Source organism: Andrographis paniculata, unplaced genomic scaffold (genome assembly GCF_009805555.1).
Source record: "Andrographis paniculata isolate CXL003 unplaced genomic scaffold, ASM980555v1 Contig26END, whole genome shotgun sequence".
In the NCBI taxonomy this organism is placed as follows: Eukaryota; Viridiplantae; Streptophyta; class Magnoliopsida; order Lamiales; family Acanthaceae; genus Andrographis; species Andrographis paniculata.
Window position 1 is genome coordinate 1,036,150 of NW_026137557.1, and position 125,815 is coordinate 1,161,964.

The following is a 125,815-nucleotide window of genomic DNA, read 5'->3' on the forward strand; positions in this document are numbered from 1 at the left end:
ATTATGCTTTTCTGGTTCCAAATGAAATGAGTTTAGGTTTTGTAATAAATTAAAAAATAATAAAAAAATAAAGATAAATGACTTTTTTTTTTCCCTATATTAGTGTAAAAAATTAATGGTAATTGTGTAATAATAATGAAAAAGTAGGAATAATTTTATAGTGATATGATTATTTATAAAAATGAGACTATTGTTTTGAGACTGACAAAAATATTAAACAACACTATTGTATTTGAACTGAGGGAATATATTATTAATTAGTAAAAATGTATAAATTTTTTTGACATTTTTATCCTTTAATTTTATATATAAATAAATTGCATGTGTAATTGATATATTTGTAAGTAAAAATTAAAAATATTTTGATACTTTCTAAAAGAAACACTTGAAATGAGATAAACGGAAAAAGATAATAATAGTAATTTGAATTAACGGAGGAAATAATATATACATACTACATATATATTAACACAATATAAAAAATATATATATAATATATTTAAGATGTATAAATAATAGTAATAAATTATAAATATATTATTAATATAAAAATATATATATATATATATCAGAAATATGTATTTTTATTATGTAAAATATTTTTATTTTTTAATCTAATAACACTCCAAAAGCCCCTCTTAAATTGTCACGGAGAGAATATTACATAAACCGGACAAGTAAATTAGAAAGATGGCGGTAATTCATAATCACATTGGCAATCAGTGTAATGACAATAATACCCCTGCCCGGGATCCCTAATCCCTATCTCGTCCGTCTCCTTCCTTGATCCTTTCTCACTCACCGTCACTTTTCACCAGAAGTGAGATTCTCCGCCGTCTGGAGGCTGCCGGCAATCCGTCAATCCCAATCGGAAATTCGAATCCCGTTCTTCATCGGCGTTTCTGTACGATCACAATCTCGTATTTAGAATAACTTGAGGAGCAGAGAACAGAAGAGTAGGGTTCTAACTTCTAGGTCACGGGAATGGGAGTGGACTACTACAACATTCTGAAAGTGAATCGCAACGCGAGCGATGAGGATTTGAAGAAGGCGTACCGACGGTTAGCGATGATCTGGCATCCGGACAAGAATGCGAACAAGTTAGAGGCGGAGAACAAATTCAAGCAGATCTCAGAAGCCTACGATGTGCTCAGCGACCCGCAGAAGCGCCAGATCTACGATCTATACGGCGAGGAGGGCCTCAAATCGGGGCAATTCCCGCCTCAGTCTCGTAGATTTTATCGCGACAATCAGCAGCGTCCAAACCCTAATTTCAGGTTCAACCCTAGGAATGCAGACGATATTTATGCGGAGATTTTTGGGGAGAACAGCAACGGGAATGCTGGAGGAAGCAGCGGCGGCAGTAATGGGAGAGAGGGGAATTTTAGGTATACGACAATGAACGGCGCCGCCGGTGCTTCGAGGAAGGCGCCGCCGGTGGAGAAAGTGCTGATGTGTAGCTTGGAGGAGTTGTACACTGGTTCTACTCGGAAGATGAAGATCTCTCGGAATGTTCTGGATTCTCATGGGTACTTGCATTCTTTTCTTGCTTTGTTTGTTCTTATTTTGTGTTGGTTACTTTTTGGATTGTTCATTTATGGATTGAATCTTTTGAATTGTGCTATGGGTTTTTTATATGGATTGAGAATATTACTGCATTTTTTTGTCTTATGGTTTCAATTTTCATTGCCAATTTGTCATCATTGTTCATTCTTTCTTGATATGTATGTATAGTTTTTTTAGTGGTGGTGTTTTAGTTTGTCACTGATTTTCGCCGTTGCTTATTTCTTTTTTCGGATTGAATTTTAGAATTGGATTATTGTTAGGTAATATTATGCTCTGGATTTAGAAGGTTTGAATTGATGTTGCTTTTTTCCGTCTTATGGTTGCATTGCTAAGTTGCCATTATTGATCATTTTTTTCTTGAACATACATACATATATGTATATATATGTTTATGTGTGTTTAGTTTTGATGGTTTTTTAATTAGGTACTGTTTTGATTCTGGTTTCTTGTTTTGAAATCGAATCTGGGTTCAGGGTGTTCGTTTAATCTGTTTATTGTTTAGTTTAGTGAAGGTAGATGAATTGGGTAATCGTTTGCTATTTATGCTCTGGATGATTTTTTTATTTGGATTAAGAAGGATGTTTTTGAATTATTTTAACAACAGATGTATAGCTGCATTGACGATTTTCTTTGTAGTCGAATGTAACATTTGGTATTTCACTATTACGATGGGGTTTAGTTGATCTTTGAATTGTTAAATGTTGTTCAGTCAATATCTGCTCTGTTGATAAATATGTTCTGCGCATAACAAAGTTAAGTGGAATGCCGTGGTCTCCATAAGCTAGTGTTTGTAATTATTTCTGTTTTTATGAAAAATCGAACACATTAAAAGTAAGTGGCATTTCTACGATAGTCCCAAGTAAGCCGGGATAGATTGATAGAGATATTTTTATAATTATAGTTCTATAATTTTTATGTTTTTTATGGTATGAAAATGTTACCGAAAAGGATATCACTTTGACTTGATAAATTTTGATTGATCTTGAAATTACCAGACCGGTATTACTAAAACTTGGCCTGTCGTTGCACCAACTTTAGGTTATGGAGCTAAAATCTAATTCTGTTGTATCACAAGATTAAGGGCATATTATAAATAACACTAGTTGATTTTATAAAGCGGGATTGAATGTCCTCGATTAAATTAAACTGCGGATAAACCTGTGACGTAGGCTAAGTGAAAATAGTACACTCATATGTTTAATCTAATAAGGCCAAAGAAAGGCTCTGAAAATTTCTAGAACAATCAATTTAACAATTAGTGTAACTTTATGAATTAAGTCATATGATATTAATGTTATCTGAAAAAAATATCAGTCTGAAAGCCGAGTTGGCTTGTCTATTCCTTTTCGACAGCCTCCCACTAAAGTTCAGTTGTTAGGAAGCTTTTATATGATATCATCCAAGAAATGACGACTGTTGGAAGACCACATGAAACTCTTCGTATGGTCGATGTTTATATTCTCCCCGGGATCTGACATTTATGTCTCTAGATTTGTCTCTGAGCTGTCGACAGCTGAAATTAAGTTTCTACTTTGTACACTTGCATTTTATGATTTAGCTCTCTATATAGTTATTTTATTGTGTTACGAAAATAATGTCTAGATTCCTATCGATCAAAATGGTAAATACCTTAAATTTCAAATCCTTGTGTTTACGAACATGTTACCCTGTGTACCGTGCAGCTTGTTCATATTTGTGTGCTTTCACCATTCAAGATAAATACATGATTAGATTAAATGATTAATAAGATAATTAATTCTCAGTATTTTAGGTTGTATGGATGACGCAAAAGTTATGTGTCTTTATGTCTATATCTGAACTATTGAAGGTGCAAAAATGGCGATAATCCGTAGAACTGTGCTCGTCATTTTCTAGAAATTCATATTATTGTTAATGTTCGTTACGAATTACATTATTACAATTCCAGCGCGCAATCTTCATCTTACAATGTCTTTTTCCTTTTCCTCACAAGATCTAATGTACATTTCCGTATCGTGCAGTAGACCCCGTGTTCTCGAGGAGATCTTAACCATCGACATAAAACCAGGATGGAAGAAGGGCACAAAAATAACATTCCCCGAGAAGGGAAACGAAGAGCCCGGCGTAATCCCGGCAGATCTAACTTTCACCGTCGATGAAAAACCGCACCCGATCTTCACGCGCGACGGCAATGATTTGGTCACGAAGCAAGAGATTTCTCTCCTCGAATCCCTGACGGGGAAGACTTTCGAGCTAACAATGCTCGACGGCAGAAACATAACTGCTCCATTGACGGAGATTGTGAAACCCGGACAAGAAATTGTCGTCCCAAACGAGGGAATGCCCTTACCGAAAGATCGAAGGAGGAAAGGAAATCTCAGGATACAAATCGATGTCAGGTACCCAAAAAGGCTTTCGGAGTCGCAAAAGCAAGAACTGAGACGGGTTTTGGGAGGGAATTTATGACGAGCTTTTATTTAAGTTACAAACATCGAGATAATCGGGTAAAGGTATGCCTTTTATTTATTTATTTATTTGTTTTGCAAGTATTTTTAGCTGTAAATACAAAATATGGTATGTTAATTGAAATGTGTGAATACTAGAATATGTCTATTCAAGAAGTTATTTAGGTTTTCTGATTAGCTGAAATTTTTAGGAACTATGAAATGTGACAAAAAGAGTTTTTAGTGTATCTATTTGTTACATTTTGTGGCAAGTTTTTCTTGTTGGGATTGTGTTATGGGCATGAGTTTAGAGTATTAAATATTTTATTTGTTTAAATTAATATAAATAAGTGTTTGATGTGATATCTTGAATGATTTTTTTTTTATTTTTTTTAAGTATAATATAAAAAATACATTTTCGACTAGTAAAAATTTTCTACTGCTCTGTAATATTTGTGTACAAATCTATTATATACATAAAGATATATGTATAGTTATATATATTATACTTTTTTTTTTTTTTTATGACGTGGGATCCGCAATCGCTACCCGAAAGTGCGCATTGGGTAAACTTCTGGCCGAATCTAATATCCTGCAAACCAAGCCCGACGAGAAAGTCATATTAGGCGAACCTATATTATACTCTTTTAGTCCTATTATTTACTCCCTCCGTCAAGGTGCAACATTTGCTTTTGGTACGGGTTTTTAGGTGAGTAGTATTAAGTAGAATAATTTTTTTAATTTTTTTAATTTGGATGATGCGAGGGGATAAAGTGTGAGATAGAGACTAATCATTTCCTATTTTATAGAAATATTGCAAAGATACAAAAAAAAAAAAATGTTGCAGGTTGTTTGGAAGGGAGGGGTAATTTTTTTTTTTTTTTTACTTTTTAAAAATTAAAAACTTTAATCTATTTTGGGAATTTCTTCGTGATATTGGAAACTTCTTTTAAATATACCTGACAATGCAATGTCATGAAACTTTTTATAACTTTTTTATAACGTTGTAAGATTTGATTAGGTAAAATTGGATTTTATATTTTGGATTAAATCTTATAATTTATTATTTTTAAAAGTTTAATTAGACAAATTAATTATAGTAATTTTAATTTATAATTATTTTGTATTATATAGCAATTAATTTTATTAATATATTTTTAATTATTTATTAATTGCTAATTTTAAATTTTGGTGTCTATAGGAGTAATATGCAGTATTTCCTAAATCCCGGAAAATTTATGTGAAGTATAATTAATAAGTAATTAAAAATATTTTAATAAAAATAATAAAAATTTGATTGGAATAACATATGTTATAGGGTGAACAATATATATTTATATATATTTTATCATATTTGTAATACAATATATCTTGAGATATGACCGGATTTATATTCATAAAAATAATTATTGTATAATAATAAATTAAAATTAAAATAATTAAATAATTTAATTAAAATTAAAAAAATTCTAAATTATAAACTTTAAAATATAATTAAAATATATAATTATATATATATTTTTTTAAAAAAAATTATATTAGCCAAATGAAAAATATAACCATTTTATATGGAATTAGAAATTATATATATATATAAAAAAAAAAAAAAGGGCACGGTACGGTGATTATACTTTATTTCGAAAAGGACAATTATTGGCACGTGTGCCTCGACTTAGCCGTATCCTATGTAATCATATGTCACTTTCAAATTATTTTAATCAAGAGTTGTTTATATTTTTAATTTTTAATTATCAAATCGAACAGATTTATGACGAACATATAAATATCATGAACAGCAACTTTTTTAATTATATAAAACATAGGGATATAAGTTAAATATTTTATTATTATTAAATAAATAAACAATATATTGAATTCTTATAGTTTAATGTATTCTATATGATTTATATATGGTTGATATAAAAATAAATAAAAACCATAAACATTAGTTACATTTACAAATTACTTTTTAATAATATAAAATGTATGAATTAAATAAGTTTTTTTATTAAATAAAAACATAATTAAATTATTGATTATGCAACGCATATATATTACTTAATACTCAATATTTTTTGAGTCAAGATCTATACTCCTTCCGTCCACAAGCTAACGTCCTACTTTTTTATTTGGAATGTCCAACAATTATTGTCCTTTTTTTATTTTTATACACAAAATTTACTCTTTTACCTTTACTTTATTTACTCTTTCATTTTCTATACACAAGATTAAGGACAAATTTGTCATTTTATAGCAAAATCCTAATTGCCTAAAAATACATGTAAATATCAAATAGGACATTAGAAAATGGACGGAGGTACATATAAGCATTAAACATATTCGACAATTATATTCAATAAATGAGTGCATCAAAAAAATAAATAAACAATATCATTTATTAAATATATAAAGTAACACCACATCCCTATTATAAAAACTTGTATAATATGTGAATATAAAATGACTAAACCATAATAAAATTTTATTAAATACTCTATCCATTCCAAAACTATAGTCTTAATTGGGTTGGACACGAGATTTAAAAAATATTAATATTATATTAGTAGTTGCTAAAAAGTATAGATAAAAGACTTTTTTGGCCTTGTGAGGTATTAGTGTAAAAAGTAGTGACAATTGTGTAATAAAAATGAAAACGTATGGGATAGTTTTATGGTGAGATTATGGAAATAAGACTATTATTTTTGGACGGACAAAAATAGTAAACAAAAATATTGTATTGAAACAGAGAGAGTACTATAAAACTATTGACCAATCAAAAGATAGATTGAATTATAAAAAATATATATATATTTTAAATTATATACAATATAGTACTTCTCTGTCCATTTACAATGTTTACATATTTCTATTTTGGGACGTCCAATTACAAAGTTAACATTTCATTAAATACCCTATTTTTTTTCTACAGATACCCTTACTTTACATCATTATTTTTACACAAAAAATTAAGGGCAAAAATATCATTACACTACTTTTAACTACTCACTATAATTAAAATACTATTATTTTTTAAACACCGCGTTAAAAATAAATATAAATTTTGTAAGTGGACGGAGGGAGTATAATTTTCTATTAAACATATGATCTAAATAGATATTTCTATAACAATTGTTTGATTAAAATTTCAAACCCAAATCACTACTTATTTATTTTGAACGTTTTCAATAAAATAAAACATGTTAAAAATATTATAATTAATATTTATTTGTTTACTTATTTATTTTATAAATCATATTTATTAAAAATGAATATCTATCCACCAACAATAAATTTTAAAATATCCATAAAAATCGAATATTTGTACCAACCATATAATCTATCCTATAATTTATAACAAACACACTCACCTATAAAAATATTTTTACTTGTTGATTGTCTTTTTTAATTTTTAATAACTTTTAGATAAATTATTTTTTAAATATTACGATCTTGTATGAAATCTAATTATTAATCTAGAGTGTTTTATTTATATTTTAAAAAATTAAATTAAATTTTGAAAGACAAATAATAAAAATTTACAAACCTAATTTAAATACTTCCTATAGCCATATCCATAAATTGTTCTATTTGAAATATTTAATTTTTAAAATTTTATTATACAATTTTTATAATTTTTGTATAGAAAGTATACATTTTTTTTTAATCTTAAAATAATATATAAAATTTCTATGTAAATTAAAAATACAAACACAACTTAAAACATTGGAAAAATAATTATAAAAAAAAAAATCCTAACAAAATAACTAAATAAATGGTGTAAAATATTAATATTCAAGTTATTATCTAGATATTATTTTTGGTTTATAGAAAATTTTAAAATATAATAAAAGCATATATATAGTTATAATAATTTCTTGATGAAATTAATCACAACAACATTTTATATTATAGTTATTATATAAACTAAAATGTTTCAATATTTGTTCTAAAGTGTTTCTTTCTTTAAAATACTCAATTTATTGTATTTTTATTATTTAAAATACAATTTATAAAATTATTTTAAATAAAAATATATAAATGAATAAAGTAATTAATATTATGTATTGTAAGAATAATTAAAATTTTGATTTTGTACATAATGCTTTCAAATTTGATTTTATCAAAAGTTATACTCTTGCTTCCAACTTTTATTTAAATTTTATTATTTTTGAAAATGTAAAATACCATAACACATAAATATACAAAAAATAATAATAATAGTTCTTCTTAATAATTGTACCATCTACTTAACATAATAAATACCCTTTCAACTTACAATATATTACACAAATACCATTACTTTTATATTACACCATATTAATAAAGATATTTTTGTCTTTTTTTACTATAATTCAATATAATACTAATATTAAAAAATTTACACGCAAAAAACAAACGTCATCCTTCCAATGAGACGGAGGGAGTATCATAATAATATATTGGACTCACATGATTTTATTTTAAGAAAAATTTAATAAAAATTTGAATTTAAAAAGTATTTGAATTATTTCATATATTTGAAAGTAAAATTTGAAGGATGTGTTTGTTTCGTAAAATTGTTTGAAAGGAAATTTTTTTATTTAAAGTATAAAGAATTGTTTTAAAAAAATACATAAAAAAAAATTAGTGAAAAAACAAAATCGAAGTATATTCACTAAAAATAAAATTTTATTAGTTTAAAAGAAATCAATAAGATTATATTAATAATACTAAAGAGTGTGGGCATTTTTCTTTTTTGTCTCAATTAACCTGTTTTTCTTTTTATTTTAAATAAAAATAAAAAAATTAAAAAAAACAAAACACATACAAAATATATTTATCTCATGTATTTTTATATTTGCCTTCCACCATTCATATAAAATAAAAAATATTATAATTTATAACAAATTGAATAAAAAATTTGTTAAAAAAAAAAAATATAACGTTATAAAAATAAATAAAAAATTTATCCATATTATTTATAAACGAAAAAAAACTTTTAATATATAACTTTTACTTCCATTTAATATTTTTAATTTAATAATAAAAAATCATCCAAACTTATAAATACATATAAAATTTTTATATAATATATTTTATTTATCCAGATTATTATAACAAAATATAATAAAAATATCTAAATTGAAAATTATATATATATATACATGCATATAATTACTGAGTAAGCAAGAAGAGTTCTTCTCTAACTGTTTCCACTATTCCTGCGTTCGAGATCTTCTCCTTACACTATTTAATTCTATATATTATTTCTCAGAGGAAGAGGAAAGGAGTTAATTAATTGCAGTGAGTTTTTGATTTTTGACTAAGGAGTTATTGCAGTGAGTTTTTGATTTTTGACGATGGGCGACGGACCGCAGGCTCTCGACGCTGTGTTGAAGGAGGAGGTGGATTTGGTAATCGAATTGCTTAATTTTTTGAATAATCAACAGTGGAATTGTTAATTAATTGATTGATTGATTGTTCTTCGTTTTTACGTTGTTGTTGATTTGGATTTTCGATTGCAGGAGAATGTTCCTATTGATGACGTTTTCGAGAATCTGAGATGCTCGAAGGAAGGTTTAACGAGCGCTGCTGCGCAGGAGAGATTAGTCAGTTTTGGATACAACAAGCTCGAGGAGAAGAAGGTAATTGGATTCTGTAAAATTGAAATTATGATTCTATGTTTGGTTTTTGCAATTGCTTTTTGGTTCTGATTTTACGGTGAATTCGATTTTTTACTGTGTTCGTTGTGCATTGTTGTTGTTGGATTTTGTTAGGAGAACAAATTCCTGAAATTTCTAGGGTTTATGTGGAATCCTTTGTCATGGGTCATGGAAGTTGCTGCTGTTATGGCTATTGCTCTTGCTAATGGAGGCGTAAGAACACTTTTTTTTTTTTTTTTTCTTTTTTTTTGATTGGATATGAAATAGGGTTGTAAATTAATTATATATATATAATATAAAATTTTAATATTCGATTATTCACACATGTTTGGATTGATGATGAAATATATATATACATATATATTTTACAAATTATATAGATTAAACTAAATTTATTTATACTATTATTTTTTTTAAGTTTTATATAAATAAATATATCATATATAATTAGAAGTACAACTATACAATAATATTTTAATTTTTGTTAGAGAGTTTTTATGTTTCAATTTTAAAAATTTAATAAATATTAGTATGTATTTATTATTATTATTTAGTTATTTTAATATTATTTTGAATTATATAATTACAAAATTCTTAATAGAATCAAATTGGACAAACAAGAATTTAATTTTGAATAAAATATTTGAATGATAGCTTTAAAATTATAAATTGAAAATTACGTACATAATTTGCAGGGGAAGCCGCCGGATTGGCAGGATTTCGTGGGAATAATAACGTTGCTTTTCATTAACTCGACGATAAGTTTTATCGAAGAGAACAACGCTGGCAATGCAGCAGCTGCTCTCATGGCTCGTCTTGCTCCCAAAGCTAAGGTTTCAATTTCAATTTCAATTTCGATTTTTTGTTATTGTAAGAAGCAATTTTTTGTGTGATTTATGTTTCAATGATTGATTCTATTTGAATATTGTTGAAAGGTTCTAAGAGACGGACAGTGGCGCGAGGAAGAGGCGGCGATTTTGGTACCCGGCGACATAGTCAGTATTAAGCTCGGAGATATCATTCCAGCCGATGCTCGTTTGCTCGAGGGTGATCCGTTGAAAATCGATCAGGTTCGTGTCTTTTAATCGTTGGGTCGATGATATTTGGTTAATGTAGTTTTGATCGAGTTGGAAGTCTTTTCTGCAGTCGGCGTTAACGGGAGAGTCTCTTCCCGTGACGAAGGGACCCGGCGAGGGAGTGTACTCGGGATCGACTTGCAAACAGGGTGAGCTCGAGGCGATCGTGATTGCCACCGGAGTCCGTACTTTCTTTGGGAAAGCTGCGCATCTCGTCGATTCGACTAACCAAGTTGGACACTTCCAAAAGGTAAGTTCGATAAAAAATAAATATCTGATATGATAGTACTGTGAGATAATATATATTTACGATTTTGAGATTTTGTTGTTTTGGTCATAGGTTTTGACGTCGATCGGGAACTTTTGCATTTGCTCGATCGCGGCGGGCATGATCGTCGAGCTTATCGTGATGTATCCGATTCAACACCGGACGTATCGCATCGGGATCGACAACTTACTCGTTTTACTCATCGGTGGCATTCCGATTGCGATGCCTACGGTCCTTTCGGTTACGATGGCCATTGGTTCGCATCGATTGTCTCAACAGGTATTCGCGATTGATTGTTATGGTTTACAATTACGATAACATCTTTTTGATCGTAGATCGATTTATATGAAGGGCGCGATTACTAAGCGAATGACGGCGATCGAAGAAATGGCGGGGATGGACGTGCTGTGCAGCGACAAAACAGGGACGTTGACGTTGAACAAGCTTACGGTCGACGAGAATATTGTCAAGGTTAATGAGTTTTTGATTTCTACGGTGGCGATATTCAAATTGATATTCAAATCGATCTGATCGTATTTTCTTCGCTGCGTTACAGGTGTTCGCCGACGGTGTCGATGCATCAACGTTGATTCTAATGGCAGCCCGAGCTTCTCGAACGGAAAATCAGGATGCGATCGACACTGCTATAGTCGGGAAGCTGTCCGATCCTAAGGAGGTAAAAAAACGTCGCCGCGATCTTATACATTAAAATTCCGCGACTTAAAATCACGTAATATATTGTCGACAGGCGCGCGCCGGCATTGAAGAACTACACTTCCTCCCGTTCAACCCAACCGATAAACGGACTGCTTTAACCTACCTCGACGGTGCCGGAAAAATGCACAGGGTCAGTAAAGGCGCGCCGGAGCAGGTACCATCGACAATCCTCGACACTTTTTTTTTTTCGGACTTATTCGATTTATTCTGAATTCTTCTGCGAACTGCGCGTAGATTTTAAGCCTCGCCCACAATAAGTCGACGATCGCGAAGAGCGTGCATGAGGTGATCGACAAATTTGCCGAGCGAGGTTTGAGATCGTTGGCCGTGGCGTACCAGGTACTAATTTCGCCGTATACTTTAATTTTTGTTACTGTTATCGACGAATGTGAATACATTACGTCGCTCGAGTTTACTCGCAGGAAGTTCCGGAAGGTTCGAAAGAGAGCGCTGGCGGCCCATGGCAGTTTATCGGTATACTGCCGCTGTTTGATCCTCCGCGAGTCGACAGTGCGGAGACTATACGACGAGCGCTCAATCTCGGCGTCAATGTGAAGATGATCACCGGTAAAAAAAACTCAGATCCCCTATTTTAAGTGACGGTATCGACTATTATCGATTTGCACATGCTTTTATTCGACACAATTAAATAAAAGCATATAATAATTTTTTTATTTTACCGAATCAATTGTTGTATAAGATTCTGTCTTTTTATACAAGTAACTTATATGATATAAAGATAAGGGTATTTGTAATGTTAGATAAATTGTACTGTTACTAAAAATAAATGTTACTTTGTGTGAGAATGATGGATTATTTATATTATATTAACATAACTCATGTCCTATCTATCTTTATATCGAGTGTTGTATGTCTTTATCAATTAATCACTGAATTCATTGGTGTTAACAGGCGACCAGCTCGCGATAGGGAAGGAAACGGGACGAAGGTTAGGAATGGGAACAAACATGTATCCGTCGTCGGCGCTGTTGGGGCAGCTCAGAGACGAATCGATTACTCCTCTACCTATCGACGAGCTCATCGAGAAAGCTGATGGCTTTGCCGGAGTCTTCCCTGGTGAATCTCCTTTTTCTCGAGTGTTACGAAATCTTACATATCCTTAAACTTTCGATTAATTTTTTGCGTCATTTTGTTCTATATTTCATCAGAACATAAGTACGAAATCGTGAAGCGCCTGCAAGCTCGGAAACATATCTGCGGCATGACGGGCGATGGAGTCAACGACGCTCCGGCTCTGAAGAAAGCCGATATTGGAATTGCCGTCGCTGATGCGACCGATGCAGCGCGGAGCGCTTCCGATATTGTTCTTACGGAACCCGGCCTTAGCGTCATAATTAGCGCCGTTTTGACGAGCCGCGCGATCTTCCAACGGATGAAAAACTACACGGTATTGTATCTCGTGTTTTTTATATTGATTCGTTAACAGATACATTTTTTTTTTCTTATCGATTCGGTCTTGTTGTCGCAGATTTACGCTGTTTCCATAACCATTCGTATTGTGGTAAGAGCAATCGTAATCGTCTTTGATTTGCGGTTTTCTTGGCGTTCGATTTTTTGCGCGCGCTCTGTTGTTTGACGCTTTTTTCCGTTTTGTTCGTGTTCTTTTCAGCTCGGTTTCTTGTTGTTAGCCCTGATATGGAGATTCGACTTCCCGCCTTTCATGGTGCTTATCATCGCAATTCTCAATGATGGTTAGTTTCCGGCCTTATCAATATGCCCAAAGAATGATTTTATTCAAATGTGCAGTTGAAATTCATGTTTTCGACATTTTCTTATTCATGTTTTATATAGATTGTTACAATGTATGTATACGTTAATATACTTAGTATGTACTCCATGAACTATTATTATATGTTGTACGTTCATATATTGTATTTATATTATGATTTATATATTAAGCGTAACAACTATCGGATTTATTCGTTGAAGGTACTATTATGACTATATCGAAAGATAGAGTCAAACCATCTCCATTGCCGGACAGTTGGAAACTTTCCGAGATATTCGCCACCGGAATTGTTCTCGGAAGTTACTTAGCGATGATGACCGTTATATTCTTTTGGATTTCATACAGAACTGACTTCTTCCCGGTAAGCCACTATCCTTTGTCGCATTCACAATTCTTATTCTATTTTATCGACTCATATTTTCATCGAATGATAAAAAATCGCAGCACATATTCGGAGTGCCGACTCTTCAAAACTCCACCGTAGACAACTACAAGAAACTCATTTCCGCCGTATATCTCCAAGTAAGCACGATCAGCCAGGCTTTAATATTCGTAACTAGGTCTCGAAGCTGGTCCTACGCGGAGCGCCCAGGACTATTCCTCATTTCAGCATTCGCCATTGCTCAATTGGTTAGCTATCTCTTCGAAACACTCTTCTTTTAACTCAATGCTAACCTTGTCTCGTTCGAATATTGATTCTTCCATCAATATATTTCAGATTGCGACGCTGATTGCAGTATACGCAAATTGGAGCTTTGCATCGATCAAAGGAATCGGATGGGGTTGGGCTGGTGTCATTTGGCTTTATAACATTCTTTGCTATATTCCACTCGACATCGTCAAGTTCTTCATCCGATATGCACTCACCGGACGAGCTTGGGATCTTGTAACTGAGAATAGGGTAAATTTGGGTAGCTTTTAATCATTTTTCTTACTTTTTATTTTTTTAATTTCTGCTCGTATCTCTTAACCAACGATTATATTTTGTTTTATATAAGACTGCTTTCACACGGAAGAAGGATTTTGGAAGAGAGGAACGTGAGCTCGAATGGGCTTGCAATCAAAGATCACTTCACGGCTTACAAGTATCCCGGACCGAAGAAACTAACAATGCGACTGAACTAAATCAGATCGCTGAGGAAGCCCGCCGGAGAGCTGAAATTGCGAGGTAAAACTTTTTTTTGTTTATTATTTTTAACTTTCAATAATAACGTGCAGAAAATAATATAAAAATTTAGAAAAATTACAAGCTAATTATAATATTTTATTTTATTTTAATCATATTTTGATATAATATTTTTTAAAAATTTATATTTAAACTATAGAACTTAAATATTTCGAATTTACCCATTTTAGATAACTTCAATTGAAAATATTTCCTTATAGATCGGATTTTTAGCTTATTGGTTGTTTAAACAACATTAATTTGAATGTTTTGGTATAGGTTACGGGAATTGCATACTCTAAAAGGCCATGTCGAGTCGGTGGTGAAGATGAGGGGACTCGACATCGAAATGATCCAACAATCCTACACCGTGTAGGAATATCGGCGACCTCTTTTTTAACTATTTTCTTTTAGAAGAATTAAGAAACTAAGTTCGGTTCAGTTTGGCTCGTTATATATGTATATGGGTGGCTGGGTTTTGGTAACGGCATCACACTTGTTTTATATAGTGGATGTCACTTTTTTGTTATGTGTATTGGAAATGTTTAAGAATTGTCTATTAATCTATTATCATCCCTTGTTGAATCGAGACTTTTGTTTGTGTTCTCTATTAAATTATATAGATTTTTTTTTTACCTAATTAAGTATCCTACTTTGTAGGAGATCTTTAAATTTACTCACATCATTAGGAAAATAATTGAATTTAAATCAAAATTCAAATTCACAATTAAATAAAGGTTTAGTACTATAGTCTTTAAGCAAATATAATTTAAACCAAAATTTAAATTTACAATCCAAAAAACCGTTTAGGGTTATAGTATTGAGCAAAGTATTAAAAATTAAAGAAAACTAAGATGAAAGATGACAAAATTGAAAATATAACTCCTAGTATGACACATTGAATTCAATAATTCATTAAAAAATAATAATATTTCATTAGTTCATAAAAATATATAAATTTTTTTATATTTTTGTTCTTTAGCATTATATATAAATTAATTATAGATGCTTATAATTTAAATAAAAATTAAAAGATATTTTGGTATTTATATATAATTACTTTTACTAACATAAAACAAAGTAAAAATAATTCTTTTAAGTTTAAGTTGTGACGAAAAAGATATTTAAATAATTAAATTATTCTTGTTTAATCAATTACCAGTATCAATTCAGTCCATACTAAACTAATTTTTCACATCAAACATATAATCTAAAACCATGTTTGATAATTAATTGAATTATCTTAACTTAACAATAATGTGGCCATTCTCATTTAAATAAATAGCACATAATCCATAATTCCACTATTTCTATTGTTCCCTAATTCACTCAAAACCATATTACATATATATATATATATAAGTCCTAATTAAAATATTAAATAAACCCTCAAAATCCAACAATATTCCCTTAAACCCCATAACTAAAATTTCCGAATTTCTTTTCCCTCCAATTCCAATTCCATTTCCAATTCTACCCTTTTATACCTATACCATTTTGCACACACCAAAAAGTATGCAAAATTAAGCCCACAAATCCCAGCCACCATATAATAAAACATATCCAACCTCCCCTTGTTCAAATCCTCCGGCAGCCAATTCCCAGCCGGCGACTCCGCCGTCGCGCGGTGCACCACCGATATCAGCAGCCCATTCAGGTAGCTCGCCGCCGCCATCGCGCAAAAAAAGAACGATCCGGCGAACGACCGCATGCTCTCCGGGAACTGCTTGTAGAAAAACTCGACCTGCCCGATCGCCGCGAACGCCTCCGCCAGCCCCGCCAGCACCAGCTGCGGCACCAGCCACATCGCCGACATCGGCGACGCCGCGCCGCGGCTGCCGCTGATGACAATGTCGGCGGTGCGATCGAGGGCTAAGCGGCGGCGGCGGCGCTCGACGAGTGCGGCGACGAGGGACTCGATGACGGTGAGGAATATTCCGGCGCCAATGCGTTGGAGGACGGTGATGCCGCCGTCGAGGCGGGTGAGGCGGCGGAGGGCGGGGACGAGGAGGCGGTCGTAGAGGGGGAGGAAGAGGACGAGGGTGGTCATGGAGAAGATGGAGTAGGTCGCCGGAGGGATTTGGAAGGTGGCGGCGAGGTGGCGGTCGGATTGCATGGCTTGGAAGACGAGGTATTGTTGCTTCTCGCCGACGTGGTAGAGCACGGCGGCGGCCCAAATCGGGATGACCCGGACGACACATTTGAGCTGCTCCACCTGCTGGAGGCTGCAGAGCCGCCACGGGTTCGACGGCGAGCCGTCGGGGTTCCGGCGGTCCGCCGCCGTGAGGATAGCCGCTTTGTCGAGGAACCTTTTTTTGACATGAAATAACAAGATGAAATCATAATTAAATATACATAATAGAAAATTGTTGCTAGCTAGGCTCACTATACGTAAATATTTTTGAAATATTTGATGATATTGATTAACAATCACTTTTAAAAATATATATTGCATCAAATATGTATTCTTATTTAAAATATTAAAGACATACTCATTTTTATATAAAACATTTACATCCAATATCTATATATCATGTTAAATAATATATTCAAAATAAAATATTAACACTTATTTATATTATATTAAATAATTATTTAAATTTATAATTTTAATATTCAAAACTCAAATTCAAAAAACCTGAATCTCCAACCAAAATACTACATTAATAATTTTCATGCATAGATATATTCATGAATCTGTCTTGTATATATATATATATATATACTTCATATATTCCATAAAAAGGATACCATTTTTTTAATTTTGTTTGTCCCAAAACAAATGTATTATTTCCTAATTTAGTAATTATACTACTTAATTAATACTCCATCCGTCCCATATTTTTCCATTTTAGTCCATCCCATAACAAAGTATCAATTTCCTTTTCTTTTAGTAATTGTACTATCTACCTAACATTACAAATACCCTTACAACTTACAATATATTACACAAATGTCATTACCTTTATATCACACATACTAATAAAGTTATTTTAGTCATTTATATTTTATTCCTACTATATCCCAATATAATACTAATATTTTTAAAACTACGTGCAAAAAGCAAATGGATACTTCTTTTTGGGACGGAGGGAGTATAATTAATATCCTTACAACTTTCAATGTATTATGCAATGACATTACTTTTATATCACACAATCTAATAAGGATACTTTTGTTATTTTTACTATAAATTAATATAATACTAATATTAAAAAATTTATGTAGTAAATGTCACCGACTTTATGGGAAAGAGGTAGTATAATAATTAGCCTAAACTTATTAAAAAAAAAATCCATTTTGCATTCGATATGATTTTTTTACTTGCTAGTACATGCGTGTATAAATATATAAATACACACTTTTGTACTGTTATGAGTATAGTATTAGCAATCCAAATTCCTAACAAATTCTCAAGTTGTTCAATACAGATTTATTATAAATGAGGCTGAAAGTAGGACAAATTATTTTTAATAGGCATATATAGTTTAATTATAGTATAGATACATATATAAGCACATAATTCAATATATATATATATATATTTGTCCTATGCAAGAGAGTTGAGATTAACATATAGTTCAAAAAAATCTCCACTGGTTTTGATAAGACAAAAAGGCAAATTTAATTTATTTATTTATTTAATAGTGGTGAAAATCAGATCACACCTACCCGAACACATGCAAGATGCATGTCCAAAACTTTTTAGAATTACATCAAGCAATATTGATTGTGACTTATCTAAACATGCATTAACTAAATGGAATTACTTTTGCTATACACCCAACAAATCATAAATTATTATTGAAAAAAAATAATATTTTATATAATATTTTTGTAAAAATAAAATAAAATTATAGGGTTTATTCACCGAGCGTTTTTGAATGAATTAATTTTTTTACGTGTAATATAAAAAATTGTATCATAAAAGATAAAAATACATTATTTTAAGTTGAACATTTAAATTTTTCAATTTTTTTAATAAGTATTTGAATTTTTGTAACTTTTTAACTTTATTTTATATATTTTGTTACTCCTTCCGTCGCATATAATTTATTTCCATTTTCTATTTTTCGCATATAATTTGTTATTTCTTTTTTTAGAAATATAATTATACAATTTAATCACGTTTCAAATTTTAAATTTTTTAATTTTTTAAATCTTAATTAAACTATTTAGTTATCTTAAATCTTAATCTATAATTATTTTTACTAATATATTTTTAATTATTTACTAATTTTATTTTATTTTAAATTCTCGTATCTACGGTAATTATTCATATTACATGGAACGAAAGAAGTACTATTATTATAGGAAATCGCAATCCAAAAATTGACTTAAATGAACAAAATCAGAACATATATTTGATATGATATTTTATAAAAATTATTGTTATTACAGAGGGGCAAAAGTTCTAAAAATATTTATATAAATAGAACTCAAAACTTAAAAAATCCTTATTAAATATAAATAAAGTCTAAATTTTAATAAAAATAAATTTTGAATATAATAAAATTAAAATAAAACAAAAACAAACACACATGGCGGGTGGGACATGCAAAATGTAGTGCATTATCATTTATCACACTAGGGTGATTTCTAGAAGATCTCTGGACCCGAGGTCCCGGTCAATCTGCAGCGTTCATGCTGTGGCCTCACATTATGAACGGTTCAGATTTCTCGGTAGTTGAATAGTACGATTAGTATTGAACTAAACTGAATTTATTATCGTAATGCTGAAATTTTATTTTCAAAAAATGAATAATTAATTTAATTTAAAAAAAAAAAATAGTTGCTGAGGATTTAGATAACTAAAATAATAAAATATAGAAATAAATTTAAAAGGTTACCTGAATTGATTGGTGTATGGCAGCTTAGAATTGATGGATTTGGCCGGAGTGTAGTTGTAGAGGCTGAGCCACGGCTGCGCCGGCGACTTCAGCCGCCGCTTCCTGGCGGCGACAACCAGCACCTGCAGTAGACTCGTCAAAGGACTTCCCTCAGGCTTAACAATCACATAGATTTTTGTTCCCATAAAGAAGAGGAAACACGATATCAACATAAATGCCGTCGGAATCGCAAATCCGATCGGCCAGCTGACGTCGGACTGCACGTAAACGACGGCGGTTACCGACACGAGCTGCGCGAACGTCAGCGTGAAGAAATACCAGTTGAAGAAACTGTCGATTCCTCTCTTTCCAGATTCTGTTTTCGGATTGAATTGATCTGCACCGAACGCCAGATTGCACGGTCTAATCGCGCCGGCGCCGAGGATCATCAGTCCAAATCCGAACAGGAGAAACGCCATTTGCGCCGCCGTCGGTCCGACGCACCGCTCATCCGCCGCTCCGCAATGCGGCGGATGCATATTTTTGAAAGCAGCTGTCAGAGTAATCACCAACAATCCCTAATTCCACTCAAATTAACGATTTACGATTCAACATTTCTCCACGATTTCCTCAATTTCGACTACAAAAACGACCAAAACTCAATTAAAATTACCAGGAAGGAAGCAACGGATCCGAATCCGAGAGTGTTGTACCGTCCGAAGTAGGTGTCGCAGAGATACGCTCCGATTAAGGTAGCGAAATTCGTTGTGCCATGGAAGACGTTGAGGAGAGTGGTAGCGGAGATGCGCTTCATATTGAACACTGTAGTTAAATACACTTGGAGATTGAAGAGCGTACCAATAGCTCCAAGCTTCTCGAATGTCTCATTTCCTGCAGATCGATCAATCGCTTTAATTACTGATTTCACTCAAAAATTATCAATCCATCAGAAGTGGAAAAGCTTCAGAGAATTAGTTACCGATGATGTAAGGCATGGCTTTGATTCCTCTGTAGTTGATTTCAGGCTCGTCGGCTTCGCTTTCCATGGCGGTTTCCTCCTTCGCCTCCATGACTCCTGTTCTCGAACAGCAGTGACGTGTACCTGAGCAAATTGACAGTGAACCAGTGGATTGCAACGCACAGAGACAGATATATATAAGTATATATATTATAATATGTTCACGTCCATATATATATATATATATAGCCTTGTTGTTACCTTGTGCTGCAGAGAGCAATGGACGGTGGAAGATTGGTGTGGCGAGTAAGATTTATTTGTAGCCGTTGGATTAAAGGATTGGGTGTGTTGTGTTGCAAGCTCCCATGGGAGGGGATAAGGCTTCTTTTTTTTTCTTTTTTTTTCTCTTTTTTTTTTCATAAAAAAAGGTTTGTTTCATTTTGAGTTGAGATTGAGAGTTTTATTTGGATTTTTTTATTTAAATAGTAATATTTTCTCAGTCACTTAATAATATATTTATTTTTTTATTTTGTTCCGTTTTATATCAAAATATCTATTTTTTTTTAGTAATTGTATTTTCTACTGATATTAAAAATATTTTTACATTTATATCAAACAATACTAATAAAAAAAAATTTTATTTTATTTGTACCATACTCCAATGCAATATTGATATTCATAAAGCTCCATGTAAAAAATAAAAAGATAAATAGATAAGGAATGAAGGGAGTATTTTAATTTGATAGACACATCAATTTATGAGAGACATAATTACTAAATAATTAAGAATATTTTTTAAAAAAAATAGTAGTATAATAAAAATAATTATGTATTAAGATTAAAATAAATAATTAGTTTAATTAAAATTAAAGAATTTAAAATAAGATTAAAATATACTCCCTCCGTCCACTTATAATGTTTATATTTACTTTTGGCGCGGTATTTAAGAGTAGTTAAAAGTATGTAATGACATTTTTGCCCTTACTTTTTGTGTAAAAATAATGATGTGATGTAAAGTAAGGGTATTTGTGGAAAAAAAAAATAAGGTATTTAATGAAATATTAACTTTGTAATTGAACATCCCAAAATAAAAATATGTAAACATTGTAAGTGCACGAAGGAAGTATTATTTTTTTTTAAAATAAAAGAAAGTGACAAAATAAATGAACAAACAAAAATGAAAAATTAAATGACACGGTGAAAGCATTTTATAAAAGAAAATAATAATTCTTTCTAACAAATATTTTTGTAATTTTTTTTTTTGTCCGTTGTAAACACTTTACAATATTTTAAAAATAAAAATAATTAACTATATAAATTCTTACACTACGTTTTATTTTATTACACCATTCAATAAAAAAATAAATATACACTTTCCATTTTCATTGCATCATCTTATTTTTAAATTATTCTACTTAATACTATTAATTTAAATTCTCGTTTTTAAATCAAATATTACACTATTTGAAATTAAAATAAAATATTATTATTAAAAATAGTGATAATATGAGTTTGAAACTCAAGCTAAACACAATTCTATTTATATAGAGACATTTGAAATCTTTTGTATTATTCATTAATGATATTTAAAAAATAAAAAAAAAATCAAATTATATATATTTTTTGTATTATGAAATATTGCATTAAAAAATAATTTTTTAATTATTAAAAAAAATAAGACTCCGAAAGCTTAATGCAACATTAATCATTATTCTAACATAAAATTGAAGAAGGTATCTGGGCTTGTTGGTGGTTAGCTGATGAGAATGTTTTTCAAAATTTTTTATATTTAAAGAATATCTTATTGTAAATAAAAATAAATTAAAATATATCGGGTATGATATCTTTAGGGCGTGTTTGTTTTGTGTTTTAATGTGAAAAAAAAAATAGTTATATAAAATATAAGAAATGTTTAGATAATATAAAAATAATGAATGTAGTATAAATTTTTAAAATTTTGGTTATTGAGACCATCTCCAACAGATTCGGCCATTTTCTCTAAATTTTTCTTCCAAATTTTCTTCTAAATTTTAACTCAACTCGAACACACTATTTTTTTCAATAGAAAGAATATTCTACATATATTTCTTATTTTTAAATAATTACATAATTTTTATTTATTTACATATTCATTGTGCTAATTTATTTTACCTATTGTATATTTAATTTTTTTTTTTTTTTTAATTTTACCCGACGATGAGAACGCTTTTATTCACATTAGTTGCCTCTTATTCCTTCTCGGAAGCTCCCTGGATCTCCAAGGGCAGATAAATCCATACCACTCATCTCAGTCACACGATTCTTTCAACGGTATGGATCTTTCTGGTGCACGGTCCTAGGTTCCTCCGAGAACCTGGGTAACCTGATAGCGCCGACCAGGCATGGACCTTAAATCCAGGAACAATCTAGTCCGTTCATCTTTGGTGGGTGGGGCCCACACTAAATCGACGGTGCACATTAGCCGTGAGTGGGGAAGAATATTCCCTGTGTCGCTTACTGTAATAAATAAAATAACGTGACGGGATCAGAATCTGGAGTATAAAATAAATTTCATTAGAAGGGTCCTCGTCCTTCTTCAAAATAATAATAATAATAATAATATTAATGGCTCGGGGGTATAAATTTCATTAATTTCTTTAACACATAAGTCATAACTCATAAGTCCGTACAATTTTTTAATTTTTTATTTTTTTTGTTATGTACCATCTCCGTCCAATTTCTATTATTATAAAATATATTTGTACGATTTTTTAAGTGATTATATTTTTGTTATTAATAAACAAATTTATCCTTAAGTGTATGATAGAGATTAAAATAAATAAATAAATAAAAGGTAAAATGTAAAATTTGTGTTTAAAAAAATAAAATAGGACAATAGTTGTTGAACGTTATAAATAGGAAAGTATGACATTAATTTGTGGACAGATAATTTTTCTATAGAATAATTATTGTAGTTATAATTATATATAGAATTTTTCAATAATGTAAAAATTCGCCGCTACTTACCGAATACGCTCTGGCTAAATCTCCGACCTTGAATATGGTGTGGAAGTGAATAGATTGTATAAGATTAAAATGTTCATTTCCTTTTTTATATATTAAAATTTTATTACTAAGATTTACTTTAATATAATTCTTTTGTTATAGTTATGCTATGAAATTTTAGGATTTTTTCTTTTTCGAAATCGATCCAGAAATAATTAATTTTAGTATATAATATATTATACGGAATATTGCAAAATAGTATTCGAGGAAATTCAAAAAAATATATTCCTATCAAAATTTCAAAACAAAAATAGGAATTGAAAATTAATTTTTTCGAGCATCTGTCCCTGAATATAATTGGAGAAATATTTTTTTTTAAAAAAAAAAAAATTGTTTATACAACAATTAAAATTAAAATTAAAATTAAAATACGAGATTAATTATTAGCAATGTAGTACGATACAATTAATCTAAAAGCCAAAGCTACGACTTCTAAAAAGTTTTTTTTTTTTTTTTGTGATTAGATTAAGATGATTTAGGAGTGTTTGTTCGGAGGTTTAAATTTTAAATTTGAAATTTAAATAGTAAAAATAGAAGAAAAACTTACCAAAAAAAAATCTACTCTAAAAAATTGAAACAAAATTTTTACTATTAAAAAAGAATGAAAGATGGGATGTTTCTTGTATGTTTCCCCAAGGTATTTTGGCACAATTTCACTGTACAGTTATGAACAGTAAAATTGGCGCCGAACTTCTTTTTTTTTCTGTTTTTTTTTTAATTTAATTTTTTTAATATTTATTATAATTAAATGAAAAATATATATATACAATATATATCATTTGATAAAAGAATAAAAAATTTTATGATACAAATAAATAAAAATTTGAATATATATATGTTGGGTATAATATAAATTCATAATCAAATCATACAATATAAATTTTATCAATTAAATTTAATACATATTTATATTATTTTATTTATTATCCATCGAATCAATACACATCAAAGCTCCCTAAACTCTAACCAAATCCAAACACAAAAGAAACAACAAGATTCAAACTAATCCCAAAATTCAAATAAAAATCAAATTCAAACTCAACTTTCCTCAACCTGCCCTAAAGAAACACATTAATTTTTATTTTTTAAGTCAATAAAATCACTAAATTACTGTTTATACATATTTTTTGAAAAAAAAAAATGATGTATTTATCAATAATATATTTATTATTAAATAATATTTTTGTTCGGCTCTAAAAATCTCATTTATTTTTTGCGTGTTGATCTTGAATGTTTGTTATTATATAAAAATATAGTACAAATCAAAGAAAAATGATCAAAATACTTTTATTAGTATCTTATAATATTACTATAATGACATATGTGTAAAAATATTATACAAATATAAGAATATTTTTAATGTTCAGTACAATGACGCAAATGTAAATAAAAGACCCTCAAAACCGAAAATATTTTTAATGTTAAATAAAATGACGCAAACGTAAATAAAAGACCCTTAGAGCTGGAGGATGAAGTATGTATTTACCAATGTTGGCCATGTATTTGTTTTGGGTATGTCATCATTGAGAATACCAAATTTGCTTTCTATTGATGCCTTATTGATTGTTAATCGAGTTTTTAACTCTTTCTTTCAAGTGCTTGCAATTTGGAACTTTAATACACTTTCTACCTCTAACGGTCTCATTTACTTTTTACATGTTGATCTTTAAATAGAAGTATTAATTATTATATAAAAATATAGTACAAATTAAATGAAAACGACAAAAATATTTCTATTAGTGTCTTATAATATTATTATAATGATATTTATGCAAAAAATTATATAAATATAAAAATATTTTTAATACTCACTCCGTCCAAGCTAAAAGTATACAATTACTTTTGGCACGGAGATTAAAGAATAATAGTATTTTAATTATAGTGGGTAGGTAAAAGTAGTAAAATGATATTTTTGCCTTTACTTTTTTGATATAAAAGTAATGATGTGATGTAAAGTAGAGATATTTGTGGAAAAATGAGGTATTTAATGAAATAGTTACTTTGTAATTGGACATTACAAAATAGAAATATGTATACTTTCTAATTAGACGGAGGGAGTATTAAATACAATAGCGCAAGGTAAATGAGACTATCAGATCCAGACAAAAAAGAGTAGTATGCTTGATATTTGAATTTTGATTTCAATAGTATTTTTTATTTGATATATTATAAGAAAGATAATATATTTCTACTGATAATTTTACGGATTGAATAGCGAATAGTTGTAACTTTAATATGAAATATAAATTAAACCCACCTTAGATTCATATCTAATCAATTATTTTAGATTTAATCATATTAAAAATTTATATTTGCAAATTAAAATAAAATAAAATGTATAAATTCAGGACCAAAAACACTCCACCAAAATGACACCCTAGTAATATACAAGTGGTGGTCCAAGCCATGATTATGAATCACCGTCAATTTCACATGATTTTGCTTTTATATACTCTCTCTGTCCTAAATAATGTGCTACATTTAAATTTGGCACAAAATTTTAGGTGAGAAGTATTAAATAGGATAATTGAGTAATTAGGTGATATGATGGAAAGAGAAGTGTATATTATATTTTTTTTATTGGAGGGATGTGATGAGATAAAGTATGGGGATATAGATTAAATATAATTAATTATTTCCTAATTTAAAAATATTGCAGGGTATTTGGGACATACCAAAAATGAAATGTTGCACGGTATTTGAGACGGAGGGAGTATTTGTTAAATGAATACTCTCTTATTCTCAAAACTATAGGATGGGTTGTGTTTGGCACAAAATTTAAAAAATATTAATATTATATTAGTAGTAGATAAAAAGTATTCGTAAAAGACTTTTTTGCCTTGTGAGTGTATTAGTGTAAAAAATAGTGGCATTGTGTAATAATAATAAAAAAGTATGAGTAGTTTTATAGTGATATAATTATTTATGAAAATGAAACTATTGTTTTAAAATGAAAAAAAAAAATGATAAACATCACTGTTGTATTAGGGCGAAAAGAGTATCTTATTCACTGTTGTATTAGGACGGAGAGAGTATCTTATTTTTAAAAAGTTTAATTTTAAAAAATATATATATATAATTGGATACTATACAACATTTCTGCATTATATACATTCTTTGAAAGACTTGTCCAACCATCAATTTCACGCAGTTTTCTTAAAAAAAAATAATTATACATTAATATTAAAATATTTTTTTTATTTAAATTACAAATATTTAATTATATGTATAATTATTTTATACATAAAGTCAAAATATAAAAATATCAAAAATTTCTTATATACTTCCAAAAAATACTACTTCCTCAGTCCAGTTAGAAAGTATACATATTTCTATTTTGGGACGTCCAATTACAAAGTAAATATTTCATTAAATACTCTATTTTTCCAAATACCTCTACTTTACATTACATCATTATTTTTATACCAAAAAAGTAAGGGCACAAATGTCATTACACTACTTTTACCTACCTACTATGCACTAAAAATAAATGTATATTTTTTGCTTGAACGGATGGAGTATTATTTTTTAATTTACTACAAAACTCTAAAAAGATGCATTGAAGTGGTACGAATGGACAATTATTTATGCATCGAATATCATTTTTAAATGAAAAATAAATATTTATATTTTAAATATTTTAAATAAGAAGTTATACTTTAATATAGTATTAACAAAAATAGGAGGTGTAAATGAGCTTCAAGCTTAAATCATCGATTATATTAAAATAATATTTAAATCATAATTTAAATTAGAAATTTAAACTCAAAATCCAATCAAACAACCCAAATTTGGAGGATTTTTTTTTCTTCTTTAATGATAATATATTGTAAAAATATGGTCGAAAATTCAAGTAAAGATATGAATCAAATTAACCCTAAATTAACATTAGTCATTGATATAAGAATTTTTATGGTACACAAAACAAGTCTATAGAGGGTGTGTTTGTTTCGGGGGTTGGATTTTGGATTGAGATTTAAATAGTAAAAAATTTGAATTAGAATAATTATATGACGTGATATAGATAACTATTGATATGATATTTTAAATATAAATTTGATTTTTAGTATAATATAAAAAATAAAAAATAGGTGTTTGATTTGATATTTTTGAGGAAAAAATTTTGTGAGAATAGTGAATTTCCCCCAAAATCCTTCAAACATGTGTTTGTTTGGAAGATTGAATTTTAAATACACTGTTCATCCCATTTTTTTCCCTCGAATACATCTAATCAAATACATATTTTTTATTTTTTATATTATACTAAAAATCAATTTACGTTCAAAACATCACATCAACACCTATTTATATCACATCATACAGCTATTCAAATTCAAAATTTTTACTATTCAAATCTCAACTCAAAATCCAAACTCTCAAACAAACACACCTTACTCTGAATTATTGCAATTAGGTTAACCAAACATCTAATGACTAATATTAGTGAATTACATAATTCATTATATGTACTACCACTTTGACATTGTGTGGCTAGGGATGGCAGTGGGTCGAGTAGTCCAAGATCCAGCCCAGTTATTTAGGATTGAGTTTAATTATTCGAATTCGGATTCTGGGTCGGTGTGTACTCTTCTCAGCTCTAAGAATGAACTCTACCTAGACTCGATTAATATATTAATTATATATATATAAATAGTTTTTAGTAATATAAATTATATTAAAAATATATTTTTGGTTTTATTTATTGATTTTTATTACTTTATTATAATATTTTTAAATAAAATATATAATTTTTAATATATATCGGATTCCGCTCGAGTCTTATTTTTTTAAGTTAAAATTTAAAAATTGTAAAAAAAAATTTAGGTATGTCAAATCTATCGAATATTGTTCGGATCGGATTCAAGTATGATCAGATCCGAATATAATTGAGTTCGATTCGAATCTCGATCCAACCGTGTATTTTCCAACCGTGTGTATTCGGGTCTCGGGTCCGAAAGAATTAGACCCATCGCCAACCCTATGTGTGGCTAACATTGTGTATATATATATATAGTATTGAAATTGGGTGTGTTTGTCACTATCTTTTTTCTATTTCTCTATTATTTTATTACTAATTTTTAATAAATTTCATATAATATTATATATTTACTTTTTACTTACCTCAATTTTATATTACAATTTTATATTAAAACATTATAAAGTTTTAGCTTTTGAGTGTCAATATTGTGGTATAAATTAATGAAAGTTCAAGTTACTTTAGGCCAGCATTTTATTCTAAGCCCAAACAAAGAATCCAACTTTTAAAATGCATTGTATACAAATATGTATTTGGGTGTAGTTTGAAATTGATCTGAAATGATTCAATTTTTTATTTAAATAATATTTTGATATAATATTTATAAAAAAATTATGTATTTTTATTAAAAACTGTGTTAAACGAATAGTATTGATTTTGATTTGAAAAGATAAAAAAAAAAAAAAAAAAAACCCTTTGATTTATTTGGTTTTAAGTTTAAACCAAATTTTTAATATTTAGTTCACATAATTTCAGTTCGTCTTATTCTAAGATCTCGTTTACTTTTTTTTTCGTATTAATATTTGAATAGTATTTATTATATCAAAACATATTCTAATTTTTTTTTAAAAAAATACAAAAATACTTTCATCAATGTGTTAATGTCTTATAATACTAATAAAAAAATATTTATACAAAAAAATATATACAAATATAAAAATATTTTTAATGTTAATTACAAAGACGCAAAAGATAAATGTGACGTAGAAAGTACTATTTTTATATAAAATATTATATTAAATTAGTATTTAAAGCAAATATGGAATAAAAAAACATTAGCCAAAGACAAACTAATGTTTGGTTATTTGGAGTGTTATACACATTCTTATTTTGGCATATCTTACATTTTTTTCTTTAATAACTTGAGAATTAATTTGTCGCTATCCGAAAATGTGCATTGGTTAAACCTTCGGCCGATGAACATTTGCGAACTATTTATATCTTTTGTGGTCAAATTTGTTTAAATATTTATTATATTTAGAGATGACAATAAATCATGATAAACAATTACAAACTAAATATAGTTTTAAATTTAACAAATACATAATTTATGATACGATAATATATTTTACTTAGAATTACTAACATACGATTATCTTATTTTACAACATATTGAATCAATACTCTCACAATCTTGTATTATACATAAGCTATTATATCAATAATCCTTAATCTACTTAACAACATACACTTACTTTCTTATGCATTTTTCTCGAACAATATCACATTCTAATCGCTATTCTAAAATAAATCGATTTTTCGATTCAAATCAAACCCTTTCCTTAAAAGATTCAATTTTTCTGCCATCATTATCTTTCCCGCCATCTTCCCTATACTTATACCATTTAGCGCACACCACAAAATACGATAAGTTCAAAAGCTCGACCCCCCCAATAAGGTAATAAAAATAATCCAATCTCCCCTTATTAAGATCTTCCGACAACCAATTACTCGTCTTATTCACCGACGTCTTTTCGTGCACGACCGTCGCCATAAAGCTGCTCAAATAGCTCGAAATCGCATACCCGCACATCAAAAACGCCGACCCCAAACTCCGCATATTCTCCGGGAATTGCTTGTAAAAAAGCTCGATAAATCCGATAATGGCGAACCCTTCCGACAGCCCGCCAGCGACAAGCTGCGGAATCAGCCAATTCGCTGACATTGCCGAAATCTCGCCTTTTCTCGCCACGTGTCCAATTGTCGGGCGGCTAATTGCCACCGCCCGCCGCCGTTCCTCCACCAATCCCGACAAGGCCATTGTGACGATACCGAGGAATATTCCGGCGCCGATCCGCTGAAGAATTGAGATTCCCTCTGGCTTGCCGGAAAGTCGCCGGAGAACGGGGATTAGGAAGCGGTCGTAGATCGGAATCCAGAGGGTTAGGGTTAGGAAGGTGAAGACGTTGTAGGAGGCGGCGGGGATGGTGAAGCGGCCGCCGGCGATTGTACGGTCGGCCTGAATTGCTTGGAAAACGACGTAGTTTTGGAGCTGGGCGAGGACGATGTAGTAAATGATGGCGGCGATCCATATGGGAACCAATCGGAGAATGCATTTTAGCTCTTCGACTTGCTGCATCGTGCGCAGCCGCCATGGATCGGCGGCGGAGCCGTCGGAATTTGTTAGATCCTCCTCCGTCTGGACGGCGGCCTTGTCGAGAAACCTGCACGTGCACACTAATTTCCTTTTAGTTTTATTTTTTTATATAAAATTTCACATTAAATACTCCTTCTATATATTCGTTTTTTTACGGAACTTAGAAGTATTACTCCCTCCGTCGGTCCGTCCTATGTAACATGGATGTATTATTGTAGATACGAGAATTTAAGTAAAATATAATTAGTAAGTAATTAAGAAATTTATTAATAAAAATAATTATTATTTCGTAAAAATAATTATAGATTAATATTAAAATAATTAAATAGTTTAATTAAAATTAAAAAAATTATAAAATTTAAAATGCGATTAAAGTGCATAATTATATTTTCAAAAATAGAAATGACAAGTTATGTAGTTAGGATGAAAATAAAAAATAGAGACAAATTATGTGGGACGGAGTGAGTACTATTATATTGAGATATAAAAGTAACGATATTGTAATATATTGTAAATTGAAAGAGTATTTATAATATTAGATATATATATATAGTACAATTACTGGATATTTTTATATGGAACGGACCAAAATGAAAAAATTGATAGCGTATTAAAGAACGGAAATAATATTTATGTAATTAATAAAAAATTATGGTTCATTTCTTCAACCAAATTTTTTCAATATATTTCCTTAAAAAAAATTATTATACTAAACACATTCATTATTTTATATTATTTATACAATTTTTTATATTTTATATTAAAAAAATTGTTCAATATATTTCCTTACAAATAATTATTATACTAAACACATTCATTATTTTATATTATCTACACATTTTTCTATATTTTATATTAAAAAAAATTGTTCGAATCAAAATACAAAATAGACTCACCCTTAGAATCTTCAAAGTCAAATCGAACTAAAAAATTAAATGTCATATATTATAAATTTATATTATTCATCGGTCCTACTTAAATTATTTCATTTAATTTAGATACGAAGTTTTAAGTATTGGATAATTAGTAAGTAATTAAGAAGTATATTAGTAAAAAAATTATAGTTTAATAAAAAATTTATAAATTTAAATTAAGATGATTAAATAGTTTAATTAAAATAATAAAAAAATATAATTTATGAATTTTAAAATGTGATTAACGTGTATAATTATATTTTTTTTAAAAAAAATGATAAATTATATTAAACAAACAAAATTATAAAGAATTAAGAAATTAAATAAGACGAAAAGATAATTTATTTAACTATTATAAATGTCATACTCATTAATTTACTTTTAGCGGCTGATTAGGTACTAACTCTAACTGATTTGATTCGTCAGCTTATCACATAAATACATATATCATAAAATATATTTTTATAACACAATATATGTTGTATTATAAAATATTATATTTTGAATTATAACATAATATATATTGTATCATAAATATGTTATACTAAAATATAATATATGTTGTGTTATAAAATATAAAATATAATATGTATTCATTTCCTATTAGAATATGTCAATAGAATAGATACTAAAATTAAGGGAAAAAAAATGGTAGATAGGCTTTTTCATTTTATCATTTATATAGGGTTTGTTTATTTTATGTTTCAAATAAAAAAGAATTGGGATCTAGTATTTACAATTTTTAGTAAAAATATATATATATTTTTTATAAAATATTATTTAAATTTAAATAAAGAAATTAATTACATTTTTTTGGTAAAATATCATACTTAATATAATATTTAAACAAGATTTTAAATAAAAAATTCATTCCAAAACTAAATAAACCCTTCATATTTAGTAAAAATAAATATTCTTACAACAAATTATTTCATATTTTTGCATAAATATATCATATTTATATTGAGTAAATATGTTTATATATTTTGTATATTTTTTTTAATATTCATCAATTATTGCATAGTGATGAACATACCCTAAAATATCAACATCAAATGATCGAACTATTAATTTTCAACGGTTTCATTAAAAAGAAATTTAATGATTTCACATATATATATGGTTTAAATTAATGGGTTTGTTTATAAATAATAAATTTTAAAATAAGAATAAATTATTTATATGATATATTTTTTTAAAAAAATATTATAGATAAGATATCACATCCACACAAACCTAATAATTTAATTTGGCATTAGTCTTCGGACCCATAGGCCAATTAATTTATTTATTGTGTGTTTCCTAATTTATTTGGATCTTTAGAATTTTAATTTAAATAATATTTTAATAAAAAATATATATTTATTTTTTTAGAATCATAAAATCTAAATAATGAAGATTTAATGTAAAAAAAAAAAAAAAAAAACACACCTTTACCACTTTTGCCTCCATTTTGATTATATATATTATTTATTTATTTTTTAAAATTTTATTTCAAACTATTTTATTAATTATGTTAGAATGGTAAAAAAGATGTATATAAAAAAAATTATAAAACAACTCAAATTAGAAGGAATTGCAAACATATTTTATTTAATATATTATGTATTTATTTAATTTTATTTAATTTAAAATATTAAATCAAATAGCTCTTTATGTAATAAGTATCATACACATATTTCAATTCTAAATTATATTAATTTCAAAATATAACGTGTTTGGCTATAGTTTTTAAAATAGAAATTAATATTATTCATTTTACATAATTTTTAATAAAGATACATCATTCTTTCACATAAATATCTTATCAAAATACTATTCAAACAAAACTTAAATCAATATTTCATTTCAAATCAATTTCAAACCAAAACACAAACAATATAAATTTTAAAATAATTATTTTAAAACACTTCTTTCTTCTTAGTTAAATATATAAGTTTATTTTTTTTATAGTAGACAAATAAATTAAAAAAAAAAAACAAATTATATAAACCGAATCAAGATAGAAAAAATGGACCATTTATTTGGAACGGAGAGGATAATAGAAAAGAAAAAAAATAAACAATATATATATATATATATTGAAATGAAATATGGAGGATTTGTTCACATTTTGTTATTAGGTGGAATAATACTTCATGAATATTACACGCTTTAACTCAATATAATATATATATACATTTTATCTATTAATAAAAATTAATTTTTAAACATAATTTTTTTTTGATATTATCGACGTAATTCTTCATCTTTACAGAAAATAACAAATTCACCTGAAAAATGACCAAGTGTAGAGAATATATATATATATATATATATTTATATTAAATCATAGTGTGAAAATTAATAAATAAATAAAAATCAATACTAACCTTAGTTGTTCAGTGTAACCAAGCTTTGCGTTAATGGTTCCAATGGGAATGTGATTAAACAAAGACTTTGTTGGGTGTTGGGACAACCTTAGCTTCCTCTTCTTAAAAGCTACAACTAGAGTTTGTACCAAACTTGTAATTGGGCTACCCTCCGGCCGAACCTTCACATAAATTCGAGTCCCGACGAAGAAAAAAGTGCACGACAAGAACATAAGGAACGCCGGGATTCCTAACCCGATGGCCCAATTGAGATTCGATTGCACGTAAACGATTACAGTCAACGACGCCATCATCGCAAATGTGTACGTGAAATAATACCTGTTGAGATATTTAAGATTTAGTAGATTTAGCTTTAGATTTCGTCTTATTTTATTTAAATTTTAGTCTATCGAATCTGTATATTATGTCTAGGATTCGGTTACTTTACCTTTAATGTATTGTAGTCCTCTTACACCGACCAATCATCAATTACCATGTGTATTTTTTTAAAAAAAAAAAGATTAATAAAATAAAAAATTTAAATACACACGGAGGTTGGTGATGGTCGGTATAGAAAGAACGCAATACATTAGAGATAGGGTGATTGAACTCATTATTGTCTATTTTATAGATCTCTATTTTTATAATGAATAAATGCAATTTTCTACTTTCCTAATTTATTTCTAAAACTGAATATTTAAAATATTTCAATGATACCAATTGAAGAAGCTCGTTGCGCCCTTCTTTCCCGATTCTGTGTTTGGGTTGAATTGGTCGACCCCGAACGGTAAATTGCACGGTCGGATCCCGCTCGCACCGATTACGAGTAATACGAACCCAGTGAATAGTACCGTTAATTGCCCTGGTGAAGGCCCAGAGCAAGTGGCGTTAGGTTCGGACGTACATGACGGCGGGTGTAGAGTCGGAATAGCGGCCGTTAATGTGATCGCCAGCATTCCCTGTCATTAATGAATAACTTGTTTTTATATGTGTTTTATAAGATAAATAATATTTCACCCGTCATAATTCAAAGTATTTTTTTATTATTTTCATCTGTTTCACTCAAAAATATTTTTTTAAATTAAATAAGTATACACTAAAATACATTTAAATTTTATCTCAATTACAAACATATCATTATATATACAATTATTTTGTACAAAAATCAAAGTGTAAGAATATAAAATCTCTTACATACTTTGACTAAATAATAAAATATTATTATTTATAATTTATTACAAAACTTCAACGGATCTCTTTTAAAAGGAGGAAGGGAGTATGTTATTATTGAAAATTACAAAAATTGCATGACGGAAAATTAAATTTAATTGAACAAAGAAAAAATTAACTTACCTTTGAATTTATCTGTTTGGGTATGATATTAAATTACAATTAAAAATTCAAATATTATATTAAAAATACTATTTAAATAAAAATTTAAATCTTTACCTGTTCAAACCAATTTCTTATAAAAGTGAAGTAGTCAACTATTTTATTGTAAGCATATTATTATCACAGAAAAACTAAAAAGAAAAAACATAATTTTTCTTATTAGAAAAATAATGTAATGCTCTTTTTTTTTTTTATAAGTTTTTTCCTTGTAATTTTAGAAAAAAGAAATTAAATAAAAATAGGTATTAAATGCTATACTTTATAAACACATTCGCATATTTAAATAGTCTATTTTATAAGAGATAAAATTATAAAAAAAAAAAAAATTAACGAAAAAATTACTAGAAACGACGAGACGGAGGCGATGCCGATTGTTGTATAGCGACCGAGATAAGTGTCGCAAAGAAAAGCCCCAATCATAGCCCCGATATTACACGTCCCATTAAATATGTTAAGCACGTTGGTCGCCGTGATCGAGTTCATATTGAACACCGTCGTCAAGTACACGAGGAGGTTTGACGCCGTGCCGATCGTGCCGAGCTTTTCGAACGTCTCGTTACCTGAAATTCGATCGAGTTGATCAAACATGAAAATGCGATTTAGAAATATTGTATTTTAATATAATAAAATAAATTAAAAAATAAGTGTTTAATTTAATTTTTTTTTAAAAAAAAAATAGTAAATAAGAGAGAAAATCTTATAAGGAAACAAAGTCATTGTATTCCTACAATACTAATTGCAAGGAACTGTACAGTGATAACCGTAGGAAAATGCACAAGTTTATTAATTACCTATGATATAAGGCATGGCTTTGATCCCTCTGTAATTTGGTTCTTCTTTTTTCTCTGAACCAAATTCATCTTTCTCCATTTCTTCTTTTCTGTAGAAAAAATTTTTCAATTAAAAATATATATATATATGTGTAAATAAATAAAATGGTATATATTTATATTTTATTTATGTGTTTTAAAATTTGTGGATTTATTTTGGGTAAGGAAAGTTGGGAGAGGTTCTTGTATTTATAAGGGAAAAAAAATTAGGGCAAAACTTGGAGGGTTGGGTGTGCAGTGTGCACTGCTGTCCATTGACTTTATGGGCAATGGGAAATTATAGCCTGTGTGTGGTGCATTGCTAGAGGATGAATCGTGGCCGTTGATTTGATCTAAGGCGTGTTTGTTTTGGTTTTGTATTTTTACTCGGTTCAGTTTCCTTCATTTTGGAGGCGTAAGTCTAAATTACTCCATCACTCCTATATTAAATCCGAAAATTTATATAAAGTATAATTAATAAATAATTAAAAAATATAATAATAAAAATTATTATTATTTAGTAAAAATAATTATAAATTAAAATTAAAATAACTAAATAATTTAATTAAAATTAAAAAAATTATAAGTTTGAAATTTGAAAATATAATTATAATGTATAATCAGTTTTTCAAAATAGAAAATGACAAATTATATGGGACAGACAAAATAGAAAAGAGAGACAAATTATACGAGACGAAATGAGTAATTTTTTATATAATATTAAAATTAAAAATTAATATTTTACTTTTCTCATCGAAAAATTAATGTTCTATATTTTTATTTGAAACGATCAAATGATTATTATCCTTTTTTTATACATAACTTTATTTTTTATCCTTAATTCATTTATTATTTTTAATTTCTAATTACAAAACTGGTAAATCTGTTCATTCATAACCAAAAGATAATTATCAGAAAAAATCGTGCAAATATATTTTAGAATAAAAGAAATTGGACTGATTGGAGTATTTTTTTAAGGAAAAAAATTAATAATACTATTTCCGTCCCCCAAAAAGAGTAATATTTGTTTTTTGCAAGTAGATTTTTAATTAGTATTATATTTATTTATAGTGGACAAAACAAAATTGCCCCTATTAGATTGTGTGACAAAAAATAATGATATTTGTGTAATATATTGGAAATTATAAGAATATTAATTGTATTAGGTGGGTAGTACAATTACTAAACTGTATCTTTTTGGGGACGGACAAAAATAAAAAATAGGACGAAGATAGTAGTAAAAAAACTCCAAATTAAAATTCAGATAAACACAACCTAAATTTTATTTAAATAGTATTTTAATATAATATTAAAAAATAGTTTATTTTATGGAGAATTTTGAGAGTTTGATTAATAAAAAGATCGAGAAATTAACAAAGCGAACAAATTCTATTATATTTTTATTAAAAACCTGCAAATAATAATATTCTATCCGTCTCATAATTAAATATTTGTTTGCTTTTTTATGTAATTTTATAAGTATTAGTATTATATTGAGGTATAGTAAAAATAAAGTAAAAGCGACTAAAATAACTTTATTAGTATTGTGTGATATAAAGATAACGACATTTGTGTAATATATTGTAAATTGCAAAGGTATTTGTAAAAGGTAGATAGTACAGTTACTTAAAAAAATAAATAAATACTTTATTATGGGATGGACTAAAATAAAAAACTGATAGTCTGCTAATAATAAACTTTCACAATAAAATGATAGATCAAGAAAAATTATGACAAGTCATTTCATTGCATCAACTGATTTCTTCATTTTATCATATTTTTAAATATTTAGGTAATCTCCATCAATGATATTGACCAAATATAATTAAAAAATATTAATGTTTATATTATTATATAAAAGATCAAATATAAGTAAAGTAGATATATACAAAAATAAAAAAATAATGTTGGCTGTTTGTTGTAAGGTTTTTGTTTTGATTTTACTATTTTTAATTTATTTTAAAAAATAAAATATTTATTTTTGTATTTGGATAATATTACATTCAAAATAGTACAATATCTCATAATTTTATCTTATCTATTTCAATTTAGAATTTTACTATTTGAAATATTAATTTAAAACTAAAACTTAACAAATAAATACATCAAAAATATCTTTTTGGAGATCTCAAGAGATATTCTAAATTTATTTTATTTTATTTTATTTTTTGTTGTATGATGCTCACATGGAGCAGAGATGAAAGCTTTATGGGGTGGAGTATGCTTGTAGATTTTAGAGTTGAATTTGATATTTTAAATTGCATATTTATTTAATTCAATATAATTTAGGTTTTATTTAATATATTATGGATAAAATTAATTTTTATTATAAGATAAAAATAAAAATAAGAATTTAATTTAATGAGCCATTGGTTTATATATTTAACAAAAAAAAAATTCAATATATATATATATTTTTTAAAAAATTAATATATTAAAAATACTTATTATTTTTATATTATTTATACAATTTTATATAGTTAGCATAAAAAAAAAAAAATAATTCAAACCAAAATACAAAACAAACACGGTAGTGTCCAAAGGGTCCTTTAATTAATAATATTATTGTTACTACTTGAATTTGTATATTTCAGTATACTGTCTAACTTTGAACATACAATATTATTAAATTGCACCCAATAATTGTGATCCAAACTATTGAATTAAAAAAGAAATCCTATTCAATTCAAGAATGACTAAAATAATCATTTAATTTAAAAAATTCAATCATATTAAGCAGTGATATACGGTCATCATAATATTATTATTACTTGTACGGAGGTAAACTGTTTTTTAGTCCCATAATTGGATCCCTTTATCATTTTAGTTCTGTAAGTGGAGTCTGTCCAAACTAGTCTCATAAGTGAAAAATTTTCGTTGTTTTAGTCTTCCGGCACCGGAGACGGAGAAATTTTCGTTGTTTTAGTTCTCCGGCACCGGAAACGCCCGCGTGGCTCGCCGGAGGTGACGTGTCCGCCAGGTGTCCCGCCAGGTCAGCGACACCTAGCGGACACGTGAATTTATTTATTTTTTTAGTTTTTTTAATTTTTTTTAATTGGATCAAATAAAAAAATACAAATAAAATTTAAAATAAATTAAAAATAAGTTTTTTTTAAAAAAAATTAAAAATAAAAAAAATAAAAAAAATCCACGTGTCCGCCAGGTCAGCGACACCTGGCGGACACGTCACCTCTGGCGAGCCACGCAGGCATCTCCAGCGCCGGAGGACTAAAACAACGAAAATTTTTTACTTATGAGACTAGTTTGCGACAGACTCCACTTACGGGACTAAAATGATAAGGGGTCCAATTACGGGACAAAAAAAACAGTTTACCCTTACTAGTATGCCCGTAAGATACACAGTTTAGATATATATATATACACCTTTCGTTTCACATAATTTGTCCCTATTTTTTATGTTCATCCGTTCTACATAATTTGTCATTATGTTTTAGAAATATAATTATACACTTTAATTACATTTTAAATTTTATAAATATTCTAATTATAATTAAACTATTTAGTTATTTTAATCTTAATATATAATTATTTTATTATACAATAATTATTTTTACTATTATACTTTTTAATTATTTACTAATTATGTTTTACCTAAATTTCTACATCTATAGTAATATGCTCATATTATATGGGACGGTATATTTTATCTGTCAAACTTATTCAAATTTATATATATATTAAATTTATTTTATTATTATTTTTTTATGTTGATCTTTATCATTTTAAATTTTCGTCTATCCCAAAACAAAGTTATCATTTCCTAATTTAGTAGTTATACTACTTACCTAACATATAAATACCCTTCCAACTTACACTATATTACACAAATGTCATTACTTTTATATTACACAATACTAATATAAATATTTTTGTCTTTCTCACTACAACTTATTATAATATTAATACAAAAATTTACTTGAAAAAAAAAGTAAACGGAAGGTGTATGTGTTATTTTTTTTTAATGTTGAAATTAAAGAATAATAATATTCAAGTAGTAATAAGTGATATATTTTGTGAGTAATTATATTAATGTAAATAAATAGAAATTTTAAAATATTTATGATATTTAGCATGAAGACTCTATTTATATAAAAACATTTGGAAATTTTCAATTCTTTTTTTGGAAATACTAATAAAGAGTTTGATATTTGAAGTAGTGTTTTGTGAGAGAGGATGTGCATATTTATTTTGGGGCTCATTTTAAATAATTTTAAAATTAACATGTTTGTTTTAGCGTAAGTTTCCAACGAATGATTCGATGAGAAGTTTCATAAAATGTACGTGAATAAAGATAAAAGTTTGTTGAATAATATGTGTTAACATGTGGGGTCAGTTTACTATTATGTAGCTTACGTGCCAGAACTTTAAAGTTAATATCAGAGGCAATCTGCGACAGTTTATACTTGTAGATCGGACAGTTGTGAGGCGTATTGGTTGACGGATCATTATGGTGCAAAATGGACATAATTGAGTATAATTTAAATTAACTCATTAGACTGCTTATGCCGACCGTTAAAATTATTTTACAAAAACCTTAAAAATTGCATTGTATTGATCATCGAAATAAAGACATAAAATAAGCATGACAATAGAACAATCGACCCAATTAAAAAAACAACATAATCTATAATGGATAAGAACAAATTGTAATCTAAACATACCGAATATAACTAATATCTAAAAATATTTCAACCTCAACAATGTGCATAATTTTATTTTTTTTCGAAAATCCACTTTAAAGAACTTTACAGATAACTATATTTGCTCTTACAGTATAATTGACCGACTTGTTTTGATACGTTAAGTTAATCAATATACTTGACTATGATTAGATTATTCATATCAACAATTTATTCATTTATTTTCAACAACCAATTTATTCATATCAACAAGGGTGTTACATGAGATAAATATCTAATACTATGATTTTTTTTAAAAAAAAATAAATAAATACTCCCTCCACCTCGGAATAAATGTCTTGTTGGGAGTTGGCACGGGAATTAAGGAATAATAGTATTTAATTGAAAGTGGGTATAAAGTAGGATGTAAAAGACTATAATGCTCTTGCTTTTTGAAGAATTTTAAAAAATAGATTAGAGTAATAATTATGGGTAGTTTGAAAAAGTAGAAATAATTTTGTTATAAAATGGAGACCACAGTTACTAAATAAGGAAACAAAACAATTGTTTTGGAACAGACGAAAATAAAAAAATAAGACAATTCTTTTGGGACGTAGGGAGTAAATAAATGCTATTGTTTAATAGGATCAAAACATTAAAAAGTTGTATATATAAATATAGCCATATTAATTTTAAAATTAAATGAATTTTCGTAATAAGTCTTAATCAATATGGGTATATATCAATTTTATACGAATGATTAAGATGTGGCCATACGACTAATAGTTCTGCCAATAAATAGCATCTAGTAATTGGAGAATTAATTCCTATTTGTATTCATAATTATATATTATTAAATTTTTTATTAAAAAAATATTTTCAATAATTATTATAATTATAAAAAAATATCATAAAAAATACACATCAAACAACTTTATCTATAGTGTTCAAATAGTTATAGTCTAATCAATATTATGTTGATAGCATATCATAAAAATATAGACAATACATATTATTATCGAATTTATTGCATATTGCATATTGACATGATATAATATACTCCATCATTTCCAAAAGTATAGTCTTATTGTGTTGGATATGAGATTTAAAAAATATTGATATTATATTAATAATTGGTAAAAAGTAAGGATAAATGACTTTTTTGTCCTTATGAGTATATTAGTGTAAAAAGTAGTGGCAATTGTGTAATAATAATAAAAATGTATAGATAGTTTTATGGTGATATGGTTATTTATGAAAATAAGACTATTATTTTGGAACGAACAAAAATAGTAAATAAGATTTCATTCGTCTTGCGTTATGATATACATATGCTTTGTATACGAAATAAAAGAAATTACTTAATTATAACGGATAGTTAAATATAATATAAAAATAATTTTGTTTTTATTTATTAATATAATAATAATGATAACATGATAAATATGTAATAATATATGTATATTTGTATTGAACAGTGAGATCCACAATTATTTAACAAAAAGTTATATACATTGTTATGGATACACGAAAATAAGAAAGGGTATGTTTGTTTGAGGGATTTTGTGGGATTTCTACTATTCTCACAAAATTTTACTTTAAAAAACATCAAATTAAATATTTATTTTTTATTTTTTTATATTAAGTTAAAAATCAATTTTACATTCAAAATATCACATCAATTCTTTTTTATATCACATCATATTACTATTCAAATCCCAACTCAAAATCCAAACTCTCAAACAATCACACCCAAAATGTAAGGTTTGTTTGTTTTGTGAAAAAACTTTTCACATATTTTCCAAAAATAGTTAATATATTATCCACACTTATTATTTTTATAATACTTAACAATTTCCTATACCTCAAAAAAAATAAATAAATAAAATCCTTCAAATAAAAACTCAAAACAAACACACACGTATTCACTCCGTCCCACCCCAAATAAAGTATTTAACCCACAACACATGATAATAAAGCACACATAGTGTTCCTTCCGTCCCGTTATATATGATCCATTTTCTTATTTAACCCGTTCCACATTAGATGACTTTTTTTTTTCTATGGTAAATTTAATAATTTTAAACATAATTAAAAATATAAATCATTCAATAAAATTTCTTACACATGAGATTCATTCAAAATAAGTTTATTTTTATTTGTATTTAAAATTTTTTATTTTTTATATATTTAGTGATATATGCGATATTAGACAAATATTTTGCTATATTTTAGACGGTTTTTGGATGCGAATTTCGTATATATGCTCCTAATGATGTGTTTTTTAACTTTCTACTAGACGTTGAGGAGTTGGCAAATTTTGGGCATATGGGAGAGAAAAGCAGAACGCAGGAAGTCCTTAAGCGTGATTACGAAGCAGAAAAAAATAAAAATTGCAAAAAGATCCTCCGGGGTTAATTAGCAATCTTACAATTGTTTGGTTTAAAGTGCAAAGGGGATCTTAAGTGGACTTGAAGAGACACGATTTTCAATTAAAGAGGAGAAGAGAGTGGACTACCACGTTCTCTACCACGATCTCACCTACAACCTATTTTCTGGAGGAGAAGAGAAGCGAAGGAAGAACACTACGGAAGGGGAACTTTGGAGAGCAACGCAGAAAAATTTCTGGGCACCTTTTTCTTCAATTTCTAGAATTGGTTTGTTGTCGATTTCTTTTAAACTTGAAGGCATGATGAACTCTTTGATTTATTTTGTGTTTTGAATTGCTATAGATTGCGAGTAGTTTCATTTATAGTGTAGGTATGAATTGATTTTCGGGATTGAAATTGTGAGACTTGATTTCGATTAAATTGGTGTTCATCGATGTTAGGTATTTTTAATTATTCTAATTGATGAGTTTAGAAATCTTGAATTGATTATTGCGCACGTATCAACTTAGGATTTCATAGCTATATTGGAAATTGGCATACGTAATTGTATAATTTTCCGATTGGCGTAGCAACCTAGAGAAGAACACTCTAGGGAAGAATTAAAATCAATTTTAAACAAATCCTCGTAGGAGCTTGTTAAATTGAATTGGGCCTTTCTAGTTTTTACTGCTGTCGAGTTAGAAAACTACGATCGTACCTAGGATTCTTTCCCGATTAGAGAAATAGCTAACGGTCGTACCTTAGCTATCGAAAAAGTAAGGAAAGGTTGGTTGTGAACGCCTGTAGATCAACTTTAACCAATTTATCCAACTAGTCGATGAATTTGACTTTTAGTCGATGATCAAATTTCATATCCCGAATAAAAAATTCATGCCTATGCTAGTGTTTAATTATATTTGGTAAACCGCTAATCTTCCATTTTATTTTATTTAGTTGAGTAAATTTATTTTCTCCTTAAATTAGTGTGATAAATCAAAAACCCCCCATATATATATATATATATATATATTAGTATAATTCTATTCAACCGAGTGTTTAAATTATTACTGTTCCCTGTGGAGACGACCCTACTTGCCGAACTACTGCATTTTGCAAGTTTTTGGGTGTAGGAACTGATACTTTATTTTGCAGCTTTGACGAGGCTAGCAATTAGTTTATGTTAATTATAGATAAATAAATATATTTTTTTATTTTTATATATTATATAAAATTTTATTTTTTACAAAATAACATTCATATTATATATTATTAAAATATAATATTAAAAAATTTTAAACATATTTTCAAAAAATTAATTATATATATTAATTTTTATTTTAAAAATACTAACAACATCATTTATATAAAAGAATAATAAAATAGTATTAACCTATTAATTCTACTACCTAAAATACTAATATAGTTTGTTCACATATCATTTTTTAATGAAACAATTCTCCATTAATATTATTTCCTCCATCCTAAAATTATAGTTTGGGTTACGTTTGGCTCAATATTTAAGAAATATTGATATTATATTATTAGTGAGTAAAAAGTAAAGGTAAAAGACTTTTTTGCCCTTGTGAGTGTATTAGTGTAAAAAGTAGTGACAATTGTGTAATAATAATGAAAAAGTAAAGATAATTTTACAGTGATATGATTATTTATGGAAATGAGACTATTGTCTAAGGATGAACAAAAATGGTAAACAGAACTATTGTATTGGAACGGACGAAATATTTAAAAAAAAATACAAATATACACACATTACTCATAAAAAAAAAGTTAATTTTTTAATACAAAATATTAATTTTTTATATTAACAACACAGTTCCTCGTACTACATACAAAAAATTAATTCATCTAAAAACGTCAAGTAAAACGACGCATGTTTTAAACATGATGCTAATTAATTATAATTAGTACTCTAACTATTCAATGATTGCATGAATTGGACTTTTATACATTTGTTTATTTTTTTATAAAATTGTAATTATTATTTTTCAAGTGCGCTTTCGGACAATTCGAGTGAACCTAAACGACTTAACTTAAATAAATTATTTATTTATATCGTGGTGGATATAACTGTATTAAGAGGATCACGACCATACTAAATAAATTGAAAAAAATAAAATAAAATCCTCAAATAAAATAAAGCATTGAGGTTTGTATTTTTAGTTTCTTAAAGAATAATTTGTGTCATGCACCACTATGCTCTGCAAATTTATAATTTTTATAATATTGTTTTTTCGTCTAATTTCTATTGTCCTAAAGTATATTTGTACGGTTTTTAGATGATTGTCTTTTTGTTATGAATGGACAAATTTGTCATTAATTGTACAGTAGAGATTAAAAGTAATAAATGAATGAATGGTAAAAATATAAAATTTATGTTTAAAAAACTGAAATAGGACAATAGTAGTCGGATGTCTCAAATAAGAAAGTAGGACATTAGTTTGTGGAGGGAGGGAGTATTTTATTTTCTATTATGTAATTGTTATAACTTTTAATAAAAATATATATCTATTTTATTTAATGGAACATTACATCCAAACTATGATTAAACAAATAATTCAAAAATAAAAAAATAAAAAATTGTAATATACGAATAAAATAGTTCTCTCTTAGTCTCGGAATAGTTATGTGGTTTGATTAATGATACGGTATTAAAGAAAATATAATTTACTGAATCATTTATTATAGATTATAATTTTATTTTATTATTTTTTATGTGAATAGTATTGTTAGTATATTTAAATATGAATCAATATATATGATTTAAAAAATTTAGAAATTTATGTTTAAATATTTTAAATATTATATTTTAATAAAATACATATAATATGAATATTATTTTGTAAAATATAGAATTTTATATAAAACAATTAAATTTAAAAATATTTTTATTTATTTATAATTAATAAAAACTAATTTTTTAAAAAATAAAAATTTCAACCGTAAATAAAAATATTTATTTTGTAAGAAGAAATAAATGAAGGTTGAGCCTTCTTACTTATATATAAGATATAAATTAAATTAAATTAAATTATATTATATTCATTTATTTAAAGTTAATAATTTGGTAAAAATAGAAATTGAACATATTAAAATAAAAAATATATCAACTATTATGAGAATGAGAAAATATATATTAACGAGTAAGTTTGTGTAATATAAAAAAGTCTAAAATATCTGAGAAAATATATATTAACGAGTAAGTTTGTGTAAAATAAAAAAGTCTAAAATATCTATAAGGTTTTGTGGTTTTAAGGAGTACAATATACGATAATATTTTGATAAATAGAACTAAAGTAGACAATATATCGATAATTTAATAAAAATAATATGGACTGTAAATATATATATATCTAAGAACACTAATATATAAAAATAAGTACGAATACGGATGACAACATGAATTACCCTATCTATTCTTACTTTTTATATGTGCAAGTTGGTGTTGTTATTTTGCTCAACTATATGAATTGGTAATATTGTGAGAAAATACGTTCAGAGTTGTCAATTGTAGTTAAGTTAATTGGGTACGCAAAAAAAAAAAAAATCGTCTAACTCTGAATTCGCTGCGTGTAGGGACGCATAAAAATTGGAGATGACCTGTATTGTATCACCGATTTTCCTTTAATCTCTCATTCGCGCCATTGTTCGGTAAAAAAATAGGTAGCCTCTTCAGGGATCACAGATTGTGCACGGGTTGCAAATGGTTAAAAAATTATATTAGTTAAAAAAAAAAAAAATATTAGATCAGTATATAATTTAATACTCCTTCCGTCCCTTATCAATCTATTCATTTTTTCATGTTGGTCGATCCTATAACAAAGTATATATTTCATTTTTTTTTAATAATTGTACTATCTATCTAACATTACAAATACCCTTTCAATTTACAATATTTCGTCGGCGAACCATGTGTGACAGATGACCTGAGGCGCGGGGGTTTGAACCCGTTGACTTCATGATCACAAGTCTAACCCCTACATCACCGGTTCATCATTTACTGGACGACATTAGCTGATTTTTGTTTGTGCTTTTGTGGGCACAAAAAGATTGCATTATTTTTGGGCAAAGAGTCAACTTTCAAGCAACAAACTTCACAAATTATAAAATAAAAAAATAGAACAAACAGACAAACAAGAATGATGCAAATACTCCACAATTTCAACGTCAGTTTCAATATGAAGTTTTAAAATTTTTAAATAATAAAATCACCAACAATTAAATAGAGTATATAAAGAGTGTGTTTAAAATTTTTTAAAGAACACAGAATTCAAATAATAAAAAATTACAAATTTAATAATAAAAAAACACACCCAGCATGTGGTGGTAATTTTTTATTATTATTTCATTTAAATAATAATTTTTGCAAAAGGATAGTAGTATATTGCTATAAAAATAATTGTTCAAAATAAATTTGTCAAATGAATACTCCCAAAGATTCGTTTGGTTGTATTAGCTCTTATTAACTCTCCCGTTCTGAATTATATATAATTATTTTATTATTTTTGTTCGTTCAATTAAAAAATATCTCTATATTTCATACAATAAACAATATTATTAAAAAGTAAATAATTCAAGGGCAAAATTGTCCTTTTGTTTTTCCATCATACTATTGCTTATAAAATATTTACACCGTCAAATTTAATCTTATTTTTTTAATCTATTTTACTAAATTTATTGCATTATTAATTTTAAAAAAATTAACCAATAAATATTTAATTATTATATTTTATTCAATATTTATTTACAATAAATAATACTATTTTTATTATGTTCTTTTTTTTAATTTAATTACTAATTAAATTTTCAAAAATATCATCAATTATCCTTTTATTTTTGCCATTTTTACAATAAAAATATTTATTTTTTTAGTCTTCATTCCAAGTAAAAATATTTTTAAATTTACATAATAGAGAAAGTACTAACTATTATACATATTAAATTAAATATTAAAATAAATAAAAAGTAAAAATCCTATTAATTATTCTTTCCTTATTATGTGAGCACAAATATTTGGGTATGTTTTTTTACACAAAATTTTTTAAATCTTATTATTTTGACTCTGTATTTTCCGAAACATTCTATCAAATATTTTTTTAATTCCAAAAATAAATCAAATTTTTCCAAACTCAATAAAAAGAAACACACCTTAAATTCAGTTCGTATTCAACTTCTAAGTAATTCCAATTTGAATAAACTTTAGGTTTTGTTCACCCAATGATTTGATTTTTGATTTTTAAAACTCTGGAGGGAGGTAGAATGGTGTTAAAAATATAAAATATACTATTATTTAAGATAAATATTTTATTTTATAATAAATATTTGACCTTTTTTTTTTAATATAAAATACTTTGTACTACTTCCGTTCGGTTATAAAAATTTCATTTATTTTTTGTATATTGATATTTAAATATTAATTATTATATAAAAATATAAAAAAAATGACAAAAAAAAGCTTCTATTAATATGTATAATACTATTATAATGACATTTGTGCAAAAAATTATACAAATATAAAAATATTTTTATGTTAAGTATAATAACGCAAAATATAAATGAGATCTTCAAAATCGTACGAAAAAAATATTATTTATTACTCTCTCTGTCCAATTTCTATTGTTCTAAAATATATTTGGACCGTTTTTTATATGATTGTCTTTTTATTATGAATTGACAAATTTGACCTTAATTTTATGGTAGAGATTAAAAGTAATAAATGAATAGAGTATAAAAATGTAAATTTTGTGCTTAAAAAAAATAGGACAATAATTGTTGGACATCCCAAATAAGAAAATAAAACATAAATTTATGAACGAAGGGAGTATTATTTTTTAGAAATCATAATTCAAAAATTGACTTAGACTAACAGAGCACTAGTGGTTCTTTTTTTTTTTGAATAATAGAGTAAAGATACCCACAATAATAATATTTCAAATGTGGGACAAATAAAATGATTCAGTCCAACTTAAATATGAACCACCAATTTTAAAACTATTGGCCTGAACCAACGGTCTGAATGAGAGCATTTTAGGTGCAACATTATAACTAAAGTTTATATTAATTAAATACTCACTCCTCCCACTAATTATGTGCTCATTTGATCGGTTACGGATTTTAAGAAAAATATATAAAATTATAAATTTTTACTTTTTTTGGTAGAAAAAATGGTATTTTCTTACTAAAGAAAACGAGAATAAATTTGGATGACAACAAAAAAGAAAAGTGAAAATAAATTTGAACGACGGAGAGAGTACTATTACATATAAATTATAAAAATATATTTTTAGTAATTTACATAAAAAAACTTTAATAATTATTATATAATTAAATTTTAATATAATTTATTACAGTTTATTTATTTATTTATTTTTATACTCACTCAATTCCAATATAATTAAACTATTTGATTAGTGATACAATATTTAAATAAATATTATTTAATTAGTTAATTATAGAAAATTGTTATACTCCCTCACTCTTGTTGAAATATTGTCAATTTTTTATTTTTGTTCGTTTTAAAATAAGGTTACTGTTTCCTAATTTAGTAATTGTACTACCTATCTAACATAATAAATACTCTTCCAACTTACACTATATTACACAAATGTCATTACTTTTATATTACACAATACTAGTAAGGATATTTTTGTTTTTTTCACTACAACCCAATATAATACTAGTATTAAAAAATCTACGTGTAAAAAGTAAACAACAATATTTCTACGGGACAGAGAGAGTATTATTTTATTATTTATAAAATATTTAAATATATTTTTACCATAAACATTCATCAAACATTATTTTAATATCAAATTCATATCATTTTTATTTTCAAACCAATCAAATGTTAATTTTACTAATAAATTTTCTAAATTACTTATTAATTATACAATACCTAAAACTATGTTTTCAGCTAAACTGGATAAATTAGCTGGGATATAATGAATATTATTTTTATATAATTATAATATTAATAGTTTTAAAATAAATTTAATATATATAATTAAAAAAAAATTTAGAATATATATTTAAATGTTTAAAAAAAAGCATCGCAAAAAATATATATATATAATATATTATTTTTTAATTTTTTTCTTAGTAAATAAAAATATCATTTATTTATTTATAATTAATAGTATAAAGTAATTTTATAAAATATATGAAATTTGAAATATAGATAATAATATTTGTATTTGAAGAGATAAAAATATAGAGATTTTGAATGAATTCTACGTGATCTATAATGTTATATGTTATATAGTTAATTAAATGGGTAAATTATATAACACTCCTTTGTGTTTTACTAAAAATGTACAAAATACCTTATACCTTGTGTTTTACTTATTGCGTGAAACCCCTTTTTGTTAATGTATAATTTGCACGAAACACCCAAATTCTTCAAAACTGATGCTCAGTTCTAAATAAAGACTTAAATTATGCAAGTTTTATAAAAATAAAAATGTAAAATATTTTAAATGATTTTTTTGAATAAAATAAATAAATAAATAATTGATCAATAATTTATTTTTATAATTTTTATAAAAATCAGATAACAATTTGTCTTAAAAAAGTATAAACTGAATAATTAATTATTTATTTTATTCAAAAAAATATTTAACATATTTTATATTTTTTCTTTATATAAAATTTGCTAATTTAGGTCTTTATTTATAACAAAATATCAATTTTGGACAAAAAGAGTGTTTCATGCAAATTTTACATTAACACAGGAGAATTTCATGCAATAAATATAACATTGGATGTTTTGTACATTTTTACTAAAAACACAAAAGAATGTTATATAATTTATAATAATTAAATTAATTTATATTTATTAAACATATTTTAATTTAATAATTTTAAATAGAAGACAAATTAGAATAAAATGAGAATGAGGGTGTATAAAATTATAAATTAAGATAAAAATTAATTAGAATATAATACAAATAATTATAGATGAAGCTAAAAATTAGTTTAATAAAAATTAAAAGATATTATAAATTATAAATTTTAAAATATAATTAAAATGTAAAATAATTCTTTCAAAATGTAAAGTACTCTCTCCGACATTTGTAACTGGGATATATTAACGTAGATACGAGAATTTAGGTAAAATATAATTAATAAGTAATTAAGAAATATATTAATAAAAATCATTGTTATATAATAAAAATAATTATAAATTAAAATTAAGATATAACTAAATAGTTATATTAAAATTTTAAAAAAATTATAAAATTTAAAATGTGATTAGAATATATAATTATATTTTCAAAAATAGAAAAAACAAATTATATAAAATGAAAAAAAGTAATACTCCCTCCGTCTCAATATTATAGTCTTGTTTACCATTTTTGTTCGTTTCAAAACAATAGTCTTATTTTTCATAAATAACTATATCACCATAAAACTACCTCTACTTTCATTTTTATTACATAATTGCTACAATTTTTTACACTAATACACTCACAAAGACAAAAAAGTCTTTTATCTATACTTCTTACCAACTATTAATATAATATCAATATTCCTTAAATTTCGTGTCAATCCAATTAAAACTATAGTTTTGAAGCAAATGGAATATAATATATAGAACAAACGAAAAAAAAATTATAACATGACATATTGGACAAATGAAAGTAATATTAATTTAAATACTCCCTCCGTCCACAAAAAAAGTATAAAATTATTTTTGACGCGGTGTTTAAGAAATAATAGTATTTTAATTATAGTGGGTAGTTAAAAGTAATGTAATGACATTTTTGCCCTTATTTTTTGGTGTAAAAGTAATGATGTGATGTAAAGTAGGGATATTTGTGAAAAAAAGTAAGGTATTTAATGAATGTTTACTTTATAATTGAACGTCCCAAAATAGAAACATGTATACTTTCTAGTTGGACGGAGGGAGTATAAAATAAAAAAAAAACCAAATTTATAATAGCTTCAAATTTTAAATTTTAAAAACCATATACGGTGTAAATAAAGCTAAACGCTCCTTTGTCAAACCTTGTAGATCAAGGTCTCGGTCGAGGATTGGGTCCAAATTTGATCATGGTGGATGCGTATGTGTATGTGTTCGGTGAAATTCCTATCTCTTTTCGGCCCGCGCGTGAGGTACACGCGCCACATACTCAACCCAAATCTATCCTTCTTTAACATATTCAAATTTCCTGCAAATACACCAGACTCGGGCAGTGCGCATTTGGACATTACCCATGCCACGCGCGCGTTAAGCCACGAACCAATCATTTCTGTTTACTTAGCTCCTAAATTCATATCCACCGTCGGATAGAACTAGTGCATCTCACGCGGATCCCCTGCAACTGTTCATAAAACTTCATCCCTTTATTTTTCGAAAACGCCATTGGACAACGGCTATGTCTGTCTCACAGCACAAATATCAATACAGTCTTCAAAAACACAAAACAAGAGAGATGAGAGAGAAAGGCTTTTACTGCAATTCAACAAAGAGAGATTCAGAAAATTCTATCGTTGTGGTGTGGAAGAAAAACAGGAGGGAATTTGGGGAAGGTGTGTCAATGGTGGGCAAAAATAATTAGGGTTTTTTGAAGCAAAAGCACATTTGCAATTATACCATTGTTTCGAAACTTTTCAACTTTTTCATCATCAAAATCAAACCCCCCTTTTTTGGGGGTTTTCAAACCACTTTCCTCTTTCAAATTCTCTAAGAAAAACATTTTTGAAGTGGAGAAGAATCTGGAAGACAGCTAGCTGGAATCAAGAAATGGAAATGGCAATTTTAGGGTTTGTGTTTTTGGGTATCTTCTTTTGTGAATGCTCTCTTGCTCTCACTCCAGATGGTATGTTATTTATGCTTTCTTTTTTATTTTTATTTTTTAAAAATTACATTATTTTGTCCTTCAATAGAATGAAAGTTTGTTTAAATATGTTATGAAAGTATAATGGAGGTTCTAGATAAATTTTGAAATAGTTAAAAATGGAGTAAAAGTAGTTGTTGGTTGTGTTTGTGTTTGTGTAACAGTAGTTTTTGGGTTTGTATAATAGTGATTTGATATACAATGTAATGTAGGAGGATATAATGTATTTATGTTGAAACTTTGCTTAGAAGTTTTTTATTGAGAATAATAAAAATTCAAACCAAACACAATACTAGTTCGACGAGGATGTAGATGAGAGGTAAATATGTGTTGCTTGTCATGATTTGTGTAGATAATAAGATTTTGTTTGGTTGTGATTTAGTGTGTTTTCAAGAATAGTCATAATTGTTTGATTTAATGTTTTGAATGAAAAATTATTTAGATCGAAATTTGAAAATTAAGTATTATCTTTGATGACCATTGTTTTTTTAGAGAAAAAATAAAAGTTGCTGTAAATGAAAACTTAACTCAGTGTGTTTGAAAAATGCAATCAAGCTATCTTCTAAATGTCATATTTTAAATGAAGAATAAGTACTTAATGTAATATTTTTTTGAAAAATGTAGTGTTGACTCAATGCCGACTTTATTTAGGGTGTGTTCTTTTAACAAAAAATATTAATATATCACACATATTCATTATTTCTATATTTTTTACACAATTCCTAGTAAATTACATAAAATAATATCCATTCAAATTATCTCACAAATCAAACACACCCTTATATTTTCGAAACAAAATTAAATTTTTTACATTATTTTAGGTGTGGCATTGCTGGAAGTGAAGACGGGTTTGAATGACAGCAAGAACTTGCTTAGTAACTGGAGAGACAGTGATGAATTTCCATGTCAATGGATTGGCATTTCTTGTAGCCCTCAAGACCACAGAGTAATTTCTATGTATGTCTTGATTTAATTCACTGTTATATGTGTTTATTTATCGGTTCGAGTTTGAGTTGGATGTTAGATCGGAGGGAATTGATTTGATTATTATTTGATTTATGATTTAATATACTATGTATGATTAAAAGAAATATAAAATGGGTTGGATTTTTAAATTATATTTCAATAAATATATATATACATATATAATATAGATATCATTTTATGTAGGTAATAAAATTTTATATGATCAGCATAAAGTAATTTTATAAAAAAAATAAAGAGTTTTGAATGCATATAAATATATTTGTTTATTGTGAAATGAAATAGAAATAAAAAAAATTTAGTGAGTTCCCATGATGTTAGGTTTAGACAGAGACTACATTTGGAGTTTTGAAAATTTTGGGAATAGTAAAAAAGTTAATAGTTTATATGATGTTCTGTGAAATAAAATATGTATTTGATCCGATCATTTTGAAATAAGTTATCATTGATCGATAGTGCCAAGAACTGTGAAAGGGTGGGTTCTTAAGGAGGATTTTGCTCCGGATTTTACTATTCACTGATAAAAATTTTTTCTAAACAAATCAAATCAAACACTTATTTTTTATTTGCTATCTTATACTAAAAATCAATTTTATATTCAAAACAACACATTAGTACCTATCTATCACATCTTAGAACTATTCAAAATCCAAACCACCAAACAAACACACCCAAAAAGTGTTTGTGTAAACACATATATGCTGAAAAAAAATTGAGAGCATAGTGCCGACTTCAATTCAACTTATAGCCTAACACACATTTACTTTTGTTTTGCTAATAGATTCTTGTTTGGTGTTTTGTGTTTTTAGCAACTTGCCATATATGCAGCTCGGAGGTGTGATTTCCCCGAGCATTAGTAAGCTTGGTCGATTGCAGAGATTGTAAGTTTTAATTAACTAAATCCCGATTCCTGAAATTTTTGGTGGTTTTTTTTTTTTTTTTTTTTTCTTTTAACCTTTGTTGTGAAATTTTTAGGGCACTTCATCAAAATAGTCTCCATGGTTTCATTCCTAATGAGATTGCAAAGTGTTCCCAACTACGAGCTTTGTAAGTTGCATAGCCATTTTAAGGAGGTTTGATTAGTTAGGTGTCGATTTTTTGAATTTTAATTGATGAATTGTGAGTGTAGGTACCTTCGAGCGAACTACTTTCAAGGAGGGATACCGTCTTCGATTGGAAACCTTTCTTTGCTAACTATATTGTAAGTTGTTGTGCTCGTCTCGTTAATTCATGTTTTGGTTTTGGCGCCAATTTTTAGGTAGTGTGATATTTCAATAGTGTTTTTACCGTTTCACGGTTACTTTCTGTTTGAAATGATTTTATAACTTGTATTTAAAATGGTAAAAGAGAAAATCTTGCTACTTTCAAGGAGGGGTACCGTCTTCGATTGGAAATGTACCTTTGTTATCTATATTGTAAGTTAACTTGTTCTCCGTCTTGTTCCTTCTTCATGTTTTAACTTTTGCGCAATTTTTTAGGTAGTGTAATTTTGATAGTATTTTTGCCTATTCGTCGTTATTTTTGTTTGAAATGATTTTTTATAAATTGTATTTAAAATAGTAAAATAGGAATGGTGTGTTCTTTTAGTTTTTTTCTCCTATACGTTTTCCCAAAAAATTAATAAATAACACATTATTTTTATATATTTACACAATTTCCTACATCTAACATAGAAAATTATTTCACAAAATAAATACACCCGAAATGTTTTGGGACGAAGGGAGTATACATATGTCGCATGTGTGTAATTTTGTCGTCTAGAATGTGTGATTGATGTCTATTGTTGCGACGTAGGGATTTATCAAGCAATACATTGAAAGGTGCTATCCCGTCTTCTCTTGGCCGGTTAACACGACTAGCGTATTTGTAAGTACGGTGAGAATTAGTTAGCATTACTTGCGAGTATGTAATTTCGGGATGCTTGATTTTGCTCGTAAGTGTGATTGTTTTAGAAATTTGTCGACGAACTTCTTGTCTGGCGAAATCCCTGATGTTGGCGTGCTCAGCAAGTTTAGGAACACGTCGTGAGTTTCCTTACCGCGCCTTAATTATTACAGAGTTATGGAATTTTGTTGTCGATGTTGCATTGAAGCTCGATGTTTACGTCTAGGTTTACGGGAAATTTGGATCTTTGTGGTCAACAAGTGAACAAACCATGCCGAACCTCGCTTGGCTTTCCCGCCGTGCTACCGCACGCCGAAAGCGACGAGGCAACGGGTATCGTATTAAGTGATCGCAATATCGTCGTTATTTTACATTCGATTCGCATTTGATCAATTTTTAAATTTTTCAGATTCTACGATCCCGCGAAAGCGATCTTCACATTACGTCAAAGGAGTGATAATCGGCGCGGTATCCATGTTTGGGTTTGCGATAATTTTCCTCGCCGTGTTCCTTTCGATCTGGATGCTGACGAAGAAGGAACGAGCCGTTAGAAGATACACGGAAGTGAAGAAACAAGTCCATCAAGAACCGCGTATGTAAAAACATTACCTTTTCGAACACTTGTTCGTTTCGTGCATTTTGTAATCGTTGATGTTCGCTTTGTTCTTGTAGGGGCCAAGCTTATAACTTTCCACGGCGACCTCCCGTACACGTCTTGCGAGCTCGTTGAAAAAATCGAGTCTCTTGACGACGAGGATGTCGTAGGGGCCGGAGGGTATGGTACTGTGTATCGAATGGTTATGAACGATTGTGGGACATTTGCAGTAAAAAAAATCGATCGGACAAGAGAAGGCTCGGACCAAGTTTTCGAGAGGGAACTCGAAATTTTGGGCAGTATAAAGCACATAAACCTCGTAAATCTACGAGGTTATTGTCGACTACCAACAGCGAAGCTTCTTATCTACGACTACTTGGCAATGGGTAGCTTGGACTATTTCTTACACGGTACGTGCTTATTTGAACCAGTTTAGAGTCATTATCGCGTTATTGCTTTGAGTAGAGTTGGCAATTGGTCGATTCATGTCGGGTTGAATACTTTAAATGGGTTAAATTATTCAACCATAACCTGACCCGCTTATTATCGTATCGGATTCGTGTTTATCCGTTTATTATCGTGTCTCGTGTTGACTTGTATACATTATTAAGTCAAATTTTTTTATACAAATTAAATTATATTTGGTTGTGTTATGTTAGTTTTATTGCTTCGAGCGTAACGTGTACGATGAATTAGATTAAATTATTTAAAATTGAATTTAGTTTAAATTGATATGAACAAATTATTATATTATAATTATTTTACATATATAATAAATATATTAATTAATATTAATATATTATAATCGGGTTCGTGTCGACCTGTATACATAGTTGGGTTGAAATAATTGACTTATACTCAATTATTTCGTATTGGGTTGTCATGTCGGGTCAGTTTTTGCCAGCTTTAGTTTTGAGGTTGCTAAAATGTTCGTATCTTCAAGATACAGACGATAATTCCGAAGATCGTGCGTTGAATTGGAGTGCCCGATTGAGAGTAGCCATCGGTTCGGCGAGGGGATTGGCGTATTTACACCACGATTGTTCTCCGAAAATAATTCACCGCGATATAAAATCGAGCAACATTCTATTAGATGAGAATCTCGATCCTCATGTCTCTGATTTCGGCCTCGCTAAGCTATTGGTTGACGAGGAAGCTCATGTCACGACTGTGGTCGCCGGAACATTCGGGTATCTTGCTCCAGGTTCGGTTTTGCGCCTATACTTTTAATTCGATATTATTTTCTTTGTCTTGAGATTTATTTGACAATAATATTTCTCCAATTTCTGAACAGAGTATTTGCAGAGCGGTAGGGCCACCGAGAAGTCCGACGTCTACAGCTTCGGTGTCCTGTTGCTCGAACTTGTGACGGGAAAGCGACCGACGGATCCGTCGTTTGTGAAGAGAGGATTAAACGTCGTCGGATGGGTACGTACGATTGTTTTAAGTTATTCTTGTTTTTCAGTAATTGTTTTAAGTTGTCTTGTATCTAAAACGTTACGAAATGCTCCCTCCGTCCGTAAATTATGTTTAAGTAAAAAGCATAATAAATTTCTTATAAGATATTTATTGAGGAGTTGATAAAAAACAGAGTAGATAATAAGGGTGGGCAAATATTTTTATTTATTTAGAATTTTAATTATTTTTTAATATAATTTTTCTTAATTTCGCTTCGGTTCGAATTATTGGTAATTATTCTCAGTTAATCGAAATTTTAGATTCGGATACGATTTGCGGTTTCAGGTATTTGTTTGGTTCGACTTGATTGGTTCGACTTGATTCGAATACCAAATACTTGTATATTTGCAAATACTCGAACCGTGTCCACCCCTAGTAGATAATACTGGATAAAGTTTCGTGGACAATAAAAAAATTTGACATAATTTTATCAAACATGCAGTATTACTATCTCCGACTGGCCTTAAGGGTCTCGTTTATTTTTTACGTGTTGATCTTTGAATTTGATTTTTGAATATTAATTATTATATCAAAATGTAATACAAATTAAGAAAAAATTGCAAAATATTTTCATTGGTATTTTGTAATACTAGTAGAAAGACATTTGTACAAAAAATTATACAAATATAAAGATATTTTTAATATTATACGCAATGATGTAAAAAAAGTAAATGTGATTTTTAGAAGCTGACGGAGGGAGTATTATTATTTTTATTTAATTTTTTCATCTTAATCACATGTTTATATCGCAGATAAACATACATTTGAAAGAGAATCGATTGGAGGATGTGGTCGACAAACGATGTCCGGATGCTGAGCCGGAGACGGTGGAAGTGTTGGTCGAGATAGCGGGGCGGTGCACGGACGGGAACCCCGACGAGCGACCCTCGATGCAGCAAGTTTTGCAGTTCTTGGAGCAAGAGGTCATGTCGCCGTGCCTTAGCGAGATATACGAGTCGCATTCGGACAAGAGTTAGGGATCGGGTTTTTTTTTTTTTTTGGCGCGTTATTATGTGTTTGTCCAAGGAAGATGGGACGGATATAAATGTTGTATTGTTCGGCGACTCGCCCCGACGGGCTGGCGCGAACAATTTTTGGGACGAGCTAACGATTGTTTGGCGAGTTCACTAAGGATGTGAATTTGTTCGATATTTCTTGTATATATACTTCGTTGCTGCTCTTTTTGTGCGCACGTGTACGTGTTTTTACTTTTTTCTGAGTATGTTTTATTTAATTATTATAAAATTTAGAGTTGACAAAAATAAATATGATTCGTAAATTCAATTTGAATTTGATATAAATTTTTTTTTTTTTTTTCGTCTCAATACAATAGTTTTGTTTATCATTTTTGTATGTTATTAAATAATAGTCTTATTTTTATAAATAATTATATCACCGTAAAATTATCTCTATTTTTTTTATTATTATTATACAATTACCACTATTTTTTTTCACTGATATACTTATAAGAACAAAAAAGTCATTTATTCATACTTTTTACCGACCACCAATATAATATTAATATTCTTTAAATTTCGTGTTTAAGGTCGGTTTAGCCTGGCCTGTTTTAGTAATATTAAAGAAATTTTCAAATAAATATACTTTCATAAATAAATTTTCAAATAATTTTTTTTTATAAATATATTAATTACTAAATATGTATAAAAAGTAATAAAGTAGTCTAACGATTAAATTTCTGTCTGATTAATTGTAGGTCATGGTTGAATTCTTATATTTATCCCAAATGGAATCTTCCTTCGTTATTCTTGAGCCAATTTATTGGCCCATTACATTGAAGTGAACTTTTTTTTTGGCCCGTTATAATGGAACATTCCAAAATAGAGATAAAAAAAAATAAAAAATTAATTTTAAGATATCTAGTACTCCCTCCGTCTCAAATACCATGTCTACATTGCCGTTTCTGTCCGTCCCACATACCATGTCACTTTCCATTTTTGGAAAATGATTATACACTTTAATCTCATTTTAAATTTTTGATTTTTTTTTAAAATTTTAATTAAACTAATTAGTTATCTTAATCTTAATTTATAATTATTTATATTATAGAATAATTATTTTTACTAATATATTCTTAATTATCTACTAATTACACCCCTCCTAAAATACAGTGTCTAGGATTTAGGGAGGGAGTAATTATTTTACTTAAAAAATATATATATATACACACACACGCATATAGGTTGTGTTTCGATATGTTATTTTAACGTTCACATGCAAATAACACACTAAAAAAAAGAAAAAAAATACATTATTTATCTTTATAAAATATCATGTAAACTATTATATAAAATACAAATATAAGGTGTTTTTTTTAATTTGAATAATAATTTAAATATGATATTTTAGAAAAAATATATATTTTTAATGAAAATTTGCAATTAATGAACTGTAGAGAAACTAAAACCAAACTACAAAAACACTCGTCTTTGATTTTATATTTTGACTTTAATAGTTATTGAATGGTATTTCTAAAATAAATATACTCCCTTCGTGCATTTATTTGCTTTTTGCACGTAATTTTAAAAATATTAGTATTATATTGGAATATAGTAGGAATAAAGTAGAAATGACTAAAATAACTTTGTTAGTACGTGTGATATAAAGATAATAACATTTGTGTAATATATTGTAAGTTGTAAGGGTATTTGTAATGTTAGGTAGATAGTACAATTACTAAAAAAAAAATGGATACTTTGTTATGGGACGGACTAAAATGAAAAAATGGATACTTTGTTATGAGACGGAGGGAGTATAAAAAAATATTTTATTAAAAAAAAGTCAAATAAATGAACAAGCGGGCGGTTACTTTCGGGTAAATTAGGGAAAAATTGATTTAAATTTAATACACTCTCCGTCTCATAACAAAGTATCCATTTTTTTATTTTAGTCCGTCTCATAACAAAGTATCAATTTTCTTTTTTAGTAACTGTACTATCTACCTAACATTACAAATACTCTTACAACTTACAATATATTACACAAATGTCATTACCTTTATATCACATATACTAATAAAGTTATTTTAATCATTTCTACTTTATTCCTACTATATCCCAATATAATACTAATATTTCTAAAACTACGCAAAAAAACAAATGAATATTTACTTATGAGACAGAGAGACTATTAAAAAATAATTTACAATATATTTTGTGAAAAAAAAAATATAATTCAGATAGTAAAATTTGAAAAAAAAAATGGACAACAAAAAAACACATTATTTGTGGGTTGTAGTTTTTTATTTTTGTTCTTTTACATATGATTCTAATTGTCATATAAAAACGAGACCTGCATATGACTTATTTATTTCGAATAATGATTTAATAATTATGTCATTATATGGAAATTAGTGAATAACAACCTCATAGTGGACAACATTGAACCACAAAGTAATGAATGAATGGGGAACAAGTTGTAATTTTTAATAATAAAATAAATAAAAAATCTCATAAAATAATATTTAAATTAAAATTCAGATTAGGAAAATTTAAATTAAAATACAAAATAATGTTCTAAAATTTTAAAATTCCATTCTCTTCTCCTTAAATTATGCAAACTTTTCCCAATCCCAAATTCCCTTTGTTACCCAAATGTAGACATATATTTTATAGTAAATTTTTTTAAGAAAAATAATAGTGGGTGTATATTTTTTTTAAATATAAAATATTCATATTTTATTTTAATTATTGATTTTTTTAGGGAATAAAGGTTTTTTTTTTTAATAGTATTTTGATTAGAAGAATTTTTTTACAGGTATAGAAAATTGGGGTAATATAAAAAAATAATACTTTATACTGAATGTTAATTTTGAAACTAGAGTATATATTATATATATTGTATAATATGTGTATATTTAGTATTTTTTATAATATTAATTTATAAAGGTATTAAAAATTGTGGATTAGATGAATTTTTTTTTTTTTTTTGTTTATTAATAAGTAGAGGTGTATAAATTTGGAATATTTTTTTAAAAATTGAAAATGGCGAAATTGTGTAGTAAATATAATTGAAAAATAGGCAAGAGGAACAGAACATCATGATGTCCACAATCTCTAAATTTAGAGAGTAATAGTTATAATAAAAAATACTCAAATATTTGGGTTGTGTAAGTATATACTTCCTCCATTTCGTAACAAAAGTATTTATTTTTTTATTTTGGTATATTCCATAATAAAATATTCATTTTTTTTTTTTAAGTATATGTACTATTTACTTTTATATATATTATAAATACAAATACTATATCCTTACAACTTCTAATATATTATACAAATACTATTACTTTTATATCACATAATACTAATAAGATCATTTCAGTCATTTTAGTTATTTATACTTTATTTCTACTGTATTTCAATATAATACTAATATTTTTAAAATTTCGTACAAAAAGTAAATAAATATATAATTATGGAACATACAGAGAGGGAGTATTTCATAATTTACAATACAAACATTTAAATTTTGAAAAATTATTTTCTTAGTTTGGTGACTAACATATATTATTATTTTAGTTAAGGGACTGAAATTTATGTAAGTAATATTTTTGCATAATTGATTTTTCCACGTGGAAAATGAGCACGTGACATCAGCCTGACAAGTCGGAGCATGTCTATTTAGGCCATCCACAACACAGAAATCCATCCAGGGTTTCTTCCCATTCTCTCTCCTGTGCCACGTCAGTTTCTCTCTCCGCCACGTCACGAAGAACTCCAACTATATTTTACATTCACATTAAAGAACCCTTTAAAATCTTTACTTTTTCCACCTCATTAAATATTTTATCTATTTATAAAATAAACTTATATTTTTCCATTATATTTTATTCTTATAATATTTAATTAAAATAAAATAATTATTTAGCATAAATAAATAAAATAAATAAAAATAATAATTCCACACCCACATACTAATTAAAAATTCAAACTTAAATTTAATAAAAAATACATAATATTACAATATATTTTTCAAATAAATTAATTAGTCGATTGACCAAATTTCTCCCAAATGTGTTCAACTAAATCCGCTTTGAGCTGGTGGTGTGTTTCTCTAGCTCGGAGTCGCATTCTGTTCCGTAGGTATTGATCCATAGTTGCATGTCTCGTATTGTTGTATGACCAATTCGAGTTATCATTTGTCTCCACTTGATCATATTGAGATGTATCGTAATAATGCACATAAGTGTCCCTTTCATCTTCTACAATCATATTATGTAATATGATGCATGCTCTCATTATTTTACCTAGTAAATTAATATCCCAAATAAGTGATGGAGTTTTAATGAAGGCAAACCGAGCTTGTAATACACCAAAAGCACGTTCCACATCTTTTCGAACCGCTTCTTGATGTTGCGCAAATAATTGTGCTTTATAACCTTGAGGGAGACGAATCGATTGAACAAAGGTTGCCCACGTAGGGTAAATTCCATCAGTAAGATAATATCCCATATTATATTGATGGTTGTTGATAACAAAATTAACCTCTGGAGCTCTGCCATTCAAAACGTCGTTAAATACCGGAGATCGATCAAGTACATTAATGTCATTGCATGTACCTGGTGTGCCAAAAAATGCATGCCAAATCCATAGATCGTATGAGGCTACAGCTTCCAATATAACTGTAGGTTTGCCATGATCTCCACGTTCAAATTGGCCTTTCCAAGCAGCCGGACAATTTTTCCATTCCCAGTGCATACAATCAATACTTCCTAGCATGCCTGGAAAACCACGTGTCTCTGCAACAAATAATAATCGTTGTACATCAGTAGAATTTGGTCGTCATAGGTATTCCTCACCAAATAGAGAACATATCCCTTCAACAAATTGCTTCAAACATGCCCTTGTGGTGCTCTCTCCAAGACGAAGATATTCGTCAACAGTGTCAGTAGCTGTGCCGTATGCCAATACACGTATTGCTGCTGTGCATTTTTGTAATGCTGACAATCCATCTCTTCCTGTAGCATCACGCCGTTGCTGAAAGAACTCCATTTCATTGGAGAGGCGATCTACTATACGAAGAAAGACATGTTTTCTCATTCGAAACCTACGACGAAAATAAGAACTTGGATACACGGGGTTATCAGAAAAATAATCATTGAATAATCGAGTATGACCATCTTCACGATTCCTCTCTATGTATGTTCTCCGTCGACGTTGCCGTGAGCTTCCCTCATCTTCATTGTTGATATGCTCAATTTTTTGATACAATTGAGCATATGTTTCTGCCAATTGACATATATTTTCCAACTCTTCTTCGGATGAATCGGACAGAGATAAGGATGAAATTGACATTGTTTTGAGAGAAAATAAGATATGAAAGGTTGAACTATTGTGCATATGAATTGTGTGCATGTGAATTGGTTACATATATATAAATTAGAAACTAGCCGTTGGGAATATAGCCGTTGGAAATATAGCCGTTGGGGAATATAGCCGTTGGGAATATGGCCGTTGGGGAATATAGCCGTTGGGAATATAGCCGTTGGGAATATAGCCGTTGGGGAATATAGCCGTTGGGAATATAACCGTTGCAATATTTACTATAAATACACTACATTCTCACTTCATATCATCTACACCATCTCTTTATAATCTTCTCTCTTCATTTTCTTCTCTCTATATTATCTTCTAAATTTCCTACGAATGGATCCCAACTCTCAAAATTCATCCAACTCTCAAGATCCCTAAAATTCTTTTCGATTTCCAAGTTTTATGAACATGTTAGGAAATCAACCCATATTCCCTACATCTAATGTCCCATTTCAACCATTCAATCCTTCACCATATTATCAAATTCCTCCAAACTTTCAAGCGTTCGGAAGTTCATCATCTCCTCAATTCATGATGCAAGCGAATGAAGCAGTGGGCACCCCACAACATTGCACACCTATCAATTTAGCAGATGATGATGTGCCTCACAATTCAAAAAATAAAGATACGAGGAAGGTGTGGAGCTGGAATGAAGACGAACTTCTAATCAGTGCATGGCTGAACACAAGTAAGGATGCCGTAACCAACACTGACCAACCAAGTAGTGCTTTCTGGAAAAGAATTGCAACGTACTATATGGAGAACAAGCCCGAAAGTGCAACGAGCAGAGGTGTTACTCAATGTAAAAATCGTTGGAGTAAAATATGTAAGTCAGTGCAAAAATTTGTTGGGTGTTATGAGGAGGCCAATCGAAACATGCGCAGTGGACAATCAAGCACGGATGTCCTCAATGCAGCAAAGAAAATATACTCAAATGACGGTGAGAGCAAAGACTTCGTCCATGAAGATGCTTGGCGTATACTCAGAAATGAGCCTAAATGGAAGGCCAGTTACTGCGAATCATCTCATAACAGTGGTGGAAGTTCAAAGCGAACAAAAACGAGTGAAGACGGTGGATACTCAGGTTCGTGTCCGGCGACACCATACTTTGATGTGGATGACCCAACTCCTCCTACTCGTCCCCCTGGTATTAAAGCAAGTAAGAAGAGGGGGAAACAGGTGCAAAACGAGACATTCAATTCAAGTCCTACTGAAAATTATGAAAAATTTTACGAAAAAAGCAGTGAATTTAGCTCAAGTATGGAACATATGGCAGCAGTCAAGGAGTAAAGATTGAAGCAACAACCCGAAAAAATAGAAGCACTTTTGAAAGCTAAAAGGATAGAAAAAACGGCAAGAAAATTTGATCGGGAAGCTAAACAGTTAGAACTTGCTAAGACGAAGATGGAAATGCTCATGATGATAATGGCCAAAGGGGATAATCTGACGGAATTTGAAGAACAGTTGAAACAAAGGTTGGCACGCGAATGTTTTCCGTAAGTTTTCATTTAAATTTATTGGTATTTATTTCATGTATTTTTAATTATTATATGTATTGTCTGTAATTTTAATTAAGTTGTGTAGGTTTGCATTTAAATTTATGAATATTTTTATGTATTTTCAATTAATATTTGTAGTGTGTATAATTTAATTAAGTCATGTAAATTTAATTTTAAATTTATGAATATTTTTATGTATTTTTATTTATTATTTGTATTGCATGTAATTTTAATTAAACAAATGTTATAATTGAATTAATAGATATTTAATTAAATATTTTACAAAAATATGCATTAAAAAGTTACATAAAATATAAAAATATTATATTAAAAATTATAGTTATTAACAATATTATTTTAATAAAAAAATAAATATTAAATAAAACTCATATAATAAAATTTAAATCTAATATTTTAATAAAACAAATTTTAAAACATAAAATATGATATATTATATATTATTAATAGATTTTTTATATTAATTAAATAAAAAAAATAAGGATGGCCCACATAAAATAAATAAGAAACGGTGGTGTGGCAGGGTTCGTTTCTCCCTGACAAAGCATTTTTTTATTTATTTATGTTATGAAATTGGATGACGTGGGGGGCGCTTAGGAGGAAGCGCCCCCGTTGCGGATGCCTTATTAGATATACGCTACGAAACATATGAAAAAAAATATTCTTACTTAAAAATGATAATATTTCTAAAAATAAATATGATTATTAATTTAGATGATAAAAACTATTTGAAATAATCTTTTTTTTTTTTTATAAACGGCATGAATCACATGTTGACTTGATCGGATAAGCATAATATCTGCATTTTTTTATAAAAAAAAAATCAATTTTTTTCATCTTATTTCAAAGTATTATTTTTAATATTTTTTGTTTATTCTATTTCAATTTTTTTTATTTTATTTCTAAAAAAATAATTATACAGTAATACTATTAAAATATTTTAATTTTTATTTAAATTATAAATATATCATTATATATAATTATTTTATACATAAAATCAAAAAATAAAAATATCAAAATATCAAAATATCAAAATATCGGACTATATTTTTATAAATATATAAAATCAAAAGATAAAAATATAAAAATATGGTATACACTCCGACTATATTTTTATAAATATATATATATTTATATATATAAATGTAGCATTAACTATCCACACCTGGCTGAAATCCCAAAAAAGCACATGCAATGGCAATGGTGGCATGGCATGACACATAATTCAAGACAACCCTACAACAAAAAGTCCAAGAATACACCACTTCTTTCAAACCTTATAATAGCCCATTATTGCATTTGCATTGCATGCCCCCCATAATAATAATAATAGTAGTAATAATAATAAACTCCGACTTCTCGGCTCATCTGTCTCGGTTTACGGTTTATGCCCCCCATAATAATAATAGTAATAATAATAAACTCCGACTTCTCGGCTCATCTGTCTCGGTTTACGGTTTATCTAGTGTGATTTATCTTGTTGAAGATATTAAATTCAATCAGAAATTTACATGTACGCATTTTAACTACAAATTCTCACTTTATAAAAAAAAATAATAATATAATAATAATATTATTATAATAATTCATGTCACGTATTCCAATGCTCCCCCAAAAAATCAATTTATGCTGTCTATACTTTTCCCAGACAACAAAATTACACTACAAATTTTCCCCCAATTTAGTCAAAACCCCCCCAAAAAGCCACAATTTCTTCCAATCAATCCCCACATTTCCAATATTCTAACATCCTTTTTCACACATTCCCAATTCTCCTTACTACCTACGTCCGTACGTACACTACCCATATTCTTACCTTAATTATTAAATCAGCCTATCCGACAGCCCCGGCAGCCGCCGGAAAAAGCTCAGCCCCGTCGCCGGCATCGGATCCCGGAACATCGGGTGCCGGAGAAAGTAGAATCCGAGCGCCACCGCCACCATTTTCGGCGGCACAACGTACAAAACGATCGTAATAATGAGACACACCCCGATGAACAATTTCGTCGCCCTCGGATCCCGCCAGCTCACCAACGCCTGTATCCGCTCCCCCTGTGTCGCAAAGTCGCCCAACACCGTCTGCACCCGCGCCGCCAATATTCTCAGCCGATCGTATCGAACCCGGATCACGTCCGGCGGGCGCGAGCTCGGGAACGTGTCGAATTCCTCGTCCAACTCATCGGGGTCGACGCTGTCGACTTGCGACAGCTTCACGTCCATCCCCGCGGGAATCTTTGGTCGGAACCGATAATACCATACGCCGATTAAAACGACGTATAAGAACCCGGTTGGCACGATCAAATCGGGGTACCATACGAGGACTAAATATAACACATGAACTAATACCGTCGTGACGGGGTTCCTCCACCGTCGGATGTGGTCGAGCCATTTCGCCAATCCGACAGCCCAGGCGAGCACGGCGACGATACGGAACCAATTCGCCTTGCTCTTGCGCATACTCCAAATATTCGAGTCCGCGTCGAGCATGTACCGGACGACTTCGGGGCCGAGCGGCGGCTCCGACCGCGCCAGCCACGCCGCCACCATTTTCGTGGCGGCCCCCCGCAGCGCCTCCTGCTGCGCCACCCCAAGGGGGCGGAGGTAGTGCATCCGCGGCAGCAACGGCTGCCCATACACACCGCAGGTGTCGGGCAGCAGCGACGGGCAGGCGAACCTGACAGCGAGCTCGATCTCGCCCATTTTTTTCAGGCCGCCCCGGAGGAGAACCGTCAGCGGGTACGAGTTCATGTACACTTTGTTGCTCTCAAGCGTCGAGACGCGGATCCGGACTTTGCCGATCCGGCAGTCCGGCTTGTCGTCCGCTGCCGCTGGGTCGGCGAACATCCGCCAGTTGTCGAAGACGCCGACGGTCAGGACCGTGCAGGGATCGTAGACTTGCCACGTGTACTGCTCGTTCCATCTCGGGTCGAAGCTGTCGGTCACCGTCCGCGTCCGAACCCATTTCTTGCCGTACTTCGCGACGCAGTACGCGTCCGTCGAGCCCTTCCCGTTGCCCTTCGATTTCATCGGCAGCAATCCGCGCGCGCCGAGAATGCCGAGCTCGAGAATGCCGACGGCCGGCTTCCATAGCTGCTTTGCCGTTGGCCGGAAATCGCTGCACAGATGCGCCGCCTCGTCAAGCACGTGATAGCCTCCTTCCAAGCACATGCGTAAATGGAGACGGCCGGTGTAGGAACCGCCGGCGTCGCTGGCGCCGCCTTCCAGATTGTACCATTTGGCTGCCACGTGGCGCTCGTCGATTCGTTGCTCAACAGAGCCGACGGGGATGAGGACGTGGCCGAGGAGGAGGGTATCTTTTCCGGTGCGATCCTCGACGAGGAGAATCAAGCTGTCTTCGAGCGGCTCGCCGGCGACGAAAATGAGGTCTTCGTTCCAGTGGAAGGCGGAGGTGTGGTGGCTCATGGAGCCGCGCCGAGTCCGGACCGACTGGAAGCCGAGCTGAGCTTTGATGCGAATCTCCGGCGCCGTCAGCGGCGGCAGATTGGGGATTATGTGGAGGTCCTGCGCTTCGATGACGGTTACTCTTAGGTACCACAGTTTAGGCGATTGGTACACCTTGGGGCGCGTGTAGGACACGAACGGCTGCGGCGCGTCGGCGCTCCACGATTCGGGGAAGGCGTCGTCGGCCTGCGTGCCGATCCAGACTGACAGCTGGAGGTCGCCGGAGATTCGGTTCTGGTCGGCGGCTCCGCCTTCCAAATGATACCTGTTACATATTATAAAAAATGTATATATATTTATTTATTATTAATTTTTAATAATTTTATTTTTAATCATAAAACAGTACCATTGAGGAGCCAGAGGACTGTCCGGCGGGTCGCGCACCGGCACGTCGGAGAGGTCGAAGCAGACGCCGCCGAGGAATCTCTCCGACGATCTCTCCGACGAGCTGTCCCAAACGGAGATTTCGAGAGTCGAATTAGCGGAGGTTTCCTTACTGTACCCTAACGCAAAGACCTGATTCCACTCCGGATTCGCCGGATCGGTCGCCGGAGGAATGACCGCCGGCTTCGTCAAAACAGAGTCGCCGGAAGTACGGACTCTCACATGTGGATGCTCGCTCGGAGAAAGTCCCCGAGCTTTAACGATTCTAACGAACAAATACTGCATCGGCTCAACCAAATCGAACGCCGGAATCTTCTCCGGCAAATCTCCGGCGAATTTTCCGGGAATAACTCGCGGCGAGTAGTCTCCGTTCGCCGCCGGTCGTCTCATAACCTTCACTCTCTCTCCAACAATCGCCGGTCCAGGCACGCTCTGCATCCTCCTCAAATCCGGCGAGAATTCCGGCGGCGGAGGATTCTCCATCGGCAGCGGATTTTCAGCCGGAGGAGGCTCGTGGACGACTCCTCTAACCATCTCCGGCATAGGCATAGGCATTGTAGGGGGAGGTTCCTCCATAACCGCCATAACCGGTTTCTTCATAGCTTCCTCTCCTCCTCCTCCTCCTTCCTGCGGCGGTTGCTCCGCCGCCTGCGGCGGCGGAGGCGGTTCCTCGAGGATTTCATCGTAGTAATAGATTTTCATCCCCAAATCTCCTCGAATCCAACTGAAGACGCTCTTCTTCTCCAAATTGAAATAAACCAAACCTTCTTCCCCACGGCGGACGAACTGCGATCCGTAGAGCTTAACTCTGCCGAGGAAGTGATTCTTCCTGGCGTTACCGTTGCTCATCTTCTTATCGTTGTAGACCTCGACGTTGAGCTCTTCGAACTCCATCGTCTTCGGATCGGAGACGACGAATTCGAGAGGCTCATTCCAGACAGGATTCAGATTCCTCGGCACGGTGGACGTCCGCCGCTTCTGGCCGTCGAAATCCGCCACGACGTAGGGGCTGGAGCTGCCCTGGCCGTCTTTGGGGAGGAGCTCCCTCGCCTCAATCACTTCGACGATAAGCTTCCTGACGGTGTTCGGCGGCGGAGGTTGCGGCGGCGGCGGATTTTCCGGCGACATGATTTAGGTTTTCATGTGGAATTGGTTTGGGGGGTTTTTGGTGGTGGTGGGGAATGGGGATGGGAATGTGAGCAGAGCAGGAGGTGCAGGATGTCTGTCTGGTGAATTGTAGAGAGAGAAAGGGAGGGAGAGATGGAGGAGAGAGAGAGGTGGAGATTGGATTCGAGTCTCTCAGATGAAGTTTTCTCGCTTTTCATATTCTATTTCTGTATCTATCTGTCTCTCTATCTTCCACTTTTTTCACTTGAGCCAATCCCTATTAGGTTTTGCCTATATTTATTTATTTATTTATGGGTGTGCAAAATAGAAAAAATGTCGAAGTCTTGAGACATGTTAAATTAAAATATATATATATATATATATAAAAGCTTTAGATAAAAGAAATATATTTATTTGACTCTAAAATCTTATTTACTTAAGATAAACAAAATATGTTTAGTAAAAGATTATCTTTTAGTGCCGGGATCAATTTGTTACCGTAAAATCATGTGTTTAAATTTCGACAGTTATGACAAATCGTTGTAAATCAAATAATGTGACATTCTCGTTTTTGAGAGTTGAGTTTTAAAAATGAAAAACTCTGAAGTTACTAAAACATACTCGCTCTTCCGGTCACTTTCAAACCAATGAATGTATTGTTATACTCTGAGCTATGGACATAAATAAAGAAAATGTTTATATATGAATTTTTATTATTTATTGCGTTATATTTTATTTAAATAAAACTATTATTTGAATTTGTAAACCTAGATAAAATAATAAATTGTGTAAGGAACAAAAGAAAAAGTATAATATTACTGGTTACAAGAATTAATAAGCACCCTAACCATTAGTATTATGTGTGAATTATATCCCATGCTTTTTTTCATTACATTGTTCTTTCCTTTCGACTCAAAAGTAGAACACAGCATATATTCTTTTCCGGTTAGCTTGTTTCTTACAGTGTTCTCATATCATCAAATTCTCAAGAACCTTTAAATTCCATTCCAGATTGATCTTACAAGCACACGATTCCTTTCTCCTTTTTGCCAAAACTTTCCTCCAATTTTTTTTCCATAAAGATAACCATTCCTTGCACAAAGGCATCTTCTTTATCGACTCTGTCGAAACTGCGCTCCGCCGGGCTTTTTGTCAGCTCGATAATTTGTCTGAACAATGTTACATAAAACTGGATAAGGTTCTTCTTCTTTCCGAGTGGATTGAATTTAACTTCAGAATCTGATCCTCTTAGGATGAAAAGTCGTCGTTGTGCTGATGCTCGATCTTTACAGAGATTCTCGGTCGAGACGTCTTGCTTTCACCTTTTCTGTCGTTCTTGTAATGAGAAGACACGAAAAATCCTAGCCAGAATGCGACAACGCCAGTAAGAACTGTGGTTCGGTTTTTCATTACCAGCCGCAGCATTTTCTTCACTACATTGCCCTCTTCTTCCTCTTTTTTGGACAATCTTTCGATTTCTTGACTGCTATTCTGACGTTCACATCGCTCGTCGCCTGAATTATGACAATCTTCTTTTCCTGGTAGTAACTTTTTAGGAATGGTTATGTAAAAGACATCGTCGTCCTCAAAGGTTCCACTGGCTTCCTCTATGTTCGAATCCTCGGGTATCTTAAAAGATTGCTCGAAACAGATCAAGGTAGCACTGGTCGTGTCCTCCTTATTTCCACTTACTATGATATGGCCGTCGCCGCCGTCTTTTATCCTTACATCGTAGTTCTCAAACCCTTAAAAAAGACATAGTTAAATCAGACAATTATATAAGTTCTTTAGACATTATCATGTTCGGTAAAATATTCTAAGGGATATATGTTTTTTCAGTCTCGTATGTGGCATTCCTTATCATTTTCAATTTCTAATGTAGAAATTTCTTTTTAAATGAAATATATAAATATTATATTTCCGACTAATTCATGTCAGCACACCTGACAATATTCCGATTGCAGAAAACCTTTTCAACGATAGTTGATTAAATATAAGACTATTTCTATGCAATCCCACAATTAAAGGACCAAAATGATAAAAAAGGTGCAACAAACGATACGAGAAAAACATATATCCGAGTATTTTAAATACGAAAGTGTACCTGGAAGATGTATAGCCAAGCAATACGGATCACTGTCGGGAACCCACCACGAAGAAGGAACCAAATGCTCCAAGTTCATAATGTCCTTTCTATAGTCTTCTACAGGGTTATCATCCATTTCCGAGTTTTTTCTCCAATGGAGATTCTGCTCTTGTTATGAACAGGACAAGAATATATACATATACATATACATACATATATGTATTCGTCTAATTAGCTTTGCTTAAATGATCACAACTATGTTTGTTCTTACTTCAGTTCCGGGATTTTGTAACATAAGGGAAAACATCTTATTCTTTGCTTTGCTTGTGGACTAAAGAGAGTATATAAAGAATTTCTACTCACAATAAAACCATCAAACAAACACGGCCTTAGATTTCTTCGACAATTACAATTTTATCCCCCAAAAAGTATGTGTACTATACACAACTATGCACAGATATATCGATCCATCAACTGGCCTAAGTTAAAGTTCAATGGACAATTTAGCTGAAGTGATGCTCTAATAAATGAATGAGATTTCTCAACAATGGACCATATTTTTCTATGTCAAGAAGATATATGGAGCAACTAAAAATCGAGACTTTTTGTGCGATTTCGATTTTCCATTGTGTAGAAGCATAACAGAACAAAAGGGATAACATAAAATGGATTTTATTGACTGATAAAGAATGTACAAATTTATTTGTATTCAATCTCAAGAAAACCCCTCCTTCATTCTCTCTCTATCTCTCTCTGTGTGCATTTTTCCACAATTTGATCAAATAATGGCAGAAAAATTATCGAAGAATCTATAGCAGCGAAGCCGGTACTTCAGAAATAATGGCAGCTAAGAGGATTCGGCTGAAGAAATATTTGGAGACATTGACTGACCTGTATATTTATAGTTCGACAGTCTCCCTCGTCGAGACAAGAGGTGGCGCATCCTGCTTCATAAGTTTAGTGAACTGAAAGAACCGTAGGAAAATTCTGTCGGTCAGGGAGTTGGAAACGAAATGTGATATATTTAGAATGTACAGTCGAGGCGAAAACCTGGGATGTCTTAAGCTCCAGTTCTTGCCATTCAAGAGAAGGGTTGCTCCCGTCTACTATCCCGGTTCCAGCATACAGCACGGCGCCAATGTCCTTGTGATTCAAATCAATACATTTCATCGATAAATTATATATACCCTTAAGCTGAAAGGGGAATTAATGTTAGATTAAAATGTTCTCACCTTCCCAACCAATGCCGATCTTATTCCAACAGCAAATTCACTCTCTGCGCCGCCAAACCACCCGACGGGACCAGCATACATTCCCCGATCAAACATTTCTGTAAGGACAGTTTTATGAAGCATGTAAGATCAATACATTGTCCTTATATTCTATAGCGTGACCAAAATATTGTGGAAATTTGGTTACCGGTTTCGGATATTAATGAGTGTGCCTCTTCGGTGGGAAGCCCACAAACTGCAGGAGTAGGGTGAAGGGAAGATAAAATCTTAAACTGAAAACATCAAAAAATGTATCCCATCAGCAGTTGAAACATCTAAACTGAATACATATATATATATATATACACGAGTGATTGCAAGGTCTGATACCTCATCATCTTCTTGCTCAAGTGCACCAGCCAGTTTAGCATAAAGATGTTGGATGCGGGGAAGTTTTCGTAGAGCTTTGCTTGGTTCGACTATTGTGCCAGAACAGACATTCTAGAATACAAATTGTTTCTATGATTTTCGTAAAATGTTACAAATGACAACAACAGAGAGTAGAAAATCTTCACTCACCTCAAACTTTCGTCTTATAGTGTCTCTTACGACAGCAAACTCATTGTGGTCTTTAGTACTGCCATTGAATTCAAATAACATGATTTAGATAGAGATAAATTTCAAATTCGAGAGTTTCCAACTACACAAGAGCATTTGACTCATCGCTCTTAGAAGTGAGAAATACCTGGTAAGCAAATCAAGCCCCATCTGTAAATCTAACGATGGATTGTCACTTCTAGCTCGGGTTGCAGCCAATGCCTCGCTAAAAATGCTAAGTTGGTGTCGATAGAAGAGCTGTTCCGGCTATTTACAAGTGAATAAGAAAGAAGTAGCCAATTGTATCAGGGTATCCGTTACAAGACTGAAATCGGAATATCATAGCTCATTTAAATTGTGCTTACAATTTTTACATAAAGATTAGCAAACATTTATTACAGTGACGAAACAGAACAATGGGACGTTCTTATCGAACAAATGTAGAAAGTTACTCACAGTGTTTCCAATGAATGCAGGTGATGCCGGAGGCTGAAGACAAAACTGATATGCATTAGCTCCTTCAACCTGCAGGTAAATATCATTATCTACAATATTCTTACACCAGCAATTTAAGGGTGTGTTTGTTTGGGAGGATTTCGGGGATTTTCACTATTCCTCAATTCTTTTGCCCCAACAAATATCAAACCAAAATCCAAAGCCCCAAACAAACACACTATGTACACCAAAATTCAAAAGCTGAAAAAAAAACCTGCAAGCTTGTCAACCATTCTAAAGGGTCGATCTCCACATCACTCAGTATTCTGCTGCTACGCGCAAGAACAACCTGTAGTTTCAAGGACAAATGCATATAGTCGTGTATAAATAATTAATATCTTATTTAAAAAAATATCAGTATCACATGATAAAAGATTTGGGCATTCTGTTATGAAGCCTGTGGTTGATGATTGACTACCTTAACAAGCGTCGCATTTTTCCGGGTCATCAAATCCAAAGCACGCTTAACAGCTGAATCCCATGATGCTTTGTCAGGAACATGAGTCTGGTGGAGTAAAAGAGTTGGACGAGAATTGCCATTTATTCTTTGGACGGATGTTGAAACCTGCAAATAAAATGTAAACATGGAGCAATCAAGACAAGGTAAAAATGGAAAAAGATACTAGCAACCAAACACATTTGTCGAAAAACCAGACAGAGATATGAACCTGCCAGAGTGTTTCTTCGAGTGTGGCAATTGCTTGCCCGTAGGTTTGCGAGAGACTATTGTCCCATGCAATGGTCACAGCAATCATCGAACTTCCTTTGAACTCATCAAACTCAACCTGTAACCAGTGTTCAGCTCCATAAAAATATGTTCTTAAAATAAACTACTATGTGTGGGTGTAATTAGGATTGTAAATCAATCTAAAAAATTTGTTCAATTTGATATTCAATTTGAACCTTTCCGTGTTCAAAATTTTATGATTCAAATTGGAATATAGATATTGGATTTGATTCGAGTACAAATCAAATATAACTATCGAATTTTAATATAAAATATATTATACATATATAATATATTTAAAACTACAACTATACTTTTCTTAATATTATTTTTAAAACTTTTAAATATAAATTTTCGAATCGAACAGATTAGAATCAAATCAACTAGGACAAAAACTAATCGAATATTTGAATGATATTATTAAATGTTAGATTGAATTCTCAATCTAACAATTTGAAATACGAATATTATTTAAAATTTGAAACAGATTGAATATCAAATTGAACAATCAAAAGTTTCACGAATATGAATTGAAAATTGCAATATTCCATTAGATGTAGCTGTGATTTACCTGAGGGACCATGAAATAAAAGGATCCAAATTCCATCCACTCCGGAGCCACATCCGACTTTGGATCAAAACGCATTGCGCCATAAGCACGAATTAATGGAGAAGTTTTCGATAAAAATCTGCAGAAAAATACAAGCAGAAGTAGGATTCAAACACATTAATAATTCCATCAATCTTATCATTTTCACCTTTGATTCAAACAAGTTCATAAATCAATATTCAATTTTCTAAACTAAAACGGAACAAATCATCACCCTAAACCCTAACCAACAATCGATAATTCCGCAACATCAATAGCAAATCAAGCTGCAAGCACAAATACCTCTTGATCGAATGCCAATCTCCCAAGGAGAAAGGGCGGAGATGGCTGAAGGAGACTGCAGCACCCAATCCGGCAACACTGACCAATTTTCTGCGGCGATAATTATCATTATCATTGTCATTGCCATTTTCGCAAGCGTTTCCATTTCCGTCGATGCGATCAATCAGCGGAACAGTCCTCGAATCCCTCCCCGAGAAATAGCAGCGAGGAAGAACACCGCTGTGGCTCTGCGATTGAAGCCATGCCAACGACTCGATCTGCTCCTCAATTGGAACCTTCGCCAAACCATCGACATATTTTTTAGGTTTTTGCTTTTTTTATTAAAATATATACGTTCGGTACCCTAATCGGATCCGAATCGGATTTTTAGGGTACTAAGGGTGTGTTTGGTTTGGGGTTTTGGATTTTGAGTTGGGATTTGAATAGTAAAAAATTTTAATTTGAATAGTTGTACGATGTCATATAAATAGGTGGTGTTGATGTGATATTTTGAATGTAAAATTGATTTTTAGCATAATATAAAAAATAAAAAATAAGTGTTTAATTTTATATTTTTTAAGGAAAAAAATTGGATGAACAGTGTAAATTCAATCCAATCCCCCAAACCAACACACCCTAAGGCAAACTTGGACTTCAATTTATAATATTAATAAAAATACTGTATCAAATATATATAAAAAAAATAATTTTTAACAATATGATTATATTAAAAATATTTTTAAAATTTAATATACTCCTATTTATTATTTTGTTATAATATTTTTTAATAAATACATCAATTTTAAATTAAAAATTTAAAAATGATAAAAAAAAAAAAAGAGATTTATTGGATCCCTGAGTATAATTTCCGTCCTGTATAATCAAACTTAATTTGAATTTAGGATCTAATACAGTATATAGAATCCGACCAATTATCATCTATGTAGTTTTATAATTCACATAAAAATTAGACTAATAAATAATAATTAAAACAATAAATTTATTAATTTTATTTAAAAAAATTGTCCTAATAATAATATTATTTTTTTTATAAAATAATATAATAGTAAAATTTGAAATCCATAATTAGAAAGAATAATATATTTAACTCTCCAAAAATATCAATATACAACACAATATTTAGTATTTCAAACAAAAACATATATCAAAAATTAACCAAACACATCTCAAAATAAAAGAGTGTTTGTTTTGTGAAATACTTTAAAAAATATATATATTTTTTATAAAATATAAAGAATTATATAAATAACATAAAAAAAAATAAATAAATATATATATTTTGTTTGTATAAAGAATACACTTGAAAATTTATCAAATAAAATTATTTTTTTCAAAAAGAACAAACCCTAAAAATTACTTTGTCATTTACCATATTTTTTTACAAAAAATAAATAAATCTTATTTTATTTCATGAAGTAAAATATCTTTATGTCCATTCCAAAAATCTCAATTATTTCTTTTTTCATAAGTAGATGTTGACAAAGTGCATATTATTAAATATCTTTTCAGTTAAAAACTTTTACATCAATTATCTAACTTCTAGCTATATTATACTAATTTTTTTTTAAATTTAAAATATCTCATCTATATATTTATATTTATATTATATTAAATAATTATTTTCAATTTAATTATTTATTATTTAAATTAAAATAAAAAAATCAAAATATATAAATAAACACACCCATAGTCATTTTCACGGAACGGAATACCTTTAAATTTTCGCGCTAAAAATATAAATTTTTTTGTACGGACAAAAAAACTAAAATACTATTTAAAAATAAAAAAATCAAGTCAATCACCTAGAAACGCTAGAACGCAAGCAATTCGAGTGAATGTACAATCAGAATTCAGAGGAGATAAGAAACAAGATTGGGCAATCTACGTGAGAATCGATCTCGACCAACCACGTGGCACAATCCCACCGGCGGACTCCCCATCATTCCTTGCATGCCCGCCACCGCCATTTTCACACTACCTCAGGAATGATTTATTTTGTATTTTTATTTAAATATTTTTTATACAATATATATATATAAAAAAATTATATACATAATATAAAAATCATAACTATTTATAATATATTATATTTTTTGAAAAAAAAAAATTTAATTTTCTGCAATTAGATATCGAAAAAATATTTTTTTCTTCTCATAAAATATAGCATCAAACTCAACCTAAAAAATACAACTGATTTCTTTCAAAAAATATTATTAATCTTTTTTTAAAAAAATCCAAAAATAAAAACCCACTGACCTCGACGCGAATAATCCCGGACTCCACCGGCGGCGGCCCCCCCTTCAGATCGCGCACGGCGGCGGCGAGGCGGCGCGCCGCCGCGCCGAGCGTCGGCACGGCGGAGAAAGTCCGCGTCTCCACCGTGCCGACGTGGCCTCCGCTCGAATCGCAGCCGTTCATCGACAGCGACCCAATCTCCTGACATCTCTGCTTCGATTTTTCGCGTCGAACACAAATTAAAAACAATTTTAATTATATATATTATATATATATATATATAGAGAGAGAGAGAGAGAGAGTGATTCTTACGAGATGGGAGAAGTGGAGAGAGAGAGGCTTCGGAGAGTACGAGGAAGGGTCATTACTGTCTTGCAGAAAACGAGAAATGCTTCTGCAATGAGAAATGGAGGATGAAGAAGAAAACATTTGGGGGGTTTGTAAGAGAATTAAGAAGAATGGAGGGAGTGAACGTAAATATCAATTTGAATTGGTGGGGGTTTGATAAAATTTTCTCCTCTATATGTAATATATTTGAATTCGCTAAGTCTCGTCTAAATCAATATTTTTTTTTTAATTTTTTTAATAATAAGAAAAATGTATTAGTTGATATAATTAAGAACCTACTATAATATTATATAATTATAATAATTATAACTAAAGAAACCGTAATTAATAAATATACTTATTAAATTTTAAAATTTACAATAATTATGTATAGGTGGACGAGCTGTCTGACTATAGACAGTATTATTACAAACTTCACATTGTATATGTTAATATAATACAAATAAAATATATATTTTAGCCATATACATTACACAAGTGGATTTTAACATATAAAAAATATTAATATACATCTCACATATAATTATGAACAAATACACAGTATATGTGTTATTCTGTCTAGCTGCAAAATTGTCATTTAGTTATTGTACTTAACATAAAAAATATCATTATATTTAAATAATTTATTCTACAAATATTATTATTATAAGAGACTAATAGATACATTTTTATTATTTTTTTTTAATTTGAATTACAAATTGATATAGTAATTAATATTAAAAAATCAATAATAACAACGTTCAACTGAAAAGGAGTATTATTTTTTTAAAAAAAAATAACAACATGGATATGGTGCGGAAATTACTTTTTCAGCACCATGCTGAATAACTAAAACTTAATTATACATAATTATATTAATTACATAATTTAATAATATAAATTAACCTCACTAACTTTTACCCATTCAACTCTGTGCTGAAATTATTTCTTTCAGCATTTGATCTTCTTCCAAAAAATAATTATATTAATTAATATAGTTAATAGCTTTCCATAATTATATTAATTAATATAATTAATAACTTACTATAATTTATTTATTAATGACAACCTATTAACTATATCAATTAATATAATTATTTTTATTTTTAAAAATAATATTCATAATTATTATAAATTTTAAAAGTTTATAGATATATTTATAATTATAATTTTCCTTAATTACATCAATTGCTAATTATATAATATTAATAGTAAGTTACTAAGTATATAAATTAATATATTTTTTTTATTAAAAAATAAAAAAATTATTATTTTACATGAGATTCATCAAGCTCAAATATATAATACTTTCTTCATCTATTAGTAAATTTTTTATTTCACATTTAGTATATTCATTTTTTAAAAAAATAATAATTCCCAATTAAATATAAAAAAATGTACGTACATTTTCCTTTTTGTATTATTTTTTAAGAGCAAAACGAATAGTATATTATTTTATTATATTATATATTTATAAAATATTAATTTAATTTAACCTACGTGCAAAAGTTAAATGAAAAAGTTGTTAAATGAAAAAGTTACCAAATAGATTGTTGTAAATTTTCAAATTTAATAAACGCATTTATTAATTATGATTTTATTAGATATATCAATTATAACTATATAATTTTAGTGATAAGCTATTAATTAAATTAATTAATAAAAATATTTTTATTTTTAGTAATAATGTTAAAATATTCGTAATTATTGTAAATTTTAAATTTAATAAGTATATCAATTTATTAATTATGATTTCCTCAATTGTATCAATTATAATTATATAATATAAATGATAAGTTATTAATTATATTAATTGATATATTTATTTTTATTAAAAAAATTTAAAAATTTTAATGTACATAAAATCTATCATACTCAAATATGTAATATAAGATATAAATATAAATATTATTATTTTCAATATACATTTATAAAATATACTATTAATTAATATTTTCTTAGTCCCATTATATTGTCTTATTTATTATTTGTAGTAGATGGAAAAAATAGTTATGAATGTTTATGTAAAATGAAAAAATTTAGGATGGGTTCTTTCAGTCAAAAATTAATATGTAAAATGCAAAAATTTAGGATGGTTTCTTTCTGTCAAAAATTAATATGTATATATATATATTCTAAAAATTGATATATTATATATATTTATTATTTTTATATTATCTACAAATTTTTTTATATTTCACAAAAAAAAAAATAAAAAATTGAGAAAATTGCAAATAAATCATCTAACGTATATTCAATTAACATTTTTGTCATTTATTAATTTTGTTGACAAAATATATCATATACGTTTGTGAAGTCGTCATTTCTGTTATACAGCCACGCCACGCATCACGTTCGCACAACTGTTGTCTCAAGCGCAGCCAAATAACAACAAAAATGACTTTTGCAAAGCGTATATGATATATTTTGCTAGTGAAATAAATAAATGAGAAATGTGATGATTGGATATTCATGGAGATATTTTTTGCAATTTTTCTCATAAAAAAATATCTCTTCAAACCATTTCACAAAACAACCACACCCTCAAATTTTTGTTAGTTTAGTAAAATACTGTATCTAGTTACTCCCTCATTCCATTAAAACTAGCACATTTGAGCTCGACAAGGAAATAAAGAAAAATAAATATTTTATTAAAAAAATGATAGGTAATTGAGGATATTTTTGAAAATTTAATTAAAAAGTAAAGTAGTAAATGAAGATAGATAATCTAATAAAGTTATGAAATTTGTTGTAAATAAGTGTTGAATGAAGGGTAATAATTAAATATTAATTTGTTGACTTTGCCAAAATTAGTAATGAGATAAATTTAGTGGACGGACTAAAAAGGAATGTGAGAATAAATTTGGCGGACGGGATGAAGTATATTATATTACAATTATTCAAATTTAAAATTTTTCTATTCAAAGTTTTATATAAAATTTTGCAACGGCTTTCCTTCTAGTCGCTTAGGGTTCTTCTAGGTTTTCTCCTAGTTTGATTAGTGTTCTTCTAAGTTATGATGTTTGAGTCGTTGTGTCTCCGAAGATTTTAGTGGTAGTGATCGATCGATTCAGGTGCTTCAGCCGTATGATTTTGTACTTAGTTTTTGGCATATTATTGCTCTCATTTGTGAATATGCATATATATTGTGAATTGTGCTTAGAATCATTAGGTTAATATTGAATTTATTAAAACTTGCTTGTATGCTTATTTTGTAGTATAGGTGTGTACTATGTGTTGGGTTACTTTGTAATATATCAAGAGTCGTAAACGAGCTGAACATAGTCGAGTTTGTTATGTTTAAGCTGGGCTTATTTTCGTTCGTTAAGAGATACGAGCTGAAATTTTTGTTTGAGCTCGATTCATTAGCAATTTTTTTGTTCGTGTTCTGCTCGACTCGGCTCGTTAAGAGAAATTCTAATTAATTTATTTAAGTTCTAAAAGAAATTTAAATATAATTAATAATAATACAATTTTTATTAATAAATTTAAATAAAAAACAGAATGAAATATAATATTTATAAAGATATATATACTTATTAAATATAAAAGTATTAATTTAAATTTTCTAATAAATATTATCGAACATTCGCGAACAAGCTCGAGCTTATTTGTGAACATAACGAACCAAAATTTATTTTCGTGTTCGGCTTGTTTAGCTTAACGAATGAGCTCTTAGCGAGCTCAAACGAGCTGAACTGAGCCCAATTCGCGAATTGTTCGTTTGTTTTACAGTTCTAAATATATCTAGGTGTATGCTAGAACTAGTTTATGTGTGATGTATTTTATTTGCATTAATGTTTGTTTGTGGATGTAGCAAGGACAAAAAAAAAACGATGATCAAACTTACTGGTGTAAGGTAAGTAGCTTATATTTACGTATTTGAGATTTGGTTAAATCACCGCCAAAATAAATAGAATATGTTGAAAATTTTGGTTTTTCGAAGCTTAACACAACAAATCTCTCAATAAATAAAATAAGTCGGCTCACTCCTTAATTCGGCCCACCAAATAAGTCCAATCCTCTATTACCCTTAAACCGAAGCCTAATATTCTTAGCACATTAATTTGTTAGATTAGTTTTAGGGTAGTTTTAAAATATAGATATAGATAGGAGATTTTTGCTTCCGCTAATATTAACTCGTTTTTTTTTTTACGCGGAGTATTATTCAAATAATCTCAATTCAGGATATAATTTCATAACATATACTATAATTGATTTCAACGTAAGAATATCAATGCAACACATCCATATCCTTCTATTTAACATAATCTATACTATATTAAATAAAAGTATGCGATTTTTGATTATTTTGAATGTACAACAAATCAATATATTGATTGGAATAATAATAATAATAAAAAAACTTTATTTGTCCATAAAATCTATGTTTTTTTTTTCCATAAAAAAAATTATGTATATATATATATATTTATAGAAAATAACTCTTATACACTATTTAATTTATATTTTTCAATATTATATTTATCTTCAAAAGCACCATAATTACTTACACAATCAATCGTATATTTTATAAAATATTTTTACTTTATATCATAATTAATTAATTAAAAAAGCACCATAATTACTTACACAATCAATAGTATATTTTATAAAATATTTTTACTTTATATCATAATTAATTAATTAATATAATACATATTTATTAAATTTTGTGTCAGTTCAAATGAATATATATTTTCAGATGGAAAAGATAATGAATTTATTTATTTATGTATATAAATAGTGCCAAGTTTAATTCGAATAAATAGAGCCTAGGTAGGCCCAAAATCAAAATAGGCACATAGCCCAGCCCATTACGTGGGTTGAGCATATTGACATAACTAAAATCGTGTTTTTACCTGCAAGGTGAAAAACAGAAGAAGTCGTGTTTACCTTCTAGCTTAAAAAACAAAAGAAATCGTGTTACCTGTCTGTGGAAGTATCTCCTCCTCCATCGATCTCTGCTCTGTGATTTCTTCCTTCTCCGAAACCCTAATTCGTGAATAATCTCACGTATTCCCTTTCTCGACGAGCTTGATCATGGAGTATCCATGGGGTCCTCGCCCCCCACACGGTAATTTCTGTCCGGTCTGCTCAAATTCCCACTTCCCTTTCTGCCCCGCCCCTCCTCCTCCGCAGTACTTCAGACCACCGCCGCCGCCGCCAGATCAATTCTACCACATGCCACCACCGCCTCCGCCGCCGCCCCAGCCTCCCTACGATCCGTTTGTGGATCATCAAGGAGGCCCCCCTGTCAATCCATACCCTCCGCCTCGGCCGTGGAATGGTAACACTAATTTCAGCAGCAATTACTACGGGAATTCGTATCCGGATTATGATCAGAATGGTCATGTTGGAGGTAAGAGGATGCGATTCGACAGTGCGAATGAGAGCTACACGTGTGCTGCGTCGGAAGATGAGAGGAGACTGAAATTGATTCACGACCATGGATTTATGAACCATGGTTTGGACAAGAATCTCGATGGTGGTTACAGGCATTCAAATCATTCTTTAGAAACGTCCAATTTAGGTGAAAATAATGGAAATTTTGGGGATCGCCCAGCGATCAGCTCAAGTAACAAGATTTTAAAGAGATCGCCATATCCTGAAGCTATGAAGTATGAAAATGTAGCTTATCAAGATCAGCAAAGAAATTTTAGTGTAGGAAGCCGCGACAATCAGTTTATGCAGCCTAAATTGGGGTATTACGGTTTACCAAATCACAGTGATAATGTGCACCCTGTTCAGGTTTCTCCAGGATTCAATTCCCACTCTCCAATTCCCATGAATCAGCCGCCACCGACTCCTGCACCACCGAGATTTCGTTTTCCTGAGCCTTATGTTGATTCTGCATCCTCTCTCCGGCCCCAATCTACATTGGTTTCTGAAGGGATCACTTCGGTTTCCGGTCACTACTCAAGTCAAGTTGCTCTAAATGGCTTTTTTTCGAAGGTACATTACATACTTTGATACTTCTGATTGAGCTAGCTAACAAAACACTTCTTGGTTTGTACTATGATTTAGAGATCAGGTTTTAAATTACAAGATGTAATCTACTGGATGAGGTCGTGAGCTGATAAAATTTATAGATGGACCTATTATTTTCTTTCTCTATCATAGTGAATCTATGTAGGTTACTCCTGATAGCATTCTTTTGGCAATTTTGTATCAGTTACTGGGATGACAATAAGCTACATGTTGCCGTCGAATTTCACATTTAACGCTTGAAGTTTGTGGTTTTTGCAGCCAGTTGGATTAGGAATTTTTAGAGCAAAGTTCCTACTGTTGTAGTTCAGTGCTTAGGAGTGGATAAGGTGATAGTGAAATTTGGTGAAGCTGTTTATTTAGAGTACTTTTTTGGCACAGTGTGTCCTTGAGTTAGTAGCTCTGATTTGATTTTTAGACCACCAATGGTATCTAAAAGATATGTTGTGACTTCACCCTGATGTATTAATTTATTTGTTATTTGTATGCTCGTCATGTTGAGTATATTTTTTAAACTTTTTTGTTTGAACAATATTTTTCAGCACTCTTTCCACAAATTTCTTATTGGCCTATTTACTGTCAGGACACACAATCCATGAAAATAGCTTCAGCCAAGACATTGAATGGGGAGCGCGATGAGTTTTCTTCTAGGCACCTTCCATTGGATAAGCCAAGAATCATTGATGCCTCTCACATTTTAAAACATCCACACCGTGCTAACCGCCCAGATCACATGGTCATAATTCTGCGAGGGCTTCCAGGTTCTATTTTTTTTTTATCAATTCAACGTATTACTTACTAACTAAAGTCAGATTGTTTCTCGACATCCATTTGGTTCTTGGTGGAGAATATGCCATCTGTATTATTAGTCCCGAACTATATTTCTTCCTCGGTTCCTCTAAACATATTTTATGTGTATGCTAATTTAATCTGCCAAGAATGAACCTGGGCGCCTTCTAAATCATCTCTTTTTCCCTGTTCTGATGCAAACACTTGGAATTGAAAGGCATAATTTTCTTTTTGTTGGATTTTATAATGCTTTTCTTATTATTGTAACTGTTGCATATCATTGAGAATTCAAGACATCAATTTTTTAGGTTCCCAATTTATCAAGTTATATGTGTTTTCATCTACTTTGTATAAAATTGAGTAACTTGAAGAATCATGCATTTCAAGGAGTTATTGGCATTGCTGCCTGAGAGATTTTCCATTTTTTTGGAATTTTTATGATGTGTTTCATAAGGTGCACATGTATATTGTGATTATTGTCTATTAAGAGGTATTTAAAGTCCACAGGCACAAGGGGCATCCACCACCCTTGGTGATTGAAGAATAGCTTGTTGGCTTGTATAAGAAATTCATTTAAAGTTTGTTTTAAGTTTGTGAGAATTTTCTCGCACAGCCTGGTTGATTATTAGCACATTTACCTTGTTATGTTGTATTTCATTATTTGTTTCAAAATTCAGAAATGCATTCTGTAGAGATTGAAGTTTTGTTATGTTGTAAAAATTTCATATCTTACAACATTTTTATATCAGAATAATTAGCCCATTGAGTTATATTAAACTGATTACTAATTTGTGGTATGTTTTCCTTGACAATTTCAGGCAGTGGTAAGAGCTATTTGGCAAAACTTTTGCGTGACCTTGAAGTTGAGAATGGTGGCACGGCTCCACGGATTCATTCCATGGATGAATATTTTATGACTGAGGTTGAAAAGGTGATTAATATGTTATGGATTTTATTGTCTGAATTTTTAAACTAAGCTTTTTTCACATCCACTATATTGTTTTTTTTTTTGATGGCAGTACTTATATTAATGCCTTGTCTCAAAGTTTATTATGAAAGATATGCTCGAATCATATGTAAACAAACTCTTTTCTATGTTACAGGTTGAGGAGACTGAGGGCTCAAAATCTTCGGGTTCAAGTAGAGGGAAAAAAACCACAACGAAGAAGGTCATGGAGTACTGCTATGAACCTGAAATGGAAGAGGTGATTGTATCACTCTGATTTTCTGTTGCATATTTTAATCTAAGTTTTCTCGTGTGAATGGATTAGTATTTTTGGTTTTCTATTGGTTATAGCAAGGAAACTGTCCCAAAACCAGTAATTATACGGAATGCGGCTCTTCTTTTTTAATTTTCAGTATTTGCTTATATTTAAGTTCTCCTACACATGATTATTTCAGGCTTATAGGTCAAGCATGTTGAAGGCATTTAAGAAGACCCTGGATGAGGGAAACTTTCCCTTTGTGATTGGTAATGATTTTTCTGTAGACAAGTAGTACTCCAAATTTGACTTTGAGCTGTTTTCTATCTATACACGCCTGGCTATTAAAAATGGGTTAATTAGCTTCATTGATCTATCTCTTTCTTTTTTTTCTTTTAATTTTTATTGGCGATGCAATGATGTGCTCTTTGTTTATTTTTTCTTTTAAGAGTAGAAGCTGTGTGTTCTTTTCTGTTATTATTATTTTTTTTTGTATGTTGCTAAGCACATCTGATTCAGTGGCATGCCAGGTAAGCTTATGTGTGAGGAGACAAGCTAGTGATTTTTCTCCTTTAAATTGAATTTGAGTTTTCCTTGGATGTTATTAAAAAAAAAAAAATCTCTAAGAAGCATAGAGTTTTAAGTTGCAAGAGATGACAGTTGCAGAACAGTCTTATTATAATTAAGTGGTGATGCAGTGCATTTGCACTGCCTTAAGTTTGACTGACTACAGATGCAGTTTATTCGGCAATTGACCCATTTCTTTCTGGTATTTGTGCATCGTCTTAGTGGATGACCGCAATCTGCGGGTAGCTGATTTTGCTCAATTTTGGGCAACTGCAAAGGTATACCCTCATTTCTCTCTTTAGGCGGCCTCTCAGTTGTATTGTTGTTCTACTTTCGGGTTTGTCTTAGAGGTCCATGACTTCTAGTCTGGTAGGGATTTTGTGTGTCTGCGTTGAAGATGTGCATTCTCCTTACGTTTTTCTGCAAATAAGAACATAATCCCAACACATATAAATACAATAATAAGTCAAAATTTATTCCATCTATATTACTATGTTGTTTGAGGTCCTCCTTTATAATTTCTTAATCGTGTCTGGTTATATTTGAGACTCGTTAACTTGTTTCAAATTCTCAGTTCTGTTTGAAATGCCATGATTTACAAATGACTTAAGATGGCTAATATCAAAGAACTAATTTTCTCTAATTTATCCTTAGTGATATGTTGTCTCACGGAAATAATCTTCAATGTATTTACTCCTTCTAAAGCTCCTTTCTTGGCACGCACGGGTTGGTTCTATTAATAACTGCTTGTGATCTGCATGTCTCCTAAGGGTAACAGACAACCATCAATTTATCATTAAGGAATGATAGTGGTTCATCATAAAAATTGATGTTCGGCGAATTTAAGATTCAGGGTTGGAGGTTTAGTCTGAAGAAGTATTAATCATACTTTAGCTGAAAGTTGATAGCTGTATGTTGCCCTTTGGGCTACCCTTAGTAGACCTTGCCCTAAGGGAATTAGAAAGATTTTACATTTGTTTTTGGGATCATTTCACTGTCTAACCCAGTGATGACGGCGTGATTCTTATAATATGTTATGACTAGAACTGCCGATATGAATTATGACAAGAGAACATTGCACTTGTGCACATATGCTATAAAAGTTTGTCATATGCTTTTTTTTTTTTTAAACAACGCGTTCTTGTAAGATTGTTATAAATTCAACCACATTATAATGCTTAATGCATCATTATTTACCTTGGTTGATTTTTAAAGAACACATGATTTAGCTATATGTGCTCTTTATGTGTGAAACTGAGCTAATATATTGAGATTCATAAATTTGGATGATGTTGGCTTAAATAGGATTATTTGCATTTGGATTATCTTTATTTTGGGGCCTGTTAGAAACTACTTATTAAAAGTAATTTGGAGTTCTAGATATGAGTAAATTATTATGCATTATTGCACCATATCCAATTTCATTCATATATGCTTTGGATGATTTTGTATTTCCCCTATTTTCGTGTGTTGGTTTATCATAACTGAAGCAAGATATCGTCTGGGTTTTATTATGTTTGTGGTTATAGGGTGTGTTTGGCTTGTGTTTGTATTTGTATTTTAGGTTAAATAGTGGTTGGATGTGATGTTATGTGAAAGAAAATAATGTGATTTTATAGGGAATCATGGGGATTGTATAATAAAAAAATCTCAAAAAGAACCAAATGCTTTGTGCCACTTTATCTAAAGTCATAATTGTAATCACGTGATTTTGTTCTTACAGTGGCTTGGATATGCGATTGACCTTTACCTTACTTGTACTTCGTCAAATAACTAGTTATTGATGTAATTCTAAATTTCTGTTCGTTCCATTATTATATTTGATTGAGTTTTCAACAACCCGTCTTGACATGACTGATTTCCAGCTCTCATTCCCTGGTTTATTTCTGGATTCATTTACTTCTCTGAGATGTGCATTATTATTGCAAAATGCAAAATATAATTAGGTTTCATCTACACTTTATCTAACATTTATGATTCTAATTTCTGTTTATATGCAAGGGCTTTGTTCGATAAAATAGTTAGATCTAACTATATAATTGTCTGGGAATTCTTAGTTTGATCTTTAGTTTAGGAATCAGTTTATGGATATATTGCTGCTCGTGTTCATTATCCTGTCATTTTCAACATCTCTTATTTTGTTTTTTTTTTTTTTTTTTTTTACTTTTGATTTTTATGAGTCAAATTTTGAAGTGGTAGTTGGTAAAATGCTTTCATTGGATGTTCCTTAACATGATTTTCATTTGCTTTATTGCAGAGATCTGGGTATGAGGTTTATTTGGTAGAAGCTACGTACAAAGATCCTGCGGTATGGTATTCATTTCAATTTCCGTACGTAGTAAATACATGTTTCATGTTTGCAAACAAAGGTAGATGCACTTGAAATGGTATCAGATGTAGTGACTGGATAATTGATGAAACTAAACCGAAATATGATCAATATGTTGATTAACTTCCGAGATGGACAACCATTCGGTGAAGTAATAGAAAATCCATATCATGGCACTTTCCTTGGTCGACCAAATTGAACTTTAACAGAACACAAGGGAGATTTAAACCTGGTGATAAAATTTACAACTTTCTGCTATCTTTTGGTATCAGGGCTGCGCTGCAAGGAATGTTCATGATTTCACACAGAATGACATACAAGATATGGCAAATCAGTGGGAGGAGGCCCCGTCCATGTATATGAAGCTAGATATCAAGGTTTTGATAGTTTATTTTGTTTCTAAACATGCTAAGTTTCTGCTTGATAGAGAGACCTTGATAAAATTTTACCTATGCTGCGATGCACTGGGCTCTGGCAGTCTTTGATCCATGGAGATGACCTGGAAGAAAATGGGATTCAAGAGGTACGGCCCTCACTCCAATTATAGCATCTTATTAGGAATTGTTTTATAAAACAGCATTAAGAGAGGAGGAAAAAGCATTGTTTGAAATATATAGTAAATATTCTTATCTAACCCTATACGTTCGAACAGTAAAATGCTAATGAAGATGTTTGCATATCCGTTGTTGATATAACTCTTTTTTGTTGCACGATTGTACCTGCCTGTATATCACGCTGCATAAATGTTGATGGTGAGATGACCTAACAATTTATTCGGCAGGTTGATATGGATATGGATGATGGCAATCATATTGCTGATTCCTCTGGTCCTGAAGACGCAAACAACGAAACAGTTGCCAGACCATCCGGAGGTTTTTCCAGTAATGATGGTATGCTGTTCATGCTTCAAATGAAATTTTCACCTGGTACTCTATTTATGCTAAGTTTTTGTGCACACCAAATTCTGTCTAAGTACGATCTATGTTGTATACCATTTCTGCCAAATACTCCCTTCGTCTGGCCATAAGTTAAACATTTATTTTTGATACAAGGATTAAAAACATTATTAATATCTAAATAGTAGCTGGTGGCATTTATTTGTGTAAAGATTTTTATGCCCTTACTTTTGTATGAAGTAATATAATGGTATGAATGTAAATAAATGTAAAAGTAGGGGTATTTGTAATGGGTAGTAGGGGCCACACAAAAAAAATTGTAGACGAAAATGACAAAGGGTGTGTTTGTTTGGGGGTTTGGATTTTAAGTTGGGATTTGAATAGTAAATTTTGAGTTGAAATAGTTGTACGATGTGACATAAATAGATGTTAGATGTGATGTTTTGAATGTAAAATTAATTTTTAGTATAATACTAAAAATAAAAAATAGGTGTTCGATTTGATTTTATGGGAAATTTTTTTGGATGAATAGTAGATTTTTTGCAAATTCCCATAAATGAACACACTCAAAGTGTTTACTTTATGATTGAACGGAGGGTGTATAACATTGGTGTAAACCAATACCTCATTATCATATCAAGCAAATAGATAATTGAGATTGCTACCAACACATTTTTCTGATTTCTTGTGAATGTAGTAGCAAATGCATTATTTGAAAGAAAAGCAATTGACTCTTTATTTCTCCTATTACTATTCTACAACATCGTTAATACGTCAAACTACCTTTGTGGCATCTTACCTGCTCTATAGATTTGTGGTATCAGTGATCCATCAAAATTATGCTTTAATATCAATAACTAATATCCCGAGACCCCTACCCCTTCTATTGTCATGGAGAACGCTAGTTTGTGTCTGAAATAGTTGTCGGTTGTTGCTGACTGTCTACCCCTACTTTCCTAAATCATTTCTCTTGGTTTGTGAATTTAGATCAATTAAAAGATGAGCAGAGTGGGGATGCCTCGGAAATTCATACGGTAGAGGAGGTGAAAGAACTGGGGAAGAGTAAGTGGTCGAATGATTTAGATGACGACGATGCACACAAGACTGATGGAACTGTCGAAGATCCAGGCGCACTCCCGAATTTAATAAAATCATACAGCAAGAAAGGTAAATCTGTGCGTTGGGCAGACAAGGTACGCGAGCTTCTTTGGCTATCTCAATCAAGTTATATTCTATGCATCGAATTCTCTTCGCTTATACAATCTCGTCCCTTTTGCTTCTTAGATAAACATTTTGAATTTGAAAAATATGTGTTTCTTTGGGTTTGGATTGGAAAATTTTGATTTAGGTTTTGTATTTAAATAATGTTTGATTAATATTGTGATAAAAAAAAGTGTATTATTTTCAAATAACACAGAGACCAAATAATAGAAATGGAAAAAAATAGCCAAAGAAACACACCCTAAGATTGATCTCTATTTATTTATTTTGCCATTTTGGTTTTGTCCAAATCAATGTATTCACTTTCTTATTTCTTTTTAGTAATTATACTTTCTTTTATTGTACTGCATACATATAGAATACTACTATTTTAAAATTTACGTAAAAAAACAAAATTTGGTACAAAATGAATGATAAATAGTGGACAAAGAGTATGTTTTTTTTGTTATTCTACTTTGTGAAGTTATGACACCGATTAGTTTTGAATTGTACTAAATAAAAAAAGATATCTGAGGTCGGCCTCAGCCTTGGACTGACATGTGATGATCACCTTCCTTTTCAGGTCGGAAGCAGCATTGGTTTTTCAATCGGTTCCGGGAAATCAGGAGTTGTGTCATTGATCATTGGCCCTGGTCCTGGATACAATTCGGTGAGTTTTTTTTCGCCCGGTTACATTATTTGCAAATGCTCCGATGTTACCTTTGTGTAATAAGTAACTCGTGCAAAATTTGCAGAAAGCGAACCCCCCACCTGAAGACGAGAAACTTAGCAAGAGGCAAGGGGAGCGCAGAAACCGTAACGTTTTGCAAGAACAGCTGCGCGCCGAGGGGGAGGCCTTCAAAGCTGTGTTCGACAAGAGGAGACATCGAATTGGAGGGCTTGATCACATTCAAGGCGCGGATGATGTTGAATAGAATTTATTGTACGTATTGTGTATTTGTTGTATCTCTTCTTCTTTGTTGTATCTCTTCTTCTTTAAGACCATCAACCAATCCAGCCCTTGAATTTTGTAGTCGAATTGGAACTCCTATTGCTGAGTAAATTTTGTATATCAATTCACCCGCAGTTTGAAAATTTTGTTACTATATATATATATATATATATTTTTTCTCGTAGTTTAGAAATTGTATGAGATTTCTTGTGTTTGTATTGCACAAAATTTCTTTATAATGTTTAGCCATTTAAGAATTGTGCAATATTTTAAAAAATATATGGTAGTTTGTGAAATATAAGTGTGTTTGTTTGGGGGATTGAATTTTCAATCCACTATTCATCCCATTTTTTTTCCAAAAGACATCAAATTAAATACCTATTTTTTATTTTTTATATTATACTTAAAAATCAATTTTACATTCAAAATATCACATCAAACACTTATTTATATCATATTATACAACTATTCAAATTCAAAATTTTTACTATTCAAATTCCAACTCAAAATCAAAAACCTCCAAACAAACACACCTAGTGATGCTGATTTTTCAAATTATATTGTAAGAGCTACTAGCATGTGTAGACTTGACAAGTAAAAATATAATGATAAAATTATTATTTATTATAAATAAAATATGCATAAAATAATTGCAAATTATGCTAGGCATTATTTGAATTTGGCCACATATACAAGTAATCTTATTACTTACTACAACTCAATCACTACTAATTAAAACCAAGATTAAAAGTAATGATATTTCAATCTTCAAATAGAACAACCAAAAAGATTTATTAAAATAAAAATAATAAATTGCACGTGCATAGAATTGTTTAAATATAAATAGACTGTGCATCAATTTAACGGACTATAAAACAAAAAGAATAATGAAATAATTTTGACAATTCAATTCAAGTACTATCTTTGGCTATCATTTGTGTTTAAGTGTATTAACCAAAACATTTTTAAGCAAGTCATCCAAAAAATACCCAAAAACAACAATTCAAGAACTACCAAGTTAAGCACAAGAAGAATTCTATCGCCGGCCATCTGTGATAACTATTTCAAATGCAAGCAGGTATGGCCACACCAAAGAAAGGCATTCAGAAACACTACGATACCACAGCTATAAGTAACACGAATTCGACCAAAATACAGCGCATATATATATATATATCTGCCTATTGCAACTTTGCGGCATTCAAAATTTTTCATACTCAAAATACCTCACCGCGACAACAGAAGCAGCACGGCGCAAGAAATCTCACTCCACTTTGCAGGATCTCTACGCCAGCGATCAACTTTCCTGCGATTATAGGAAGTGTAATCGTAATTTAGATGTGAAAACAAATATAACTCTGTTGAGTTTTGACATTATTCATAATCGTAATATTTTCAAAAAATATTACCTCAAAATACAAATATAAATATAAATTTTATAACAAAACCACTCCAATACTCGATTTTTTACTATTTCCCAAAAATATTCAAAACTTCTATCAAAACAGAGCCTATGCCTTTGAAATAAAGACAATGACAAAAGATCCGATTATCTTTTTAAGCGTAAATTTATGAGGAAGTAGCATAAGGCTTTTTGTGCGATTATCTTACAAGTAGACAACGGATTGGAAGGAATTTAGCATCTTATGCGCACACAAAGATGTCGAAAAAATTGCAGAGGACAGGTTTCAATGGCTATAGAAATTATTCGCAAGATACAATTTTTATAGGAGCAAAGACTAATAGTCTTAAAAGACATGGCGATCATAAAATTTGGCTTTTGTTTTCATAGATATTTTCAGACCTTTTAGCACTATTCATCAATAATATATATATTTTTTAAAAAACATCACATTAAATACCTGACCTAACCTTTTAATATTTTCAAAACTACAAAACTTCTACGATATCTTTAGGATAAATTGATGCAATTTAGGAGAAATCAATAAAAGTACATTAATTCATCGGAATCTAAAGTGTGGAACATCATTAAATGTCTCAAATTCAAAGATGAAGATTAACAAAAAGTTCAATTCGTACCTTTCGGTCCATTTTCAAGTTTTCAGCCAAATTCGCCAATGTACCACAAAGCCGCGCCTCGACAGCCAAAGAACCAACAATTTCCACTAAAGATTTCAGATCATCAAACTCACTCTGCAAAATCAACGACGAAAAGTGCTCGTCGACAACCACACTAAGACACTTGGTGACATTCTCAAGACTCGGAATCCAGTCGCAAACCGTCAAACCCAACACCGACGCCGCCTTCGGACAAGGCATCACTTGCGGAAACCTTTCGTATTTCCTCAGCCACTTCCCTAAATACCTAACCAACACCTTTATCTCCTCCCCGTTCAACCTACCAACGCAAGCCGAGAACGTAACCTCGTCAAGATTCGGAGAAACGAGCAAATGATGCAAACAAAATTCAGACACCGAAAACCCGTCGTATGCCAACATTATCAACTGCGCCGCCTCCTTCGCCAAAATATTATCCTTCCCTCCGACTCCTTTCCCGCCACAGGCCTTTTCGATCGCCGACAAGGCTTGCCTCTCCCAATCCTCCTTCACACTAACCAAACTCTCGAAACCATCATCAGGCAGGATCAAAAAATATCTCAAAATCGACAATATATCATGGCTATGCAAATCAAGGGAATGCTTCACACACAACAGTAACAAATCGGATTTTCGATTCTCAATCAGCTTAGAAATCAACGACGATGTTAGTGAATGCTCAACAATTCCATTAACTATCAAAACTCCTAACAAATCCCAAACCTCCGAAACTATACAGCCTTCCAAAATCAACTCCTTAGCATCCCTACCGAGAAGAATCCCTAATTTCTCCATAAGCTTGTACGGATACCATTTTTCTGATTTGTTCAAATTCAATGAAACTCCAATTTTATCCCCAACTTTTTCGAGGTGCGCAACAATCATGTCGATTAAACTAACCTTAGTCAACGGATTCGCGGAGTTCAGCTTCTTCTTCAACCTTTTGAAGAATCCCCGCCCTAATTCGACAAGCTCGCTGTCGATTTCGGATACTTCCCAGCCGATAGCTTTTCTCACAGGATCCCCAGCTACAGGAGCGTCGCTCTCCGGCTTCAGTTTCGAAAAAATAGGGTCCGGATTGAACACGATCGGATATCTAGATCCTTGGTCGGGAACGCTGGCAATTGCCGACGAAGCTTTCGTAATTACTTCCAGCAACGACATTTGTTAGAATCACTGGAAGACACTAGAAGTAGCTACTCTTCTCCGATTAATTGCAATGGCGGCCGGAGAGCTGTAGAACCGGCGGCGGCGGCGGCGGCGGCAGAGGGTTTCGCTGAAGGGTTTAGGAAATGATAAATATGATTTACATGAGAAAGAGGGACTGGGTTTAAATATTTACAGTGGGCCTGGTGAGCAGATCCTGGCCCACGAAGGTCCAGACTCATATTGGGCTGGGTCAGCCAAAATTATATTGGGCAGGCTCAGGTAGAATATGGCACGTTATTTATGGGTTGGGTTGGATTTCTGTAAGTCCTGTAATAGGATTATACCCTTTTTTTTTAAAAAAAAATATATTTTATTATTCTAATTATTATATTAATATTTATATATATATATATATTTAATTAATTACTGTTGTGGTCTATATATCAGAATAAAAATACATAAATAAATTTATTGTTGTGAATTACTTACAAAAAAACATGTAATATTCGTACAAAATTCCTTCAATTTTTTGTAATAAATTTATTTTTAAAAAATTAAGTTAATTTTTTAAAAGGAAATATTTCAAAAAATGCTTTATTTATTTTATTGGAAAAAAAATTCAAAATATTATTTTTAAAATCTTTTTTTTTTTATATATATATATAAAAAAATCCATACATATTAATTGTATGTTGTCCGATGCTAACCATAAAGCTACATATATCTAAGTATTTACAAAGTAATGTTAAATAAATATTCTAAGTATTTTAGATTATTTTATAAAATGGTTTTGAATGAATGTTCTATGATGTTTTTACGAAATGATATTCGATGAATATTCTATAACGTACTTTTTTTGTTTGCCAATATATATATATATATATATACACACAGGCTGTAAATAATTTTGATTACACCTTACTTATGTTCTCAATTTATTTTAATAAATTGATCAAAACTTTTTTTTTTTAAAATAGTTCTATTAACTGAGTAATTCTTAATATTTAAGAAAGACAAAAATAAAATAAAATAAATAAATACAAAAAACATAAGAATTAATTAATAATTTAACTCTACTAAATTAATTCTCAATTAAAAATAATCTCAGTATCTCATTTTATCTACCAAATATACTAATTTAGGTCGATTTGGGAGTTGTCCAGCCATGAGAAACAGGACCCACGTCATAAATAACTTCACGGTGACACGACCAGACGAGCTTGATGGCTTCCGGAGTGCCAATTCCAGCGCCTCTTGGATCTCCCGAAGGGCCAAACCTAAATTTATCAAAACTAAGTTTTAGTTCCATGTATAAAAGGATGAAAATTCATATTTTTAAACTTTTCGAATTTTCAAATGGTTTTCTCAACGAAATCATACCAGTGATTTTGAGGAGCCCCTGTTGTTCGTGCTCTTAATCCAACATAAGTAGTCCCATTCACCGAATTACCGACCACTTCCTATAAATTGACAATTTGTAAATATATATATATATATATATATATAGATATAAACACACACCCAATTAATCAAAGAAAAAAACCATTGGTAAATTTCAACTTACTTGTACAAACAACGGATCATTAGAAACTACAGCAGCAGTTAAATGGGCATGCATTTTCTCGAGCACATTCAGCACTAATGGAAGCTGGTCTTGTTTATATTCAGTTATAACCTATAAAGGTGGCATATACAACCAAAAGTGAGACAATATAAACGTCATATTTCGTAAGATTAAAGCGAAAGTTATCGTAATATACCTGGAAGGGGCCAAAAATTTCTTTTGTTACTAGATCATAGTTTTTCACATTCAGTATTTCCTCCAAAGGAACAAACACCGCTGTAGGTTTTATGGCCCCGTACACCAAAGGAATCGAGTGCTTTTGTAAGGGTTCGCCACCAAACAAGAGCTTCGATCCTTTAATTTCAAGCAATTTATTCATGTGATCGATCATTGCTTCTGTCGTAACCTGTGTATTAAAAGAGGTACTAAAATTAGAGATCTTATATGATATGCTATTCCGAACACCCATTAGTAATAGGAAAGGATGTGCTAGCAGTAAAGAAATACCGTCTAAAGTTACAAAAGATTAAAAATATGTTCACTTAGTGTTTTAAAAATACGTAATTCTCTGGACATATTATCAAAAAGTACAATATGCAATAGACAATATATACATATAACAATAAAATCAATGTTAAAAACAAAACAAAAGCAAAAACACACAAAACATCATTACCCATAATATTTTCAAAATCCTTTGTATCTCACAGCCAAAACACTTAAAACTATATATAAACGTAAAACAAATACTCTAATTTAACATTAATTAATTAATTAATTGAAAAAGAAACTTACAGTGAGAACTGGACCTATCGTCAAATCATCCAACTTTCTTCTAGCTGCAAGATCAGTTAACTTTTGCAAATGAACTTTTGCTCCAATTCTGTGAAAGTGAAATTATACATTATCAATACTCAAGAAAAGAGTGCTGTAAAAAGTACAGGCTTACAAACAAACAAATCGTGGATTATCAAATATTCATACGGCCTACCTCGTGCATAAACAACAATGATTGTGCAGAACACTTTTGACCACTGCATGCATATGCATCCTGATCACACACCCACGCAACGTAATCCTCCTGTACAAGAAGAAATAGTTCAAGAAAAAGAACACTAAAATTAACAATTGTTAAGACCAAATGCAAGATATTAGAATAATAAAATGTGAATGATAAAGACCTCGTGAACATCTGGTCCTAAAATTTTCCAGTCAAATCCAGCGGCTTCCAACTTGATACTACCTTTCAAGTCAAGAGCCAATTTTTCGGCAACTCTTGAACTACCAGTGAAGAGTGTCATTCGTGGTTTTGCCTGAAAATTCATATCGAGATACTTAAAAATAAGTTTGCTCATGGATCCAAAGTAATAAAAGGGACGGAAGATCAAAATGACATGATAAAGCAATGACATTTAAAAAGGAATACGGTTTTTAGTACATCATTAACTTTGTACTAACAATATGGGTAAATAAAATTAAAAAAACCTGATGTTTATACATGGACAATATATTTAAATCAAATCCCAACAAAATAAATATAAGCTTCGTGATATAACTCTTAGTAAATTGAAAAACTAACCTCCATGAGAAGTTTGTTCATTGTTTTCCCATCAGAATTTATGAAATCAACGTCCTCTACTGGCAATCCACATTCGTGAAGTAGACGTAGCATTTGTTCCATAACAATGGAAACCTGTGAATAAAAACAAATCTTTCACCATTTCCCTTCAAAGTATCCTTAATTTCGTTCTTAATTTCGTTCTATACAGGATTAAAGCATCTATGTGTATGTATTGGGAGTCGTATGTTAAAAATATGAAGAAAGATAGCCATAGTAGTTTGTTTACCTTGGTATCGACTTTGAGCAGAGGTTTGTTTCCCATATAAAGCGCACCCATTAGTTGAAGGACCGGAATCTCCAAAGGAAAATTGAACGGAGTAATGACTGTAACCTACCCACAAAAAAAAGAACCATTGAAGACATTTTGGTTCCATAAACATTTTCGAAGAAGGGAGCACATCGTTCGTAAAAAAAAAACATAATGTTTATACATAAATCATAGCAAATAGGTAAAAATAAACTACCTCTCGCATGCAGCATACACCAATAGACATCCTAGTCTTTAGATGCAGCCATAGGCTAATGCAACAAGAATACAAGAAAGACAATTGTGCACAAAGTGCACAGTCATTCTCAGAAAAACATTCAGTTCACCGAAATGAGTATCCAATCTTATTTTTTCCCACATAATACAGGTACAGGTCACATAAAATTTCTTGATCATCGATGGTAAAATTGGTATATTTTTTGACTTACCGGTCCATAAGGCCACCTGAAACCATGGCTTTGCTGACCGAGATGATTTCCAGGCACCCCGAATGACCTAGCTAGAAAACGAACCTGCCATATTTTGATAATACTTAATATGATATGGAAAGATATTACATAAGATCCATCAAAGAAAAAGGCATTAACTACTTATAATTACCTGATCACCGCAGAAATTTTCAAGAAATTTCTGAGTGACAGTAACTTCACCGAGGGCCTGTTGGTAACTCTTTGGGCTGACCCTTTGTATCAATTTTGCAAAGAAATCGGAAACCTAGCAGCAAACACAAATAAATTTACCGGTATTACATCTGAAATTTGTCAAACTACAAAATGAGAGATTAAAATGTCACCTCAGGCTGGCCAAGCTTGTTAGCTGCTTTTGCCGTAACATCCCCAAGCATAAGGTACCTGAGATGTAAGTTTAAGAAGAATTTGATTAAAACTTGGAAAAAAGTGAAAACAGAGCACCATAACACAGTTTCCCCGTAAACTCTCATTTTAATTTTATTTTAAATGTCTAAATTACATAAAAAATAATTCCAGATTGCAACAATTTAAAACACAAAATCCCTTTTCAGCCAAAAAAAATTGACAGAATACAAACTCAAACAGTAATTCTATCAACCTCAAGTACATACATTCGGTCATAGATGACAAGCAACAATAACAAAAATAAAAATAAAAAATAAAAATAAATAACAATTTTTCATAGCATAGGTGTATTAACAAAACCTAACCTTTCCGGGGCTTTAAATGGATTGTGGAGACCATGTTTGGGACACTGCCGAAGGCTTTCCACAAAAGGCTGCATAAAGATTACAATATATTTTCAGGCATATTCTTTTTATTATTAAAGACACACAAAGCCAATATAAATCTTCCTATAATGCATACCGGTATCCCCTTCTCATCAACTTCAGAAACTTTAATAAATGATTCACCATTCAAAGGGTCTGGAATGGTGATCCACTTCGAAGATTTAGTCCAGTTTCCCTGTACAGACAAAAATTGTATAATCAAAATAGCTAGAAAATTGATACAAAAATTGTGTTATCTAAATAGCTATTTTAACAATGAAATGAGAAATTATTTAAGAGATGCTTTCGTACCCAAATTCAGCACTTCAGCGGGTTGAGAACCCGATATTTCTTCAGCTTTCACCGTTGCAAAAGGTAAGGAATGGGCAAGTCTACAATATACAACAAAAGAGAGTCAATTCCATTGACAGCAACGTTAATCGTCAAATAAGCTCTTTCATTTTCGAGAACTTAATCTAAAAATCCACAAAAGAATTAAAGAAAAAAAACACCACAGCTGTGTACGGTGATATAGCCATCAAAACGTTTGTCCAATTTTCTCAAACTAATCAAAGAATTTGTCCAATTTTTCTATACATATCACGAAAATTGATAGTATATTGAAAACAATTCAACCAACTGCAAAGCAACAATCGTCAAGTACCTAGAAAACTTTGAAGGATTGATTCCATTTTGCTTCAGAAATCGAGCCACAGTTAATCCAAACATCTTGATTTCTCTGTTTGTTCTGCAGATGAATACCCTAAACAACGATTGAGAAACAAGAACATAGAGATTTCGACGAAAGTAGTAACCAGTGAATGGGAAATCGAACTGGAAAATAGCCAATTTATAGCGAAAATCCAGAGAGATTTGCTGAGTATACTATTTTGAACTGGAAAATAGCCAATTTTACCGTAACCAATTTTGGGAATATATCCATTTTTTACTTATTTGTAATTATCCTATTTATTAATTATTTATTAAACTTTTGATTATTTCTATAAAAAATTTCAACCAACTCAAAAATTAAATTTGAAAAAAAAAATCATAAATTAAATCAGTTTTGTCCAACAGCATTTTAAAATTTTTGGATTAAAATTATAATAAATATACGTATATATTGTTATTTTATATATAAGAATATTATTTAATAAAAAAAATATTCTTGGAACAAGCACAGGTAGTGTTTAGAAGTTTATTTGAATTTTTATTTCAATTTTTTATTTAATTTAATAATCTTTTGAGAAAATAAGTACAATTTTATCAATGAATTTATTGAACAAATAATAAAAAACACACAAAAAAAATCATTTATGGGTGTATTTTTTTTGTATTTAGAATTAATTTTTTTTAAAGTTTTTTAAGTAGTATTTAAAATTATAAAAATATTTATTTATTGTTTTTAAATTGTTTTATAATTAAAGATACTAACACATATATATTTATTAAAAATGATACATTTGAAAAATTGTTAATAAATATGAACAAACAACTCCTTGAATATATAACTGAAGCTATTTTTATAGAAGATTGTATATTAAAATATATATACATACATATTATCTTTTCTATTTTCAGCAAAATTCTATACAATTATTCTTAATATATACCATTCAAATAATATCATAGAATAGGGAAAATTGAAAAAAAAATTAAAGTTTCTATATATGTTCAATTATTACTTTTGTATCGTATTTATCCGATTACCAAATTATATTCTATATATTTTCACAAATAGTTATTTTTTTTTTATTATTTTTTTTTTGGTATTTGAGCCGCATGATAAAAATAATTATCGAAAATGAAATAAATCAAGGCTTTGTTTTTTTATGGTTTAAAATTTGATTTGAAATAAGAAGGTTAATTTGAGATTTTATTTAAATAATTGTACTTTTATAATTTTAAACCAAAATTAACATTTTAAATTTGACATGGTTTTTGACATGTTGGCCTACATCGTCGAACCTTCTTTCGACATGCATGGGTTGCGCTCAATGCAATTGGACTTCGTTTGATGCCGTCGAGCCTCGCTCGATAGTCTCCTTTGCTCAATGTCGAGACGAAAGTAACAATGTTAAAATATTTAATAATCAAGAATTGAATATAAAGTTTGAATGATTCATTGTATAGAATTTTGTGATTTGTTTTGGTGTCGCATTTTTAATGTAACAGGATAAAACCCATCGTGGAATAATATTACGTCGGACCTTCGCAGGACAACAAATTGACGATAAGGAGCAAATATACTTTTCGCCCAATTAAAACCCTTTTTCTCATCTTAATACTATTACTATTCGCCTCGAAAAACATATCAGTACAATTTTTATTCCATTTTTTTTTATAAATTTCTTTTTAAAACAATTAGTTTAATTTTTGAAACTAAAATATTTTTTAAAACTGCTTTATTTTATTAGAAAAAAAATTCAAAATATTATTATTATTTTACCAAAGTATATAAAAAAAAATTTATATATTACACTTTTAAACTAACATAATCATTATCTATTAAATTAATATAAATCAAAACCCTTAAACTCAAACAAATAAAGGTTATATATATAATTTTCAGTAAGATAGCATAATTAATTGTATGTTGTCCGTGCTATAAATATTGCTAAACAAATATTTATTTATATGTATAAAACTATTTAAATTTTTACAAAATAATGTTAAATGAATATTCTATCCAGATATTTTAGATTATTTTATAAAATAGTTTTGGATGAATATTCTATAATGTTTTATCTTTTAAGTTATTTTACAAAATAATATTCAATGAATATTCTATGATGTACGTTCTGATTAAACTTCACAAAAAATCATTGGCCTAATTTTACTTATTTTCTCAATTTATTTTTTTACTTTTGATAAAAAATTCTTAATATATAAAAAGGAAATACGAAAGACAAAAAATAAGAACATAAAAATTAAGTAGTAATTTAACTCTACTAAATTAAGTCTCATCATCAGAAAATCAGTAACTCGTTTTATCTACAAAATATACTAATTTAGGTCGATTTGGGAGTTGTCCAGCAATGAGGAACAGGACCTACATCATATATAACTTCGCGATGACACGACCAGACGAGCTTGATGGCTTCCGGAGTACCAATTCCGGCGCCTCTCGGATCTCCCGAAGGGCCAAACCTAAATTTATCAATCATTTTCGCGATATAAGTTCATGATTATGTAATAAAGGAAAAAGAATTTTCCATAACCTAAGGATCAACGTACCAGTGATTTTGAGGGGCCCCCGTTGTTCTTGCTCTTACTCCGACGTAAGTAGTTCCATTCACCGAATTACCGACCACCTCCTACAAATTGACAATTCGTAAATATATATATATATATATATAAACTATTGGTAAATTTCAACTTACTTGTACGAACAACGGATCATTAGAAACTATAGCAGCGGTTAAATGGGCATGCATTTTCTCAAGGACATTCAGCACTAATGGAAGCTGATCTTGTTTGTATTCGGTTATAACCTATAAAGATGGCATATATAACCAAAAGTGAGACAACGTGGTGTATATAAACATCATATTTCATAAGATTAAAACAAAAGTTTATCGTAATATACCTGGAAGGGGCCAAAAATTTCTTTCGTTACTAGTTCATAATTTTTTTCATTCAGTATTTCCTCTAAAGGAACAAACACAGCTGTAGGTTTTATGGCCCCGTACACCGAAGGAATAGAGTGGTTTTGTAAGGGTTCGCCACCAAACAAGAGCTTCGATCCTTTAATCTCAAGCAATTTATTCATGTGACCAAGCATTGCTTCCGTCGTAACCTGTGTACAAAAAAAAAAAAAATTGAAATTAGAGATCTTATATGATATGCTATTCCGAACATCTTATTTAGAATTAAACCACAGCTGCCTTGTTGGTTACAAAAGATTAAGAATATGTTCACGTAGTGTTCTAAAGATACATAATTTTTCGAACATATTATCAAAAAAGTACAATATATAATAGACAATATATATACATATAACAATAAAATCAAAACTAAAAACATAACAAAAGCATAAACACACAAAACATCTTTTATCACCTATAATTTAACATTAATTAAAGTAACTTACTGTAAGAACTGGACCTATAGTCAGATCATCCAACTTCCTTCTGGCCGCAAGATCAGTTAACTTCTGTAACAGTGAACTTTTGCTCCAATTCTGTGAAAGTGAACGGTACGGAAACTATTACACACCACTCAAGAGAAGAGTGCTATAAAAAATACAGGCTTACAAACAAAAGACTTCCATGAATTATCAAATTTCAAGACAGATTCATATGGCCTACCTCGTGCATAAACAGCAATGATTGTGCCGAACATTTTTGACCACTGCATGCATATGCATCCTGATCACACACCCACGCTACGTAATCCTCCTGTACAGTAAAAAAAAAAAAAAAAAAAAAGGTTCAAGAAAGGGAACACTGAAGTTAACAATTGTTAAGACAGAATGCAAGATATTAGAATAATAAAATGTGAATGATAAAACCTCGTGAACATCTGGTCCTAGAATTTTCCAGTCAAATCCAGCGTCTTCCAACTTGATACTACCCTTCAGGTCAAGAGCCAATTTTTCGGCAACTCTTGAACTACCAGTGAAGAGTGTCATTCGTGGTTTTGCCTGGTAATTTATATCGAGACATTTAAAAACAAATTTGCTCAAAGAGAAAAATAAAATAAAAAAGATCAAAATGACATTGTACAATGACATTGTACGGTTTTTAGCATTCTTTTGACAAGAAATACAAATGAAAGAAAGTTCGTGTACATCGTTAAATTTGTACTAACATTATGGGTAAATAAAATTGAAAAACCTCATATTTATACATGGGCGACATATTTAAATCCATTCCCAACAGAAGTTTGTAAATTGAAAAACTAACCTCCATGAGAAGTTTGTTCATGGTTTTCCCATCAGAATTTATGAAATCAACATCCTCTACTGGCAATCCACATTCGTGAAGCAGACGTAGCATTTGTTCCATAACAATGGAGACCTATGAATACAAGGATATGCGAATGAAAACATATCTTTTCCCTTCAAAGTATTTGTAATTTCGTACTATATTGGATTAAAGGATCTATGTGTATGTAATGGGGTTCTCTAGAAAAAGATTGTTCACCTACCCAATTGGGAGTCGTATGTTCACAAAATGAAGAAAGATATCAAGCAGTAGTAGTTTGTTTACCTTGGTATCAACTTTGAGAAGAGGTTTGTTTCCCATATAAAGCGCACCCATTAGTTGAAGGACCGGAATCTCCAAAGGAAAATTGAAAGGAGTAATGACTGTGACCTAAACACACAAAAAAACACCATTGAAGACATTTTGGCCCCATAAAAATTTTCGAGGAAGAGAGCACATACATAAATCATAGCAAATAGGTAAAAATAAACTACCTCTCTCACATGCAGCATACACCAATAGACATCCTAGTCTTTAGATGCAGCCATAGGCTAATGCAACAAGAATACAAGCAAGGCAAACGTGCATAAAGTGCACAGTCATTTCAGACCACAGTGATGAGTATCCAAATTTATTTTTTCCCACATTATATATGTACATATCACGTAAAATTTCTTGATCATCGATAGGTAAAATTGATATATTTTTTGACTTACCGGTCCATAAGGCCACCTGAAACCATGGCTTTGCTGGCCGAGATGATTTCCAGGCACCCCGAATGACCTAGCTAGAAAACGAACCTGCCATATTTTGATAAATATATAATTGGATTTGGAATATGAGATATGGAAATATATTACATAAGATCCATCAAATAAAACAGCATTAATTATTTATAATTACCTGATCACCGCAAAAGTTTTCAAGAAATTTTTGAGTGACAGTAACTTCACCAAGGGCCTGTTGGTAACTCTTTGGACTGACCCTTTGTATCAACTTGGCAAAGAAATCGGAAACCTAGCAGCAAACACAAATAAATTTACCAGTATTACATCAGACAAAATTTCTCAAACTACAAAATGAGAGACTAAAATGTCACCTCAGGCCGGCCAAGCTTGTTAGCTGCTTTTGCCGTAACATCCCCAAGCATAAGGTACCTGAAATGTTAGTTTAACAAGAATTTGAATGAAGTTAAAACTCATTTGAATGAAGTTAAAACTCGGAGAAAAGTGAAAATATAGCACGATAACACAGTTTCCCCATAACTCTCATTTTAATTTTATTTCAAGTATGTCTAAATTCCATCAAAAATTTCCAGATTGCAGCAATTTAAATCACAAAATCCTTTTTCAGCCTATTTTACAGAATACAATCTCAAACAGTATTCTCCCAACTTCAAGACATACATTCAGACAGCCATAGATGACAAGCAACAATAACAGAAGAAATGAACAATTTTCCATAGCAAAGGTATGTTAACAAAACCTAACCTTTCCGGGGCTTTAAATGGATTGTGCAGACCATGTTTGGGACACCGGCTAAGGCTTTCCACAAAAGCCTGCATAAATATTACAATATCTTTTCAGACATATTCTTTTTATTATTAAAAAGACACAAAGCCAATATAAACCTTTATATGATGCATACCTGTATCCCCTTCTCATCAACCTCAGAAACTTTAATAAATGATTCACCATTCAAAGGATCGGGAATGGTGATCCAGTTCGAAGATTTAGTCCAGCTTCCCTGCACTAAAAAGAGACAAAAACAAGACGTTATGATACAAAAATTGCATAATCAAATAGTTATTTTAACAATGAAATGAGAAATTATTTAAGAGTTGCTTTGGTACCCAAATTCAACACTTCAGCAGGTTGTGAACCCGATATTTCTTCGACCTTCACTGTTGCAAAAGGTAAGGAATGCGCAAGTCTACAATATACAACAAAAGAGAGTCAAATTCCATCGACAGCAACATTAATTCATTTTCGAGAACTTAATCAAAAAATCCCCAAAAGAATTAAACGAAAAAAGCCATCAAAGAGTTTGTACAATTTTCTCAAACTAATCAAAAAATTTGTCCAATTTTCTGTACATATCACGAGAATTGATAGTATACCGAAAACAAATCAAATCCGCCAAAACTATATTACGATCGTACCTCGAAAACTTCGAAGGATTGAGACCATTTTGCTTCAGAAATCGAGCAACAGTTAATCCAAACATCTTGATTTCTCTTTGTTTTGCAGATGAAAGCCCTAAACAATGATTGAGAAACAAGAATACAGAGATTTCGACGAAAGTAGTAACCAGTGAATGAGAAATCGAAGAATTTATAGCAGAAATACGGAGAGATCTGTTGAGTATACTATTTTGAACTGGAAAATAGCCAATTTTACAGCAACCAATTTTGGGAATATATATCCCATTTTTTACTTATTCAGTTCATTTGTAATTATCCTGTTTATTAATTATTTATTAACTTTTGACTTTTGCTATAAAAAATACTAACCGCAACCAATTCAAAATTTAAATTAAAAAAATTAGTTGGTTGGATTTTAAAATTATTGAACTAAAATTATAATAAATATATGATAATTAATCTTTTAAAATTATATTTTAATAAAAATTGATTAATGTATGTAAATATTGTTATTATATATATAAATATTACTACATTTGATAAAAAAAAATATTATTAGCTCTGTTATCAATTTTATTTTTATTTTTCAATTTTATTATTATTAAATTTTATTTTTGTTTTATTTTTAGTAAAAAATATTATTTTTTATTTTCTTTTAAAGGGCATACAAATAATTAATTTAACATGATAAATTTTTGGAATATTCAATGACAATTTCATTTTTTTTATTTAATTTAATAATTTTTGGAAAAAATAAATATAATTTTATCTATGAATTCAAAAAAAAAACAAATAATAAAACACACAAAATAATATGAGTATATTTTTTTTAATATTTAAATTAATTTTTTTAAAGTTTTTAAATTAGTATTTAAAATTCTAAAAATATTTAATTATCTTTTAAAAGTTATTTATAATAAAAAATAATATATATTTATTAAAAATGGACATTTGAAAATTTGTAAATAAATATAAACAAACAAACGCCTGGAATTTATAATAGAAGCCATTTTTATAGAAGATTGTATAATATAATTTATCTTTTCCTATTCTCAACAAAATTCTATACAATTATTATATACCGTACAAATAATATTATATAAATGGAAAAATTGAAAAAAATAATATTTTTTATTTATACTAAATTATAATTTATTTGATCGGCATGATCTTCACGTAGTGCATAATTAGAATACTTTATGTTGTTTTAAGATAATTGACATCTTTCACTAGGGACGCGATATTTAAAATAATAATGTTTACTTAGTTAACAATAGTGAATTGTAATATTATTTTATTATATAATTAATAATATTAAAATAAATTTAATATATAATTAAAAAAATTAGAATATCTATTTAAATATTTTAAAATTATATCGCAATAAAAAAATATACAATATGAATATTATATTGTTAAATATGTTTTAATTTAATAAATTTTATTCAAAATAAAAAATATCTCTAAGATAGACAAAAATAGAAAATATATCATTTATTGTGAGAGGGAAGGGGAGTGGGTATTAATTTTTAAAATACGTAAGATATAATTTGTCAGTAAGATAATTATTTAATTATATAAATTTTGTAATAAATTTATTAAATATATTTTATAAGTATTTTTTTTATATTTATAAGTATCTTTTATAATTATAAAAAAATATGATGATCTATTTTACATATTTATATATATACTTTAAAAATATTATATGATAATTAAATTAAATTTTATAAAATGTAAATAATAAAAGTGTAGATAATTTAACTCAATTGGAATGGAAAAAACCAAAAGAAATTATCGAAAATGAATTAAAGTGAAATAATGCTGAAAAATATGCAAGAAAAAAAAAGAGTAAAAAATGAAATGATAATGCGAATTTTACATATTTTGTTTTTTTATAATTTGAAATAAAATGTTGGTTTAAAATTTGTTCAAATAATATTTTGATATAATATTTTTTAAAAATTAATATATTTTTATTAAAAATTATGTAAAGTGAATAGGGTCATTTTTTTTGTTTACAATAATAAAAAAATCAAATCTTCTAATTCAACCTTATTTATAGATTATTTTTTAGACTACCATCTATCATGTGAACATTTTTTAAGGGTCCAACCCATTGGGCTTGAGAGATGTCATCTCTAAGCTCACCTTTAAGGCCCAAATACCTAACCCACGGTTTGTGACATGTTGGGCCATTGTCGACATGCATGGGTTTCGCTCAATGTAATTGGACTTCGTTTGATGCCGTCGAGCCTCGCTCGATGGTCTCAACATTAGCTTAACGTTTTCGGTTGTTTGTTCAACATCGAACTCTTTGTTCGGAATTCGTTCAATATTGTTGGGCCTCGTTGATTCAAAATGTTTTGAAACGAAAGTAACAATGTTAAAATATTTGGTAGTCAAAAATTGAATATAAGGTTTGAATGATTCATTGTAGAGGTGATACGATACGGTATATTGTAGGGATGATACGAATTTTATTCTATAGTAGACATTGTACCTTAGATATCGGTATGAAAAAATGTTACATAGATATCAAATTGAACTATTCGATCTGGTCGACTCAAATCGGAATATTACTGTCACATCGAACTAAAGCTCGATTTGGTTTGTCTGTTAACTAATATATATAATTATATTATTATTATTATTATCCTCCTATATTATTAATAATTTATATTTATCCAAACTTATATAATAAAAATAGTACTAAAAATAATAATATTAATAAAAAATTTGAATAAATATCCCGGTATTTATTTATTCAAAATCTCTTCAATTATAATTAATATATAAAATAGAAATATAATTTATTCCATAATATTAATTTATTGTTTCCATTAATATAATCAAAAAAATTATATGACATAATAATAGTCTCTATATCCCAATACAATAGTCTTGTTTATCTGTTCGTTCAAAACCAACAGTCTTATTTCCATAAATACTCATGTCACCATCAAATTATTCCTATATTTTCATTATTATTACACAAAAATGCTACTACTTTTTACACTAATACATTCACAAGGATAAAAAAATCTTTTACCGGTACTTTTTACCTACTATCAATATAATATCAATATTTTTTAAATCTCGTGTCCAACTCAAATAAGATCATAGTTTTGAGACGGATGGAGTATTATTTAATAATCTCCGAAATCGGGGCATTACACAACCTGCCAAAGAAAGAAAAACAAAGAAATATTGATTTGCCATCAAATCTTTAAAAGCATATCTTGGAGGTAAATTTATATAATAGTAGTTAAGGAGTATTGCGAACAAAATGGAATCAAAAGAAAATTAATCGTTGCATATAAATCAACAATTTATTCGGAATTACACTTTAATAATTTTGACTAATCGATTATTTTTTATTCTTAATTTGATATAGGAATGAAAAAATAAAACATAAATAACACTTAAAATATTAAACCAAATTCTTTTGTTACATTTTCTTTATCGGAAAAATCAACGATTTTATAAATAATAAATAAATAAAAATAATTAAAGGAGCATACCTAGTAAATTATGATTGGTGTGTTCTTTTCGTTTTTTTCTTCTATTTTTTTATAAAAAATTAATACATTACACATTTATTAATTTCATATTATTTACACAATTCTTTATATTTTAAAAAAAATATTTATTCATATTATTTTCACAAAACAAACACATATATCTAATATATAACTTAATAATATTATGAATTATATTAAAAAAATTATTGAATTTTTTAAAAATAATGTTTAAATATAATTTATAATTTTAATTAATTATTAATATTTTAAAGTTAATATACCCGTGCATATCATAGGTATTATGCTAGTAAATGTATAAAGTAAATAAATTAATTGGTTTTTAATCTTAAAAAATCAAATAAAAAATTCTATTTTTATTTTCACTTTTATTTTCATGATATATATTTTTTAATAATATAATAGTAGGATGGTTGTAATGATACTTATATACATGTTAATTAAAATGTAATTATTTTATTTTATTTTTTAATAAATATTTTTATATATAATTAATGAAAAAAATATTATTAATTTGCTTTATTCGAAAGATGAGTAGCAGAGAAAATACTCTATTTATTTATAAATTAGAAATTTAGATAAATTGTACCTTATATATATATATATATATATTAATTCCTTGTATTATCTACAAAATTTTATGTACCTAATATATAACTATTAAATTTATACCTTACAAGTAATACTATAAAGTATTTAAAATTTTGTAAACATTGAGTAGTAATTTAGTGTGTTTCTTTTGATGAGTTTGGAAAAAAATTGGTTTGATTTTGGTATGAAAATAATGTTTGGTAAAATGTTTTGTGAGAAAAAATATATATTATTTTTTCGAAAAACGCAGAATTCAAATAGTAAAATTTGAGAAAACTCGGCTAAAGAAACATATATATAAAAATAAAATAAAAAAGAAAATTGATTGTTTGAATGCGAATTTAATATAATCAAAATAAGTATTTAACATGATACTTATATGAAAATTAATTTTAATATTATATAAAAACAAAAGAAAATATTTTATACTTTTTTCGTGCGAACTTTTTATATCATATTATCTAATTATGAAAACTAAAAAAAATAAGTAACTAAATAAAAGTAAAATTCGAATTAAACCCCAATTTTTAACCAAAACAAAATAAAATCATCATTTTAATTAGCACATAGTAATAAACTATATAAAACATTATTGTATATCTTATATTAATATATATCATAAATACAAAATTTCGATCGGGATGGACGGAGTATTAAGCTTTGTTTTTTACTCAAAATTTTCTAATATATATTTTTTTTTAAAAAATAATATAATATAAATATTTATTATTTTCTCACGTAAAAAAAAAAAAAAAAGAAAATTATTTCAAATCAAAACACACAAGTTTGATGAAAAATTAATTTGGAAAATTACTTTTACATAATGTGATTAATTTATGCAGAGTTGAAATAGTCATCAAGTTTTTCGATACCTATTTATTTATTTACAACTTTCAAATTTATTTAATTACCTAGCACTAGATTTTTCAAATTTCAACTTCTTTGTCAATTTATTTTATTGCCAATTTATTTTAAATCCAATTTGAGGATACAATACATTAGATAATGATTTGTTTGGTTCCCTAGCAACTTTGCACTATGCTTTTTTATATTTATTTTTTTTCCTCAAATGTTTTTGAAAATAAGATAAATATATTTTCTATTTCTTATCTACATGATTTGAAACTCTTTACTTTTATAAAATTAGGTTAATTAATTTAATTAATTATATTAATACATTATTAGTGTTATGTAAAATTTTATTATTTAAAAGATAATATATTTTTATTAAAATATAATTTTAAAATGTTTTCTTAATTTATTTTATTGTATAGTACATCATATATATATATATATGTATAAATAAATGCTCCATCCGCTCCTATATCGTATCACATTTATTGTAAACATGAGAATTTAGGAGGAGTATAATTAGTAAATAATTAATAATATACTAGTAAAATTAATAATAATATAATGCAAAGAATCATAGATTAATATTAAGATTACTAATTAATATAATAAAAATTAAAAAATTATAATTGACATGAATTAAAATACGATTAAAATATAAAATATTTTTTCAAAAAAAAATATAATATGTCAGACGAACATAAATAAAAAAAAATATAACATAATATATGTGACGGAGTATTAGTTTCTTATGAAGTAAAATTTCTTCAAATAGAATAAATGAATCGTCATATAAAATGTGAAAATGAATTTAGATGACATAAAGTACATATATATTATTATTATTGATTTGTTCGATAAGTTTTTTTTGCCAATAAATATATGGATATATAGCTCTTTCTTTTAGCATTTGTTTTTTTTAAAAATATTTTATTATTGTACAATGTCATATGGTATATTATTTATGGATAAAATATTTTATTATTTTAATATGGTATATTATAATCGAAAATATAGTATTTTTATTGAGAATTTCCAAATTGAATAATACTCTCTCCAATACACATACGGTGAAAGATTTGATTTTCTAACACAAAAATTTAAGTGAATAATATTAAATAGAATATATCGAATATAATACGATGTGATGAGAAAAGTATATATATATTTAATTTGAATGATATAATGCTATAGAGTTTAATTAATTATTTTTTAATTTAAAAATATTAAAAAATATGTAGAACAAATCAAAATATAAAATACTGTGTGGGACGAAGAGAATAGTAATTTGAAATGCAAACCAAACACGCTCATTATATTCTATCCCACAAAATATTTGATCGGATCAATATACAAAACACAAAATACAAAAAAGTAAAGGAAAAAAAAAACATAAAAATTGCATTATTATTATTATTACTCCCTTCGTCCCATAACTAAATATCCATTTGTTTTTTGCATGTAGTTTTAGAAATATTAGTGTTATATTTGGATGCAGTAGGAATAAAGTAAAAATGACTAAAATAACCTTATTACTACAATAATTATCAATTTTGTAACGAGATTTTTTTGTTTCTAAATTCACTTGTTCTGTTACTAATGATATTAGAGATGAAATTACGTTAGCTACGTAAACTTTAGGAACAGAATTTCGTTACAAATATACTATTTTTTTTTTGTAGTGTATTAGTATGTGTGATATAAAGGTAATGACATTTGTGTAATATATTGTAACTTGTAAGGGTATTTGTAATATTAGGTAGATAGTACAATTACTTTTAAAAAAATAAATACTTTGTTATGGAACATACTAAAATAAAAAAATTGATAATTTATTATGAGACGGAGAGAGTATTATTATTAACATCCGTGTTCAATATTCCATGAAAATTTGATGTCTCAATTAATGTGGCTACTTATATAAATGCTGATTTAATTTCCCTAATTTGACTAATTAATCAACACAGTACCCCAAAAATTATTTGACTAATTAAATGAACAGTAACAGGAAATATTAATTATTTTAAATGACCTATATATAAAATTAAATAATGGAGACCGATAACTAATTTATTTAATTAATTCTAAGTCATATGCTATACCATAATGTTTGCAACAACTCATTTATTTAATTTTTTTTTAAAATATATATATATATATATTTACACGATCACCCAATATTACAATATTCAATAATTTAATCAGAGTCAGTCTCTTATTATAATTAATTAACTTAGTGTATCAATTATTTATTTTAATTAAATTCGAGCTAGATTTTTTCCAATTAATTTAATTAATAATCAGTTGCCTGTTGTTATTTTATGTAAAAAGGTCAATGGTTTTAATGGATTATTATTTTTTTTTTTTGGCATTATTTAAGGTTAGTAAAATTTCAAGAATTCCAACTATAAATGTCATTAATTTTGATACAAAAAGTAAACTTTATCTTGAATTAATGAATATATAATTCATAATTTTGAAGATAATAATAATAATAATAATAATAATAATAATAATAATAATAATAATAATATATAAAAGAGTTTGGTTTGCAATTACTTTTAAAAATTTTACTATTGAAGTTTTACTAATTCTCTATAAAAATAAAATATTTTTTTATAAGATATTATATTTAAATTACTATCAAATATATATATATATATCACCTTTGTATGCCTTGGATTTTAGTCTTATTGTTGTCAAATAAAATAGTAGTTAAATACTCCCTCCCTTCCATATATATATTCATTTGTTTTTAGCACGAAATTTTAAAAATATTAGTATTATATTAGAATAAAGTAGAAATAAAGATAAAAAGACTAAATTAACCCTATTAGTATTGTATGATATAAATGTAATGACATTTGTGTAATATATTGTAAATTGGAAGAGTATTTGTAATGTTAGTTAGATAGTACAATTACTAAAAAAAAGAAAATGTATACTTTGTTATGAGACGGACCAAAATGAAAAAAAAATAGATAAATTGTTAAGGGATGGAGGGAGTATGATATTTTGTATTAAGTTTTATTGTAAAGATAAACTCTATTAGAAACAAATACCACAATAAAAAAATCTCATAAAATAAAGATTAATCATAATATATTACTCACTCTTTATTTTTATATTTCCTACACAATTCTTTGTAACTCATGTAAAAATATCAAAATACAAAACAAACACACCCTTACTATCTTACTTGAAAACAACAAAGATTAAAAGTATACAAATGCATTTTTAAAATAAATTATTGAAGTAATTTGCCTTTGCTATTTTATATATTTATATTAAACTATATATGAATTATTATGTAATTATTTTTACCCTAATTGGTTTGTATGCATACAAAATATTTAATATAACTTCATCATTCACATACATACATATATATATATGTTTACAGGGACGGAACTACACTACCGTCCCCAACCAAATTTTTTATAATTTTTTTAGTATTAAAAATATTAATTTTTATGGATTTATATATAATTTTTTCCTCCTCCATAAAAAACTATCTAAATTCATATATAATTTTGTCATTATTATTTATTTAAATTTATTAGCTAAATATTAACTAAATTATAATATTTTGCCCCCCGAAATTTAGATGCTAGTTTCGTCACTGTGTGTGTATATATATATATATATATCTACATCATATTAATTAAATTGGGAGAAATTATTTTTTCAAAATTTATTACACTAATTAATTACATAAGTTGAATTCATATTATAATTACATGACTTCTACAAATTATATACAATTAAAAGAATTAGTGATTTTCCTCCTATCTTATGAAATTTTTATTATCTTGGTAAAAAAATCATTTAGATTTTCATTTAACATGAATTTATTCTTGTACACTTAATTTCAATTATATATTATATTTTTTTATAACTTTCAATAAAAATATACTATTTTATTTTAAAAAAATTTGAGTTGTTTCTTTTCAATTTTAAGCCCTACTCTATTTTGATGTGATGAAAATATGGGAAGTGGTCTTTTCAATTATAATGCTTTTACATGTAGAAAAGACCAACATCACACTTCTTAAAAAAATAAATAAATAAATTGAATTTTTATTTGAATATTATGTTGATTTAATATTTTATGAGCTAAAATAATATATTTTAGTTGAAATTTTTAAGAGTTAAATAGTAACAAAAAAAAATATTAATAAATAAAGTAAAACTTATGAATAATAAGTAAATAAATTTTCCATTAATCACATAAAATTTTCTTTTAAATAAGGTATTTTTGTTCAATTGTGTTCTTCTTTAATCTATTTTTTTTAAAAAAAAATAAAATTAAACCTATTAATTTCTTTCATTCAATATTTATTTTTTATTAATAAAACCATTAATTTATATTAAAATATATTTTGAATTTATATTTTTGTTTTATAGTATTAATTTTGATTTTTTCTTTAAAAAATAATTTAATTTGATATTTTACAAAAAAATATTATATTTTTATTAAGAAAAAACATAGTTGCACACACACATATATATATATATATATATATTAGTCTTATTTTCTATCTTAATAATATTAACTAGACTGAGTATATAAGTATATATATAGTTCATTTAATTGAATCCAACATTTCAATTGGTCTTTCACTTGTTCAAGGGACAAGTCCTATTATTTGACTCAATAAATTAGTAGTCATTTGCTAGGTAAGATACATTTATCTAACATGAATTTATTTACTTAAATGACAATTTGTAATCCAAAAATATAATACTCCCTCTGTCCAAAACTATAGTTTGGGTTGTGTTTGGCGCGGCATTTAAGGAATATTGATAGTGGGTAAAAAGTACGTGTAAAAGATTTTTTTGTCCTTGTGACTGTATTAGTGTAAAAAATAGTGACAATTTTGTAATAATAATGAAAAAGTAAGAGTAGTTTTATAGTAATACGATTATTTATAGAAATTAAACTATTGTTTTGGAACATAAAAAAATGCTAAATAAGACTATTATATTGGGACGGATGAAGTATTACTTTTGTACTCCCTCCGTCCGCTTACAAAGTTTACATGTTTCTATTTTGGGACGTCCAATTACAAAGTTCACATTTCATTAAATACCCTACTTTACATCACATCGTTACTTTTACACAAAAAATTAAGGGCAAAAATGTCATTACACTACTTTTAACTACTCACTATAATTAAAATACTATTATTTTTTAAACACTGCGCCAAAAGTAAATATAACCCTTGTAAATGGACAGATGGAGTATAAATTTTGTGCACGTTCTTGAGTAAGTTCCGTCAATTACATTTTACTCACTTAATTACGGTTAAAATTTGAGAAAATTATGGTTATGGTTACTTTAATTTTGATTGTAGTTTTATTTTTATTTTTTATTTTAAATATATTCAATAATAAAAATTTTATATAACAATATACGTTACAAAAAAATTGCATTTATATTACTATTTAAATCAAAACTCCAAGTGAAATGTCTTGTTTGTATTTGTGGTTATATTTATATATTTTATGTCTATATTTTGTGTATAAATAGTATTAATTAGTACGGTAAATATTTTATAAGATAAAATTATATATTTTATATAGAGTCGTAGAATTACATAATAAAGAAATTAAAAAAGAACAAAACCATGTAATTTTGTTTTATATATATATATTTGATACTTTCTTTTCATCATACTTTTATGATTTTACAAAAAAAATAAAATAAAATAAAATTATATAAAAGAAAAGTATAATAAAAATAGATCATGTTGAAGAGGTATCTACAAAAGTATGACAATAAATAATAATACCTTCGTCCCACATACCGTATCTGTTACACTGTAGACACTGTATTTTAGGAAGGGTGTAATTAGTAGATAATTAAGAATATATTAGTGAAAATAATTATCCTATAATATAAATAATTATAAATTAAGATTAAGATAACTAATTAGTTTAATTAAAATTTTAAAAAAATAAAATTAAAAAGTTTAAAATAAGATTAAAGTGTATAATCATTTTCCAAAAGATAAAAGTGATATGGTATGTGGGACGGACAGAAACGGCAACGTGGACATGGTATGCGGGACGGAGGGAGTAATACAAAAGTAATAATTATTAGGCATATGTATAAAATATTAAATATTATTTTTTTCCCATAATATTCATTTTTTTTTATCCATATATAGTAAATAATATCCCTATATTTGAACATATATACCAAAATAATAAATTTTTATAAACAAACATAAATCATAAGATTTATTTATTTTTTTTTAAATTTCGAACGATTTTTTTTACTATGCAACTAGTACGATTTTAATAAAAATGCATATTCTATTTCATTAAATATTACATCAAAAAATACTATTTAAACTAAAATTAAATGAAAACTCAAACTCAAATAAAGAACACAGGCCAAACAAACCCTAATATGATTGTTGAAAAATAAACTCTTAAATCAGAAATATATATATAATTACAAAAAATATCATTCACGTATATCCAATTATCATATTCGTTCTTTATTTATCTTACCAATAAAATATATCTTACATGTTTGTAAAATCATCATTCGGTCGCGCGTGATGTTCACACAATTACGGCTGTCCCACGAGCGGCCACATGTGGCCAAATGACAAAAATAATACTTTTGCAAATATGTAAAATATATTTTACCAACGAAATAAATAAAAGAAAAAAGTGATAATTGAAAAAAGTGATAATTGAATATATATATATATATATATAAATGATATTTTTTGAAAATTTTCCTATATATGTATGGGTTAAAAGTTAATATCTTACTTTACATATAAATCCAAAATTAAATTTGTGTGAAATTGAATTTTTCTAAAGTGAATAATATCTAATTAGTACACCCTCCGTCTCAGAAGTATAGTTTTAATTGGGTTGGACACGAGATTTAAAGAATATTGATACTCCCTCCATCCAGCTACAAAGTATACATATTTCTATTTTGAGATGTCCAATTACAAAGTAACCATTCATTAAATACCCCACTTTTTTCCACAAATACCCTTACTTTACATCACATCATTAATTTTTATACTAAAAAGCAAGGGCAAAAATGTCATTTCACTACTTTTACCTACCCACTATAATTAAAATACTATTATTTTTTAAACTCCGCGCCAAAAGTAAATGTATACTTTATCCGTGGACGGAGGGAATATTATATTGATAGTTGATAAAAAGTATGAGTAAAGACTTTTTTACTCTTGTGAGTGTATTAGTGTAAAAAGTAGTGACAATTGTGTAATAAAAATAAAAACGTAGGGGTAGTTTTATGGTGATATGATTATTTATGGAAATAAGACTATTGTTTTAGGACGAACAAAAATGATAAACAAGACTATTGTATTGGGATGAAGAGAGTATAAAACTGCCTCAGTTAATTCCAAAAAATGAAGAAAATAATTAATCAACCTAATAAGTGTTAATTAACATCATTCATTCAACTTTAACTACGATAAATTATTATTTTTTTTTGTAAGTATTATTATTATTATTATTATTATTATTATTTAAGACATTAGGACCAATTATTAAAGGTCAACGTTTTGGATCCCTATGTAGGATTTGTAGAAATAGGGAAAGTCAACTGCTTTGAATACCGCACGTTTACAACTTGATCCTAATTTAATTATTGAGCTCTACAGAAATGAAATTATTTTTAAATTAATAGATTTATTTATAACTTACCCATATTTTTAAAAAGACCTACTATTTTTTCTTACTATTTAAAACTAGGCAACATTCCTTTTTATTTTTAAAAATATTGTATAAATTCTTCAAATTCTAAAATTCATATATTTATGGAGATGATTATTGTTTGAAATATTATGAAATATTTTCTTTTAAAAAAATGTGAAAAAAAAGATTATTTAATTTTTAAATTGTGAAGAAAACCCTACATAGTTTTTTATACACAATTATGCTTTTAAAATTTGATAAAATATTTATATTTACAAGCCTTTTTCTATTATTTCTAATTTAGATATTCCAAATATTTGACAATTTTCTTTCATTTATACCAAATATATATATATATATATATATTTGTTAAATACAATTTATAAAATCAATCCAAATAAAAACAAAGATAAAAAAAATAACCATGCAAAAAAGTAGACATAACAAATACATTGTTTAGATAGAAGTTTTGAATTTTTTTAAAATTTTTAAAGCATTTCATAAATATAACAATTCTAATATTTGATGTGATATTTTATTAAAAAAATAAATATTTAATTTGATATATTTTTAAAAAATAATATTGATGAATAATTTCAAAATTTACGTAAATATAGTCAAAGCCATTGAGATGGTGAAAGTATTATCTATTTGTTTGTGGATTTTCAACCCGGATATTATTAATCACTATTTTATTCTTATAAAATATCAATTAAGTATTTATTTTTTAATTTTCAAATTATACTCTATTCATTCTAAAAAATTAGTCTCATTTTGTCATTTTCGTCCGTTTTAAAATAATAGTTTTGTTGTATTTTCGATAACTAGCTCCCCATATTTTTATAAAAGGGTAAACTGTTTTTTAGTTCCGTAACTGGACCCCCTTATCATTTTAGTCCCGTAAGTGGAGCCTGTCGCAAACTAGTCCCATAAGTAAAAAATTTTTGCTATTTTAATCCTCCGGCTCCGGAGATGCCCACGTGGCTCGCCGGAGGTAACGTGTCCGCCAGATGTCGCTGACCTGGCGGACACTTGGATTTTTATTTTTTTTAAAACTTATTTTTAATTTATTTTAAATTTTATTTGTATTTTTTTATTTGTTACAATTAAAAAAAATAAAAAAAAAAACCACGTGTCCGCCATGTGTCGCTGACCTGGCGGGACACCTGGCGGACACGTCACCTCCGGTGAGCCACGTGGGCGTCTCCGGCGCCGGAAGACTAAAACAGCGAAAATATTTCACTTATGGGACTAATTTGCAATATGCTCCACTTACAGGACTAAAATGATAAAGAGGTCCAGTTACGGGACTAAAAAAAACAGTTTACCCTTTATAAAATTATAATCATTTTTTTGGGTAAATTGTTTTTTTAGTCCCGTAACTGGACCTCCTTATTATTTTAGTATCGTAAGTGGAGGCCGTTGCAAACTAGTCCCACAAGTGGAAAATTTTCGTTATTTTAGTCATCCGACGCCGGAGACACCCCGCATGGCTCGCCGGAAGCCACGTGTCCTCCAGGTGTCCCGCTAGGTCAGCGATACCTGGCGAAGCCACGCGGGCGTCTCCGGCGCCGGGGGACTAAAACAATGAAAATTTTGCACTTATGGGACTAGTTTGCGACATGCTCCACTTACGAGACTAAAATGATAAGAGGTCCAGTTACGGAACTAAAAAAACAATTTACCCTTTTTTTTCACAATAATTAAATAAAAATATGATCTTTTTTGTCCTTTTGAAACACTTTTACACATAATATCAATATTAATACTAATATTTTTTAATTCACGTTGCTCATATCACATATGTCTATTGTTTCAAAACGAATTAAGTATTAAAAATTAATTTTACATTAACACTGCCTCAATACGTATATTTATATCTTATACAACTATTACAATTCAAAATATATTTAAAATCCTAAACTTAATCCTCAAAGTCACAAAAAAAACACATAAAATTATGAGTTGTGCTGTCCCAATTTTCATGGAGAAAGTTGATTTAAATTAATATCTTGAAAATGGGTTAATTAATTAATTAATTTGGTATCTTTTCAAGACTTTCAAGGGTTCGATCATTTATTTAATGTTATAGGAATACATTTTCTCCATATTTTATTTTATTCGGAAACAATAAAATTAATTTATTTACAACTGATAGAAATATAAAACAATAAGTTGTCATTAATTAATCATCATACTATATATTTTTTTAAGAAAATAATAATATGAAATTAAATTGTGGTATTTTTTTTAATTAAAATAAATTCAAACATATGTACGTATACGTGTGTCTATGTGTGAGAATGTTGCCATTGTCCAATTATCGATTAACATGTTAAAGCATATAAAAATTAATTAATTATCATCATACATTTAGTTTATTCAATTATTTTTTTTAATTATTTTTAAAATAATTGACAAATGAATGGGATTTCATTGTTTGATAAAATTTCATTATCAATTAAATAATGTTCGGATGAAATATCTTGTGAAATGAAATAATATATTTTTATATAAATGTGTAAAAACTGAATAATATATATATTTTTTTTTAAAAAAAAAATTGATCACCAAAATAGTAAATACTCATATTCCAAAAATAAATTCATATCGATTTTGTTTATTTTTATTTTTGAATGAAATAATTATTAGTTTTATATGAAAATTTGGAAAGTTTTTATAGGTAACCATTGCATAGTACTAAAAAATAATAACAATAAAAAATTAGAAGAATCACTATTATACGAAAATACTATCGATATATTGTATTGCCTTGATCATCATAATTATTTTATTATCTATAAATGTTGAAATAAATTAATTTTCCTTGTGATTAAACTCCTTAGGTTATGTTCTTTTAAGTTTTTATCATTTTTTTTTTATATTTTTATTTTTAAAATAATAATAAAAAAAAAGATTATCCACGTGTCCAAGTGGCTGACTTGGTAGACACGTGTCCTGTGACATGCCACGCAGGTGTCACGCACACATCTCTGACGTCGAATAACTAAATTTGTAAAAAAAAATTTACTTACGAGAGACTAATTTAAAACATCTAATTACGAAACTAAAATAATAAATTGTCCGAGTTACGAGACTAAAAAAATAATTTACTCTTTTATTATTTTCACATATAATAAATACCTCCTAATTTTCTAAATATGTGTGATGTCACTCTATGAAATTTAAATTTTGGTTGACTTTATTTTGTGAAAAAAATAAAAACAAATTATTTTAAATAGAAGACTTTGATGTGAATTAATAAATTTATACCATTTTAAATTTTGACGGCTATATAAACAATAAAATTAACATTACGACCATTATGTATATTATATTTTGTTAATTTTAAAGGATAAGTTTTTTTCAAGATTTGAAAATTGAACTATTCTACTTCAAGTCTAAGTCATATAGCAAGAAAATATAAAGAGTGTGTTTGTTTGAGAGATTTTGAAGAATTTTTATTATTTTTCTAAAATTTTATTTTAAAAGATATTTCGTCCATTCCAATACAATAGTCATGTTTATTATTTTTTTCCGTCCTAAAATAATAGTCTTATTTCTATAAATAATTATATTATCATAAAACTACCCATACTTTTTCATTTTTATTATACAATTGCCACTACTTTTTACACTAATACACTCACAAGGACAAAAATGTCATTTATCCATAATTTTTATCAACTATCAATATAATATCAATATTCCTTATATCCCGTGTCCAACCCAATTAAGACTATATTTACGTGACAGAGGGAGTATTAAATAAAATTCTTATTTGAATTTTTAAATATATTATATATAATTTATAATAAATTATATTTATGTTATTGCATTAAAAAAATTACTTTGTTTTGATATAATTTGGAATCACATTTCTCTTATTCATCATATGTTTTCTTTTTAAAGTATACCACATTAAGTACATGTTTGTTTTTTTATTTAAAATCAAAATTTTCATTATTTTTTTACGGTTTCAATAAAATATATTATTTTATTTTATAAAATATCAAATCAAAATACTATTTAAATCAAAACTCAAATCACCATCATAATTTTAAATCAAAACCAAACAAACCCATATTTTTTATTTAAATATTATATTAAAATTTATATTTTATATAAAATATGATATCCCTCTATATTACATGTTTTTATTGAATTTTTTTATTATTTTCAAAATATATAAAAATAATATTATTTAAATTAAATATTTAATGTATTAAGCTTGTTGATAATAGTTACTAGAGTACACTTTTAAACTTATATACTAGTATATTAATTATATTATGTAACAAAGTGTGTATATTTATTATTTGGCTTTATTTTAATAGTTTTAATAATAATTTAGATATAATACTTTATAAAATAAAATAATATATTATTATCACTACATGTTAAAAAAATTGAAGCCAATCTTAAAGAATTTTATTAAATAGTAAATATAGTAAAAATTTGGTAAAGTTGTTAAAAAAAAAAAAAAAACTATTGTATTATAAAATGTAGTTTAGTTTACTATCTATAAAAAAAATACAAAATATATATATATATATATAGATATAGATATAAGATAAAGAGAGATTCTTTTATCTTTTACATAACTTCAATTTAGAAATAAATAAATAAATTATACACATTTATTAATAAAAATATATTGCTTTTTTATTGTAAAATATTTAAAAGTAATAAAAATTATTTCATTAAAAATACTTTTACGAATTTTAAAAATAATTTAAAAAATCATTATTTTAAAAATACTTAGATAGCCCTCCGTTCCATAACAAAGTATCATTTTTTTTATTTTAATCCGTCCCATAACAAAGTATTCACTTTTTTTTAATAATTGTACTATCTACCTAACATTACAAATACCCTTACAACTTACAATATATTACACAAATATCATTACATTTATATCACACATACTAATAAGGTTATTATAACAATTTCTACTTTATTTCTACTATATCCTAATATAATACTAATATTTTTAAAACTTCGTATAAAAAGCAAATGAATATTTAGTTATGAGACAGAAGAA

At 28.9% G+C, this 125,815-nt stretch overlaps 11 protein-coding genes and 2 pseudogenes across 18 annotated transcripts; 5 read left to right on the forward strand and 8 right to left on the reverse strand.

Annotated features, from left to right (window-relative positions):
- Window positions 1-664: 664 nt before the first annotated feature.
- On the forward strand, window positions 665-4,166 carry LOC127246183 (uncharacterized). 2 transcript variants are annotated; one of them, XM_051267435.1, is made up of 2 exons: window positions 665-1,529; window positions 3,570-4,166. In XM_051267435.1, exons 1-2 carry the CDS (start codon window positions 985-987, stop codon window positions 4,009-4,011), a joined length of 987 nt encoding a protein of 328 aa, XP_051123392.1. In that variant the 5' UTR covers window positions 665-984; the 3' UTR covers window positions 4,012-4,166. The 2 variants fall into 2 exon arrangements, with proteins under 2 accessions (XP_051123392.1, XP_051123391.1); XM_051267434.1 differs by having other exon boundaries at window positions 679-1,529; window positions 3,567-4,166.
- A 5,162-nt stretch (window positions 4,167-9,328) lies between these two features.
- LOC127246083 (plasma membrane ATPase 1-like) lies at window positions 9,329-14,993 on the forward strand. The gene is made up of 21 exons (XM_051267286.1): window positions 9,329-9,382; window positions 9,494-9,613; window positions 9,746-9,844; window positions 10,327-10,464; window positions 10,567-10,701; window positions 10,778-10,957; window positions 11,048-11,254; window positions 11,327-11,446; window positions 11,532-11,651; window positions 11,724-11,846; window positions 11,927-12,031; window positions 12,115-12,259; window positions 12,605-12,769; window positions 12,862-13,100; window positions 13,182-13,214; window positions 13,323-13,404; window positions 13,643-13,803; window positions 13,887-14,072; window positions 14,161-14,343; window positions 14,441-14,610; window positions 14,887-14,993. Exons 1-21 carry the CDS (start codon window positions 9,329-9,331, stop codon window positions 14,981-14,983), a joined length of 2,862 nt encoding a protein of 953 aa, XP_051123243.1. The 3' UTR covers window positions 14,984-14,993.
- An 862-nt stretch (window positions 14,994-15,855) lies between these two features.
- On the reverse strand, window positions 15,856-20,597 carry LOC127246100 (protein NRT1/ PTR FAMILY 2.11-like). 3 transcript variants are annotated; one of them, XM_051267310.1, is made up of 4 exons: window positions 20,416-20,597; window positions 20,110-20,327; window positions 19,458-20,014; window positions 15,856-16,916 (listed from the first exon to the last, which is right to left on the reverse strand). In XM_051267310.1, the coding sequence occupies exons 1-4, from the start codon at window positions 20,504-20,506 to the stop codon at window positions 16,031-16,033; spliced, it is 1,752 nt and encodes a 583-aa protein (XP_051123267.1). In that variant the 5' UTR covers window positions 20,507-20,597; the 3' UTR covers window positions 15,856-16,030. The 3 variants fall into 3 exon arrangements, with proteins under 3 accessions (XP_051123267.1, XP_051123269.1, XP_051123268.1); XM_051267312.1 differs by having other exon boundaries at window positions 19,458-19,579; window positions 20,416-20,596; XM_051267311.1 differs by lacking the exon at window positions 20,416-20,597 and having other exon boundaries at window positions 19,458-19,989; window positions 20,110-20,245.
- Window positions 20,598-29,522: 8,925 nt separating this feature from the next.
- On the reverse strand, window positions 29,523-36,234 carry LOC127246149 (protein NRT1/ PTR FAMILY 2.11-like). The gene is made up of 5 exons (XM_051267395.1): window positions 36,021-36,234; window positions 35,572-35,789; window positions 34,555-34,796; window positions 33,859-34,176; window positions 29,523-30,639 (listed from the first exon to the last, which is right to left on the reverse strand). The coding sequence occupies exons 1-5, from the start codon at window positions 36,097-36,099 to the stop codon at window positions 29,745-29,747; spliced, it is 1,752 nt and encodes a 583-aa protein (XP_051123352.1). The 5' UTR covers window positions 36,100-36,234; the 3' UTR covers window positions 29,523-29,744.
- A 16,237-nt stretch (window positions 36,235-52,471) lies between these two features.
- LOC127246182 (LRR receptor-like serine/threonine-protein kinase FEI 2) lies at window positions 52,472-58,971 on the forward strand. Of its 2 annotated transcripts, none has more exons than XM_051267432.1 (13): window positions 52,472-52,883; window positions 53,723-53,858; window positions 54,695-54,766; window positions 54,861-54,932; window positions 55,015-55,086; window positions 55,680-55,751; window positions 55,838-55,909; window positions 55,996-56,102; window positions 56,179-56,361; window positions 56,442-56,774; window positions 57,308-57,568; window positions 57,659-57,792; window positions 58,575-58,971. In XM_051267432.1, the coding sequence occupies exons 1-13, from the start codon at window positions 52,808-52,810 to the stop codon at window positions 58,797-58,799; spliced, it is 1,815 nt and encodes a 604-aa protein (XP_051123389.1). In that variant the 5' UTR covers window positions 52,472-52,807; the 3' UTR covers window positions 58,800-58,971. The 2 variants fall into 2 exon arrangements, with proteins under 2 accessions (XP_051123389.1, XP_051123390.1); XM_051267433.1 differs by having other exon boundaries at window positions 52,474-52,883; window positions 57,314-57,568.
- Window positions 58,972-62,819: 3,848 nt separating this feature from the next.
- On the reverse strand, window positions 62,820-64,474 carry LOC127246178 (uncharacterized; annotated as a pseudogene).
- Window positions 64,475-64,559: 85 nt separating this feature from the next.
- Window positions 64,560-65,441, forward strand: LOC127246179 (glutathione S-transferase T3-like). Its single transcript, XM_051267429.1, has one exon. It carries the CDS (start codon window positions 64,560-64,562, stop codon window positions 65,439-65,441), a length of 882 nt encoding a protein of 293 aa, XP_051123386.1.
- Window positions 65,442-67,233: 1,792 nt separating this feature from the next.
- LOC127246039 (protein QUIRKY) lies at window positions 67,234-70,864 on the reverse strand. The gene is made up of 2 exons (XM_051267219.1): window positions 69,477-70,864; window positions 67,234-69,395 (listed from the first exon to the last, which is right to left on the reverse strand). The coding sequence occupies exons 1-2, from the start codon at window positions 70,640-70,642 to the stop codon at window positions 67,493-67,495; spliced, it is 3,069 nt and encodes a 1,022-aa protein (XP_051123176.1). The 5' UTR covers window positions 70,643-70,864; the 3' UTR covers window positions 67,234-67,492.
- Window positions 70,865-71,477: 613 nt separating this feature from the next.
- On the reverse strand, window positions 71,478-79,336 carry LOC127246040 (isochorismate synthase, chloroplastic-like). The gene is made up of 16 exons (XM_051267221.1): window positions 79,177-79,336; window positions 78,886-79,074; window positions 76,630-76,904; window positions 76,309-76,426; window positions 75,679-75,795; window positions 75,429-75,575; window positions 75,225-75,299; window positions 74,972-75,040; window positions 74,664-74,782; window positions 74,498-74,555; window positions 74,309-74,419; window positions 74,127-74,211; window positions 73,940-74,037; window positions 73,758-73,850; window positions 72,726-73,672; window positions 71,478-72,366 (listed from the first exon to the last, which is right to left on the reverse strand). Exons 1-15 carry the CDS (start codon window positions 79,291-79,293, stop codon window positions 73,607-73,609), a joined length of 1,737 nt encoding a protein of 578 aa, XP_051123178.1. The 5' UTR covers window positions 79,294-79,336; the 3' UTR covers window positions 71,478-72,366; window positions 72,726-73,606.
- Window positions 79,337-84,098: 4,762 nt separating this feature from the next.
- Window positions 84,099-93,257, forward strand: LOC127246010 (uncharacterized). 3 transcript variants are annotated; one of them, XM_051267170.1, is made up of 13 exons: window positions 84,099-85,146; window positions 85,763-85,940; window positions 86,787-86,899; window positions 87,072-87,173; window positions 87,370-87,439; window positions 87,960-88,015; window positions 89,995-90,045; window positions 90,339-90,443; window positions 90,545-90,589; window positions 90,848-90,992; window positions 91,950-92,129; window positions 92,746-92,832; window positions 92,918-93,080. In XM_051267170.1, exons 1-13 carry the CDS (start codon window positions 84,235-84,237, stop codon window positions 92,935-92,937), a joined length of 2,064 nt encoding a protein of 687 aa, XP_051123127.1. In that variant the 5' UTR covers window positions 84,099-84,234; the 3' UTR covers window positions 92,938-93,080. The 3 variants fall into 3 exon arrangements, with proteins under 3 accessions (XP_051123127.1, XP_051123125.1, XP_051123126.1); XM_051267168.1 differs by having other exon boundaries at window positions 84,102-85,146; window positions 91,950-92,155; window positions 92,918-93,257; XM_051267169.1 differs by having other exon boundaries at window positions 84,105-85,146; window positions 90,848-90,956; window positions 91,950-92,155; window positions 92,918-93,257.
- LOC127246012 (uncharacterized) lies at window positions 93,100-96,474 on the reverse strand. 2 transcript variants are annotated; one of them, XR_007837580.1, is made up of 3 exons: window positions 95,155-96,474; window positions 94,346-94,420; window positions 93,100-93,216 (listed from the first exon to the last, which is right to left on the reverse strand). XR_007837580.1 is itself a non-coding variant. In XM_051267171.1 (2 exons), exons 1-2 carry the CDS (start codon window positions 96,334-96,336, stop codon window positions 94,412-94,414), a joined length of 1,191 nt encoding a protein of 396 aa, XP_051123128.1. In that variant the 5' UTR covers window positions 96,337-96,474; the 3' UTR covers window positions 94,117-94,411. The 2 variants fall into 2 exon arrangements, 1 of the variants encoding a protein (XP_051123128.1); XM_051267171.1 differs by lacking the exon at window positions 93,100-93,216 and having other exon boundaries at window positions 94,117-94,420.
- An 850-nt stretch (window positions 96,475-97,324) lies between these two features.
- LOC127246089 (probable aldehyde dehydrogenase) lies at window positions 97,325-101,891 on the reverse strand (annotated as a pseudogene).
- A 2,039-nt stretch (window positions 101,892-103,930) lies between these two features.
- On the reverse strand, window positions 103,931-108,327 carry LOC127246088 (probable aldehyde dehydrogenase). Its single transcript, XM_051267295.1, has 16 exons — window positions 108,104-108,327; window positions 107,795-107,874; window positions 107,590-107,693; window positions 107,433-107,500; window positions 107,042-107,099; window positions 106,846-106,959; window positions 106,659-106,742; window positions 106,228-106,332; window positions 105,922-106,035; window positions 105,528-105,659; window positions 105,325-105,414; window positions 105,108-105,197; window positions 104,604-104,813; window positions 104,398-104,508; window positions 104,252-104,331; window positions 103,931-104,164 (listed from the first exon to the last, which is right to left on the reverse strand). Exons 1-16 carry the CDS (start codon window positions 108,166-108,168, stop codon window positions 104,026-104,028), a joined length of 1,644 nt encoding a protein of 547 aa, XP_051123252.1. The 5' UTR covers window positions 108,169-108,327; the 3' UTR covers window positions 103,931-104,025.
- Window positions 108,328-125,815: the final 17,488 nt, after the last annotated feature.

Coding starts and splice junctions, on each gene's coding strand:
- LOC127246182 (XM_051267432.1), top strand. CDS start 52,808: ATGGAAATGGCAATTTTAGGGTTTGTGTTTTTGGGTATCTTCTTTTGT. Junction 55,087..55,679: donor CTTTCTTTGCTAACTATATT/GTAAGTTGTTGT, acceptor GTTGCGACGTAG/GGATTTATCAAGCAATACAT. Junction 56,362..56,441: donor ACAAGTCCATCAAGAACCGC/GTATGTAAAAAC, acceptor TTGTTCTTGTAG/GGGCCAAGCTTATAACTTTC.
- LOC127246149 (XM_051267395.1), bottom strand. CDS start 36,099: ATGGAGAAAGATGAATTTGGTTCAGAGAAAAAAGAAGAACCAAATTAC. Junction 35,790..36,020: donor AGCCATGCCTTATATCATAG/GTAATTAATAAA, acceptor ATCGAATTTCAG/GTAACGAGACGTTCGAAAAG. Junction 34,177..34,554: donor GCAACGAGCTTCTTCAATTG/GTATCATTGAAA, acceptor ATATCTCAACAG/GTATTATTTCACGTACACAT.
- LOC127246039 (XM_051267219.1), bottom strand. CDS start 70,642: ATGTCGCCGGAAAATCCGCCGCCGCCGCAACCTCCGCCGCCGAACACC. Junction 69,396..69,476: donor AGTCCTCTGGCTCCTCAATG/GTACTGTTTTAT, acceptor AATATGTAACAG/GTATCATTTGGAAGGCGGAG.
- LOC127246012 (XM_051267171.1), bottom strand. CDS start 96,336: ATGTCGTTGCTGGAAGTAATTACGAAAGCTTCGTCGGCAATTGCCAGC.
- LOC127246179 (XM_051267429.1), top strand. CDS start 64,560: ATGTTAGGAAATCAACCCATATTCCCTACATCTAATGTCCCATTTCAA.
- LOC127246100 (XM_051267310.1), bottom strand. CDS start 20,506: ATGGAGGCGAAGGAGGAAACCGCCATGGAAAGCGAAGCCGACGAGCCT. Junction 20,328..20,415: donor AGCCATGCCTTACATCATCG/GTAACTAATTCT, acceptor ATCGATCTGCAG/GAAATGAGACATTCGAGAAG. Junction 16,917..19,457: donor CCATACACCAATCAATTCAG/GTAACCTTTTAA, acceptor TGTCAAAAAAAG/GTTCCTCGACAAAGCGGCTA.
- LOC127246040 (XM_051267221.1), bottom strand. CDS start 79,293: ATGTTTTCTTCTTCATCCTCCATTTCTCATTGCAGAAGCATTTCTCGT. Junction 74,038..74,126: donor CTCATTAATATCCGAAACCG/GTAACCAAATTT, acceptor CTGTCCTTACAG/AAATGTTTGATCGGGGAATG. Junction 73,673..73,757: donor TGGAGCTTAAGACATCCCAG/GTTTTCGCCTCG, acceptor CGGTTCTTTCAG/TTCACTAAACTTATGAAGCA.
- LOC127246183 (XM_051267434.1), top strand. CDS start 985: ATGGGAGTGGACTACTACAACATTCTGAAAGTGAATCGCAACGCGAGC. Junction 1,530..3,566: donor AATGTTCTGGATTCTCATGG/GTACTTGCATTC, acceptor CGTATCGTGCAG/TAGACCCCGTGTTCTCGAGG.
- LOC127246083 (XM_051267286.1), top strand. CDS start 9,329: ATGGGCGACGGACCGCAGGCTCTCGACGCTGTGTTGAAGGAGGAGGTG. Junction 11,447..11,531: donor TCGACGAGAATATTGTCAAG/GTTAATGAGTTT, acceptor GCTGCGTTACAG/GTGTTCGCCGACGGTGTCGA. Junction 12,032..12,114: donor CGTTGGCCGTGGCGTACCAG/GTACTAATTTCG, acceptor GTTTACTCGCAG/GAAGTTCCGGAAGGTTCGAA.
- LOC127246010 (XM_051267168.1), top strand. CDS start 84,235: ATGGAGTATCCATGGGGTCCTCGCCCCCCACACGGTAATTTCTGTCCG. Junction 85,147..85,762: donor TAAATGGCTTTTTTTCGAAG/GTACATTACATA, acceptor ATTTACTGTCAG/GACACACAATCCATGAAAAT. Junction 90,444..90,544: donor ATATGAAGCTAGATATCAAG/GTTTTGATAGTT, acceptor GGGCTCTGGCAG/TCTTTGATCCATGGAGATGA.
- LOC127246088 (XM_051267295.1), bottom strand. CDS start 108,168: ATGTTTGGATTAACTGTTGCTCGATTTCTGAAGCAAAATGGTCTCAAT. Junction 107,875..108,103: donor AATCCTTCGAAGTTTTCGAG/GTACGATCGTAA, acceptor TGTATATTGTAG/ACTTGCGCATTCCTTACCTT. Junction 104,165..104,251: donor GGGGCCCCTCAAAATCACTG/GTACGTTGATCC, acceptor TGATAAATTTAG/GTTTGGCCCTTCGGGAGATC.